This window comes from Chaetodon auriga, chromosome 3 (assembly GCF_051107435.1).
Source record: "Chaetodon auriga isolate fChaAug3 chromosome 3, fChaAug3.hap1, whole genome shotgun sequence".
Lineage (NCBI taxonomy): Eukaryota > Metazoa > Chordata > Actinopteri > Chaetodontiformes > Chaetodontidae > Chaetodon > Chaetodon auriga.
This window is the reverse complement of record NC_135076.1, coordinates 26442043-26550766: the sequence shown is the minus strand read 5'-3', so window position 1 is coordinate 26550766 and position 108724 is coordinate 26442043. Positions and strand designations below refer to the sequence as shown.

Sequence of the window (108724 nt, the reverse complement as noted above, 5' to 3'; positions counted from 1 at the left end):
AGCCAAATGCTCTTCTGTGTTCGGCAGCTAGCTGCTAACTTTGTCTGCCATTTGATGCTGTAGCAGTATGTAATGGGTTGTGACAAAAAGCCTGAGAGTGAAACAAAACAATTAGCGGCACCCACGAAAACTGAAACAAAGAGGTGAAAGATGCTGAAGGACTCTGCAGTAGAAGAATTAAAATAACTGATGAAAAGTGATGTTTCTCTGTAGGTCTGTCACCAGGAAAAACACATTTCACTTTACACACAGTCATCTGATTTCTAATACAAGCTTTAAACTGGCCATATCATAATTAATTGCATGGGCCGCCCTGCTTAAAAATGACACCTGTATTCTGGTATGTAAAGATCACGTGCAAGTCTCAGCCTGATTATCGACATGCAGATTCTCTGTTCAGGTCTCTGCAGAGTGTGTTTGCAGTATCAGTGCAGGCTCAGAGAAACCAGGTGAACGCAGCATATGTACACTTATCTCATTAATTTAAAGGCTTTCTGGGCGTCCTGCCAGCTCCAATGAAGTATGCCAAAGTCGTGGAGCATCATAGAGCTAATGTTATTTAGAGATATAACAATGATCTACAGTATGCTTCGTTACATGCCGGGTTAAGGGTGAGTGTTGTACAGAGACAGCTTTGCGTGCTGACACTTGCAGGGCGGTTGAAGAGGTTTAAAATCACCCTGTTATCTGGTGTCGTAGGACCGTTTACAGACAGGACAACAAATCTGAGATGCGTTGAGTGATGTTGGCTCTGGGCTGCAGTGAATGTTAGGTTCTATAGGCGTCACATTGTTGGATGAAACTCCAGAGGAGCTCAGATTCAGATTCCACTGAAGAAAACTCTTTTTCTGCTGGATGTTGATGCATCTCTGAAGTCCAGGTCCCTGAGCGGACTGGATGAAGTTGCAGTTGGAACTGCCAAGAATCTGAGCGATAAGAAGAAATTCAGAGCAGAGGGACGCCTCAGTACAAAGCCACCACGAGCTTCAATCAGTGTTCCACCATGAATACACAACAAACATGTTACAGAGACGGGTTTGGGAACACATGTGGTCTCAGACCTCCTTTATGGGGCTTTCCTTCTATTTTTTGGTCCAGCAGGATTCAGGACATCCAGCTGTGATAAAGAAGATCCCAGACAGTGACTTTCAGGGGAAATTATCATCATCAAGCTGACAGATAAATGATCCTTCCTTCTTGAAAAAAGCCCTACAACATTTGAAAAGGCAGTGAAGATTTACATAAATCTACTGGGAGAAAAGAGACAGAGCTGCTTCTTCTCATCCTGGATCCAGACTCAGCAAACAACCAACTCATCGTCTCTGAGGGAAACAAGGAGGCGACACATTACACAGCGACTTCCTCTCCCACGGAGATTTCATCGTTTTCTCAGGTTTTGTGCAGAGTCGGGCTGACTGGGCGGTGTTACTGGGAGTGCTGGTGACTGGTGCCGGCTTGGGTGAAGTGACAGGTCCCGGTGTTTGGACTGCAGGTGGTCTCAGCAGCAGCAGCAGCAGCAGCAGCTTCACTCTGCTGCTCTGCAGAGCACAATAAAAAGGCTCATCCTCTTCCTCCGCTGGCTGCAGCCGACCTGGAGTGCATCTGGACCGGCCTGAGTCACCTCCACAGCTTCCACACCAGAGGAGCCTGTTTACCCAGCACTCCTGATTTGGCGTGAAAGCGACTTCCTGCGCCCGTAAACCCGGCTGTGGCTGGAAGCTGACGTGCTGCATGGTGCTCGGTGGAGCTGGATAAAGCTCACATGATTTAATTTGAGTGCAGCTCACAACAATTTGATCACAAAATCATTTGAGGTGCATCCTCACAGGGCTCAGTTTTTGATTTCCACACATTTTCTTACTGTTACACCACATTCAGATAATCACAGTAATATTCATCATGCTGCTGTTATCATTTATCACACATATATGAACATACCAATCATATGCAAACTGTGCACGCATTAACAAGCTAACATTTTACAATAACGGAAATTAAAACCTGCAGCTTATGTTTGACTAGATTTAGCCCAGTTTTAAAAATGAATTTATCTGTTTTCAGTGCGGTCAATATTCCCATAATCCCTTATACAATGTGATGACTATGACAGAGTGCAACCAGTCACATTGTGATCAATACGAGATGATCGTTCATTGATTAGTGTCTTACATATCCAAAACTTCTTTCCATTTAAACAGATCACCACCATCATGTAAATGTTTTAGTGCAGGGAACTGTGATGACGACAATCTTCTAATTAGATTTTAATTATATTTCATTACTGTAAAAACATATTTAGACCTGTGCTTTGTGCAAAATGTCCTCCATGTAAAAGGATCATGAAAGCACGTCTTTAAACATCGACTTATTATGATCAATACTCCTCGCTGACACAGGACATCCCCCTCTTCCTCAACTCAATATGTCCTTTCTCTACCAAAAATAACTACAACTTTATTCTAATAACATATTCTTCCATGGAACAGATCTTGCAGCACTGCAGAAGTGCAAGTTTTGCAAACTAGTTTTATCATCTATTTTTATTATTACATCAGGAAACATCAGAGATATCTTAAAACCCTGACTGACCTAAGCTGGTGTTACATAGAAAAGGCATTCAGTCCTCTGCTTGGATTGAAGGATTTTGTGTCTCATATGAGGATGAATGTTTGCAAGACAAGTAAATTTGATCACAATGGCTGAAGCAGCTCTTACTGTACATGATGAGTAATGAAACTCTTTGTGCTGCGACTGTTCGTCTGTTCGAAACACTTCATGCCGACACCAAGATGCACACAAACATACGCACAAAAACGTCTGAGCAGAACAGGCAACGAGCTGCATTCCTCGCGATAAAGAAAGGATGCTCTGAAGAGCTGCAAAGACGCTGACAGAGCACGGTGAAGAGCAACACGGCTCCACTGTGAGATTACATGAAAAGAAAAGAGGGGAAATTCATCATTCGTCCGCGTGAAGCTGAACACTTTGCAGAAAGAATGTGATTATTTTACAAGGAGGCCTCGGCTTTCTATTATAAACCAGCTTTAATTCTTCAAGTGGATGATTGTAGTTCATGTTTCACTGAATCGTGTGTGAAATTCATTAAAAGCATCTGTGATCATAGTCCACTTCCTGTGATGGTTACTGACCTTGAACTAATGGTGAGTTTTCTGGAGCGCACCAACTGCTTATCAAGCCCTTTCCAGCTCCACGCTCGAGCTGATGGAACCTGAAAAGCACAGACATTTTGTTTTTGTGCTCGGACCGCTCTGCACACACACTAACCCTGCAAAAACATTCCTCCATTCCACATCATTTCACCTCAGCTTCACTCTTCAGCGCAATTAGCATGTTTTTTTCTGGTACGAGGGGGAAAACAAAGTTAGCAAGCAACTTAACTGACACATAGAAATACTCTATTCATTGGTAGTCCATTACTGACCTGATATGGATGCTGGTGTGTGGCGTAAAAACAAACAAAAAAATCTCACCATGTTCAAAATATAGAATACTAAAAAGGTAAAATAATAATAATAATAATAATAATAATAATAAACTTAAGTGCTTTACAGGATTGAAACAGGATTAAGACAAATAAACAAGAATTCAGATAATTAGATAACTAATAATAAAAGAGATAATTAGAAAAAGTGTATGACAGAGTGTTTTTTTAGTATTTTTGATGCTGTTGATTGTCCTATTTTTTCAAAAAATAAGGTAATAACAACAACAACAATAATAATAATGATAATAATACAAGCGATAAAACATGTTAACGTGTTGGACTGTTAAAAGGCTTTTTCAAAGACGTATCTTCTGTTCGAGTATTTGTTAAGAGTCTGCTGCCATGCTAGCACTTCTGTGAGGCTGCACGTCGAGCTAAAGGCCACCATGCTAACATGCTCACAATGACGATGCTAACATGCTTATTTTTTACCAGGTGTGATGTTTAACGTGCTCACCATCTTAGTTTGGCGTGTTAGCATGCTAATATTAGCTAATTAGCACCGAACACAAAACACAGCTGAGGCTGATGGGAGGGTGGTAAACCAAAGACAACAAGGACAAAAAGTTTTCCACTTCATCCAGAGGAGGAATCTGGACTTGACATCATGGCAACCCATCCGACAGTTGTTCAGATAATTTCAGTCCGACCAAAACGACGGTCTGACAGCTCCACCCCCGAGCCGCCGCGGCACCAGCGTGATTAAAAGATTATCATCATTAAACTGAACGAGCGAACACGAGTCGCTGTCAGGGGACACACGAGTACTTTAAGCGCAGGAAGTCGTGCATCATCACAGCCTCCACAAGCTACAACCGCTAATTAACGAGCAATTAACATATCAGGGCCACAAAGGGTCGATGCTAGCCTGTATGTTCAGTGTGTGCTGTGGAACCCACAAACAAAGACATGGGTGAGGCCCGGAGTCTGGCCACTGAGGCAGATCTGGGTCCAGGTTTTAGTCAAATCAGACTAAAGTAGTCAAATCATTCATTCATTCATCTTCTATTCCCGTGTATCCCTTTCGGGGTTGCGGGGGGCTGGAGCCTATCCCAGCTGGCAATGGGCGAGAGGCCAGGTACACCCTGAACCGGTCGCCAGCCGATTGCAGATCTTAATATTTAAAATTTTTATTAATAGATCCTTTAGGTTTTGCTCTATTTTACAGGGACAGTCAGTTGATTTTGTTCCCGTCCTGCTGGTAGAAGTTGGGTCAGACTCAATCATTAAAAACAAGCGTTTCATTGGAAAGAGTCTTACAGAAGAGAACTGTCAGAGATGTGATGCCATCCAATGAAAAAGCAGAGGCCTTCAAAGCTAATGGGACCAATGACTGTCATGGTTAGTTTGATTTGGACTACTGAATCTGATCTGACTCTGACTAACAAACAGATCATTCAGAGCAGCTTTCCAGAAAAAGACTTTTTTCCTCGCTCAGCCACAGAGAGAGGCTAAAAGTTATCAAATAAAATGTTTCCCAGTAAATCAGCGGTTATATGACACATTTATAGAGTGAAATTAAATTCCAACCGTTTCAGCTCTCTGTGCATCTATAAGGACGGACTATATATCTGAGTGCAAATGCAGCAGAACCATCTGGAAGCCGTGCAGTCCAGCTGGTGAGCAGCGCTGCTAACAGCCAGCTGAGGTGTGCTAATAAAAGTGATGAGTTCAGGTGGTCAGCTGTAACCATCCCGACAGCGACACTGAACCCGCTGTGCATTCGTCTCAGTGGTTTATTCCCCGTCAGCTTAATGGTGCTGCTGGTAATAAGAGGGAGGGGCCCCGCATCTGCATCGCTCATTTGCATAAATCAGATAAGGACAGAAAAGGACTTAATTAAGGAAATCAGAGTGACATTTTTGCTTTGTTTTTCTTTAATTAATGATGATTGGTTATTTTTTATGCAGAAAAAAAGCCTTTGCATGACCGTGCTTCTCTTAATTTTTCACCACATGAGGATACTTTAAAGGAGCACTCCAGAGATTTAGTGCTGCACCTGCATAAAGGCTGGGGACTCACAACGGACTGATTTAACAAAAGGAAAAGAAAAGAAAGGTAAAAATCAAAAGATATCCGGAAGTTTAATCACCGGTGTGGTTCAAGCTCCAAAAACACTGGATCCTACGTTTCCCATGATGCAACATGACAGCGTCTTTCATCAGACGGGCTCCCAGCAGACCCTCCAACAACACAGAACGAGCCCACGAATGAAATACAACACTGTTCAAAGAAGAATATTAAATTAAAAATGGTGCCATTTGCTCCTCCAGATCTCCAAATCAGCAGCATTTCTTTAACAAATTCTATTCTTATTCTACATAAACTATAAAAGCTGTAAATAAGCTATAAAAACTAAAATACATTTCTTATTTTCTTTGGTGTTTTTGTCACCTGCAGATGTACAGTGATCTCTACAGAGCCTCTGATCACGTGATTGGACGATGTGTTCAAGGCCACCACTGCTGATGTTGGACGTTACAACTTCATGAAAGAGTTCAAACCGCTCTGAGATAACTGATGTCAGAGCGTTTGCGAGGATTTAGCACCTAATATTTGGACAAGTTGTGCTTTATTCCTAAAAAATGCTCCACAGTGCATCAGCAGACAGAAGATGCTGATATCATACGTCTTCGTGCTGGTGATGAAGAGCTTCTCTGATGAACTCGGAGATCCAATTTGCGTCCGCAGCCTTGCCTCCTGGTTATTGGTCCACCTGCTCTCGGGGGATTACTCACACAGCAGCTGCTGTTGTTGCTCCCGCCTCCAGTTTTAATATCACTCATTTAGATTAATTATCCCGTGTGAATGTACAGATATTCAAACTGTCTCATTATACCCGGAAATTTATTATTGCCTCGGCCTAATTAGCTTTCTCATGGTTTCCCAAAAAAGCCAATAAAGTCTTCTGTTTATTGCTTTTATTGCTCACACATGCCCTGAAGTTCATTAAGAGAGAATCTGAATGCTTGGAGGTGAGAAACAAACCGAAAAATTACTTTTTTCATTCTAACAAGAATTCACTCAGTCCTTAATATGTAGTATTATGTTGTTATTGCGGTTTGAAATACCTCAGTTTACTTTGTGAGCGGCGTCTCTTCACTGCTAACCTGCTGCCATCTGATCTGATCTGATTTACATGCCAATTACTGAGCGACACTGTCTCACCTCCATCTGACTGTCTCCCTGTAAAAACCTTAATTATACCGTCAAATCCTCAAAGCAGTGTTTTTTGAGCAGGGCTTTACAGTCCAGCGTCCTCGGGGATTTTTGGCAGACTTTCTCCAGAACGTCTCCTTCCTAAGCTTGCTTTGATGTGACAACTTCGCTGCAGTTTCACTGTCATCGAGCAGTAATTGGTGGACATTTCTTCTGGTTTGTTTGGGGCTTTAAATCATAGTTTGAACCAAAAGCTCTGGAGATTTGTTTGGCAGTTGCAGTCCTTTGTTAATGATGCACAACACGTTTTAAAAACGAGAGAGCACCACTTTTTGGACGCTCTTTGTGCTGCTCTCGCTTTCTTACAAACAGCACAAAAACCTGCTTATGAGGCATTTTCTCCACTCAGTTTTGGTTTGTTTGGTGATTCTTTATTTTATTTCCCACTAATTTCTTTTGAGGTGTCTTCACAAGAAATCTTTAAGGAAAATAAGGAAAACAATGAGTTTTGGGACAGTGTTACTCAATATTCATCTAAAATCAGTATTTTTTACTTGAATTCTAACATATTCTGTGTACTCCCTGTATGTTGACTTGCCTGCCTGCAGACAGTCGTCACATTCTGCATTTTCAGCTGACCTGCTGTGCTTTCACTAAAGGACTTCGTGTTAGCAATGAGTTCCAACTAATTACTTGGAAGTCGACCGGTTTGAACGTCCTCTCTTTGCCTATAATTAGTACAAAGTAGGAGTTGTTGAGGCCGAGCCAGTGAACTAAAGTGCGAGACAGAGAGGTGAGAAGACTGGAGTTTGGATAAAGAGAAGGATTTTATGCAGGGGAGAAGTGACGGGACGAGGAGCCGGGCAGGAGGGACGGCTGTCGAGGAGGAGGTGGAGTAGCTAGTAGGGGGGTCCAGGGCTGAGGAAATGAAGGGCTGGGGACACGGCTGCAGGGACAAACAGGATTAGGCAATGGACAAACATCAAGAGAAGTCTGGAAATGAAGACTGACTGAAGGTACTATGACCCCATGACTTGGCTGAGTCTTAAGCATCTGAGCAGTCTTCAATTTCAGTGAGTGAATGATGATCACATGAAGTGATTAATGGAGGATAAGACCATGAACCAACAGCCACAAAGTTCCTCCACCGACTCAAACTCACAGCATTTTACAAAGGACAATTTCCCTTCATTTCCCAACCAGAGGCAGACAGATGTGTACTAGACGACACTGTGGAAGATCTGCAGCCTTTGCAGCTCATTAAAAAACTAAAGAAATGAAAGTGAACTTTAATCTGTGTGAGCTGAACCGTGAGCGAGCTCTTGTGAAGTGTGAACTTGCACACACTGATCTAAGATGTGTACAGTATAAATCAAAGATGAAGAAGAGTTACTCTCTGATCTAGAATAAAAACTTACCACGTGTCCAAAAGTGTGTGGACACCTGAACATCACACCCATATGTGATTGTGCATTAGACTGGAGCTGGTCAACCCGTGGCGGCTTCGGCCTTCTGGTTTCAGGCTTTCCACGTGGACTTTGGCCGCAGGGATCAGGTCCCATTCAACCACGAGAACATGAGCAAGGTCCAGCGCTGATGTAGTCAAGTTCTTCCAAACCAAACTCAGAAACCTTTTCCTTATGGGTGCTGAGAGAACGAAGGGTCGTCCCCTCAGAAAGCTGGAAGCACATTATTATTGAAAATATGATTATATATTGTAGTATAAAGAGGACTGCTACGTGTACCATATCCCTGTTCCACTCAATCATCATTAGTCGTCCCATCCAGAGCTGCTCCAGTGGGTCATCGGGTTGATTAATCTCATCTGTCACCAGAACAAAGCCTTTGATCAGAGTGCAGAGGACCCGAGGTTGTAGAGCCCAGATTTCATGGTGATGTGAGAGAGTGAAAGACGTTTCAGTCCTAAAACATGGCGCTCGTGTGTCACATCATCCAACTGTAGAGCTAAACACACACCTGCTTGCATTTACTGTCTGAAGCCTTTACATGGTTCACCCATTCGCCCCACATGACACCAATCACAGCGAGGTAAACAGGCGGCGGCCGAAATGAGATTAGAATGGCTGACGAAACGAAACAGCAGAGGAGAAGAATGCAGGTGAGTGAGGTTACAGTCGTCTTGCAGCTCGTGGAAATCACACAGCGCTGAGACCTCGCACACTATGAAACAGGGATCATATCACTGTTATGGTTGTTTCAGTCCTGTTTCTGCTGACGAGGTCCTGCAAGAAAATTGCCTCTTCTGGCTGGCTCATGGTTTTCTCCGCTGTGGAAGATCATTCATGCTTTCACTTTAGTGTCCTGTGGAAGTGTAAAGTGTAATGTGTAGCTATGCTAGCAATGTTGCAGTGGATTAAAATGGCATGGTGTACAGGCATTCGTGATCCTCAGAGGATGAACCCTTTCCTCCATCATGTGCTTTGTGGTCCTCAGTCTCAAGAACTATTGGATGGATTGAACCAAACTTTAAATGTCCTGTGAAACACGATGGATTAGGACATTTGTGGTCTCAGAGGATGAATCAAAGGATGATCTACCTGCAAAAAGCCTGACTTTCCCATCAGCCTCAGCTGGAATTTGTGTAATCATGGCACCTGATGATTAGAATGGAGCTTGTGCAAGAATTAAACCCTCAAGTTTCACATGTCTTCATGAGTTTCAAACACATTTCTGAACAGTTAGAAACACGCCTGTGAACATGTGTTTAAACAGTTCATAGATGTTAAAAAATGATTTATCTGTGTGTATTTATTCTTATATTATCATATGATTACAACTCTGCTATGCTGTGTTATAAATTATTCATTCTCTGTTTTTGGTATTTTTAAATTAAGGTACACATATTCACTATTAATTAGTTGCTGCATATGAGCAGCATATTGGCTCTTATTAGTCATTTTAAAGCACTTATTAATGACCATATTCTCAAACTCAAGGCCATTAACTGAGAGTTCCCCTCAATAACCTCCTAATTACTGCTTATTGACGGGAATTAAGGAAGCTGTTGTACATGAATTATGATCTGAATAACTTAACCCTAACCTGTAAGGACCCTAATCTCCAAGATAATGCATTAATAAGTGCTTTAAAATGGCTAATAAAGAGCCAAAATGCTACTAATAGCAGCTAAAAAGCAACTACTTCATGGAGAGTATATGCACCTTCATATAAAGTCTGACCTGTTTTTATACCAGTTACTGATGCTTCATATCTGCAGAGTCATGGCCGTGCAGACTTTGTGGGTCATTTCCAAACATGCTGAACAACAGTCTTGCACGCAGGAAGTTCAGGTGCAGTAAAAATACGAAGCCCCGTCTGTTTTATTAGTGATGCGTTTGTGTTTGATTTGTTATGGGATGTTGGGCTCCGTCAGGCGGCTGCACACGGGTGTCGCCGAGCTGACTGGACTTCTGACAGGTGGTGTCACTCCTACGCGCCGCGAGCCGCTCGATTGAGCCGTGCAGATGGTGCGTTGCGAGCTGTGCGTGCCAACAGTTGCTGTTTAGGAGCTACCATAAAAGCACCCAGCTCCTTCTTCACTGCGAGCGTTTCACATGATCTGCTCACTTCTTCAGGAAAGAATGGAAATCATCACAAGCTGTGATATTGTGTTTATATTTACAACACAAATAGGAAATTATAATTTTGTGTAAAGACTAACAAAACAAAACAGCCAGGCCAGAAATCACAGAGAAAAACACTGTTGACAACAAAGCCATGTAATTAATGTGAAGTGACAGAAAATGTTCAGCGTTACGTTATGTACATTAAATCTGAACGTGAAGCCGAAGACGTCTGCAGCTGAGAGTCTGCGCTCAGCTACCAAAACAACACAAAGTCTGCAAGAAGAAAGGCGAGAACGTGAATTAAGCTGTATTGAATACGAGTTTCACAAAATCAATAAAATATTGTGACAGCAGTCCTGAAAGCACAGTGACAAACAGTGAAAGAGTGTAAACTGAGCAGATACTGGACGTGTTTCCTGTGAAGCCTGTGGACCTGTGGACTGTCACTGACACATGGACCGACCTTAAGCACAAGCAAATGGGTCATTATTAATTTTCTTGTCGAGAGTGAGATGAAAAAATATCACTCTCGTTTCTGCCAGCAGCTGTTTAGCCTAGCTTAGCATAAAGACTGGAAACAGAGGGAAACAGCTAGCTGTTGCTAGTTTACGCCCTCTTTCCACCCTTTACACCGGGCTCAGAGTCGATCTCCTCATCCAAATCTCAGTAAGAGAGCAAATTAGCAAACGTCCCATGTTTAAATACTGGCATTGACTGACAGAGTGACTTAAAAATGTGCTGGTATGGATTCCATCAGCCTCTGGCTTGTTAATAAAACCGGGCTTTAAAATCCGTGTTACTTTCTGACATCTGCACAGTGTTAATTAATCACAGGAACAAGGTCACAGCAGATCCGGAGTCCACTTCAAAACAGCCAGTGAACAGTCGGTCCAAGAAAAGGCAAGTTAAAGGAATAGTTCTGGATTTTAGGAAATACGTTTAGCTGCTTCTGGACTTTATGCTAAGCTAAGCTAACTGGCTGCAGGCTGTATCTTCATATTTAGCTTACATGCATGAGAATGACATCAATCCTAACTCTCAGCAAGAAAGAAAACGTATTTCCCAAAAGACTCAACCATTCCTTTAACTCCTGATTTCTAGATCATAAACTCAGAGCTCTGTGGTTATATGATCGTATTTGTCCATGTGCAGATTAACTAGCGATGCAATAATACTGTGAATCACTGCCAGCTGTCTTTTCATTAGCAATAAGTTTTTCGAACTGAAATTATGGGAACAGTTGTAATAACTGACCTAAAGCAGCGTCCTGCGAGCACTGCAGAGAGTCTGTGCCTCCACTCATGAGATACAGCATCAGAGCAGAGAGGAATCTGCAGCACATGACAGTCTTTGTAAAATGTTCTGCAGATAACTCCTTTGTGATTGTGCACATACGGATGCACACTGTCTGAGTGACAGTCTCTGATAAAAAAAACGTTCATTAGGATTCACCGTATGGTGTTCCTGACACTGAGCAGCGTTCTCTCATTCAAAAACAAAGAGACAGGGGTTAAAAAACATCAGTGCCTTAGTTGACGTAGTAAAGCCAGTAGATTAAGTTGAAGAGGGAGAAGCTGAAGGGGAATATTATCCGTGACCATCTGTCGATGGCGTTCACGTCGGTCAGGTCTGGGATTTTGATTTTGAGCTGCGAGGATCGTCTCCGCAGACGGGTTTTCTTTAGGTGAGCGTTCCTCTCCAGGCTGTGGCGGCCGGACTCTCGCGGCGTGCTCGCCTTCCTGTACTGGACCCCCGAGTTGTCGAACACCATGGAGGAGGAGTTGTGGGTCTCGCTCAGCATGGTTGTGATCTCATTCCCTCCCACCTCGTTGTGGATCTCCAAGGTTGTCAGCAAAATGTTCCCCTGGGAGTCGACCTAGGCGCAACAGAGAGGAGTGCTGTTAAAAATGGGCTGTGAGCTGAGGCTCCAGTGACTGATGACACATGTGCAGCATGCGTCGGGCCCCGGGGCCGGTGTCTTCCAGCAGGCTGACAGATTACAGCCCGGGAACCCGAGAGCGGCCTTCAAAACCAGGTTTCCTGTCCCAAAGTTAAATCACAGCTCACAAATCAGCTCAAGGTTGGAGCGGATGGCTCTAATACTCGTGTCATGACAGCTATTGCTTCCCACACAAAAACAAATAAATCATTCAGACCTATGTGGCAAAAATAGAGGCACAATATGTACACAGTAATAAAACAATGTGGTTACAAGACATGAGAGGAAGTGACAAGGTGAATATTTATTTCCTCACTCTTTACTCTTTACTCTACTTTCTCTTTTGGCTTTGGGTTGGTTATTTGTTTGGGCTGCACATCAGTGGAAAGAAAACATATGAGCAGTGTTTTATCAGGGCGAGACGCGGCTGCTTTTCCACCATGAACAGCTTCCTAAAGCAGGTGAAAGGCTGTTCTAGGAGATGTAGTTACCTCACAGGCTAAACCATGAGAAGGCATTGTGTATGTGCTAGCTGTCTATCTGTATGATATGTCTATGTATGTTATGTCTGGTTTGTTTGTATTTACTGCAGGATATCGGGGCCACAAACACATACAGACAATAAACAGGTAAAACACCACAGAGGAAGAGGGAATGCAAAGAGGAATATGCTTCTCTGTGATGGTGATTATGACACAAATGGCAGGCTGAGATGAAGCATGTCTATTTGCTCAATGCGGAGGTCAAACTTTGCCCTGCAGCAGCAAAGTTTTCACAGATGTGACACGACAGGCAGTGACAGACACTCACCCGCCGTGAGTGACGACGGCCTTCTACCTGATTGGACTGTTTAACGGACGAAGACTTGCAATTGCCGCCTTCCAGGACGGACTAGCCGGGAGAAACACAAACAGAAAGCCTTTTGTCTGAGCTTTGGTTTCAGTGCAGCTCAGTGTTCACAGTCAGGAGGACGAGTGGGAGGATCAGGAAGTCGTTTGACCGTATGGGCGCCGACAATTAATGTGACAGCATTTCATCAAAGTGAGATTTCATTTCCATCAGTGTGCACGTGATGAAGACGAAAAGAAATAAAAATCTGTGATCCAACTTTCGTGTCATTCCTATGTTTAAAAATGCATCAGCACTGTTGTTGACATTATAATTCAGCTGACCCTTCACTAAACTCCTCCTCCAATCAACGGCTGTCCAATCACAGCTTAGTATGTGTAACTAGGCTCCTGCACGAGGTTCTCAGAAGAGCGATATTCATTGTCTTAAGAGTTTAAAACACAAGAGCAAATTTCAACTTTGTCTTAATCGGCTCTAATGTAGTTGCATGCTAGCATGTCTGGCTGACTAGCTTACTACCTACAGCAGTAACTGAGGGTTACATCCAAAGGTGATCGGCATGTTATTAACTGTCTGCATCACTTTGTGGGGTCACAGGTTAGACTATAAAAGTACCTGTTATTGTATAGATTACATGGATCAACAACTGGTGAGGGTGCTGACGTTATGTCTGGAACGTGTAGCATTAGCCTCAGTCTTTTACCATTATGTCACACACGCAGCCATCATGTGCGTATTTAAGACCCTTTCACAGGGTTCTTCTTCTAAAATGCATCACACCGAAACGTCAAATGGAACAGACTTCTCAAATCACAATTTCAGCGTCGGCATTATCTTAGGTTAGCTAGCTATGCTTATAAAATCTGCCGGTGAGTCACCATCTTAACAGCATGCATGCCCATCGGCTAGAATTGAGAAGCCTGCTTTTGTTTCCTTCTGAGAGGAATCGAAGACCTTGTGCTTCGATGGAAAATCTGCCAACGTTATCACTGTAAACTCCGTATGTGCACTGTGAGAAAGGAAAGCTTGTATAGCAGAGTCTGTGTTACAAACTGGAGGTGTGGAGTTTGAAAGACGTTGGTGTTTACGGCGCAGGAAAGCCGCTGCTGGATGAGCCGTGGGAAATAAAGGAAACAGCCTCTTTGGACCTTTGCATCGACTAAAGATCAGGATCTGAGGCCTCGGCTCCATCAGTCCGACTATTCTTTGTCAAAATCTTACTGATTTAGTACAAAACTAAATCGCCGGAGCACAATTTAAATGTTTTCTGACATGGTGTGCACACAGATGAGAAATTAAATTTCAATTTAATGATTTCAGTTTAATATTTGCAGCTGTGGAAATCCAGACCAGACCTCTCTGCATAATCTTACTTTTGTTCATCTTCACATATAATCATATTATTTGGGCACACACTGATAGATTGGCCATGAGTATTGCTCCACATGTACAGAGCATGTTAACAGTCTTATCTGCATACATGAGCTCCTACTTATTGGGGTAGTAAAGGCTGACACTGCACTGCTCTCATCACAGTGATTTATGACTACAGGGGGTGCCAGAGCTGGAACTCTTCAAATTACATGCACATCACCAAGCCCTTTCATCAAAGACTGGCTTTAGTTAAAAATGCTGCCTCCGGCTCTTAAAACGCCGCAGCTCGTTGTTCTGAACCTGTGAAATGATGAATGTCGCTTGATTCTGGAAGTGATTCTCACCTTTGGTCTATCTAATTTCTCCCGGTCATTATTTGCCTTCTGCGCCTTCTCAGCCAGTTTCTTCTGCATCTGAGGACCTCGACCAAAGAAGATGTAGTTGACAAAGGCATATTCCAGCAGAGCGAGGAAGACGAACACAAAGCAGCCCATCAGGTACATGTCTATAGCTTTGACGTAGGGGATCTTGGGCAGAGTCTCTCTTAAATGGGTGTTGATGGTTGTCATGGTCAGGACAGTGGTGATCCCTGGAAGCAAAAAAAAACTGAAAATTATAAAAGCACGACTAATCAAATACAGACTCAGACTTCCAGAGACAACCTGTTTGAGACACATTGAATGAAATTTGTTAGATGTACTACCTCGCTCACTGCAGGCAGTCGGGATCGTTTGTTGATGAAAAGCTTTAGATAACAGTCTCCAATAATCAGTGCAGAACCTTTTCATGCAATTATGTTCTTAGTCTTGTTATTGATGTATTCCTGTTTGGGTGAATCATAACTAATAAAATAAAGGATGACTTAAAGATGCTGTGATGCCTGGCTTCCTCCCACACTGACAGAGTTACCATGCATTTGGTACCTTTCACTTCCAGCTTCCCATTTGTGCACAAAGTCAGTCACAGAAAAGCTTATGGGCACTTTTTGATGTCAACAAACACTGTATATGGTAGCTGCTGTTACTCATGGATGTATAAAGAAAGATGGATATGACGGCAGCACTCAGCCTTGCTGTAACTTGCTCCAGTGGAGAATTGAAACAACAAAAAAAAAATCCCCTGTGGTCCAAAAAGCATTTTCTCCATAGACCCCCATTATAAAAAAAAACTGCAAACAAGGTCAATTATTTCAATTATTAATTCTTTGTATTATGAATTTTTAAACCTTACAGCTGCAAAACTTTTACAAGAGCCTAGAAAAGCAGTTTTTACATCTGTGACTAATGTAAAATCTGCAGGCCGGGTGGGAACGTACAGGGGCGGGGCCAGGGAGGGAAACACTGATGTCCATCAGTGGGCGACACCATGTGACACCAACCCAGGAAGTGAGGAAACTCACCATGGGAGGCCCTATTGATATCAATACTGGTGTGAAATGGAATTATTTACTGCTGACAGACCTCTGTGTGGAAAAAACACAACAAAAAGTCTTTAATCAAAGTTTCTTTAATCACAGCTTTCATTAAAAATCAATCTGTGTTGCAATAAAGGAAATGGAGAAATACTCCATCTAAGCGAGAGCACTGCACTTATCCGTCAAGGTCTTACTATGAGTCATTTTCATCAGGCACAAATATTTCCATCAAACCTGATTAGAGCAATTAAAAAAAAAAAGGTCAGAAACAAGAGAAAAGCTTTCAGGATTGTTCGGATGAAAGTTCCTGATGACTCCTCTCAGCAAGTTTGAATGTACATAGCTCGGATAAGCAGAAAATGCTCCACAATATGCTTTACAGCTCATGTCGCATACAGCGAGTGAACACGCTCAGCAAATGCACAATAAACAGCAGTGGAGTAATTCTCTCCATAATGTGCACCTTCAACAATAAATGACAACAACAAATGTGTCTGCGGCTCACCAGCCCGGACGGTGTGTCTATTTCTGTCGACTCAGGCTTACATAATTAAAACAAAAATATTGCACTGTACAGTACTGTATGTGTGGGGGCGTTAAGAGCACTGTGGGTTTATGGCATCGATCTCTGCAGAACAAAAGGGAAAAGCAAGAATCTAAAGTCTCTCAGAGCTCAGAGGAGAGGGTTACTCAACAAATCCCCGAAATATTTCAGTGCAGCTCTGCAGAGGTTACTGTTGTCTTTGACATCACATCAGTGAAAAGCAGCGATAATCAGAGCGGACATCGTGTTACTGTTTGCTAAACCCCTCCCTCAAATCATAGCCTGAGTAACTGTAACTAAGGTCTGTCAAGCTGTGGATGATGATGAGACAATAAGCTGATATTCAGCTTTTGAAGAGTTTGGAGGATGGTGTCTTTTTTAGCTTGTTTTTGGCAGGAATGGGATAATCAGTGTTAATCTGCTGTAGCTTTAGCTGCAGTCTTTAGCATGTCCAGCTAACTAGCTTTCTACCCACAATTGTTGCTGAGCGTTACCAAAAAGGCCAAAGTCACTGATTAACTTCATTAGTTTGTGGTGTGACAGAGGAGGGTGGGGGTAATGCTAGCATCTCTATCCTAAAAAAACTTGACTCAATATTACCCTTGATAGCGTTATGTTAGCCAAACACACGTTAGCCCTTATGCTAAAAGTCATTCTGTAAAAACATACTATTGGAAAACTACATAAGCTAAACACTCAAACATTATCATCATGAGCGTGAGACTCACACAGCTGACACAGATCTCACGCTCTCACACCACGCACGCCTTTTCTCATGCTAACTTGATGTCTTTGCTTCCTTTTTTCCAACAATAAAGCAGCACTTTTAAAAATTCGTCAGCTGTTACATGTTTTCATGTCACACTGATAAAACTAGGACTAACAAGTTTACAGCAATACAATAAAAATTGTATTTCTATGTGTGGTTCTCATGTCAGAACGTCAAGCTAGACACATTTTTTTAAAAACCCACCTTTTCAGCAAACTCATGGAGCTAACATTAGCTTAGCACGCTAGTTACAGCTGATAAAATCTGCCAGTGACAGTCGTCATTTCAGCTAGAAATTTCAAGTTTTTGTCTAACTCTGATATCAAGGACAATTAAAACAAAAAAATGCAAATGATAATTATTTGATGATAATTTTGTGCTTTGCAAATGGTCAATCACCTGATATCGCTACCTTCCTGCGTCATTTTCGACTGCTCGTGTGAGGCCTGACTGGTATCCCTGCAGATTCAGTTTTCCTCAGGATACTCATAGCACCATAATGGCAGAGTGAATGGAAACTTTCAGTGAATCACCACAGACAGTGATTGAATTTGGATAGTACAGTAAGTGTAAATGGTTTCTAACTGCATCGATCTGACAGCGTCTCAGACAGTGGTCTTCACGTCCCCTGAACAGGTCTGGACCAGGTGCTCAGCAGGACCCTCAAACTGAGACTTAATGAATGCTGCATTAATGTGCGATTTCTAATGAGCATTTCCATTACGGTAAATATTGCAGCAGGGATCAATGCAGCCTGGGTTGGTGGGGGGTTTTCCAGCAGTGAACTGAGCCTCATATGCGCTTCAGTCCCAGAGGCCAGTGGAAAGTGTGAGTTCAGCCTCGTGTTACGCCACAAAGCAGCAGCCTCAAACCGACTGAACGGACCGAAATGAACACACTGACATGATGAAACGTTATGAATCGGATGTTTCTCTATTCACACATGACTCAAGTGTAAGAAGAACTCACCAATCGTACTCTGCGTGTATTTGATACGTATGATATTGTGTTGATACAGAGCATCGTTGTCCTCTCTGTCCACCGTCCTGGGCTGAGCATTGTCTTTTTCTATTCTATTGAAATTAGCAGTGCAGCTGATGTTAAACTTATTCCAACACTGTTCTGTAAAACCAAACTGGAGAGCCTCCTTTTCAGTTGAGTATTTTCTTTAGCACACACATCGTATTTATAGAGTATGACTGTATTTGTTAGCCAACAGCTGCTCATCTACACATCCAGAAAACAACAAGCTAGACAACATTAGCATATATTTTGGTGTTGTGTTTGTGGCCAACTGATGAATACAAGTCCGATATTAATTCTCTTTTAGCTCTGTTTTGGTCTCCACCAACTCCTGAGGGAAATATCTGTCTCTTTGCTGTCTGGTTGGGCAAGCAGTGCACAGCGAATTTCAGTCAAAGCTTTTTTACTGCAAACAGCTGAGGTTAATGAGAGCCGTGGGACTGAACCAAAACAGTAAACTTGCAGGTTGTAGAAGCAAAACAATGAAAGAGGCTCCACAGAGTTATGACTTGGGTGATAATTCTTTGTGGATCTGTCACTACGAGCAACACCTTTTTCATGTTCCACAGTCATCTGATGCACTGTTAATGTAAAAATATTTATTGGTGCAGCTTTAAGTCCAAACACTACACTGCTCTGACACCAATATAATGCAGCTTTTTTAAAATCCGGAGTGAAATAATGCAATCATAAAGTTCGACTTTGTCCTCCTTTTGCTCGACTCCTGAGACTCCACACTAACATTGAAAGGATCACTTCCAGTCAGTTTTAGAAACACAAATAAAGCTGAGTTGCAAAGGTCAGATCCCCTGTTCATGTCCTGAACTTGACATGATCTCCCAGCAAATGCTCCATCCACTGTGCAGCAGCTCCGAGGGGGAAGAGAGGCCATCAATCATAAATGTACCTCACGTAACCACACAGCCACATTTTCTGCTGTGTAGCCATCCATTCAGAACATCCTCATTACCTCCCACTCACATGCCGTCTCTTTCTTTTCTTCCTGTCCCCTTTTTTTTTTAAAAAAAAATCTGTCCATTACTACCTGTGTGAGTGAGATGATGCACACAGTAAAGTACATTCTAGTATATTGAGATTTAACAGACAGAGAGGAAAGTGGAGGAGGGGATTTGCAGAGAGGAAAGTAGAGTTGGAGCAGAGAAGATGAGCCTCCTCTGACAGACTTTGTTGTCAATGTTTATATCACAGTAATCTTTCAGAGGGTGGTGGGTCCATGTTTTTTTTTTCTAATAGCTTTTCTTTTGACACAAGATATTGAGTGCCACATCTTTTCCTCTGAAATCTGCTCCACGTGCCCTCTCCCTGACTGCAGCTGATCCTCCCTACATTTTAATTTTAATAGGTGACAGTCATCGAGTCTGCACACTAAGGAAGGCATGAGCTGTGAATGTGCATGACAAGCTAAGAAAATGCCGTTCATTCTTTGTGTATGCGTGCTTACTATTATACTACTGAAGCCATCAGACTCCATCCATCCACCCGGATCATCAGATATTCAGATATATCAGATACGAGACCTCTCGTGGTTGTGGTGATTCATGGTCCTCTCTCCTCTGGTGGCAAGTAGGAGCCACAAGTGATGAAGACCTGCTTCAGTTTTCAGTCTTGTCTGTGCTGGGGACAATGGCACTAAAGGCATTTACAGCAATCAGCTAGACTAAAAACAAAGCTGACTTTAGTCTGTTCCAGGCCACATTTTGGTCTTTGATGTGCCTCAAAAACTGACATCCATAGATGTAGGTAATGTAGGTAGTACTACATCACGAATATGCAGCTAAAATCGAAAATCTGTATTTATCTTTACAACTTACACTCAAAAACACATCTGCAGTTACTGTTAAGCATGAGAAAATGTACAATTAAAGTAAAAATACAATTCAAATACCAGAAATTTTTTTTTTTCAAGTTTCAAGAAAACTTTCACCTGGAGGAAATTTTAAAAAGCTGGTAAAGCTGATTGTTTGCACAGTGCTGATTCTGAGGTATGACATCATATGTGTTTGATTTTTTTAAGGATCTAAATGAGTTTGGTTCTTAATTGATTCTCAGGAAAATCCACCTACAGCTTAATTCTAATTCTAAATTAGTTCTCTGTTTAATTGCACGGGCTTCACTTGGATGATATTATTGTTTAAAGTCTTGTTTCTAGCTTTGGGACAGAGGTGGTCTTTGCTCACAGGCCTGCAGGCCCACAACACATCCGACTGAAGGTGAAACCACAGAGCTGAGGTCAATCTGCTGCACGGGACCAAACATACCTAATGCAACTCTGGCAGCCGAGGCGTCATAATTGATCCAGAATGACACCCAGGATAGGATGGTGATGAGGATGGAGGGCATGTACGTCTGCAGGATGAAGTATCCAATGTTTCGCTTCAGCTTGAAGCTCAGAGACAGTCGAGGGTAGGCACCTGCAGCGAAGAAGAAAAAACCCTCTTTAATTCAAGAGGAACAAGGGGACGTCTCGCACTTTGTTTTGGTTCCTATGGCAATGGCCTCATGAACTGGTTTCATCACCATGGAAACAAGCAAGCGTGGTTCAAATTGCAAATCGTCTTATGAAACTTAGCCTTGAGATCGCTGTGTGTGCAAACGGCACGATGCAGTGGAACACACACACATATACAGTGTTAAAGGAACACTCTGACACTGTTTGGCTTTCTTCGATAAAGAAGACTGGTACCACCCTCACTCCTGTACGATAAACATGAAATTACAGCAAGCTTAGCAGTTAGCTTAGCTTAACGTTAAGACTGGAACCTGCTAGCCTGGCTCTGCTGTTTTCACACTTTGGCTTTTCCATGATTCAAACAGACAACATATAACATGGTAATAAGTTTTAGAGGTGCTGGAGGACAGATTTTAGTACTTTCACATCTGGACAGGTTAGCTGTTTCCTCCTATGTCCAGATGCAGAGCTAGCATTTAAGCTAAATTCAAGCTAATCAGCTGCTAGCTGTAGCCTCATATCTATCATACAGATATGAGATTATCAGTCTTCTCCTTTAACTCTCCAGCAAAGAAAGCAAAAGTGTGTATTTCCCAAAATGTTGCACTGATCCTTTAACTTGACAAAAACAGATGTTTGACATCAATTAGCAACATTTTTATATAATTTACTGAATGAACGGTTGTGAACAAACTTATCACTGTGGATGAAACTGTACCTGAAACAACAGACCGTCCACACTAAGTGGCCTTGTTGCCCTGTGTTGTTTACTTCTCTAAGCTGAGAGAGTAAACACACACCTGTGTTTGTCCACGTTTGCTAGATCCACCTACTGAGAAGGTGTTAAAAGCGTTTGTTATCTGCATCAAGATTTGACCCATGATCATAATGAGATCTAATAGCCTTCTGAGTATTAGACGCTCAGACACGTTTGGACAATATCCATCATACATGTCATTAATTCAGCTGTGGGAATATTCACTGTTTTGGATTTTTTGTATGATAAGAGAATAATTCATGCTGCTGGGGCTTTGCCTCATGAATACACTGCATTACTGTGAGTACAGGCCCCCTTCTTTTATCAGGATCTTGAGATAGAGAAGTGATTGCGTCTCCATTATTATTCCATGTTAGGAAAGTCTAACATGCACATGGACAGTTTTCTGCCAAAGTTAGAAAAGTTTGACATTAGAGTTGGCAAAGGTTGATGCCACATACTTCTATGCATCAGTCAGGGTTGAGCAACGACTGAACTGAAATCTGTTGACAGTTTTTGGGTAGTTAGGCTTACTGTCAATCAAATCTGATTAAACCGCTCCCACACAGTCCTGATGAGGCAGGTTAGCCGAGTTTTTGAGTGTCAAACGAAAATACCAAAGGTTTTCATCTGCCTTAAGGACATGATTGAACATGCAGGTGGAGTTTTTATCAAAAGTGAGGAGTGAAACAGCCATAGAGCACACGGGCAGCATAATCGTGAACTCACCTGTGGAAAAGACCACGTTTCTGGAAACCAGTTTGTAGTCGACTATGGAGAACTGAGGGAGCTCGATTCGCGTCACCCCGGTCACAGCAGTGTCTCCTCCTTTCCAGTAAAACTCTATATCATCTGTTGTGTAACCATCTGCAAACAGGGACAGCAAACAAGGCGAGGTGTGATTCTTACGAGAGGAAAAGCACCGGAAAGTGCAGCCGTCTCATCTTGTTTGGAGGGCTAAAATTAATAATATATCTTTATTTGCTGAAATCTGCTGAAATCTGGGGGCCTAACAGCTACAGTTGATTTACAGTAAGTCATATGAATCACACATACTGGCTGTAAGTGCTGATTGCGTGAGATGTAAATCTGCACAAGGATGTGTGTCACTGCAGGCAGGCACACTTAAACCACATGCACGGGATCCATAACAGCCAATAGTTTTAGCGCAGACAGCCAAACATGCCATCAAAGACTGATGAACTGGACTCATTGTTAATGTGCTCCAGTATGGAAATCACCGTGTGGTCAGAAGCTTCCTGGACAGACACTGTAGCTCTGACTGGGGAGGGTGAAGCAAGCAATCTCAATGAGGTACGACAGCTTAATAAATTGAAAGCAATTCAGCAGTCTGTGCAGTTTCTGTCTCCACGAGATGAGGAGTGTGAGAACTTTTTTATGAGAATCACAGTGCTGTTCATATTTTTAAGGGATGAAAAAGTGCAGCTGTCCACTGTATTTCTTTACCAAGCACAAGATGTGGGGTTTAAACTTACAACTCTCAATTTCCAGAGTGCAGTTCTGTTCGTCCAGCGGGTACCTCCTCAGATCCATCATGCAGGCTGCCGTCGTCGTGATTCTGAATCACACAAACCCAAAAGGAAGGCACAGGACACGTTACTTGAGTGACCTTGTTTTAAATGATGGTGTCAAATAGAGGAAGATAGAGCAGCAGATTTAGAGAGATGTGCTCCCTTAAAGTCTGTGATAAAACAAATTTCAAACACAGCAGATTATTACAGCAAGACACAAACAGTTTAGCAATGCCGTGACGTTCATTATTATTTGTTTGGAAGTCAGACTCCTTGTCAATTACTGCTAATAGCAAGCCTTTCAGAGCCGAAGTGTTATGTTGTGAATCCAGTCCTGAGCTGCAGTCCAAATAAACATATGAGACAAGCTATGTGATATTAGCTGGTGAGAGACCTGCTGTATTAGCATTAGGTTGTGAGAACTGCACCCCTAAATGGCTTCAACAAAACAAATAAAACACTTAGCCACTTCATGCGTCTTGGGCAGATTGGATATCTATGTGATAGCGTAAAAGCCAAGAGTAAATGCAGCCAATAAGCATTAGCGATGGATTGCTAGCCAATCGTTAAAACGGGAGGTGGTGTGAGATGTTGAAAATGTGTAAATGCATCCGTTTCTCAGAGATGCATACAGTAATCTTCACTGCGCTCAATTAAATCAGACTGGAGTGTGTGAAGGCAGAGGAGAACCAAGACTCATCCAGTCAGATTTCCTATCAGGTTAATGGAGATGCACATACAGTATGTGTGCTGATGAAAGTGTATCAAATCTGGATTTCATCAGGATATGAGACACATAAATGCGAGTGTATCCTTCTTCAAGTAGTTGCTTCACATTGTCTTGCATAATGCCTGCAGGAAAGGGAATTAATGAAGAAGGCATACAGGGTTAACTCTCAGATAATAGCTTCTATTCAAATAATGGCCGGGGTCATAGCTAGCATGAAAAACTTCAGGCTATTCTTTTCTTCATTACCTTACTCTTGACTGATGCTAAGCTAACGTCAACAAAACTCAACACTTTAAAGGGAAAGCTTTTAGTGTGAAAATTCTGGAGGAAGTGCTGAGTTTCATTTGTGGTGCCTTTCATTTATAAGTTAATCATGTTTCCCACATTTTTATGTCCCAAACCTGAGGAATACTCTCAGCCTGGATCTTAGAACAGCAAACCTTCTTTGTATTCTTATTGTTTTTAATGTTTTATCATGTTGTTATTCTTTTTGTTTTGCTTGTCTTTGGCCTAACATTGTTTAAAATCCTGCTGTGTAAAGCACTTCGGGCTGCATCTGTTCAGGAAAGGTGCTGAAACAAAGTGGGCATTATTTTGATCGTATCAAGGCGACAGGCAAACATGGAGGAAGTTCGGATTGAGTCCACTGAGGTAAGGGCCGCTATTTGAGAAATTTTTGGTTTTATTAAGACCAGCGCTCACCTGAGGCCATAGAGAACAGTGCCGTCCGGATGCAGTCGAATCATACGGTTCTTAACAGTGACACCGTGAACAAAGGACTTCTTGTCATTGAGGAAGTAGGTGTCCGGGACCCAGAGCTGGTCTGCTACTCTGTTGTCCAGCGTCAGGTTGAGAGGGATCCCTGCATAGGCCAGCCTCTTATCTCTCCAATACTGCTGGAAGTACATGGTCAACGTGTAGTCCTGTGGGAGGTGAAACAGCATTGTGTAGTGAGACTACATGGCAGATAGAGTACAAATAAATGCAATTCGTCTCACAAGTTTGCAGTTTCTTCAGGCCAGTGTTGTCCAGACCGAGGCTTTAAATTCAGCACTGAATGCAGCCCAAGGCTCGGGATGTATTTTTTCTAACAAAGTGATATTTATAGAATTGTCAAACATCTCATCAGTCCGCCCTGGGTGACCATATTTCAAGACCTGTCTCGACGAGAAACCTCTCTCAGCTGTTCTGTGTACAAGACTGGCGCTAGCCCTCAGACTATGGATTTCCATTACTGCAGGCACAGCATCAACGCCAGGTTTCAGCTTAGTGACTGACCACTTTTACCAGAATGCCACAACTACACTGCATATGCTCAAGTACAGATAGATAGAAAGACAGATTGATAGATTTCATTACATATTACCAGCCATACATGCAATGACTTGAGCCTATTTCAATAATTTATTGGGCGTTCATTCGCAGTTAGCTCCACAAGTGGATCCATCAGAACACAAAAGCTTTTCCAGGCCTTTAATGGAGCTCTTTACTAGCTCACTTGGCTTTATTCTGCTGACTAATGTTCTCTTAAATAAATAAGCAGGTCTAAGGAAATAAACAAGAACTTGGCCCGTGCTGAAAATACCAACATTTCAATCCTCTGCTGCAATAACATATTTGTAATAAAGTGTTCAAAAATGCCCTGATTTCCTTTGGATATAAAAATCAATGCCTGAGTTTTTTTTTTTTTAACTTTTCAATGCTGGACTAATTATTACGACTCAGCCAGGAAACTGCTGACCTCATTTTGACAACATAAAGCGTTTCATTATTTTTGTTGACTCTCTCATTACACTGAACACAACACACCTTGGTGCAAAGGGGCAGCTGCACCATGCACGGCTGACAAAGTGTGGGCTTGTTCTGTTTGGAATGAATTACACTGTGCCATTTGACTGACAGTATAATATAATATAGTATTGATTCCTATGAATAATTCAGCGTGTGTGTGTACAGTCAGAAGATGTATTTATTCTCCTCCCCTATGTTAAAAAATTTGCCTCTAGTTACTGAAACTGTGAGGGCTTTCATCCATTTAACCGCCTTTTTGTTACGTCGAGTATTTTGCCAGTTAAAAAGTGAAAATAATGACACCCCTGACGACATTTCTGCTTCTGAAAAAGAAAGCCAGAGATATTTTTTAAAGTTGCTGGAGCAGGTGCAGGTTCTGTAGTAATCAGTGTAATACAGTATGTTTCCAGAAAAGCCGTCTTTTGAGAGATGCCTTCGCCCTCCCAATTCTCCTTCACCCCCTGTGAACAGAAGATGCCCTCATTATGCTCTCTCCCACTTGCAGCAGAGGTGTGGGCTGGGTGAATCAGCTCAGCTTTACACAACAGCTCTTCGGCTGCAGAGATGGAGCCCATCTACCAACCGTCTGGACCACAACTATTTCAGTCTGTTTTAGATCTTCAGATCCCACCTCAGCAGATGTCCTTGACTGCCTTGAAGGCTGTTTTAGCATCTCAGAAACAAAGCTATAACACACCAATTCTCTCTGTGCACACAGTACAGTACGCCCTCCTGCTCCCAGTAAGCTGCTGGATCCCACAGGGCTCTATTCCAGGACACAGAGGGTTTACAGTGTGTGTACTGGGAAACATCCTCTGGAGGTCAGTGTTGCCAACGCTTGTCCAATGAAAGGCGTTGGCTACTACAAAAAGAAGCTTTATGATCATGACCACGGTACACACTAACTCACTTTTGTTGATCTAATCACCTTCATCAGACTTGTAAAGTTTTCTGTAAAGCAGTTTCCTTCATAACACTTTTAAAACACTTCCCGTTTGAATTAGGAATGAAACTTTTCCACTTGTTTGTCATCACGCTCTGTAAAGCTCTCGACATTTAGGAGGTGCCGCTAGTTACCCTGCAACCAGGAAGTTGTCATTCTTAACCTCGTTAGGACGCAATTTGACGCGGCAGCTGAGCGATGTGTTAAATGCAGACTGAAAGTGAAAATATTTAAATGGAAAACAAATGATTAAAATATAATGCATGCATTTCATGTCATGTTTGGGGGCTGCACAAGATGTTTCTGAGGGCCACCGTTGTTCCACGGGCCACGCTTTGAGAGGCTATGCAGTAGCGCTAATAGTATTAGCTAATACTAGCTTATTACAGATGTATTGCTACTGGTGTTCTGTATGTCGGCTGATAAGCAACAAATGCCAAAGACAGTGCTGCCATTAGACGGCATAGACTGTCGACTGGAAAGCGATGACAAGTTATTTTTTGATGTAAAATATTGTGCCCAATTTTAGTTATAACACCAAAACCAAAAATCATAACCCATGGGGAGGCTGCAGTGATGGAGGGAGCTGTGGTGGCGAACAGGGTTGTCAGCAGAGTCACAGTGAGAAGCGTCAGGTTCGGTGCATTAGCGTGATTGGACATTACCAGTCAGCTGACAGCCACACAGCTGGTGAATGAGGAAGTGATTGTGAATCAGCTGATGCCAATCAGCTAATGCAAACATGACTTCACCATCGGAACTAATGCTACGCTCCATTTCTGATTTGCTTCTGCTTTCAACAGAATTTCACTAAACGCTAACGCAATATGTTCATATTGACGATTCCACTGAAAGTCATTAAGGATAATATTGAATTACGCCTCAGCTCTATTGAAAATTAACTTTCAGTGCTGCCTGTCTCCAGAGTTTGAGGGTAATATTTCATCATGTGGCAATTACCAATCGCCATATCTGATAACCAAAAGCTTTCAAAGACCATCCCGCGGAGGATTTCAAACTGCCAACTTGCTTAAACTTTGAAAATGCACGTATATCCTCCTTACTCTGATGTGCGTTTCGTCACCCTAAAGGGTGGAGTTGTTTGTTGTCAGATATGTAGACCACAAGAGACAGAAAGAGGTTTGTTCTCAGCACCAGTGAGTAAATGAGGCCCAGTGGGAGGATGAGACTGTCGTGTCATCTTCGGCTCGCAGAGTGCACACTCTCATACTCAGACGTGGTTACTGTGTGCCAGTCAAACATCGTCTACGTCAACTTAACACCAGGATATCTGCTGGGAATACAGGAATAGCACTCAGAGATGCTTGCCCCGTGCAAGAGGGGGGCTTTTCATCTCTCCATAAGACAGCTAAGTGTTCCCAGCGGGATTCAGAAGTGTACTATGTATGTTTTACAAACCATGCGTTTAATAATTTCAGCATCTGCATCCTCCCACACAACATTTTACAGAGCCTTTCATGAAATGATTTCAGTCCTTCACCACCTTATAGCAGACTGCATGTAAGTACTATTATCTTAAGAACAAAGTCGCAGGTGAGCTATTTTTGTGGAGAGGAGGGATGGGGGCTCGAGAGAAAACCTGTTTCTGTTAGATTACTGAGGAGTTCAGTCAGACGTTATTCTCTCAGGAACCGTCACCGGTTCTGTGACAAACACTGGATCTCAGACAAGCTGAAAGAAAACTTTTCGGTTCCAATTTTCATTCCTGAGATGAAAAAGTCAAATGCTGTAATTTTAGTTACATTTAGAGAATCAGTCAACCGTAAAAATCCAAGAAGGCGACTTTCTTAGGACTGAAAAATGAACAGAACTGCCTTCATAAGTGGATGCATCTTACAATATTATAGGCCATGTGTCCATAACAACGACACTTTATCTTTGTTCATCTAGAATGAGGTGATGAATTATGATGCTCTCCTTCAAGAACATGTATTCATGGTGTGTAATTAGATAGATTTAAAGCCTATAGCTATGATCATCAATCACCAATATATCAATAATCAGTGATTTTGCACTTAAAGATAATAGCGTGTGTCATGTGCAGGTATTCAGATGTGCTGTGGTTTGATTAAAACATTTCTGATGCCCTGAAAACATGATGAATCATATGCCGGCTGGGGGTCACCTCAGCATTTCCTCCTTTTTTCCCCATAAACCACATTAATCAAAAGTGTTTCCGCCACAATTAGTTCCCCCTGAATCAGGCGGATCAACTCAACAGAAGCACTTGAAGTTCCATTTTTATTTTAAGCACCCTGTTAGAGCGACGAGGAGAGCGGCTCTGCTGCTCAGAGGGTTTATATTCCTGTAGGGTCACATCCCGCTATTGTGTAAGACTAAATGCAGCATTGTTCCAGCGCAGAGGAAAGCTCAGCATGTTGTACACAGAGGGCTACTCCAGTGTTTCTAGCTGACTTCTCCTTACCTTGTGAGTAGCTGGAGCCCGAGGCTATTTGGTGTTTTATGTGGCTGACTTATTAAGTAAGCCCTTCAATATAAATCTGGGGGAACATCTGTAGTATGAGTTTTTTAAGGGTAATGCTTCCTCCAGGCAGAAGGTGGATAATGTTAAAGCGTAAAAATGGAGGGGTGTTTTAGCACCTGACGGGTCCGTCTTCCCGCTGACTCACACCGTGGCTGCCGAATAAATGTGTAAAACACTGCTGGGAGGATCTGCTTTACAGTTCAAGGTGCTTTATGTCTCTGGACAGGTGCTTCTTTAAAAACTGTAGACACTCACATCTGAAGGAGCGATCCTGAAAAAATACAATACACAAATATTTGCTCCTTGTGTAACACCAACGTCTGGTTAGGTTGGAGTTTTAAAAATAACAACAGTGTAGAAAAGGACAGACCAATCTGAATTCCCAAGCTAAAAATAAAAGGAGAGGAGCGAGTAAAGACAGAAATATATTAATAATCTCATTTCCTAGACAACAAGCTCTGCAGCTCGCCCACACCCTGCTATAACGGGCCAATACCTCGTGTGACTCGGCTGCATGAAAGCAAGCCGCCGACACCTCTCTGCTCTCCACTCCACACAAGTTCTGCAGCTCTGTATCCTGCATTTCCTTCAAATATTTAATACACATAATACAACATAATACAAAACAACACGCTTTAAATCAAAAATACATACAATAGGTGAGGAACTACTCTATGGCTGCCCAGTCCAGCCATTAAAGGCAATGAGCTCAGACTGAGGAGGCGACATTCGAGCGATCAGACAGGCTGATATCAGCTCATTGCAGAGTATATGTTGGCAGACGAGTGACAAAAAAAATGCGGTAATGAAATAGAGGTTTGAAGTAATTTAGAAAAAGCATCACTACTACATAGTTTGTCCAGCAGAGAACGCTGACAAGATGTTTTTTATGCTTTATATTTTTTTTTTGCACTTTATATATTTTAAATGTACAGCTCAGGATGTGTATTGGTCACAAAAGTACATAAACAAATAAAATAATCTGTGAGGGATCCGTATGTCCAACATATTGATCGCTATCAGTGCCATAAATCCTGTATCGGTCAGGCTGTCGTCAACATTTTCACTTGGTTCAACATTTTCAGTATATGATTTATACCACTCTCGTGGCTAGCCACTTAGCTTAGCTTAGCATGCAGTAATGCGCTTTAAAACAATTTTGGCCACATTTATGTAAAATACTGAGAAATCACATTTGAAGATTTGACAGATTGAAGCTCATTATGTTCACTATTATGGCTGAATAACAGACGAGTTGCCGGGCGGATTTAAAGTGTCTTTTTGGAAGTCTCTCTTTGGTTTCGCTCTAAAACTACTTTTGGTAAAGTCGCACGATTCCCACAGGGAGAAAACTTCAACTCAGTAAAGAATAGTCTGGTTCAGCGGGAGGTATGTGGAACATGGAAAAGCATCCAGCTAAAAGTCAGAGCGATGAACTTGATCTTGAGCCAAGTCTCCTTTTCTGCTCCTCTTTTCGTCCGGCCTGTGTGAGGCAATCCGACGCTGCAGCACAGACCACAACCACAGGTCTCTCCTCAAGGGCCCCTGAGCATCACTTCTCAGTGTGTTTGTTTTGGAAGCTTTGGGAGACGTTTTACTGACACAGCTTGAGATCATGTCACATTTCAAACTAAGAGAGGGTCCGCTTTTATGGCTTTTATCCAAGAAACATTGATCATCACTCAATAATCCCTGTGGGTTGTGAAAAGTGCGGCTGGACTGCGGAGAGCTCAGAGAAACACAACTTTCCTGCTGCTCTGGACTTCATGTGAGGAACACTTCCACCAGGATCGTGTTGAAGTATATAAAAAGAGACAGGACATGCACTGCAATGCAGATCTGCTCTGTCTGTTTCCCACTCCTCTTAAAGCACGACTCTAAACTGAGCGCCGGCACTGATTTACTAAATGCAGTCTCTGATCCTATTAACAGATTAAAAACTACTGCAAATAACACACACACACACACACACACACACACACACACACACACACACGACCATGCATGTGCACATAGATACACTTGTCAAGCAACCAATCAGCAATCGATGCATTTCAAAGGTGAGCCAGAGACTTTTTGGAGAGGCTGAGTTCAGGATTCACCATCATGTGGAGTAATTAGTGTTTTCATATTTAGTACATTGTGTTCAGTTTAGCGTTCCTCTAAACGTCTGCTGACGTCTCTCAGTGTGGTATCACGAGGCTCAGCCTTCGCACAGGGCGGATGTCTTTCCAATCAAGCGGTACAATAGATGACTGACGGTTCTCATCTTCAGTCAGACATCAATACGAAGCCGTCAGAGATGTGACTGGACGCCGGACTCGCCACTCACCGGGCTGTCATTTGTGGTCGCTTCACATATCAAACTGGAATGACGTGACAGCTGCTCTGGAAATGTCAAACTTCCACCTCCGACCATTTATCACAATGAGTTTCTAAACTGGAGACAACACAAACGGCCATAATAAATGCAGACGTGGAATTACGCCTCATTCACAGGTTTGGAGTCATTACGTCATCTGGACACCCTCATACATCAGTGACTGGTCAGAAATGCATCTGCACGGCTCCACAGACTCTCATCAGACTTGAATCCTGTGAAAACTGAGCTTGTAATACATAGTCTGGCTTTGAGAGGCTGTAATTTAACACTCAAACATCTCAAAGGTCTTTAGAAACAAGGTTGGAGCCGTAACAAAGGAGGCAATAAGAGAAACCCAAGAATCAGGGTCTGAAGAATGTGAGAAGTAACAGCAGCGATGAAGCTGCTGCAGATATAGGTCATCATCTCCAAATATTCAAATGAGTGGAAGAACAGACACACATCCTGCTTCTCTCTTCTCACCTCAGCTGATTTTTATAGCTTCATAGTAAATGTTAAACTGCGTTTTTGTCCTACTTCCATTTCTGTGCCTCTGTGAGTCTCTTATTAGCTTCAAATATGGATGTTTTGCCTGTTTTCCTTTTCAGAATAATCTGGCTTACAGCATTTAAGAAGAAAGAAATATTTAATGTGAGTAACTGCATTGAAGATTTGTGACTGATTGTGGACACCTGACCAACAGAGCTGTGAGGTTTTTAGTGAAACTGCCCATAAATAACACCGGCAATAATTCACAAAGTGCAAAAACAAACATTTACACCCAACTAAACTTCACAAGCTTCATATTTTAGAATCAGGGCATTTGGATCAAACAGCTCCTAAAAATTAAGGTGTGTGAGATTAAGCTACAGCTGTGATTTTAATCAGTATTCAAACAGGTTCAGATTTGGCTCAGTTTACCCGATATGAAACCGCTCACATCAGGATTGTGGCCAAAGACTGATTGGGACATCCAGTTAAAACCAAGCATGGCAGCTCACAAGGACCGGGGCTATTAATAAGATGATTGACAATGGAAAGGAGCAACTGCAATGTGCAAAGAGTTGTGATTAATGTGAGGTTTTGCACCTTTTCACAATACTGCATCTCAATGAGAGGGATTCTCCATAAACACTCTGGTTCATTGGAAGCCTTGAGATGCTCCAGTGAGCAAAATGTGAGAAGAAGAAGCTGGAAATGTCAAAGCCCTCTGGAGGGGGGGGCGCAGCTTCGACAGAAAGGAACAAAATGATGCTGTTCAGGACCACAGATAAACCATGGCAGCGTTCGGCGGTGCCGGCTGCTCAGGGCACCCTGATAAAAGTGATCTATAGCTGCACGCATTAAACAAACAAATAAATGGAAGTAGTGCTGACGTGAGGTCACTTTGCCTGCTTAGTTACAGCAGAGTCCAATATATTAAAGCAGCCTGACCAGTAATTAGTGGTCCTGCTGGTTCCTGCAGGACGGTGTGGACGGATCTGCCAAATCAGACAACATAATGGACAGGATGCAGTCCCATCAGTTGTATCATGAGTGAATCGTTTTCAGCACATGCTCGAGTGCCAATGGGAGAGTGTGTTTTCTAGATGTGTCCAGTTCCTCCAGCGATGAGGAGGACATGTCCTCTGTCCCGCCTGCGTGCCTAGAAGCATTAGCACAGACGGTCCGATATGATCGAGGACGCCCGATGCCTTCACGCTGCGCAGACTCTCTCAAACTCTCGGGTTAAAAGCGGGCGTGGTCTCTGCCGTGGAAATTAGGTTTGGCCCATTAAGAGCTGAGACTTAGTTAAACGATCCTAGATTTTCAAAGCCAATGAGATTGAAGGAATATGTTTATCTGTCTATTCTCTTAGAATCAAAGGCGGTGAGAAGTCAAACTTTGTACATGCTGTATGTCCACGATAACAGGCTGGTGCATTATTCATGTGTTGTATTCAGACAGAACTGAAACAACTGCCCCCCTTCCCCCCAACAGCCCCACTAATTGGCTAATGTCTACCCTCAAGTATGCTGAATTAGCTATTAGCAGCTTGCAAAATACACATGAACGCTCAGATAACTATCGCTGGATTACTTTGATACTGTAAAAACCTTACAATCCTCAGAAAAGATGACACTCAGGCAAGTCCTGAGTGTCATCAGGAGGCCCGGAGTTAAAGGAAGAGTCTTTTTCTCTGTTTTTGAAACAGACTTATGGATGTGAACATAATGATATGTGTCACACTGAATCTAAAAGTATGTGGATCATGTCAAATCAAATCAAACTTTATTTATTTAGCACTTTTCATACATGATAAAATGCAACACAAAGTGCTTTACAGCAGTTAAAAACATTATAAAGGAAAACATAAAAACAGAGAAATCCCATCCCTCCCACCCTCTGTATGTACATATGAGGATCGAGGAAAAAGGGTTGAGAATTGACTGAATTATGTTTTTTTGAACGTGGCACAGGTTGTAATTGTCTAATTGTCTTATGGTCTCCTCATCCACACCCCCCAGCAGCCCTCCTGGCCCCCTGTGGAGGTCCACTTCAGGGTCTGGAGACCTCTGCTGTGTTCATCTGCTTCACTAACTTCACATTTTCTCATTTTAAAAATCCGCATCCAAAATGTTAAATAATTATGCAGAAAAAAAACCTCTGTTTTTTCTTTATATAACCACAGTGCTTAACATGACAAACTACTTGTTTACTCGTTTACAGACGATGAGTCTCAGTTGTCACTGGAAGTGAGTGTTTAGCTGCTGTGTGCTTCCCACAAAGCCACACTCGGCTGCTGTGTAGAGATGTATTAAAATGCACCACGGGTACATTGCATCACGCATACTTGTCAGGACAGCATGTCAGGGGCTATTTCCTCTCAGTAGCATCATGTGACAGAGCATCAAGCTCTGTCAGCAGTTCAGACCAATGATAGATGGCATACAGGCATTAAACTGTAGAGCCCCGTGGTGTGCCAGCCCCAACACACATGCACACTGACACACTCATCTGGAGGTCCAGCTTGTTTTTTCATATCTGAAAGGAGAGGACGCGGCAAAAGAACTGACTGACCTCATCTTCTAACGGGACCATTAGTTCATCTGCTCGAGTCGCACAGCCACTGAACCAGGATGTAAAACCATACAACGAGCCATAATCTGATACAGCAGATGACCAAAGCACTCTCCACAATGGAAGAAAGCCTCCACAGACTGCGCTCAGTTCACAAAGAACCTAAAGAGGATGCTGCAGATTATTTTTCTCTAGGTTTGATCAGACTGTCTAACAACTGAACTTTTATAATGTGTTTTTTAAGTATTAAGTTGTGGCTTTATTAGCGGCTAATTCTTAATTTGCTAATTCTTTTTTAGCATGGTCAGCGTTTGGGTTGCCAGCTTGTAAACATTCATTTCGGTTCCCTCTTTGGCACCACTTTCAGACAAGACAGCATTTATAATAAGCTGTAATTAGTGGCTTTATTTATGGTTAATTAGTAATTTGCAGATGATGTATAGATCTGTTATAAGCTATTAATAAGAACAAATTCAGGGTTGCCAGATTACTTGGCTGAACCATCTGGAGCAAAATGCATTCATCAACTTATTAAGCTTCACAGCTGCATGAATGGATGAATTATTGTGAAAAATAAAATGACTTTGCATGATATCCAACCGCTGATATGACGGCTAAGCCCACGATTTATGAATGCATTAGCAACAATTGTCTTTTTTTTAATCTCAGTTGGATAAACACCAGATAAAAGGATTGTTTCGACAATCTGGCAACCCAAACCTTGTACTAAATAATAAGTATAGCTGTTTAAAGCACTAGAAATTGATTAGTTTATAAAGGAATAAAGTATTTTCAACACATAAACCTTTAAATAAAGTGGTCATTTCTTAGAGGAGCACTTTTAATTAATTTGTGGGGTTTTAATGGTAAAAGCAGTCCACAGAAGTCCACCAACACTAATAACCCAAATAATGACAGAGGATTTGAACACTACTTACCATGTTGACTTCTGACACCATGTCTATACTGGCCACGTCTATACTCATGCCAACAGCAACCGGTGGACCTTGAAATACACAGAAGAAAGTTAACTTTGGACAACACAAATAAAACATTATGGTAGGGATGCCTTTAGGGTGGAAGACACCGAATGAGGGACAGCAGGCATACCTCCAAAGTCTGGCCGAAGACGAATATCATAACCTTTCAGCAGTTTATCCACAGTCTCCTTCACGTAAGACATGTTCCCCGGTTCGTTGACGCTGAAAGACACAAGAACACCAGAAAGGTAAGACTTCCTGAGGACGGAGACCCTCACTCCTGTCCGGTTTCAACCCCCAGACTCACCTCTGGGCACAGCACATCACTGCCACGGCCAGCGGCAGTGAGAGGATGTCAAAGAGCCCTGTTTTCCGGGGTCCCCACATCCCGCGTGCGGCGTCTGGGTGGAGGGGTGATGTCCGGCGTGCAGCTAATGACTGAATGAAGAAGCCCCGGTGCTCGCGCTCGCGCCCCCCGAGCTCCGCTAAACCAGGTAAGGCTTCTTCCACATCATGTCTACCGCTGGCGCAGCCTGGGCGAACATGCCTCGTGAGGCAGAGGCGCGTTTACGCGGCTGTCAGATGCGTCCATACGGCAGCGGAGCCGTGAAGCCTCGCGCAGGCAGCCGCTCCGTGTCTCCATCCTCCGGTTAGCCTCGCTCAGCCTCTCGCCGGTTAGCTCGCAGCCCAACTAAGAAGTGCTCGTCAGATATCCATCATCGCACTTTCACGGGTACAAATCCACAGGTTCGAAGCCCAGGTTGAAGGTAATCCCTCACAGAGTCGGTGAACAGTTTGGAATATGACTTCATGCCAGTGCGCGCGAGGTTATCATTAAAGCTCACGTGACAGACTGTATATAGATGACTATGTACGCGGCTGTCCTGGACCGAGAGTCTCAGACTGGGCAGGAGTTATTAAGACGTCAGGCAGGAGGGCTCCAGTCCTCTTCTGAAGCCATTAGAAGAACTCTGTGTGTGTCATAATCAGACACCTCCACGTTTTATTTTGGCTCTAACATCACAGCAAAGGGACACACAAGCAGCCCAAGTGTCCAGAGGGTTTCTATGATATCACTGTGTTGGTGTTTTTCCTACAATATTTTAATTAATGTTGCTCCAGGACCATCACTGAAACTGAGCCAAAAGTGGCAAAGCCCCCATGGGGACCAGGTTGTGGTGGATGAAGGGTTTGAGGTCAGGACCCTCAGCTTGAGGTCAGGGGTTCATGTCCAGTGTGGAACTTGTTATTTAATTGTTATTTTTAGACTTTGTTCACAGATTATTTTCATTTTTTTTTTCTGTCACAATTTGGAAACATTTAGGCAACGAAACTTGTTCAGGTATAGGCAGCAAAACTACCTCACTAGGTTTAGGCAACAGCTGGCTAGTTTTAGACAACAACACTTCTTAATTAGGTTTAGGCAACAAAACTACTTGGTTAGGTTTGGCTAGATTTAGGCAACACTTGGCTAGTTGTAGACAGCAAAACTACTCAGTCAGGTTTAGGCAAGAAAACTACTTTGTTATGTGTGGATATCCAAACTGGTTCGGGAAAAGATCTTGATGCTTTGGGTTGAAATAAACCCCATCACAATATTAACCTTGTGTTAGTCCAACCACCGAGGTTAAAGGCTAACTTCTCCGATTGTATCTTTCCAGTAAGTTGCAATGATGGTCCTGGAGCAACATAATTAGGATTGTAGAAACAATACCAAGAGCAATATCACACCGTGCTCAGCCCAAGAGCCTCTCCGGGCGACTGAAATGGCCAGCACAACCCTGGAGGTTAGCTAAAAAATACCCCATCTATGAGATGTTGTGAGATGTGAGATGAGAAATTATCTGACGACTGTTCAGATGTTTTCAGGTTTGAGAAATGGCAAAGATCAGTGGAGGGATACATGTACTAAAACCCATTTGGGCCCACAGAGGTCTACTATGGTCTAATCCTGAGACGCTGGTGAGTTTAGTCTTGATTCTTGGCAGCAGAGGTGTGAAAGAACCTTTGGATCTGGTGTGAAATACTTCACCCAATTTAAGTTGTTCCTGTGAAGATTTCCTGAAAACACTGTCTGTACACTTTCACTCTGAGCTCTTTCAGTTTGCGACAGTACTTGCTGTGGTGGAAGAGGCTCAGTGTGACTGCAGGGAATGAGAGTGTCCTTGAACTGGACTCTTCCCAACACATTTCTCATCAGACGCTGGTCTTTCTCTACGTTTCAGAATTAACACCCTTCTGCTTTTAATATAACCGTAGGGAGTTATGCTTACCTCGTGTCATAGATGGCGTACAGCTTCTTGTTCCCATCAACAGCATTCCTGTAAACACAAAAGAAGGAGGAATTACCTGCCGTGTCAATGCAATGCTCCCTTCGCCTGACTCTGACTTTTCCTTTACTCCAGCTGGAGGCTTGTTTCTGAATCCACTCTGTCAGGGAACAACAGCACCAGAAGGATTTCACCTTGAGTCCAAATTCATAATGGCGCTCCAGCTTCATAAACAAGTCTAAAATTTAAAAGAAATCCACCTCTATAACTGACTCAGCTGGAAGTGAGTTGACCCTAATCCTGCTGGATATGAATGCAGAATGATAAAATTCACTGTAGAGTTGTATTTGTGCTGCTGGCAGACGTGTGAGACGTTTGTCTCCTCCTGCAATCTGGACCATCAACCTGCAATCAGGACTCTGTTTTTTCAGGTGTGCGTCCTACGGAAGTCAGGACCACAATAGGCTGCACTAAATGTGGGGGAAAAATGAGTTTTTATAAAGTAGTTTTACCAAAAGGAAACACAAAAATGGTGACTCTTACTTTTTTTTGGTCGCAATACTGATTCCTATAACTAAAATCAGGATTGTGCCATAACAATAACCAGTGTTCTCCACATCATTGGGATCATTGCTGTGTATGAGGCTGTAGCTATAACACAGAGAACTCAGTTTATTTGACTTCACCTCAATGTCATTCATCTGAATCGTACACTAAAAATTACAAAACAGTAACCAAACAACAAAACAAACACTACAACGTATATGACATCAGACACTGCGTTAAGCGACTGCAGTGCATCAGCATCATCGCTTCCTTTAACGTTCAGTGTTTCGTGCATGCAGGCAGCCAAACACTGACTTAACAGATTGACAGACTGAGGAACAAATGAGTTCTGCAGTCTGTTCAGTCGAGTCTGTGGGTCTCTAAATCCTAGAAGTTCAGTTTTCACCATACCAGGAACTCACCACAGCAAATGAACATCACAGTAATGTTTTCTCATCGGTCACATGCCCGAATGTCTTAATATGGACAGTATCAGGCCGATCCTAATCAGTGCTTCTCTCCACACAATCAATAACTCAATTTAACCTCCTGTTACCTCCTCACTGTACAGTTTGGGAGCTGATTTTGCAAAGTATCAGTGGTGAGAAAATGTCTGCACTTCCCCAAGATGACGTCCTCAAATGTCTTGTTTAGTGCACAACCCAAAGATATTCAGCTGACATCATAGAGGAGTGAAGAACCAGAAAATATCCACATTTCTGACTCAAATCGATCATCAGAATAGCTGGTGATTAATTTGATAGTTGAGAACTAATCGATTAATTGCTGCAGCTCTGCACTGCACGCCATGTATAACACTAAACGACTGTTAAAGCTCAAAGAACCACGCTGGTTCATCACTGACACACCTGTCATGAGTATTGTTTGTTTTGGACGTTTATTGCACCAATACAGTAAGATACAGACTGTGTATCTTCATATAATACATACATATTATATTATATGGTGCTATAGTTTCCTGGTAACACATCATAAGAAGAGCATGAAGGCTCTTCAGAGGTTTATGTTGTTGTGGAGATCCCTCTGATGGTTGTCATTGTTACTACTGATACTTTATCATTGTATTGTTTCCCTCTCTCTCTCTCTCTCTCTCTCTCTCTCTCTCTCTCTCTCTCATCATGTCACCCCCTCCCTTATCTGCCTCCCCATCTCTCCACAGCATCTCTCCTCCACTCACTGGCCGCTCACCACTGTGCATCCTCCTGCCTTCCTGGCCGCACTGCACGCTCCTCCATTTAATTCGCCACCAAACTCTACTTGCATTGCACCTCGCCCTTGGATACACTATTGGATTTTTTGCAGAGCTTGCCGTGTGCTCGCGGCTCCTCGGAGACCAAACTGAAGGATGGTCAGTCAGCAGAAGTGTTGGGAAGCCTTTATTTTTTCGCTGCCAACCTTTTAATCGCTCTTGGGCGAAATAAACCTCGCTGACAGTGAAATTAGTCCACATCTTTTCTCCCCCTCTCTCTCTCCCTCTCTCTGTCTCCCTCTCCAATATGCAATCATTGTGCGCGGATGGAGGTGACGTTCTTCAGAATTGATGCCAAACACTAAACAGTGCAATCTGCGTGTGAGATATCTGGGAGAAGTTTGACTGCGCATCGTCTTGTGTGGTAAGCTTTGGTAACTGCGGCTGTGCAGCAGAGCGTTGCTACAGGCCGGCGCGCAGTGAGATGTAGTGGGACGTGGGGGCTTTGGAGGGGGGCAGGATACAGAAGTGTGTACCGGAGGTGTGCTGCTGGAGAGGACCTGCACCGGGATAGCTGTAGACTTAGAGAGCCGGGGACGGCGGCGGTGATGCAAGCCGGAGGAAGAAGGGTAGTCACACTTTTCCGTGCTGCTGAAGGGAAACTGGAAGGGACGCGAGTGCGTGAGTGAGTCGTGAATGAAGGGGCTGCGGCGCAGGGGGCGTACAGTCACCGCCACACTGAGGGGATTTACTGTGCGTACAGGGTCCAGCTGCAGGAGGTGCAGAGAGGATTGCGGGATTGATTACAGATGTGTTTGTGGAGGTACAGCAGAGGCAGGTCACACCTTGGACATCCAGCGGTGGAGGATAAGGCACAGCTCAGGCAGAACTCGTCAACTTCTCCAGAGCGTTAGATTGCAGTAAGCTGGGTGGGCGAGCAGAGGGTCCGACAAAGACATTGCATTATTTGCACTATTTGCAAGTGTAAAGATCTAAGAAAGAGGAACTTTGCATTATCAGCCTTTTTTCATTCAGACAACATGTGCAGGTCCTACAGATGTGGTGCTCATTGTCCTGTAGTGTTAAAAAAAGGCAGAATGCTGGAGATGCTGCATTGGGTATCATGATACTGTGCATTTGTTTCTGTTTGCACCTGATATTTGTGCATCTGATAAAGATTTGCTGATCACTTTACACCCAAACGCATGCAGCCGGGGCTGAATATTACTAGATTCCAGTCCATGCCTGTAAGAGCTGATTGCATTAAACCATGAACCTTTTCATAATCAGATAACTGTATTATTTCAAATTTACTTTTTAGTTTCCGTAGTGAAACTGCTTGGAGGCTACACAGTAAATACTTCTGAAAATAAATCTTTTCATACTGACTTAATTTGAGATAAAACCAGCCCGTCAACAGTGCTGGTGAAGAAGACAGTTACTGTAGTTTTGAGCATGTGAGACGTCTCGTTGCAGGGATGGGCGATGGAATGTGCTACAGCTTTGCAATGAGACGTCTGTGGGTCTGTGTCTTGCTTGTGAGCATCACCTGCCGTCTGAGGTAAGGAACTGACTCGTTTTCAGTAGTTCGACTCTTAGTTAACATAAACGGCTTCTGTGATAATCTCCTGAATTAAGTTTTGTATTCAGTTGAACTCATTTGGAAGTAAATTAGCTGAGTTTTGTCTTTTTCTACTTTGCGTCCCTCTAAAGTCTTTATTTGAAAATGCTCTCACGTGCAGCCTCTCCCAGGATGTAACTGGAACTCCCAAAGAGGCTGAATTAAACGACAACATCACCATCTTCACTCGCATCCTGGACGGACTGCTGGATGGTTATGACAACAGACTCCGCCCTGGACTGGGAGGTAAAACCACTTAAAACACAAACCTCGACACCTCTGCCAGTCTGCTAATTAAAACAGTCTCATGCATGCTAGGTGAGAACTGATTATGCCATTGGGAAAATGACTTGGGGGTCTTGCTTTTCTAACAACTAACACAGAAAGCTGTGCACTTTTGGATACAGATGAAAGATGCTCAGCTTCTGTCGATCGCTCTCTGTGAGAGATCACAGCCCGTCAGTCCACTCAGAGAATGATGCTCTGCGCTGCAACATCCGTCTTCTGCTAATTCCAGACCAGAGGATGTGTCTGTATTTATGAAGTCTTTATCGTCAGCTGCTAACATCTCCTCTAAGTATGATTTAATGGCACTATGAACGCACGCCGACGCACACAGTGTGCTGGCGTGACCTTGAGAAAGCCATTACTCCTGTTATTAAACAGCAGCTCCTTTGTTCTCAGTGGATGCAGGTCAAAATATGAAAGACTGAGAACTTCTCATCAAATGAAAAGACACTGAATCTGTCAGTACAATAAGCAAAGACGATGTCTCTCCGCCACCTCTCTGCGATTGTAAGATTGCAGTGCTTCATGAAACAGCACAGTATTTAGATGATTAAACACCTTTAAATCATTAGAAACTCCCTTTGGCCCCATTAAAGTAGAAGTTTTGTGCTTTAAGGTCAGCATGTGCTGCTTCCACTCTGACTGTATCACACTGGTCCTGCAGGAGTTTGTCCAGAGGCCACTGAGCTGCTGTGATAGCTCCAGGCTGTTCAGGACATGCTGCATGCATCTGGAGCGTGTCACTGAATGCAAAATAAAGTCACAGCGTGATTCAGATTCTTTCTGAATAACTACCAACGTATGTCTAATGAAAACATATGCCATGAAGTTAAGTTGTTCAGTTTGGGACCCTTAAAAAGTTCACATATTGAATATTAAAATGAATTCTTCTCCTTTGATAGAAGGCCCTCGGTTTTATGTCGAACTTCACAGAAAGCAAAAACCTGCATGAACATAGAACAGATGTGTTCTGAACAGTAATGTAAGATATGAATCTGCTGTAAAGGCTCACAGTGTTCTGTCTGTTCTTATAGAAAAGGTGACAGAGATCAAAACCAACATCTTTGTCACAAGCTTTGGTCCAGTGTCTGACACCGAAATGGTAAGAAGCTCCTTCTGTTTAGTTAATGCAGCACGGATTTCTTGACATAATACTGCTCTGTACCTATAAACATGTTCTAAAAACCCATTGAAATACACTTTCAGGTTCGTTTTACAGGCCATTATGTAAAATTGAAATTCAGAGTAAACCACAGTACAGCTGCATTAAAAAAGTTTCAGCTTTACATTGCGTCCACGTTCAGTGCATCACGCTGATTCTACTTAACTGGCATCCTTATCGTTCATGATGTAGCATGAACAAATAAAACTGTGTCTGACTTCACTTCAGTGGTGTGGAACATGTGGAAGCTGCACTCAGTTATCACACTGTAGTCAATTAATGTGTGTTTCAGTTGTAATTAATGTGTTATTCTTTCTGTAGGAGTACACCATTGACGTGTTCTTCCGTCAAAGCTGGAAAGACGAAAGACTTTGCTTTAAGGGCCCGATGGAGATGCTTCCCCTGAATAATCTCCTGGCCAGTAACATCTGGACTCCGGACACCTTCTTCCTCAATGGGAAGAAATCCATCGCGCACAACATGACCACACCGAACAAGCTCCTGCGGCTGAAAGATGATGGGACTCTGCTCTACACCATGAGGTACGGCTGACCTTTAATCACGCTTCGCGCAGCGGCAGGATAAACATTTCTTTTCCGTCCCGTCTTACAGGAAAACTTTGACTTGTGAGAGCTCACGAGCGTGGCTCGGAAATATTGTGTAATCCAATTACGAGAGGAGTGATGACTAAAACATCCATCAGCCTGTAACACATCTTTGGTAATGGTTTTTAAGACCCCCGCTGCACTAATACAGCCCACACACTCGTACTACATGTCTCAGTGGTGCATCGATGCGTCATCATGTTGTCCTCATACTGTAACTGGAGGTCAGAGGAACTCCAAATGTTTGCTTTGACCCAGCGCTCTGACACAGGGAACTGGGTGTTTCAGTCCTCCTCCTCCTCCTCCCCCTCTCACGCCGTCATCCTCCACCAATAACTGTGTCACCACATCACGCAAACCTTTGCTTTGACAGGAGGACAGCGCGTCCTCTTCTGCTTATTGCTCCCAATCACAGTTCCCATTTCGTATATTAGAGCCACGTGTAGTCATACGAGCTGCTACGGGAAGGTAAAAAGTTCATCGCTTTGCATTTTCTGTCGCCTAAAAGTCAATTAGAGTTGTCTTTTCTAGTCAAATGAGTCTAATCCATTCATTATTAGTACTTATAAAGGTTTATGGGTGCTATTTGAGAGCAATACATCACAGCAGAAAACAGTGTTATATCCTAGATAGAAGCATCTCATTTACATCCACTTTCACATCACTATCACCATCCTATCAGGACAATAAATCCTCCTAAATCAAATAACAATAGAGGAAGTTGGAGGAAATGGACGTGGGTGCATGTCAAAAATGACTATTGATCCACTGACTTTGAAATTACTGCAAATCTGCAGTACATTTGCTCACACTACAAGCCATTAGAAATGGCTTCACGATGGCCCATTAATGCTTTTGTGTTCTGGGAACAAGGTTATTAGAGAAACATTTTATGCATGCATTACTCTCCTACATTGGTTGTTCGCAGAACAAGTGCCCCAGCTAGCATAGCAGGAAAACATCTCTCGGAGGAAAGGCGGAGTTTCGATCGAGGCAGTGCGGTGTTACAGAACGGTGTGTTTCACAGCAGATCACAGTGAATTCATACGAATCTAAAACATAATACACACCTGTGTGAAATAACAATGACGTCAGCTATTTAGCTTTTTAGCTGCTAATTCACCTGCTGGTCTGCACTGTCTGGATGGTCATCATGATTTATTGGTACTTCACTAATTAAAATCCTTCTCTGTAAAGTCAGAAAATGTCAGAGCTGCACTGACCTGATGAGCTGAACATCATCCTGAACTTTGATAATAACACACTTTATGTTGGTTATTCATCTCAAAGAAACACTCACTTACAGAAGAAAACCCCTGGAAGATACGTTCATGGGCTGAAACTGATCATTACTTTCCATTAATTAATCGGCTAATCAGTCAGTCGAATACTGTCTCTCATACTCTGTAACTGAGACACGCAACATGTTCTGGAATAAGAAATCAAGATAAATATCAGAAGGACTCTTTGTATTCAAAGCACAAAATCTCAATTCCTCATCTGAGCTTTGCATAATCGTCCACTGGAGAGTGATGGAGGCCAAAACAGAGACTCAGTGAATGAGCCGGTAAGCAAAGACTGATTATTATACAGTATAATGTTGTGCTCTGTAATATCCCAGGATCAGAATAATGCAATGACTTCCAGACTCATCACTGTTTCTGCTCTCCCTCACATATCGAGGCTGCTGTGCGTTGATGTGGGGAATATTTTGACTAAAACAGCTGAGACAGCAGATGGCCTTTAATATCCAGAAATCCCTCCTCTGCGGCCAATTTCTCTCTTATTTATGCATTTTATTAGAATGATATAGTAGAAGGTATTATGAGTGGTGGTAGATGTGTGCCAACACTTCAACATTTTACTTACACACCCGAATGTTAAGTATAAGTATTATCAGCTAATTATGCAAAATGATCAAAGTGGTATGTTACTGCAGTCTGTTATAATAGAATTTTATATTATTGTTACTGATGTCAGGTCATGGTGAGTGAAGCTGTTTTAACTCCTTCATACACACTCTGACAGCATCATATGAGCTCGGTCCAGCTCTTCATTTAAGCTTTATGATGTTTACACTGAGCACAGTGATAAAACCCAGAACTCCATGCATGGCTGCACCGTCCATCAAACAGAAACATTATAGATTTCTTTTGCATTATTTCCTACGAATTATCCTTAAATTTTCCCTGACGCATTTGGTATGTTGGGAAACTTTGGTGTCCCTGCTCGAATCTGAACTAGAGCTCTGTGTGTTTGAACAACACTTGGCTGCACAGCTTGAGTTTGTGCTGACTGACCCGTCAGCGGGTTGGTGCTTGTTCAGGGCTTTTTAATCTTACAGAAATATCTCATATTTTCAGAGATGGTTGCATGGTTTATATGTTGACTCTTAATCTGCAGAGTCACTCTTGAATCTAGCTCTAAAAATACAGGATTCCTCTGCCTGCAGAAGCAGAACAGAGCAGAAAGTGTAAACGCTCCAGTAAAGTACAAGTATCTCTTGGTATTGCCAGTATTGCAGTGTGATATTGTGGAGTATTTAAATGTCAGTCAGTCAGTCAGTGTCACATAATCTCATTTTGTCTGCTGGCATACATGCGTGGACACACTGATTTTCATGGTGACGACAGCAGCTGTGACCATTATCGGTGTGTCCAGCAGAGGGCAGCATCAGCTCACACTCTGCGTCCCCTGCGTGAGCGTTCACACGTTGTTCCCGCGACATGAACTCATTTGTTTTGTGCTTTGTTTCCAATAAAGCTTTCATTTGAGCTTTATTGCACTTCCACAGACAGGTGGCAGCCTTTCTCCACAACATAATCCTGCTTCTCAAATAATTCTCAAGCTCATTTTTGCACATGCAGTTGCATCATTCTTCCCAGTTAGGTGTCATGTTGGTTCCCTCTGGTGGCTCAGTTGCTTATTGCTCTGTGCTGGGAAAATTACATTTGACTGTGCTGTTAACTGTCTGAGACACACTAATGAAGACAGACTGTGATTTTAATTGGTTAATGGCTGCAGACAACATGAAGCACAACCCAAATGAAACAAATTACTTATGATATCAGGAGACGTTAATTTGTGAAAATGGTGATCATGACGATGATGATGATGATGATGTCTCATCCCACACAGTCAGTTTATTTGCTCTCTGACCTGCGTGAATTTTCTTTCAGACTGACTATTTCAGCTGAGTGCCCCATGCAGCTGGAGGATTTCCCAATGGACGCCCATGCTTGTCCCCTTAAATTTGGAAGCTGTGAGTAAACATGGCCATAAGCAAACACACACAGTGAGTAACAGCATTAAATAATGCAGGAAAAGGTGCCGTGTAAATGTTTCACGTCAGCAGCCGAGGCACCAGAGACACATGAGCTCTGAAAGTGTTCCCAAATCTTTCTAAAAATACCTGAGGTCACCAGTGAGGGAAGTCGCATGTAGTTTTGACATCTTTATCCATGCAGGAGATGTGGGGATGGATGTACCTGGGTGTGTTTGACAGCCCGTGTCCCTCAGGTGCAAAGCCATTGTTGTGGCGGCGGTGCAGGAGATAGCCATGTAGACACTGACACACTGCTCCTGATTAAGCCATTAATCAACATGTCAGGGCTGCTCTCCTGCATCCTTCACTGCCTCAGCTACACTTAATGGGAAATATTTGAAACACACAAAGCGGGAACAGCATGAGACGCACACACCAAACCTACATTTACCACCAAGGTAACCTTTAAAAATCCAATCCTACGCCTTGCACATGCACAGCTAAACCACATTTGTGGCTCATGCCCAGCCTTCCTTATGACTCCTAAGCTAGTTAGTTGCCTCACACACCTCCAGAGGTACGAAAATATCTGGGGAGCTCCGATCGTGTCAGCTTAAGATTAGCATCTGAGGTCTTCCCTGCCTCTGACGTATGGAGGGTTATCTCCAGGCTCTCAAGGCTACAGCATGCTGCAGGCTTGGTGTCCTGACATTTAGCCACTCCCACACCACCTCAACCCCCAGCTGAGCCCGAGGACAGGGATAATCAAAGCAACCAACTGAGGCTCCATTGGCATTCGCATACTTGGCGCATCTGATGTTCATTAACTTATCAGGCAGCCCGGAAAGTTAAAACCTGTCTTGATTTAATCATGCAGTTTAAATACAGGTCTTTACCAGGCGTCCTGTAGATCCAGTGGAGCTGAGGTAACAGGTGACGGAGATACTTCAGTTCAGTTCAATTAAATACAACTTTATTTATCCCGGCAAGGTCGATGGTATGCAGCAGCTCAACAAATACGCACACAGTGAACAAGAGAGGAAAGAAAACACACTAATAACGTTTCCACCCACCTGTTTTCATGGGAAATTTCAATTTATGCATTAAAAAAAAGCCAAAAATCAAAATGTGGCAAAGAATGAATCACAATCATGGATGGAAACATGCGTTAATTCAGATATTCTTTTGCCAATTTTCTGAAAGTGTATTTAAGATTTGTGCTACTTTTTTCTGTTAATCACGAAGAGAAAAACATTAAAGGCTTAAAAGCTTGACATGTAACTGGTTACAAATACATGAATAATAAAGATGAAATATCCAAAAACAGCTGAACCCAACAACAGCACTGATATGATGATATATTAGATTTATATATTTCAGAATCTGATTTCCAGTGTTTCATATCTTCTTTTGTAAGCTGAGTTTTATCTATTACAGCAGAGGTGAGAGAACAAGCAGTGTCCAACAGAAACTGCAGGACGCTAACTTGAGAATCAGAAGTATGTTGTTGATCATAAAAAGGTTTTAAAAACCTCACGTCACAGTAAAAGTGCAGCCTGTGCGCGGTCGTCAGCGGTAAAAGTTACCGCGGCGCAGTATATCCTGTTTCCTCCGGCTCCATTAACCCTAGCTAATCCTTTGACCTAATGGACAGCACTCACCCATGAGCTCCAGGCTTTCAGCAGACCTGTCCTTTGCTCTTGTGTTAATCACCTCTCGCGGACTGAGCGCCACTATCATCAGCCTCGTCCTCCGCCTCAGGAGTCTTTCGCCGTGGATCGAAGCAGTCGGGGACAGTATGCACTCGTGGCTTTAGTTTAAAGGAAGTGAATGATGGATGGAAAGTGTTTGAATTATGTAAATACACTGACGTTCGCTGTGTTGGTGTGAAGGTAGCACACAGAGTGCTGTCGCTAGTGTCCAAAAGTCACACAGTCAGCCGTCGTTTCAGTCGTCCATCTCGGCTTTCTTACTATGCTAATGTTAGAAAGCCCCAATTTAATCTTTCTACACATGATTTTCTGTATAGTTTTGCTCCGTCTGCCTTATCCACCTTCACACTTCCTCACTTTCTTTCTGGACCAAAAGATCGACTCAGCTTACAGCTGACGTTAGCTTAGCCTAGCATAAAAACTAGAATTAGGGGGAAACAGTTAGCCCAGCACTTCCAAAGCTCGCTAATTAGCAATTGATATCTTGTTTGTTTAGTCTGTACATAAACTGAAGGGTTAAGACATCGTGCTGTCATCTTATATTTCTTAGCTACGCAGCGGTTTACCCCTGCTTTCAGTCTTTATGCTAAGCTAAGACAAACATCTGGCTGCAGCTTCATATTTAATGCACAAATATGAAAGTTGTACCAATCTTCTCGTCTAATTTTAGCCCAAAAAAAAGGTAAAAATCACAGACAAGCTGAAGTTTAAGGAAAATGGTAGTTGGAGAAGAAACCAAACAGCAGCATTCAATGAAAGGAGAAAGACTCAAAAAGACGCGAGTTGGTAAACTCTTATAAATCGCACCATTGTTCATGTTTTTAACTGCTATTTTCTCGAAATTTAAAACAGGATTTATACCTCTGACTGAACACACGCTGACAGAATCACCAATATATTCCGGTTCTCTCTGTTTTTAGTAATGTGCTGACTGGATTTTAGGAGACACGAACCATGAAATGTGTTTTATTCCTTGCATCGACTGAGCAGTGGAAACTTAACATGGATTTATTTCCGTCCTCTCTAGCCTGTTTTAATATTTGTAGGTTTTGTAAGCCTTTCTGTGGCTGTTCTAGCCTTCATTATATTCAGATAATATTGTAGTAAAGTGCCAATTTTGTGTTAGTGGTCTCGCAGCCCACTTCTAAGTCATAGTTGAAATAATTGCTTGCATACCACAAATGAATAGAGGAGGAGCTGAATGACCTGAAACGCAAATAGAAAGCAAAAAGACTGAGATTATCTCATTTTCAGACAGACTCTCTATTGACTCAGTAAGTCTAATAGTAATTTCTCATTTTAAATCGCATCCTGGTTCTTATTAGTGTGTTATTTGTGTGTTGTGCTGTATTCCTACCCATATGTCTCTTGGCCGGGGATATAAGACATATATCATGATTTGCAGCAGCTGGAGTAAAGGCAGCTTTAACTAGTGGCTGAGAAGTGCTCTGTAATAGCCTGTGGGGGAATGGAGGAAATTACCAAAAGGGCACAGCAGGAGAAAGACCTGAAATAAGTCAGGGACGTGGGAAAAAGCTGTGCGTTGCAAATTCACAAAGTGCCCACATTCACTTCGGCTTGTAAACCAATTTGTCCTGAACGCCAATAAAACAAAGGAGCAGAGATCTCGACCCGTTTGATACGGATTCTCTATAAAGACCAAATTTTCTACATCCTGCAGGTTTGGACCTTAGTGCATGCACGTCTTCACGGTTATTGTACCTTCTCCTCAGGAGGACTTGCGGCAGTATCAGTATGCTAAGTATGCTCTTCTATGTCCTGAACACCACAGGCGTGCCTGTCAGCTAAAGGTCACATATGACAAGAGACTTCTTTGTATTAGAATTATATTATCTAACCACAGCTGCCAAGGACTGGGAGGCATTTGATATCAGGGATTCTCCAGAAATGTCAGTGACTGAACATAATAGGATCAGCACACATTATTTCCAGTGTACAGCAATCCTGATAGGTAAACCCCAATTAAAAGAAGAATGCATGTTAATGTGGATGCAAACAATGCACGCACCTGCTTGCAACCTTAAAAGAGCTGTGACAGAAACGATGCATTCAGATGTGAAATAAATTCTCAACACTCTGATCCTACAGACTGACAGCAGAGCAGTGGATTTTACTGTGCGAGTAGTTAGAAATGGACATTGATGCTGACGTTATAACCGACATGCATCAAAGCTAACGGCCTCTTTTCTCTGCAAAGACTGAAACTCTTTACAGCCAAAAATGTATTATTGCTATGATATTTGTTGTTTCAAACCACAGGAAATTCAGTTCAGTTTAGCTTAGCATAAAGACTTGACATGGGGAAACAGCTAGCCTGGCTCTGTCACCTGCACCTCCACAGCTAACGTGTGTGTCCTGTTCATTTAATTTGAATAGAAACTGAAGTTCATGGTTTTACAGGCATACAATAAATGCTGGATATCTTCTTCAACTTAATGGTAAACCCAAAGTCAGCGTTGCCTACAAGAGGACACTCCAGAGTTTACAGTATGACAGACAGTCTTGACATTTTGGTAGGTGCATCAAACCAGCTGCCAGAGGTTTGGCAGTTTCATTCTGGCCTAAATGTCAAAAAGTCAATGTTAGAAGTCAACAATGTCAAAGTATGGCTCAAACTGGGTTCTTGTAACGCACAAAACTCTTTTTATTGAATTCATGAGGAGGAGAAGGAGCTTAATTGTCAGTGATTTTTTTCTTTGGGCTGTACTTTTCTCCTAAAATGTGAGTTATGTCAGAGGAACAAATGCAAAAAACTGCGGGAGCAGGCAGCAGCAAGACCCAAAAAACAAAGACCAAACTAATAACAAACCGGTGTAACACAGGCAGGAAACAAATACAGGATAAGGGAAGAAACACTGACGACCTGACATCTGAAAGAGGGACGACACACTGACTAAATACACAAAAGAGGGACGACTCACGAGGGACAGGTGAAGCTAATCCGCAATCACAAGGGCGGGAAAGAAACAAAGGCAGGAAGTAAAGCAAAGCACGGCACGTGAGGAGAAACTCTTTCAACATAAAACAGGAAATAACTAAAACCACGGCCGCGCGTTCGCCAAAAAAAAAGAAATCAGCAGCTTGTGTGACGCAGTTCTACAAAGACTCGCTTGAGACAATGCGGAGTGTCTCTGAGACGATAATCCACAGACTGGTGGACTGGGGTCAATCTAAATTGCTGTGAAGTCTTCTAACACTGCAATTGCTGGATTAGTGCAATACTGTTAGATTGGACGCTGCAGTACGATTGACACACACACACACACACACACACACACACACACACACACACACATAGAGATTTAGTGTATCTCCACTATGTGTGCAGTTTGCACTCCAGCACAGTTTGAGCGCGCTTGCCTGTTGTATGAACGTACGTGTGCGTTCAGAAAGGCATTTGAATGCATCATCACATGAAGGACTATCAGCTGTGCTTCACACTCAACGGTAAACAAGCCACTAATTCCAAAGGTCAGAGGTCAAACCCTGGTGAGCGGACCCAGAATCATTCGAGGCAATCTCTCAGACTGTGCCAACACTCACAGATAACATCACACCATTAGTAACATCTGTGTATTGTGATACGCTCAAACTGATTACATCAGATCCAAACACGAGCTCTTAACAGTGACACCAAGTTAATCTCTGCGTAATGAAGCAAAGTGGATGAGAGGTCAAGCGTTGTATCTCAGCTTCGCCACGTTTCTTAGCTGCTAACGTCTTAAAGTTGAGGAGCGCTGTAACGCCGACATGTCAACAGCTCACAGCATCTGACCAAGGATTCACATTCTGCCACAGCTGGATTATATGTGAGCAGAACGTCCTGCGAGGTGTATATGAGGCCTGTAAATCACTAGTTCTGCCCTCTGACTGTCTACACTGTGTTGACACCACTGAAAAACACTCCGTAAATGAAAAAGCTGGTGTGAATTTATGTCTTACTGTAGCTTTTTGTCAACAAATCCCATAAAAAGACCTAAAATGTGTAATCTGTGTATTCAGAACCTGCTTATTCCTGCCATCGATCTTAGATCTGATGAGGTGAGCGTCCTCAGGGACTCTTTTTCAAGCTTTGATAAGCTGAGAGGAATAAAGTGACGTTAGTGGCTTGTCAGATTTGAAGGACTACAGGACGGCAGAAATAACCGAACTATGTGAGTTTATCTGCTTAACGGATCTGCTGAAGGGTTTTTATGATATCAAAGTTCACAGGGGGAGCTAAATATGAGCACCTGTACCTGAAAACTAACATGACGAAAAGGCAACTCTTACATAATCGCAATCACGTAAAATGTCATTCATCAAACTCATCTTTGCTTGAGAGGAAGTAACAACAAAAGCTCGCAGAGAACATGGACAGAAAACACAGAACATGCACCTTTCCGGGCCGACGGGAATGACCCAGTTTCACCTCACTGCTGTTCAGGAAATGATCTAATGAGCTTTTTTTTTTTTTTTTTTTTTTTTTGATCCACCACATAATATTACATTACATTCAACTGGCAGAAGCCTTTATCCACAGTGACTTTGACTTTGACCGCACACACATCAGGAGCAATTTGGGAATCGGTGTCTTGCTGAAGGAAACTTCAGAAGAAACTGAACCAACAACCCTGCAATTAATGTCCAGCCCTCCAGAACACCTGAGCTCCTGCCACCCAGCTCGAGTCTGCTGCTTTAGGACTAGTGAAAGACTGTGGAAAATTTAGTGATCTATTGATCTACTGAATAACCTTTTGACTGATAGATGTGCTGCAAACCTTTGCAAACCTTCTAGAGGAAATGTTTGCTGTAAATGTTCAAAGTCCTCTTCTTTAGTTAATCCTGAGGCTTTCTATGGTTAGCTATGGTCAAAAGGATACATCTCTGAGATATCTGTAAATGAATTAGTGAATCTCACAGTCAAACATAATAATGTGGTAAATCTGTGACATGTAGTTATTGAACCGCCTCATGTTGTCTAAGAACAGTGAAATTAAAAGCACTGGTTTCCAGTCAGGACTAATTGTACGTCTTTCGGTCTTGTTTTCTCAGATGCGTATCCGGTCTCGGAGGTGGTCTACACGTGGACTCAGGGAGCGGCCAAGTCAGTGGTGGTGGCAGAGGAAGGCTCTCGGCTCAATCAGTATCATCTCATTGGTCAGACTGCAGGAACGGAGGACATCTACACCAGCCGAGGTGAGAGAAAACCGCCACGTGACCCCGGACGACCAGGCCTCAGATTAAAGATGACCTGTTCAGGCCTGCTCTAGACAACAAGGGCCCCTGGGAAAGATTTTCTTTGGGGGCCCTCATTGTTTTGATTGGAGCTGAGAACTAAGAAATGAAACTATAAAATCTATATGTACACTGTAGTGTAGTAATATACATAACTATATAAGAGTATTTGTTTTGTGAGGACAACATGACGACTCTTTGATAATGTACAACGTTCCTGCAATCCATAAAGTGGTCATGACTCGTGACAGTGACATTAATACATAAAACACAGATTTGTAGTAAATATAACTTCATTCACGAGATGTTCATTAAAGGTTTGAAGTGAAATTTGAACCTTTGTTCCCCTGGAAGAACGTCACCAGACTCCATTAAAAAATCAGGGAGTTTTGTGATTTGTTGAGTTTGAAGAAACTTTGCTAACTTTTGGAAACCCCGTCTACAACAAATTATTAATTATTCATCCTCTCTTGTAAATTCGGCAAATACCTGAATCCCGACTTTTGCTCTCTGTCTTTGTTTTCCTCATCTTTCTTTCTGGCAGTGCCAGAGGAATGTCTGGCTTTTGAAGGCGCCATCATGTCCTGCTTTAGCAGCATAATGACTGATTGGACAGTTGCTGCAGCACCTGTGCCAATCAAATCAATCCGCTGACATGTGGGCCCCCTGGGTCAGAGAGACGTTGATTGGCTTGACAGGATCTATCCATTGAGGAGGGGGCCTCCTGTACTGGGTCAGAGCCATTGATTGACTTTACGTCTCCCAGCAACTGTTATTTAGAAAGACAGAACTGCGTGTTCAGCGTTTACGGCGGGCTGGCCCTGAACCTGTTCTGTCATACACATCTACACCTTAGCTGTAATTCATGTGGCCTAATCCCCCGGTTATCTTATATCACTCACTTATTTCCTGCCTTACGACACCGATCGTACAGTAGCTTCAGGCAGGAGCGGGGACGTTAAGCCCCCACTTCAACCCTGTCATTCAGCTCTGTGTTATTACAGTGTGCGCCATCCAAAGATGCTGTGAGAAGAATTTTTTTTCAAATCAAGCTGGATAGAGACAATGAATGAATCACAAGGATTTGAGAATGCCTCCCACACATAGCCAGCTGTCTCTGGGGCAGCCAGAGAAGAGAAAGAGGGGGCAAAAAAAAAAAAAAAAAAAAATCACTTATCCGTGGTCTGAGCCATTGGGTCTGTAGGGTTAATCCGTATGCAGGCCCATCAGTTGTGCTTTTACTGAGTGACGTCACAGCTCAGGGATTGGCTGCTGTGGCGGAGACACGTGGAGGGGGGGCGAGCGGCATCTGCTTAATTCTGTTATGTAAAGAAGTATGATAATACATTTCTGCTGCTTGTTGCTGGTGAGTTTATGGGGGGGGGGGGGGGGGCTATAGCTGTAATGTATATAGAGTTAGCTGCTTTATCCTGGATGTGCCGGGAAAGATAATGCATCAGAACCAAATGTGTACCGTTAAGTGTGCCACGAAGCGGCAGGAGAAAATCCAACAGTGCTCAAAACGCTCAACAAGTTCAGATTAAGGCACAGGTCGCTGTATGTAAGTCTGCACCCTCCCCGCACTGCTCAGACACACTGAGCCAGCATGGCCTTAATTAGCATTGCTAATCTGAGGTACAAACCCTCTTTAACAAGCCAAGAATAGCTCAGCAAAGGGCTCACACTGGGTGCATGTGACCTTTGACCTGCCAGGTTAAGCTGAGGAGGATGAAAATATAGACACAGGAACTGAATTGATGAAAGGCAAACCTTGTCATTTCATCACATCACACACATCGGCGCTTTCACATCAAAACAGGAAGCGGCAGAGCTCAACAGATGGTTTTCATGTGAACTTACCAGTTGACCAACATAGCCGCGTTGTTCTCCGCTATGAATGGCAGTTCCCCGCAGACGCTCCAAAAACCAAACAGTAAAATCCACCACAACCGCATTTTCACGCCTTGGAGATTTCCATCCACTTCGGAGCCCGGCAGGCGGTCAGATCAGAGCGGGGTTTGCCCGGTCGTGCCGGCGCAGAGCACGGCTGCAGGCCAGTAGTCCTCGGAGCAAAGGCAACACAGGTGCCCCTTTCATTAAAGACATGGTGCTTGTCGCCGCATTGCATGGACCATCCAAACTTTTCCTCCAGTCCCTCTCAACCCCCCTCTGCCTCAGTCATCTGTGCACCTGCTTGTAATCACCGCTGATCCAGGTCTGTTTTAGTGTTCGAGCTCAGGCAGGCAAGGATGTATGTCACCAATCAAGAGTGGCCCGGCCTGACAGAATGGGATGGACTGTCTGCTGCACACACACACACACACACACACACACTCACACACACATAGAAAGAGAGAGAGAGAGAGACAGAGGGAGAGCGAGAGAGATATACAGGATGCAGATTGTGACAAGGGATTAGTGAGACAGAAAAATCCGATTTTGCCAGGAGAAAGCAGCAGTCATCTGTGGATTTTCTATAGTTTATCAGACTCCATGGCTCGACAGGATTTTTGAGAAAAAAAAATCCTTCAAATGCAATCTTCGGTTGATTAACAGGATCTGAAGATTTCCCCACCAACCTGTTTTTTCAGTAATTTAGCTCACGCTTTCATGTTCAGAGGTCTGGCCTGAAGGTTGTGAAGAAAAGTTTACTCGTACAGCCTTTAATATCAGCCGCCGAGGACTGAAGGAAGTGGAAACAACACACTCCAAAACAGGTTTTTAATGCACAAAAAAACAAAAAAAACGAGTCTTAGAAGGGGTCTCAGAGGGAGGAATCCCCCGATCAGGTACATCAACACTGTCTCAGTCTCCATGAGCGTCGGCCATCAGCTGGGGTACGCACCTCAGACACTGGCTTACTTGTATTATTTACTTATCAATTAGATTCCAGATAGATTATATACTTTTCTTAATCCTGAACCGTCTGTACTCTAGAGTGTAAACTCAGTTAACTGTAAACAACAAGGGTGTATCTTTGTTTAACCTGCTCAAATGCCAAAACGTGACACAAATCAGTAGTTTTGTAGCTAAATTGTTCATTAAGATTGATTTTAGTTGTCAGTAAATTCCATGAAAAGAGCAAAACCAAAAGTACGTTGGTTCATCTTTTATTACATTTTACCTCTGTGTGTCATTTCCTAGAACAGCTGGAGTTTCAGCAAACGTTACTCAAACAGCAGTAAATAATGCATTCTGTTTTTTGGAGACTATTTTAAGATGAGGATTATTACACGTTTGGTGAATTTTTACAGCAGCAGGATGATACGTGTGTGTCGATATGTGTGTGTGCTTGATTGTGAGTAAACAGTGCTTGTGTTTGTGGTAATGAAGGTGAACGATGAACACTGGTGCAGTCCATTAATAGCTTTCATTCTCGCTGTCCCCAGGTCAGATTTGTCCTACAAAATATCCTTCATTATCACAGTCTATCTCCTCTTCTATTCAATCGGGATTATGTTTTCAGACGGGTCTAAAAACTAAAATCCTTTGAGCATTTTCTCCTCTTTTGTTCTGCTGTTTGCCACAGGTCAATACACGGTGATGATGGCTCACTTTTACCTGAAGAGGAAGATCGGCTACTTTGTCATCCAGACCTACATGCCTTGCTTCATGACTGTAATCCTGTCGCAGGTTTCCTTTTGGCTCAACAGGGAGTCCGTGCCAGCGCGGACCGTCTTTGGTGAGTTTGGAGAAGCCAGACCCGTCATTACCCATGATTTTACACTGAATAGACACTGTAGGAATAAACCTGTTGAACGGCTGCAAAGATTTCAGTTTGACGTGTTAATGTTGTGCTCAACACGTTTCATTATGTCTGAAATGTGGAACGAATGAAACCATGCATGCACGGCGGTGCTGCTGCATTGTTGTCTATAATGCTCTGAAATGTGCCCTCCTTTTGCTCTGACTTAATCTGTTGGGAAAAAAAACACAATAGTTGTTCTGGTTTGCAAAAGTGACCCAGTTCTCTCGGCCACCAGGTGTGACCACGGTGCTCACCATGACCACTCTCAGCATCAGTGCTCGAAACTCGCTGCCTAAAGTGGCTTACGCTACCGCCATGGACTGGTTCATCGCAGTGTGCTATGCCTTCGTCTTCTCCGCCCTTATTGAGTTTGCCACAGTGAACTACTTCACCAAGAGGAGCTGGGCCTGGGATGGAAAGAAGGCGCTGGAGGCCCAACAGCCCAAGGTATCTACTGTTGGTGCGGGTGCTGATAAAAGACTGTGGGGACCCAGACCTTTTTATGACGTTCAGTGAGTGTGCAGCACCTGTTTTGGTCCAAATTGTGTCTTCACTCACTCAGTGTGTTTCTTTCTCCCCACAGAAGAAGGACCCTTTGGCTCTGTCGAAAAAGCCCAACAACACCTGTTCGGCCGGTGTGAATTACACAACCAACCTCACGAAGGACGCATCCATCGCTACCATTTCAAACAGCACGGCTGTACAGCTCAAACCCTCCGAAACCAAGGCCCCGGACCCCAAAAAGACTTACAACAGCGTGAGCAAGATTGACAAGATGGCCAGGATAGTGTTCCCGGTGCTGTTTGGGACCTTCAACCTGGTGTACTGGGCCACGTATCTCAATAGGGAACCGGTGATCAAAGGAGCTGTGTAAGCTTTGCGATCCGGGTCATTCATCCTCCTGACAGCCACTTCAGGATTTCATAACTGGAACGCAATCGAAATCAATGCCAAGCACTTAGTCCTTGTATCATAGGTGTGTTTTTTTAGGTCATTGGATAACATTGCATGTCTGTCGCTTCAGGAAAATGTTGCCATGTTTGCCTTGAGTTTGTACATGTGTGATATCCGACTTTCCCTCAAAGGCAGTTTAATTTATCTCATTTCAGAACTCCAGTCACTGATGAGTTTCTGCCAAATCCTGATATTTTAAAACCTTTAGCATTTGGCATTTATATTTTCCTTTTGAGTGTACAGTAGGTGATGGTACAGCAAGGCCAAATGCTATGCAAAACAACATTTTTACTGTGTTATTACTCAAAAGCGGCTTTTACCTTTGTAACTCTTACTTTGTACAAATGGGCCGGAGGTCCAGGTGTGCGAGGCTGGGCCCAGGCACATGGACCCTTGCTTCCTTGTTATATAAGCAGATGAATAGCCATGCTAAATGTGTTGCCTTCAGAGTCTGATAACTCGTAATGAATGCACTGAAATCTCCTGCAGTTCCTTTTTGGAGGCCATTTTTTTTTCCTACTTTTCATTAAATCTATTTCTCTTTTTTGTTCTTTTGCTACTTTTTTCTCAATTTTGAACAGCCAGTTTTCCATAAATCTAATTATTCTGTTTATGTGGAGATTAAATGGGGACAGATTTCAAGCTAAAGTGATCGTGGCAGCTTCTGTTTCCAGAATCCTGTATGTCTGTAGGTAGTTTAAGGAACATGTATATATGCCCTGCTTTTAGAAGAGCACCACTAAGCCAGTAAGGTTAGCTTCTATGTTATGCATATACAGCAACACAGTGTTACTCTAGTCTAGTGCTTCATTGAGCGGATATTGAGAAATGAGCTTGAGCTTTAGCAGTTTTGACAGAATATATGAAGCTTTTTTAAGACATTTTGTTTTTTAGGTCAGTTGTTTCTATAAGCTTTGATGCCAGTATTCTTGAAAATATGTGGATGCTTTGAGCAGGATCACTTTTTTTGTCATAACTTAGAGTAGCTGCTGTAGTTCAGAGACTGACGTGAGCTCATCAGGCCCATCCGAGAGACAGAAAGCCACAATGAACAGGTTATTGCATTTTGACCAATATCACAACCACATGATCTGTAATTTTTTGGGTTTCAGGCGAAAACGTGAGATCAAGTATCAATATGAATTTGTAACTGAATGTTTGTGAAATACGCTTATTCGCTTTCTTGCTGAGAAAAGACTGATACCACTGTCATGTCTGTACAGTAAATGAATGAAGCAAACTGTTAGCTTAGCTTAGCACAAAGACTGGAAACAGGTAATTACATCAAAGGAATACTTTGACTTTAGGGGAAATATGCTTATGTGTGTCTTTGACAAGACTTAACTGAAAAGACTGATACCACTCTGTTAGTGCACTAAATATGGAGGTACAGCCAGATGACAGTTAGCTTAGCATAAATCTGGAAACGGGGGAACAGCTAGCCTGGCTCTGTACCAGCTCCTTTAAAGTCTGCTCATACACACTTTGTATCTTATCTGTTTAATACGTACATTCAGAGCCATTGACCTTCTGTGACTCCAGCATCCTGTTGCACCATCCTCTGTATATGTGGGTTAAGATGTAGCATTAGCTTGAACGTAGTGTTTAACTGCATCGCACCACGTTTCTTATTGTGACGATGGGAGAGAGAAATGATTGAAGAGCCAGAGGAAATGTTAACACTTTATATTAAGGTACACACATTCATATTTCATATATTCAAACTGGCTCTTTATTAGTCATAATAAAGCACTTTTTAATGCCTTAATCTGGAGGTCACAGGGTTAGCGTTATTAAGGGTTCGGGTTAGGTTATTAAATATTGATGTACAACAGCTTAAGTAAGGATACTTAAGCAGTATTTAGGATGTTTTTTTAAGGGAAAACTCTTGGTTTAGTAGTTGTAGGATATAGTCATGCAGAATAAGGCATTAATCAGTGATTTATAATGACTAAAAAAAAGCCAATATGCTGCTAATACAAATGCTACTAACATTCTTGAAGACATGATAGCAAACTTTTTAATAAAAACAAGTCTGCTGTATTTACTTTATGAGGGATTTTCTCTCTCATTTTGACCAAAAGGTGCACAAGGTGAAGCATCACTCCCTGCAGCGATGCCAGCTAAAACACAAGAACACTAAACATGATGCAACTTAAGAAAGTGTCGAGTTTACTGCGAAAGTTATAATATCGCTGTTTGTGTTGATAAAAAATGACATCAAACTTCTGCTGCTGCGACAGGCAGCGTTCAGTCACTGAGACAGCCAAATAAGGGTTAGCTTCAGTCGACAATTGATAAAAAAAAAAAAATTAACATAAAACAAAGTGTTTCCTGGCTTCATTACTCACCGTACAGACACGACTGCTTCAATCTTCTCTTCAGTCTAACCTTCATCAAGAATGCGAGTAAGTGTATTTAGTGGAGTAACTCCGAGTTGAAGTGCTTTTATAGTCTCCTAAAGACCACATGAAGTCAAGCTCTGTCCATGGAGGCTGCATGCACCACGCTCACCTCAGCAGAGCACGTTTTTGCAGTCTTCTGCAGGAACACTTTGAACCCGAGCCCGCTGTCTGTTTGGGTAGAAGATTAAAATATGAATGTGATCTACTCATGTGACTTTATGCCTTCTGTGCGGCCTGCCACTATTTAATAAGTTTATGGAGCACACCAGTTGTATTGTATTATTAAGTGAATTTGAGGTACAGGCTGTTCTTTAAATGCAAATATCTGAAGCAATAAATAATGCTCATATAAATAATGACTTCTGTTTATGGTAACGTGATCATTTGACCTTCATGTCTTTTTATCCATATTTGATCCTTTTGGCAATAGTCTTTTTCTATATACGGCTACACTCTGGTTCTTTTTAGCTGATCTCGTCCCTCTTTGGAAGCACAGTGCTCTCTGACCATGTTTAATGTGTTTATTTCATGTCTTTTCTTTTTGTAAAAGATCTGTGCAGATGACCACCATAAGGGTTGGGCCACTATTGAAACCATGTCTTTTTCTTAATTGTTATGCATATCTGATTCCAAATAAAGCTTCACTGAGTCAATCTGTCTGCTGTTATTGGTCAAAAAGCTCAGCGGTAATGAAGCGATAAATGTCAGTTCTGTGCTGTGAGATTGCAGATAAACACACACGCAGATACAGATTGAGCAGTGGATGAAGCTACAGTACATATTTAGATGCATTTATGCAGTCGACGTGATAAAACACTGCTTTAATCTTGCTTGATGGAACAACGGCCTGCACGTGCTGTTTCTCCTTTGATTACACACATGCACATCCAGATCATGCAGCCTTTACAGTTGGTCTACTGGTAAATCCATCTTGGGGGTCTCTGTGGCGGTAACATCTGGCTCACATCTGTTTGTCAAGGATTTAGCTCCATTTAAGTTGCTTTTTCCATTCAGCAGGCCCATACTCTACACCAAATTAAGCTGTCACTGATGGCACCAAATGACATCAATCATAGTATATAGCTTGAGAAGCGAAGATGGGCTGCAGTATATGCTGGCGAAGAGGCTCGTCCTCTCTCGTCCACGTGGCCATCAAATCATACTCCAGGCTATCAGAGTGTGCTGCTGCTTGCTGACCTTTATACACACATTTTAAATGCGACTTGCTATAGACAAAGAAAATGAACCACTTTCAGGTATTTTGAGGCAGGTTGATGCTGTAAAATGATGAATCAAGACATTTTTTATGTGATTACAACAATACAATTATTCTGATGACACAACTTCCCCCAAATTAGTTCATTCATTCGCAATTTACCTCCCACCAGCAGTCACAAATGTTTAAAAACCTACACACAGTGGCTCGTTAATGAATTCTATCTCCTCCATCGCTAACTCCCTTGTTTATTATTTGCCTTCAGGAACACTGAGGTCATCTGCTGCTGGTCTACTGGAGGTTTCCATCAGTTTTTACAGAAGAGGTAAAAGGAGAGAGTCTGGATGGAAATCAAAGTTTATGACGAGCTGTGAGATCCATCACAGGCTGAGCTGAACACAGACACGCTCCCACAGATATGCTGTGTTCGTTGCTAACTAGCGTACAGCTAATGTCTGGCACCATGTCTCTTTGGTGCAAATGAACAGTCCAGCAGCTAATCATCGGCTGGTTTGAGCGATTCCTTCACGGTGGGCTGTTCATGTGCACAGACAAGATGTTTGTGGAGCGAATGCAACACAAACAGGTATCAGTGAGGTGTGCACAGGCTGTGGCTCAGGGCCAGCTGAGGAGCTGGGGATGTGTTAAGAGTGAAAAATCTGTGTAGTATGCATAGGCAACTCTAATATAAGGCACTATTCATTATGGCTACTATCTATGACACGTCTGCAAAACTGCTTAGTCAGGAGGGATGAGAGGACACTCGCTGCACCTTATGTTCAGACACACACTGCAGCTACTTTATCAGCATACAAAATATCTGTAGCTCCTGCATGTAGCTCACTGATGTAATTTGATTTCTGCAGTGCTGAGTGTGCATTCTTTACCCTTTCTACAGATTCAAGTGTGAATCCACTCTCCTCTGCAGAAGCTCAAAGGATCACATAAAGTCATGCTTTGTATGTAACTGACCGTTTCTTTCCATGAACAACAAACAGTGTTGGACACCGACGTGAATGCAAAGAAAAACATTTGTGTTGATTATATCACTGCATTCGTGTTAGGAAGGACCATCAAATCACGTATCGCAGAGAAAATACAAAACAGTACAAAAAAAGTACAAAATGTTGCATCATCATGTGAATTTTAATGCTTCTAAAAACCATTAGGTCACCCTGCAGGTGCACACATGCAATAAAAAAAGCCTTTTTAAACTAATAAAGTACTTTTAAAACACAGGAGGAAAGTGCCAGACAAAGGATGAATCTAACAGGAAAGTAAGAAGTACAAGAGGGAAATATAAAAATGCTGCATAAGATCATGAAAGGGAGGAAATTACACAAAAATAAGACTGTAAAAAAAGAAAATAAAGCAAATGGTTCAGCCTTTTCTTCTTCAGCATGTTGTTTCAAAGTGCTAACAGCGAAGCACAGTCATCTTCGAGTCTTGTTTCTAATGTACAGAACCTGAAAAATTTGGCTTTGTTGGGTCTTGGATTGACCACAGATTTGATTGAAAGCCACATCAGTATTTTAAATTCTGCAAATTCTGTTATTATCTGTGCCACCTTTCATCTAATCAACACAATATTCTGCTCACTGTGCACATTAACGCGTGTTTTAATTTGGTGACTGCATGAATGCTCACATTCCGTCACCAACATTAAAAAGTGTAAATTATGAATGAGACATGTACTGTGCAGGTCTGTTATCTTTGTGCACTGATGCATAGTTCAGAGAGAAGCCTTTGAAATGTCAGTCGAAAACTTCAACTTCGGACGATTAGTTGGTACTTCATGTACGTTTTGAATAATGAACGATGACAAATGTTAGCCTGCTTCAAAAGGAGCTGATGACGTTCTTCCCTGACAAAAAAAAAAAAAACACAGTTTATTTCTCAATGGCTTCATCTCAGTTTTCACAACAAGGTTTAAATTTGCAAAAACTCCTCATAAAAACCTGACAGAGAAACTCAATCATCAGTTTATTTATTGAACAGGATACACGGATATTGAACATATCCGAGTACGTGTAGGTAGAGAAGCTGACTGTCCTTCACTGCCAAACTTCACACATTTACATGACTTTTAGTTTGAACCTAAACCTGCTAAGCTACAGTAACACTATAGTGTGTTTTCGGCATTAGAATGAGCTAAAATACCTCAAAATAAAAAAAGGAAACCACATGAGCTCCAGGATGTGATATTTCTTTGATGCCATCTGTCCTTTCGTCACAATATGTTTCCTTTGTCTTGTTGCACTGATGCATGTGTTGGCATGGACAGTATTTCTGGATTTCTCTTGTATTATCACAGTAAAACAATAATCTTATCAATCATAATAAAACACAATGTAAACACAATCATTCAATACATGGATCACATGTGGTGGGGGCTTCTTTAATAATGCTCCTACTATAAAAGGCTTTGTATTTCTCATTCTTTGCTCAGGTGAGAATTAATATGCACAACACATCAACACTCACTAAATATAGACGGAGATAAATGATTTGAGTTTAAAGGTGTGGGTAATCATTATCTCGGATATAAAAGGAAATCCTCCGAGCCCATTAAAATAATCTAAATCCATTAAAATGAAGCTGTTTGCAACATGAATGGCTTTACCACATATTAAGTCCATTTATGCCAAAAGAATAAAAAATGTGCTCGTTGTTAATGATTTCCTGTGGGACCACTGAGGTCGTATTTCTTGCAGTGGGCAGCACATGATCCGAACACCAAGCAATAAGGTTCCAGCTGATTTATGAGGGTGATGCATGGCCTTATCATGTTTGAAAGAGCTCCACGTGTCTGCATTTCTGTTTCCGACCAGCAGAGGGTGACAGCAGCCAGCTCCAGCAGCGGCACTGCAGACAGGATCGATGTCAGAGGATCATCACACTGTCTGTTCGGCAGCACGCTGAAGCCTCTGCATGCAGCTGTGGCCTCGTTCTCCACGAGTGACGGCTCTGTGTTTCTGTCTCGCTGCTAGTCTTCCTTTGACAGAGCAAAGACACGATTCACCTTATAATCATCATCAGGAGCAAGTTGTGCTCTATTTCTGAGATTCTGTGGTATCTGACTGCTTCATGTTTCCCCTTCAAGAGTCGTCTGTATGACTCAGAGGTGAAATACAAGAGGCCGACAGAGGGAGGACTTGTTTCGTTCTTGGTGCTTCACTGAGGACCAGCCAGTTGTCCATTCATTAAAAATGATAGCCGAGAAGTGTCAAGGGGCAGTCACATTATTCCCTGAAGAAACCCTCTGAATGACCCTTTATAAAAACTACTTTATACTTCCTAATACTCTCTGAAGATACCCTCACACACAGCATGCAGTCGTCTGTGTTACTTCCTGCCTTTTTCACCTGACAACAACCTTTATTTGTCTCTCTGGTGACAGAACAACTTACCTTTAAAGGTCCAGTGTGCAGGATTTAAAGGGATCTATTGACAGAAATTGCATATAAGTCTTTTCATTTTCATGAGTGTATAAAACACCAGAAAATAATGTTGCAATAGAATGAGCTCTTTATATGTAAACCAAATATCCCTCATATTTGGTTGGTTGCAGTCTGCAACCTCACCACTGGATGCCGCTAAATCCCACACACTGCCCCTTTAAAGGGGAACTAAACCGCTGGAGTTCCCCTTTAACTGTTAGATCTCTGCCGCTGGCTGTCTGTGCCATCACGGCTACTGTAAGTACAGAAGATTGACAATATAAAAGCAGCGTGACAAGAGCCCTCAATTACAATTACAAACACACTACAAAGGTTGCACGCCAATTAGTAGAATTTGGCAGCTTTGAAAGAGCTTTTGCACTTTGATATGCAGGCTTTAAAATGAATATGTGGCAGCTGACAAGAGCTCCAAAGAGGCCACATCACCTGTGCTCAAACTGCAGGTGCATCACTGAAATCATACTGAAAGAGAAATGAATTAAATATGACAGTGAGAGCAACATTTGAAAACAATAACAAGAGGAGAGACATATTTAGCTTTTGCCACCATGAAGGCAAACACCAGGAGCCTCACTGGGATGGAGTTCATTGTACTGGCACAGATTTATTTAAAGTTAAAGTCAATGTCTTCTCTAAATGTTCCCTCAAAGTATTGAAGTCGAGTTCAATCCAGGCACAAAGCACGTTTTATTTTCATTTGACACATACTCCAAAAAATCAGGAGGAAAGAAAGAAAAAGCTCAACAAAAAGTATTTTTACGCCGGCTGGACAGTTTTCATGAGACCTGCGAAAAGTAGTCCTTAAGAAAGTGCCGTGACGCAGACTTCCCGTGGAGGAGTTTTGGATGAATGAGGGTCTTTCGGAGGACGCGCTCAGATTGTGCGCACCTGCAGACCAGCAGCGTCCGCAATCTGCAACCTGACAAGTGAGAAGCTGCTGCTGCGCCCTCAAAGCTGCGAGGAAGGATTTTTAAAACGCCCGATTTTGAACAATGCGTGAAATTTGTGCTGGATTACAAACTCTGAGGAGCTTTTCCTTCGCTGCATCCCCTGAGCAGCTGTGACCAGACACCGACGCGCACCGTCCGCTCACGCATCTCTACTTGTTGTCACCCTGCGAGAAACATGTCATCCAAATTACTGGCGTATGTCTCCCTCCTGTCTGTCCTTTACACACGGTGAGTGGCGTGCTTTTGTTCTAATAAAGATGTGCTCAGGGGTGTTGGAGAAAATAAACTCCTTTAATGCGGCGATGCTTGTCACTTGTTTCCTAAAGACAACTTTACGCTCAGCTCCAAGTTTATCTGAAGGACTCCGGTTGACAGTATTTCATGCAGCCTGCAGAATTCACTTCATGGCATCGCCTGTTCTCAACCACCTTCTTTCTACCTGTGCAGCTCTCTCACAATCGACTATGAGGAGGAGGACTACGAGGATGTCACTGTGAACCAGATGCTGGCTCCTAAATCGCAGGACACCGACACCACGGAAATACTCAACAATTTACTGAAAGAATATGATAAGAAACTGCGACCGGATATCGGAGGTAACTGACTCTTCTGCTTCACTCATATGTTTGTAGCAGAAAACAGATTTTTCACCTGCAGACTGTGAATCAGTGACACCTAAACCTGCAGATTCAGCTGCTGCTGTAACCTGATAAATGAGCAGATACCTGCTATCTTTATGAATAACATCATGTTTGCACAAATCATGCAATGCAAGAGCTGCTATAACGCTTCATAATGTATGAAGATGTCTTACAGCAGCAGGTATATGGACTGAAAAGATAATAAACCAGGAGGATCATAAAGCTTTACAAGGTCAGGCATCACACCTGCTCATACCTGCTCTACCCAGCTTGCATGTGAGCTGTTTCGCACCATGATGTGGTGCTTATTGTGATGTGGCGGTGACATGTTGTAGCACCTGTGTGACAGCTCATCGTCTGCCTCAGGTAAAGTCAGAGCGTTTGAATACATGCCGAAGCCTCAGATCAGTGCTTCCCAGTGTTTTTCCTTAAAGGACTCCTTTTCTGTCACTGAGTAAACAGACATCCTCTGACTAAGTGACATGTTTTGTGGATTTCTCATATTATATTCAGTGCATAACAATAACAGCACAGAACATCTGATAAACTGCAATTAATACACAGAATGAACTCAATAACTGCAAGAAGTTTGTGTAAAATGAGTGATTTGGGTGAATTTTTGAGCATATTATTTCCTGTGAATCTTGTATCAGAGATGAGTTTACCTGATATTTTTAGATTAGATTAAGATAAGATAAGATAAGATATAACTTTATTGATCCCACGCCAGGGAAATTAAAGTGTTACAGACAGCAATAATAGCAAGAATAAAAAGGAGACAGTAAAAAGGATACAAAATAAACATTAACTATAGATGTATTTTACACAGAGAGAGAGAGAATGAATCAATATTGCCTTGAATATTTGAATTGCACATGGCAGCAGATTAGTTTTGTAGATATTTTTTCAAACGTTTTTCACAATTGTCTGTCTGTTATGTTTTTTCTTTACACTTGAAAGGCTTATTTTTTTGATTAATTCAGTGTTTTCTTTCCCCGGACGCTCGGCCATTGCTCTGTTAGCTCTCTGGATGTTTAATGTGTACTTTTCTAGGAGGACGAAGCTGTTCTGCTCTCTGAACAAGGCTTGTGTTCAGCGTGCCCTGATCCTGTGAGATGTTCTAACTTAGTATCTTAAAAAAAATAATCAAAAATTTTGGTGATATATTGGCCGACTATATATTTTTTACAAAGGTTTTCTTATACTCATTAAAATCAAGAAGGCCTCAAGGCCCCCTGTGAAGCTTTGGTGACCCCTAGTGGGAGTCAGGACCCACAGGTTGGAAGCCAGTAGCTTAGATGCCTTTGCCATTGGAACCAGTTACTGCAGTCGAAGTCAGTAGTTTTTGTTAATAATGAAAATATGCTAATATCATTTTGCACAAAATAAATTGTTTGTATTTTCCAGCTTTCACTGCGGTGCAGCAGCATTTCACACAGTTCATTTAAACAGTGTGATCTTGGTTGTTTGTTTCGAGCGAGCAGAAAATCACCCCGTTTTTCAGCTGTTGGTTACTTACTGACCTACAGCAACAAAGGTCGAGATGCAGCTCATCAGCAGGTCCTCATGAATATAAATTACATTCGCAGGTTGAAACTTTGAGTGCAGTGATTCACAGACTCTCGTGATTGTTGCATTTGCATCCCTCATGTCATATACAGCGTCAGAGGATCTGAGGATATGCTGTGTGTTTGCCATGTAGAGCCAGCGTTCACTTCCTGCCTCAGTTTTCTCTTTGGTGTCAGGATCAAGAAGTCGTGTGACGGTCATATCCTGCCATACGCTTTATGAGTTGGATGCATGAGAGAAATGAGCTTCGTGTAAAATATTTACATGACTTATTCTTTGTGAGGTAGATGCAGAAATTTGGCTGCAGGCCACAGTAGCAGCAGCTCAGGGTGGAGGTCGGGTTTTCATCTGTTCCAGCAGTGAGCACAGCAGCGGGTCACTGTAAGAAGATGTCCAGCTGACACTTTGTTGTATTATTATAGAGTCACTGCCTCAGACATGGCTGTTACCTCAGCTTGTGACCATGATTCTTCTTTGCTGTCTCTGCTGTCATGATTTTCATCATTTCTCGATACGTTTAGAAATTCTGCAGTGTCTGTGACTGATGAGGAGCTGGACCGAGCTAGCTTACTCTGCTAACTGTGTCAGCAGTATTTGAAGACTTGCCTTTTATTAAGAGGCAAGTGTATGTAAAGTAGACTTGACAATGAATGCTGATACGTGAGACTGTATCCTTAACACCATTATAATCACTACTGAAATCATAACGATGGATCAAATGGCAAATGTAAGGTGAGGGTGGTCGCTTGTGGCGATGAAGCCACAGGGAATTTTAATAATTAGGATTATGTCATGGTGCAGTTCCCCTCATTTAGCATCTTTAAACTAAATATTTTGTTATTCAAAACCCAAAACTTTACTTCTTTGGTTCACTGAGTGTTGTTTCAGGTGTTTTCAGCAAAACAGCTCTCAGATAAACTCACTGTATGCTACCTGTTCAGCCCCACCCGGCAGACACAGTTAGCATGAACATCGTGGAGCAGTTAAGCTAAGCTAAAGCTAAAGCTAAGCTAAACAGCCAGATATTTGGCAGAGGAGTTGATGGAGACCAAAAACAGAGCTAAAAGGAGAGTGAATATTCGACTTAGTCAGAATCACAGCTTCACATGAATACTAATGCTGCTGTCTGTATAAGCAGCTGTTAGCTTACATATCACTATATCAGTTTTAAAAGGTTGTAATGCCAATGTTAATGCATTAAGTTGCCTAAAAATCAGTTAATGCAAGTCACAGACAGCGCATTATGTACAACAAGAAATAAATGAAGCACATAACAGCTCATACTGTATTGTTTTTTCACTTCTACTTGTGTACGGATTAAACAAATGAGATATAACATGCTTATCAGTGAGATTCAGAGACTCGGGTGATTTAGCACTTTTTATGCTAAGCTAAGCTAATCACTTGCTAGCTCGAGACATAGGGGTGCTAAACATCTTCTCATCCAATATTCCCATTTCTGAGTTTATTTTCTGCTTTAGTGGCTCATATTACAGCACCAAACACCAAACAAATGTGCAAGTAATCAAATAACCACACATGAATCACAGTGAATGTAGGTCCGTCTGTGTCCCAGAGGGTCTGCAGCCCAGGTTGATAATTAATTCCTCAAATGTGATTTAAAAGTTCTAAGGAAAAAAAAAATGCTAGCGAGATTGTGAGCAGTGCTAATCCTGATTTATTGTTAAATACAGAAAATATAGTGTCTGAGACAGTTATCAGAGTACCATGGGTTATTCTGTAACTATGTACAACGTAGTTTTAGCAAACAGTCTTTAGCGTCTGTATCACTTGATCCTGAGGACAGGTGTTGTGTGCTATGCCTGTTACTATGGATACCAAGCCAGGTAAGGTGCTGTTTTGGCCTGACAGAAAGGAACAAATATTACCGGTACACAGGATGTCACTGAGCAGCACACCAAGCGGTGGAAAAGACCTTTTGATGCCGTCCCGAGAGTCGAGTCCTCTCTCAAACCCTAAGTGCCACTTCCTCTCAGTTTCTCCATGTGTCACTTTGACTCCAATAAATAACTCGAACCTCTCGCTCGCCTCTCTTACGCAACACATCTGAGGTTTTCTTTACTTCCACTCACCCTGTGGCCACTTTCAGGTGCTTTGATTTACTTCAGTGCTCCGGCTCCTCTGTGTCTTGTACGAACACGATCAGTTAAAGATTTTCCAACTTGTCGTGACATATGGACAGTGTACCATCATGCATTTCTGTGGGGACAAAGGGGACTGTGCACTACGAGCTAACAGAGCAGTTTTACAGTCAGATCCTCAGCTGCACATTTACTTTTAAATAAACCATTAATAATTAATCCAGTGAAAATCACGAGGAGAGAAGGAATCCCACATTTTATGGATGCTGCTCATGCTGCACACTGCTCAGCTGTCAACCACTGGAGGCAACTACTGTAGGTGTCTGAGTTATAAACACAGTGACCTTTTCACTAAGCTACTTAAGGGACTACCACGGCTTCTCTTTTCCACACACACACACACACAGTAAATTATTATTCTGTTGTGTATCACAGATCTGTGTTCCTCCCTGGTTGACCAGCCAAAGCGGGCTAAATTGACTTGCATGGGTAATTTCAAAGAAGCAATGATAAATAGGATGTTGGCGATTAGCTTCTTTTTTTATTGATTCCCCTGCCCACAAACCACAGATAAGTAAATTAGTCATTTGTTGTGATGCTGGCCCTTTGATGGCAGATGGCGCACTGAAGTCATCTGACCTTGTCCTCTTGAGCATTAATGAATGTGACTTTTTAAAGTCTGTAATTGCCCGTGGTTAAACAACAAGGGGCATTTCCACCACATGGCTTGAATGTAAAGTGATAGCTGTGCTGGTGTCCACACTGAGCTGAGCGTGCGAGGACTGATTCAGCTCTGTCACGCCTGCCTGTGCCGGTATTTAATGTTTAATGTTCCAATTTCAGTTATTTTCGCTTTATCTTAAAGCTGCTTGTCAAAGAAGAAATAACAGTTTCTCCCTATTATGAATTACAACACTGTTTGCGACACCTGGACACACATTTCACACTGACAGAGGCCCAATTTGTTTTGGTACTTCAGGCCGTCTTCAGCAGTCTGTCACCTGCAGCTCTTCATCTAACAGCTCGATGTGGCTGCTCCTCCTGACTGACTCTTACAAAACCTAAAACAGACAAAAATGCCATTGTCTTGTTCTGCAGGTGCATGTTTGTTGAGTGATTGTCGTCATGGCTCGCCATAGCCAGGCGGATCTTCACACTTAGTTTAAGGGCTGTGCCAGAGCTGAGGTGAGGTCCGGCTCCAATTATCATTCCGGTGTAGAGGATCCAAATGCTTCGGCTTGTATTTCTTTAAACCAATCACAGTCGCCTTGGGCGGTGCTAAGCTCAGGAGGGAACTTGTTTTGGTGGAACGTGGGGAGCCCTAACATGGCAAAATCCCTGCAAAAGAAATATATTTTTATATATTTTCAACTATTCACTGAAAGACCCAGAACTGCACGATCCATATCTATATCCCTATGTCGCTGTTGTTTTTCATGTTGCAACGGGGACTTTAATAACGGTAACACGCAGACAGTCAAAGGAAAGCGCCAACTAAAAAAGTCAGCCAATAGCAGGCTTATACCAACAGCCTGTGAATCAGATTAGGTCACGACTGACCTTGGAGACAAACTCTGCGACTGCTTCACAATGAAAGACGCCCCATGTTTCAACGCTCGCTTTTACAACCCCGATTCCGAAAAATATGGGATGCTGCGTAAAACATAAATAAAATTAAAAGGTCAGATTACAGGCAAACTGTAATTCCCAACAACAGTTTTCTGAAGTGTTCCTGAGTCCATGCAGTAATCTCTTTCATCCAATCATGTGTTCACAAAGTGGTGAACCTCGCTCCATCCTCGCTTGTGAACGACTGAGCCTTTCCAGGATGCCCCTTTCATACCCAATCATGACACTCTCACCTGTTACCAATGAAGCTGTTTACCTGTGGAATGATCCAAACAGGTGTGTAGGGTTTTATCTTATTCTGTTGTATCTACGTTTGACACGACCTACCAACTTTTTTGGAATCAAGGTTGTAATGTGAACAAGCAGCAGCAGGAAATGTTTGCACTTGCAGTAATTTAACGCAGATTGTAAATACAGTGAAAGAATGGCGACCAGAGTCGTGAATGAGGTTTGATTTTTCTTAATGATAAAAACTTCAAACAGGAAAATGATCTCAGCATAGGTTCAGTCCCATGATTGCATGTGTAGCTCTCTAATCGACTTTAATAAAATCCCCTCATAATTCAACAGCTGTGTTTTGTTCTCCCCATTGTGCACAATGTCAAGACAAAAGCAGTTAAAAGCTGACACCGTCACAGTCATACAATAGGCTTTCAAAGGCATAACAGAGGATGAACATCAGCCCGAAACGGGAAAACTGTTTCAAACGCCACCTTTCTCTCAGAAAAATGAGTGAGGCTTTTGTTTAGACCATCACCTAGTAACTAAGTTGGTTACAAAAGATGCTGTCAGGGTCTGTCAGACTCGGCTCAGTAGACGACAGTGACTGATTGATGTGGCGCACACATTGTAGGTTTAGTTCACTGTGATCAGTCAGAGCGCATCTTGAATGTTGAGTTTTGTTCTGGAAATGTTGAAGCTCAGTCTGTCACGAGGTGTGCGAGGATTGAGGAATAATTACAATTACAATTAGTCATTTGGCAGACGTACATATGAATTCACACACTGATGGCACAGCAACGGGGGCAGCTATCGAGGCAGCGTACCACATGACACTGAAGGTATGTATGAGTCAAATGTTAGAAATGTAGTCTTCAGACAGTATCCAGGACCGGCAGAATACTCCACTCTTAGCCTGTGATAGATTTAGAATAGGCAGCAGTCAGCGAGTGGAACAGCTGTAAAAGCCTCCAGAGGACGTCCGATAACTGAAGATAACTGAAAGAACGACGGTCCTGAATGTGTCTCATCTCCTCCTGTTTGGGAAATAAATGGACAGAGTATGAAAGGCTGAACAGTTCTCTGCTGTTTGACGATGATGCTGTGGTGATATATTAGTTATTAATACCATCACGGAGCATGCAGTAGCACATTTCTTAGACAAACCAAGCTTAAACCTAAAATATTTACAATAATTTACACCACAGTGCTAACAGAGGCCAGTTTTTAGTCAAAATATGACAGATTTATACTTGTAAGAAGACACAGATGAAAAGTGTCACTGTAAAAATGAAACTCCAGTCTTAGCCGCAGCCGTACTGCAGCTATTTTCCTGCACATTCATTAAAGAGCCCTTCTTAAACTAGCTTTGGTGTCTGGCTACTTACTGGGTGACAGATGATCGGCCGTGGCACAGTTAGCCGGAGGGAGGTGATCTGTTCTGCTTTCTGAATATTTCAGAGCCCTTGGCATTTCTTCTGGTAATGAGCCCGGACAGTGAGAGGAGAAGCTAAAGTCTTCATGCCATAAGTCATTACGCGGCGGCTCAGAACATGTAGACGTCGACCAAGAATGAGTTGCGACTTTCCCACATGTAGTTATGTCATCAGGAGTTCCTGCTCGCTTATGTGATTAATGAGTGGACAAAAACGTGCAGAGAAACAGGTCCTAGTTTGAGAAAGTGGACAATGATAAAGCTCTACTTTGTCCTTGACGGTTAGAAAATTAATTAGTATATTACCATACCATACATATTTAACTGACAGTGATAATGAGTTTATATTTATTTTTACCATCATTGTTTTCTTTTCCTGGTGGAATTGGGTCTCCAGACTTGAGGACAGGTTTATGTCTGCTTGTGAAGTCTTTTATGTTTCTAATGCATTGTTAAATATTGACTTTAAGTGCTTTCTATTCTGATGATAAAATCATATCCTGTTACTTTATGCTGCCGAAATTAATGAATCAGCAAATTGTAATGAAAAACTCCAAAAAAAGTTAAAGTTCTTCTTCACAGGTCACTGCATTAAACCTCAATTTGATTATTTTAAATGTGATTTTGTTATTTTGCTATATTATTTATACACAAATCTATCAGAAAAATGTTCTCATCAATGTTTTGATATTGATTTCAACCAAGTTGCCAGAACTATTTAGCATCAAAGAGGAAAGTTAATCCCCTTTATTCCAGCACTGACCAACCATCACTAATATGCAGTGTGAGTAACACCTCCCTGCACTGCTCCTTTTTTGTGATGGGCGATGAGGAATTACTGAAAATCAAACATGGATTATCATCCTGACTGAGGATCCATTCAGGGGAGGATGTGGTGGGAAGATCCAAACCCATCCAGCAGAGGTCGGAGTCATTGATTGGTTCACATAAGTGGAAGTCTAATCAACTCTTTGAATACTTCAGTCCTTCGTAAACAGGCAGAAGTACCCTTGGTGAGGACAGACACAATCAATCCGCTGTGCTTTCAGAAGTTCAACAAGTCATATACAAAAGGTCCGAAAAGATGAAGAGAGGTTGGAATTAATGTGGCTGAGGTCGTACAGGATTCAAACTCCTCCACAGGTCAGCTGCAAAAGACTTTCTATATTTTATTCTAGTCTCCATTTGTCTGCTGGGATCTGCCAAAGGCTGGGAACCCAAATGCAGACAAACCAGAGAGTCGGGGAAGCAGTTAAAGCTATTTTTTTGCAAGAATGTAGAAGATGATGATTGAGGAAGAGGAGCCAAAGTAGAGAGGCAGATATTTGAGCTTGATCATTGCTGAGTGAGGCTGAGGAGGTCCAGGTCCGTGTCAGGTTGTGATTCATCATGATCCGATCACTCAAACCACTTGCCAAAATGGTCTGGGACGCTAAGTGTATTAGCGTAAACGCTAATGCGTCCTGATGTGTCCCAGTCAAGGACGTAACAGGAACATACCTCATCAATGTAGGACGTGACGACTGAAAAAACAATTGGAAAAATGAGGAGGAGCTCTGATTGAAGTGGTTGGAGTAAAAGTTTCTTTTTCGTCTTGTCCTGCTGCTCTCAACGGTTAGAGTACCCCGTAGCCCAAACCTGGGGACACGTAATAACTGTGCATGGGGTCCTCTGACCAAGTGGAAGCAACGTAGGCAGTAACTAAATCTGAAGACATCTTGGAGACCATGGATGGACACAGGTGTGAACGGCGATGTGTCTTGGCTGTCCAATAGTGATCAAATTGAACATGTTAATGCCAGGTGTAAACAGGGTCTGAGGGTGGTGGGCAATTAACAGGCAAGGGAGTGGAAGCAGGGCTGGAGTCAGGAGCAGCAGGACTACAAGGACACAGAGGACAAAGTTAGCCACAGCAATGCAGCCTGAATACAAGCCAGGAGCATCGCAGCAGATCCAGTGGATGAGACTATAGTCTGGTAGGGTGGAGATGGCAGAGCGAGGTGTATGTGGAGGCCTTGATTACAGTGATGAGATGCAGGTGGTGGACTCCACCCTGACTCCAGCACACCTTCAAACGAGAGACGAGAGGTTGCTGCAGTTCAGATGATGTTTCCTTTTTTTACTTTCCTTACTTCCTTTACTTTGTTTGTGCTCAAACTCAGTTTCTTTGAATAAAGTTGACAGGCTAATGGAGCCTGACAAGGACATTTCTAATTTTATATTTACACAAAAAGGCAAATATCCAGCCGTGGTCACATGTTTGCCATAAATATCGCTGTCGGTATGTCAAACACAGAGACGAGGCTGCAGTTTGTCCCCACTCTTCACTAACAGATAACGTACATCCATTCGTCAGACAGGCTCCAGTGCAAACCCGGACAGAGATGAGCTAACGTCTCTGTGGGCCTGTTCATCAGCCTCTGCCCACCTTAATGACAAATAAATCTCACAGGAGGTTAAAGCTTTCTTCTCCCCCTCACTGGATGATTGTATACACGTCTCCAAGTACTCATTCACCTTTGCATAGCAGATTATACCCTCCCCCCTGAGAGAGGTCATGCTGTTATTCTCTCATCTTCCTGTTATTTAAAACTGGCCATCTTCAGACAAAGCACTTCTGCTGTATTGGTATCTGAGGAGACAGATCCCGAACAGCGCAGTATATTTAGAGGATGGCCATTCCAGATATTTCACTGATGGCTGCGCTGATAAATAACCAACACACAACTACTAATTATTTTCTAGTTCATGTTATCTATTTTCCTAACGCTAATGAGCTGTCCCCATTTACTGAATGACTGTTGCTAAGTGGCACTGTTGGCAGGTGCGGAATTATAGCTTGCGGCATAATTAGTACTGTAGCTATAATAAAGGAAGTAATGTAATGCGGCTTCATTGCAGAAGGTGCAAATTTTCAGAGGGACATAATTACAAACTGAATTACTCATTGTTTTTAGTCTTCCGCAGCCTCTGGGTTTATTTGTGTTGCGCCGCAAAGACCGACACAAGCAGCGCTATGCTACGCTACGCTACTCTCCTGACCATCAAATGTGCTTTGACCATCTCTTTGTTACTTTATGGCAAAGCATTGACACTGTGTTGATAGTTGACTTGTTGCTAAGCTAATCAACATTAAACCATGTGTTTGACGATAACAAACGCTAGCTGACTCTAGCCATGCTAGCACTGTGGTTCTAGGGAACATCGGCCTGTCAGTCTACCACTTTGATGCAGATTGAAGTATCTCAACAACTATTATTATTAATAACAGTAGTAGTAGTTGTAGTAGTGGTGGTAGTAGTTGTAGTATTACTAGGTATTCACATCAGCCTCAGCTGCACTTTATGTTTGGCGCCAATTAACCAATTAGTTTAACATGCTAACCCAAGATGGTGAACATGGTAAACATTTTCCCTGAGCACAAGATCTCTGTTAAAGGGATCCTTAATGTGCACTTGAGGGTTATTTACATGATAACGTGTGAAACAACCGAGGCTAAAGCCACATATCCCGGAGAAGAAGTCACCATCCTCACCAGTGATTATAGAGCAGCAGTTTTGTTTTTGTATTACAGAGAAGCCAGTCATAGTACATTATTATGAAGGAAATGTATGGGAAAATACTGCTTTTTGGTACAGTATTGAAAATGAAAAATTTTAACTTAAGCCTATTTGGATGCTTACTTTACTAAACAGCCTTGTGCGCACTGCTTCAACATGTGGATAAATTTTTAAAAAAGCTGTGTCTAGATACAATTTCTAAGCTATGATTAGACATTCGCTGTTCGGCAGACTGATTTAGCAAAGGATCAGCTGGCATCCAATCAGGTCTCTTTTCAGCGCAGTGCTCCTCGCTTAATAATTATAGGCACTAGGTGTAGGCTTATTATGTGATTATACTCTTTATAGTAGTCTTTCATTTTTCAGTGACGCCAGCAGCAAGTACAAAATAAATACCTGAGGTAACTGCAGGATAATGCTGAACACTTCAAACAAATGCTTTTAATGAATACTCTCCACATCAGCAGCGCAACTTTAATGCGATTGAGGCAAGAGTACAACAGAGCTGGTAACATAGTGGTCATGATGCATAAATGTGGCTCAGAAGAGAATCTTCTTTGGGCAACATACTGAACCCCAACACTGCCCCTGATGCTGTGCCATCGGTGTGTTGGATGGGTAACGCTCGTATGAGCAGGTGATTTAGCCACACATATGAATGTGTGTGCGAACAGGTGCAGAAAAGCCCTTTGAATGGTCGTCAGACATAGTAAAGCACTATACAAATACAGTCCATTTACCATTTAGTGCCACCTTCATGATCGAAGAGCGAGAGGATCATAGAGGCACACTGCTGCCTGTAGTATTCCTGTAACTTTTTGCTGATCGTTCAGTTCCATCTGTGCTAAATGCTGTAGGGGAGACACATACAGATAAGGTTTTTACTGTAGGGTCAGGGCCATTCCACCTGTTAAAAATGAACAAATCACTGACTGAAAATAGCAGGTACTTTTTCATACACTTGTCATTGACCACGAGTCACGTGACCACATGTTAGCTCCAAGTGTGGATATCCTTTCCTCTGTAGATTTGATGAGCGGTTGTTGATCAAAATGTTCCTGCTGGTCATCTTTTTATAATTGTACAGCTGGACATGACGTCACGTGGAAGTCTGAATGAGCCATTTATAATTTCAAAGAGGGTACGAATCTAAAAAGAGAGGTGAAGACCACGAGGAGAGAATCAGTTCAGGTGTAATCTGTGAACGAAGAGAAATGTATTTCAATAACATCCTCTACACCGACCTCCTCCGTTTGAGCGTCTCACTACTACTGTTGCTGAACATAAATTACTAAAGCGAATTAGCTGCCTAAGAGCCTAATTCACAGGAAACAGGGTTATGCAACAGTGCACCTCTATATAATGAAGTGTGTGCTGTGCTGTAGATCACATTTGTAATCTAAATTAGATGAAACCTTTTTCGTGCTGGTGATATTCTCTTTTGGAAAGTGTGTAATGAGCCAGTTTATCTGCCCAATGGGATCGCACAAATATTGAGTTTTTATTTTCTTCTCTTTGAACTCAGATAGCGGAAGGCCTTGTGATTAGCACAGAGCCTGTGTGTCGTCTTTTGGGAAGTGACCTGATGAAAGGTTTTAGATTCCTGTGGTCATTACTGATCTCTGTAATTTAGATGAAATGTTTGTGCGTATGAATACTCCCCGTTTAGGAAAGGAGATCAGGTTGCGTTGGCTGATTCTGTCCATTTAATGTCTTGGTGGCTGCTCTGAGGGTCAAAATACATCCTGTTGCACGAGGTGTCGTTATTACCTGACAGCTTACACACAATGAGCTGTTAACTGACTCGTCGGAGTGTCTTTGCAGCACCGTCCCATCTGGTGTTTGTAGGGCGTGAAACAGGTGCTGCTTGTACTGATGTACAGAAACGTACAAATGAGAACGGTTACCGTAAAAGGTTTGTGAATGACACTGTCAAAAATGACATTCAGATCTTTGAATCTATTGGTCTCATTTTAGAGGTTTATACAGGGGATCTATGCGGTTTGCTCACCAGGTGTTGTGTGCTTATGAACGTAGTGCCTCTGAAAAGCTGCCTCAGCAGGGACTCTGCAGAAGTGTTCTCCAGAGTGCCATCTGTTAGCACGTGAACCGAACGCTGGAACGCAGACTGGCAGGTGGAAAAACTCTCGCTGTGGACTTAATTGGCTGAGACTGAGACTCCAAAGACAGGTAATGTAAAATGATGGAGGAGCTCTTTGCTATGTAAATGTGAACGGCGGTGGCAGCGGTATGTCACAGCTGTCACCGGTTTAAAAGTTCAAGCTTTAAATGACGCTTTTACGCTGAGTGTGAAAGTTGGGGAAAGCCAGGGGAGTTCTAGTGTGAGAGGAGCTGGCAGATCAGAGGAGGCAGGTAGATCGTAGATGATAGTAAGGAAAAGGAAACCTGGTGCACTGCGAGGAGAGTGTTGGTGTGTGTTGATGTCTGAAAGTCAGGGCCTTCCAACTGGTTGGAGGAGGTGCACATCCACGAGCGGTAACTCTAGTTTTCATGTTCATACTTCACACCCAACTGACTCAAGTGATATCACTCAAGGCATTTTTAGGTTATCAGACTGACTCTATGTTTTTCACATACATAATAATAATCCCCAAGACCGATCAACAGACTTTGATGAGTGAAATCAGTGGAGTTCCCCTTTAAAGCTGCACAAACTCATATTTTTAGATTAACAATGAAAAAAATCCCATCATGATGATCCAAGTTTTCCATTTTTTCTTAATATACCAAAGTCTCACCGCTCACATCTTATACCAGATATATTTATTGTATTTTTATAATATAAGTTTGATTAAGTCACTGTGAATAAATTCAGTCCTGAGTCCCGTGGAAACATTTTGAGTTACCATAAGAATACTTTCAAATATTGCAGTGTTGTCAATTGTACAGTAACTACAGCCGACCAGACTGAATGTGATTCAACACACAACACATTGTGCAACTTAAATTATTAGAGACAGCAAAGAATTGAAGAGAGAGAAAGAGACATGGAAAGATCAAAAAGACAGTTAAAAAAGATGTAGAATAAAAAATACAAATCAACTACCGATATGTACATTATATACAAGAGTATAAAAAATGTCACTTTAACATTCAGATTATAATAGACCCAAATATTGTAGGATTGTTGTCCAAGTAAAAATAGCAATATGCTAAACAGCGTTTCTTACATCTCTCCTTGTTTTAAATAAAGTTAATGTTTTCCGTTCATCATCCCTGATGAGATGTTAGCTCAGCCCACCGCAGCTTGTGTTTCCCTCTTCAGCTGCTGATGAACATCCTTTTTAGCGGCTCAAACTGGAGGTTTTGGCCTTTTTAATTTGTGCCATTATCTTCTACCTCCAGGTCAAGTAGAAACATTGGAATTTGGAGCCAGACGTAGACCACCACGGCGCTTCATCTCGGTCCAATCAGTGACAGAAAGACTGCCGGTTTATCAGTTAATTGCGTTCATCTGGCGCCCCAGATGTAATTCGGTTCATGATTAGTTGCTGGAGTGAAAACCAGCAGGGAGAAGTGGGATTGAGTACCAGTGGAGTGGACTTCCCTGCACTTCCTCTGACGTTCCCCTGATATCCTACATGGACTCACATGTGACGTCTAATTGTACATTACGTTGTGTTACGGTGCTGGTCTGTGGCTCAAACCATTTGTGATGCATGGATGTGTAATTGCTGCTTTCAAGAGAACACTTCTAGAGGTGTTTTATGACAGCAGTTTATGTGATGAAGACTAATGTGTGATCATTATTAACAACCACAGCTCCCCGAGGAGAGCTGCTTACTCTTCAAAGCCTTCAGAACAGCGAAGCCTCATCGATCCGACTTCACTTTGCCTCTCTTTGATTTACAAAAGAGGCAGGTATGGTGCCTAAATGGAAGTCTTGATCAATAATTATTTTTGCTCTTTTTTTCCCCACAGTTAAACCGACTGTTATAGATGTCGACATATTTGTGAACAGCATCGGACCAGTGTCGTCAATAAATATGGTGAGTCGATCCCTCTCATTGAGGTTAAGTCCTTACTTACACTTTGTCCACAGTCAGCTGAGCATCTGTTCAAATGAAGGTCTTCATGGCTTGCACAATTGCACATGCACAATGATATTTTTACCTTGAAATGTGCAGAATTTGGTTTGAGGAGAGCGAGAAGAGGAGTGGCTCTGCTGAGACAATGCAAGGCACGGTGGTGTTATTTTGCTCAAATTGAGTTTTGTGTTTTTGTGGCGAGAGCAGACGTCCGTGGAATGAGTCCGTTGTCAAAGCAGCATCACTCAGGTGATCTTTTTGTGCTTCATCAGTAAGCACGCCGGTAAGCATTCTGTAATGAACCAAGTCTGTGCAAAGTCTGATAAATGTCTTCCCGTGATGCCACATGAAGACTGCTGCATTGATTTTGATCCTGAGGCATCCATCATGAATCTGACAGTGTTTGCGAAGTGCAATGCTAAATCAGTGGCGTATTGACCTCAGATGTATTGACAACATGTTATATCCTGCTGATATGGCAGATTTGAGTCTCTCTGGATACCGATATTTTGATTAAACACCGAGGTCTAAGATAAATGCATTTAAAATAGAGAGACACTATCTTCATGAACTATTACTGTGTGTCTCCTTGTTAAAACCGCAGCAGCTCGTGAGCCTGAAGCCGGAGAGGCTTTAACTTTAGTGGACAAGGGGAGACGCAGACCTGAGAGGGATGAAGGAGTCGAGGGTGGATGTAGAAACTGGACAGAGATGAGTGAAAGACAGAAGGTTTTCGGATACTCAGAGTGTGTGTGAAGAATGGTCCAGGGAGGGAGAGTTATGGGTTTTAGAAAAGGATACAGAGAGAATCGACCGTCAGATGGACAGAGCGAGAGAGGAGGTCTTTAGTTGAGAGGGGAAACAGATTTAAAGACAGAACTGCTGAGACAAACAGAATCTGATCAGAGTCACAGCCGCTGATACTTTTTTCTGTTTGACATCTGTGTTCTAGAGTAAATTATTTGGCTCATTTCATTATTAGCTCTAATAAGGATCCAAATTTTCCTTCCTTTACACTGATTCCAGCTCCCAAACTCAGGGCGTTGGTCGAGCACTGATTCTGTAAAATCTGTAAATCTCCTCTGTACCTACAGATCACCTCCTGACCAGCAGAAGGTTTGTGAAATTGCATCATTAAAATGCAACAACTTTGTGTGTTAAGTAAAGAGGTGGAGCCAGAAAAGCGTTAGCTTAGCTTAGCATAAAGGCCAAGTTTTAAAGTTTAGCTGTAGCCCACACCAGCCTGAGCTGTACTTTGAGTTTAATGCCATCGTTAGCATGCTAACATCTGCGTGTTTGCTTTAACTCCTGCTAAACTACACAGCTGCTTTCATTCTGGGTGATGAAATCTCAGGTTGAAGATGGCTGTAACATATAGTTAACATTTGCAAGATTGCTGCTGTCAGTCAGGCATCCAGCACACACCCACACACGGTCTTGACGAGGTCTAATCAGCCAAATTAAGTGAGAACACCTGTGTGCCTGAACCACAGGTGTGTGGGGAATCTAATCTTGTCGTCATTGTTGCCACCTGACTGACTTTGTGTCAACAGCTGACAAATGTTCAGATCTTTTCGTGACTTTATTTTCTCAAAGCCACCTGAACTCGATCCAGCTCTCAAACTCGCAGTCTGTGCAGGTCGTGTGAACTGAAAGGCCTGAAAAATGTGACCAAACAACAGCCAAAGATAAAGATAAAGCAGTGCAGTCCCTGTTTTTAATTCTGTCCTATAATGTGCATGCAAATGTCTTTCTGCACCAGTGTGTCTTCTGTCTTGTGCCTCTCATTGAGAGCCAGTCATTTGGTTTAATTTAAATTAGTACCACTGCATTTTTAGTGCATATTCTGTGCGACTACAGCAAGCACTCATGCACCCACTCTGTGTGACAAGCTAATTTTAAGCCCCATTGTCAGACAATTCATATAGCCACAGTATCAACTGTCATACTTGCATTGTTTCTAATTGCGATGCAGTGTATAATTCAGGGTGTCATGACTTCTCCGGAAGACAGACTGTGATTAATCCCCTTCGCTTTGGGAATAAACTCAGAGGAAATTAGGCCATTTTCACATCAGAAAAGTACAATCAAAGAGAAAACTGTTGCATGAATTTCAATATAAATATCTGAAAGAAATGGACTTATTAATGTTCATCAGCCCACTGAAGCACTGTACCAGGTCTTTTATCAACAGAAAGGCGGCGCTGCCAACGTGCAGTGGCTGGAAGGTTTAAGCCGATTGGCTGCTGGATTCCACACTGCAGTAACAGAGCTTTTCATTCATAGGAAATGACTGACATTGTACTCTTCTTTAACAAAAGGCGACCTCACTTGATCCCTGAGTGGATAAAACAGCAAGTGAATTATCAAGCCATGAGTGTATCTTTTCATCTATCCATTCATCCATCCATTTCGCACAATTCACTGATGCCTTCTAAGGACAGATGGGATATGTAATCCTTCTAGCATATTTTGGGTCTTTACCAGAGTGTTCAGTTGGACGTGCCTAGAATATCTGCACAAGGTGTCCGGGAGGCATCCTGACAAGTGTCCCAAACTGACACCCTTAAAGACGAACGAGCATCAGATGTCTGAGCTGCTCATTCATTAACCTCGTTAACGTTTTCTATTGAGAAAACATGGACGCCGGCTTTCTAGTGTTTGCAAGTGTATCTGAAACGTCCATTCAACCAGCTGATCTGTTTATTGAAGCAGCAGCTATTAAGAGTGAATTTTGTCATGATTCAGCAAAAGTCAGAATAACAAACACTTCAGTCATTAGTTTTGCAAGTATCTAGTCATAAATCAAAGTATTTGCCCTGAATTTTGACCTGATGGTGGTAGTCAAACCATAAATGTGAACCTTGAGGACAGGTAAGGTCACCAGAATCTTTTTGGACCATGAATGTGTAAAAAAGTTCAAAGTGCTCCATTCAATAGAAGATTTGAGGGTTTAAGTGCTGGACTGACTGAGCGACTGACGGTCCCAGGAGCCACACTGCTAACACGGCTAAACACAGCTGCAGGTATAGTGGATAGAAAACCAACTGAAGTTTGAAGAAATAAGTTTTATGTGCAAACAAAAACAAACTAATCATCCGGATGTGAGAGTATTCAACTGCAAAACAACAGTTACAGTATTATCATCATATTATCGAATGTTTGAAAAAGTAATACAATTGATTCCAATTTTAAACAAACTGGTTGTACGTTTGTAATCTTAAGAAAATCTCTTCTCAGCAGCAGATGTGGAGTGAAGTGATTTTTTTTTTTTTTTTTTTACTGTAGACCAAATTGATTTCCAAATCTGTGAAGTTCATGCTGAGTCCCACACCAAGAGACAGAGCGTGAAATCAGTCAAAGGCTGGATGTGAAGGACAAAGCTGAAAGTCCTCCCGAAAGAGACAGCACTGGCTCAACGTCATGCCCTTCATCACCTTCGAGGTCGAACATTTATCACAAGAAAGTGTCCCTTTAAACAGCCACAAAAGCACTAACACACATATGTGCTCAAGCTTGACATTTATTTAACAAAGACACGAAGGACAGCTGACCAATAGTTCACCAGGTGAATCAGTACAACCTGACGACCCAAAGACGTGAGCAAGAAAATGAAAGCTTTCCTCAAATTAAGCCAATCAGACTTCAGCCAGAAGAGGCACTAGAACCGGAGCCGGAAAACAGAACCAATGGAGGCCAGTTTGACCACATGGAAAACAGCACAGAGGTGATTTAGATCGGCTCCGACCAGAACTCGAAGGCACGGCGGGTTCAGGCGGGAGCAGGTGAGGCGTGAAGCAGGGGAGGAGCTAGAGGGAGGTCAGGTTACCACAGGGTCAGCCCCAGGGTGCCAGGAGCCAAATCTGCCAGACTGGACACTACAGTGACTCGCTATCGCCCCTTGAGGTACAAAGTGGTATTACAAGACAGGACGGGCTGAGGCTAGCTGGTTAGCATGCTAACTACAGTAGATATCTCCGCAACACAATATAAAAATGTTTGTGACATGATGTGAAAACTTCAATTTCTTCACATTCTGTTGATAATGTTAGTTTATTTTTTGGATGTTTTTAACTGAAATTGTGGCATTTTGCACCTCTAATGGTAACGTCACTTTTGCTTAAGCTAACATTATTTGTGTGAGGGGGCTTCTGTGCTTTAAACCCACTCTGTTGGCTGTTGTAGAGCTAACTTATTATCTTCATTGCTACTAGCTGCTGTTTCTCACTGAAATTCCATTTTATGATGTTAGTGAGTGAAGGCTGAAAGGCTGCAGGTGTGTTTTAATGTGTTAAAAATCCCAAAGCAAGTGCAGCCTATAAATATGCCTTTCACCAGTAATTTTGACTGGTTTCCAGCAAGTTGCTTCATTTCTGGATTCTAAAAGCATCCTTACTTAAGCTGTCATGACAAAGTGTTTTCTACCCCCACACACGTCCTGGATTGCCTGTAAATGGGAAACCCGTCTCTTCTTCCGTCACTGTCTCTTCATTAGGCAGAGTGACGATGGAGCACACTGTGAATGAACCATTCAGAGGGAACAATTCGCTGAGCTTTGTTTTAATAAGAAATGAACAGTATGTAACGTTGGAGAAGGCAGCCTCCTCGTAATTATAAAGAAGCTATTTTTATACTTGTGGGTCATGCAGTGTCCAAGGCAACTTGGTGTCCTCAAGTAATTCCTGCCAAAACGAAAGCTGGTGCCAGTGGGGTCCCCGATGCTATTCTCACCCTGTGGAGCGAGCTGCCCACTCTCAGGCTATCACACACTGGATATCCAAAGAAATACAATATTCATGCCATTTCATTTCCCGCTGCGTAAGCGAGCTGCTGGCAGGGCCACCGCAACATCCTTGGTACTGTGGTTTTCTTTAGCTCCCAGCACAATATTAATTTGTGATGTTCCTGAAATTTGCAGCTTAGTGTAATTGTTTGGCTCGTTCCTGCTGTGATAGAAAATTGGCTAGAAAAATTTTTTATTCACTTCATAAAAACCTTTCTTCAATAAGAAGGTCAGCTGGTTCAGCTTAGTTACAGGACGACTCAGATGCAAGAAGAAAAGTATGTTTTCACTTACTAAGCCCGAGTGATGCATCTCATTTTTTCATTTTTCTGGCTGGAAGATTTGGTTAATGAAGTCATCAGCATGAGGATCATATAATGAGGCTCTTGGTATCGCCACAAACAGAACAGATCTCAGTGGAATATTAACATGCTGCTGGTGTGCTTCAATCAGCATGTAATGAACTTACAAAAATACCTTTCCCGTGTTCATGACTTTCATGATCCCCGTGTGGCCTCAGTGCCGAGCAGCCTCAGTGTGCTCCTCGGTGCTGCAGACAGACTCCTCGGCAGAACCGTGGCTTCATTTTGAACTGCTTTGTATCGCTGTTTTGATTCCAGACATGAGGAATGAGCAGGCGTACTGTCCTACCGCTGCTCCAACACTCACCACGAACGCTGCTGGAGACTTTTAGAGGGAGTGATGCATGACCGAGGGAGGCATGGAGGCAGATATTGTGTAGTAATTGCAAAAAAGGAACCATTCAGGCTGAAGTGGAGTTTGAGATTCCATTACCATCCTGAGATCCAGCATTGCCTTGTTTAAATGAATTACATCTTGCATTATTTTTCTCAATCATCGTGCAAAGTAAGACATCTGTCCTCGATCTTTCAATTTATTTTAGGTTAATGCTGACAAACCCTGTTAGAAATCGAACAAAATGCTTGTAATGCTTGCTGTTTTTCTGTTGAGTTTTTTTATGACTTGTCACTAATGAGTGTCACAATAAACGACATACTGTCACATAATAAGATGAACCACATCACACCACAGACGTGTGACATCTACATTTAACATTCAAACAAACCCAGCTGAAGAAAAGTAAAGTACCGTTGTTTAGCACCTGGTTATCAGACACAGGACTCGTGAAGGATCACGCTCCTAAAGAGTAAATCACTTGAGCCGTATTGTCAGTATTGACTACAGTTAAGTCTTCTGAATATGAACTACTGGTCAGTATTAATCACTGCTGTGTCAGGTAAGTATTGATTCTCATTACTACTGTAAATAAATCATATCCACACGGCTCGTGAACAGTGAGGTTATTTCTGCTTTCATGAACGTTCATTTAAAACCCTTATTCCAAAAAAAGTTGGTGCGCTGTTTAAAGCGTAAATTAAAAACAGAATGCAATGATTTGAAATCATTTTCAACCTGTTTCAATGGAAAACAGTCTAATATATTTATGTTCAAACTGTCGACTTAAAGACGACTCACCTCCGAAAACACCGCCCATACTGTGAACACGATTAACAAAACTCCAAAGGCACAGTGCATCACTAACACCTGCTCAGACAGGAGTTTGATCAGCCCCCAAAAACACAGTCGGCTCAACCTTGCAACCAGAATGCATGCACAGAACGCCATAACTGAGGGTTAGTTTGTAGAGCATGGGGTCTTTATTTAACCAAGATTTAACCAAATCTATGGGAGTATGGAGGTCTGACCAAAAACAACCAAAAAATGGAAGAAGTCTGGGACAGTTCTGGACCGTAGGACCCAGAACTCCCCCTCACCTAAACTACCGAAAAAGTGCATAAGCTAAGCTAACAAAGAAACAAAACTAGACGACCAGACCTCCATTCTTGACAGGAAAAAAACAAAACCCCAAACAGAGAAAATCAGAAGCTGCTTTGTTCAAGAGAAAGAGGTATCTTTCTCCTCCAGTCTCCCTTAAATATGGTCCAGGGCCACCCACTAATCACCATAATCAGAAACACCTGAGACTGGGAAAGTTGTGGGAAGCTCCAAAAACACCTGTTTAGAACGTCCCACAGGTAAACAGGTTCATTTGTAACAGACAGTAACTGGATTGTGGTGTGAATTTTCTCATCTTTTGTGCTGATTATTGCTGCGCCTGCGAAGAATTTCTGGATGTGCTTGTGCATCGTGATGATTGTGAGTGTACAAAAATGTCTGCTCTCAGCTGGGACATATTTCAAATCATTGGTAGACTGAAATTTGAAAGAGCAGAAACATGAACTTTGCAGAAAAACTAAATGAAAAAGCATGCTTGTTTCACATGTTTCCCATCTGCAGTCCTGACAGCTGCAGCACTGAAATGAAAATTTAAATTTCTCCTTGATGGCATGAAATGTCAACAGATGTTTTAACAAGAAGGACTGCTGCTAAACCAGGACCCAGCATCCATGTAAATCTGGATTTTGGGTTAATCTCTGCACTCCATCTTTCTGCTGCTGGAGAAAAAGACAGAACCTGAGCGGACAAGCGATCCACTTTGGCTGTTTGTGATATAGACTGAGAATATGCAGAATAGAAACGTTAAGCAGAACAAATTATGTTGGACAGTTTTGTTGGGCGTTGATTAGATTAATTGAACTGTGAAACATAAATAATACAAGAAAAACAAGCGTTCCATGTGTGACATTAAGCTTCTCGAGCCCAGTGAAGCATGCCGTTAACAAACTCCGTTCATTTATTTTCTATACCCTCTTATTCTCGGCAGGGTAAAGGAGAGCTGGCCAAGTTTAGTATTGTGCAAAGTAGATGAAATGATGTGAATAAGAGCCATACAGCATGCAAGATGTGTCATTCAAATGATTAACCAGTAATGATTAAACTAACCATAGAGATCACTGGTGAATCTGTGTCCAGAGACACTTCAGAGACACCAATCGGTGTGTGAAGTGTGTACAAAAGGCAAAACACTTTCTGAGTTCTCACCTATTAAGTCTCAAATTGCCACTGTGTTAAAGGAATAAGAGTTTTTCGACCTTTGATGCTCCTACGTTCATCCTTAGTTTTATCTCATTTTTATTAGTATTATAATAGTTTTCTGTGAATATGCCTGTGATTTGTTTGTTGTAAAGCGCTTTGAGCCACAATTCTTGTGTGAAAGGTGGAATAGAAATAAAGTTAATTATCGTTATTGTTATTCAAAGATAACATGAACGTGAAGGAAATGACTGTCACCGGATCTGCTCTTGAGTTTGGGGCTTTGTTGTATCGTCGTCAAACTTTGTGTTACAGAGATTTTCCAGCTCTGACATTCTGTATCTGTGTACTTAACAAAACCTCTGAGCAGCAGGTCACACCAGGTGGGTGATGAAAGTTTGTCTCCTGGTTCCAAGCGACCTTTAGCTGCCTCTAATGAGGACTGACTTGGAGCCAACGGAGGAACATGACAAGACGTCTCAAAGCACAGGACAGATACTGTATGTACTGTATGCCTTTTGCTGCATAATCAGAAAATGCCAGCTTCACTCTGCGGAGCTTCAGCTGTATGCTTTGCCCTAGTTTACAGTATCTGGTGCAGTGACCAGGACTGGGATTTTGGAAAAGAGATAACATTAAAATACCACAGGTTACGTCTGTGGAAATGTTTATTTCACAGAGGTGTTCAAATGTTAATGCTCTGACTATTTCATGTTGAAAATGGGTCATTTCTGCCTTGACCTGTTGGAGGAGAAGTGTTAAAAAGACATTAAGCACTTCTCTGTTCAGCTCAAAGTGCTGGAGAGCAGAAAAATGGAGGTTTTATCCAAGTCCTTGAATATATGGAAATGTCAGACATAAATGGTGCAACTGCAGAATCTCCAAGAACATTCATGAGTACAACAAAAAAGTTAAAACAATATCTTGTTCATCCATGCAACAATGTGAAAATGTCGCTTGTGTTTCTCACATTTGCAGGGGAATAACATTATGGGAGGGGATTTTACTATTGTGTTCTGCAATCTGCATGTGCAGAATGTGGTGATTAGGGATATCCTACCCAGCTCAGACGACACAGTTCATCCATAAAAATCTAAAAAACCATTAACAATGCCTTATTTGCATAAGGGGACAGAAAGGTCAGTGGCATATGCCTCCGCTCTCTTTTCCCAGAAATGAAAAGCTGCACCTCTGCAGGCGGCACAGGGCGGAGGTGTCATCATGGTAGGTGGCTTCTTCCAGGCTGCTTCACATTGCAGCTGTTTATTCCATCCCGAGCCATTAGTCAGGCCAGTTGCTGTCTAATTTGTATTCTGGTCATTTTAAATCGGGTAAACTGTGGCAGAATAATTCCCCACATATCAGAGTCAACATTAAACCATGTGCACATTTCAATAATGACTAATATCCCCATTTGTCCACATGATTTAAAAACTGATGGGGAAATATTCCATTATAAGAATAAATCTGTTCGGCGTGACCCAACTTAGCATCGTATAGACAGGAGAGAATGATGAATGATGGAATTAAATCTTTCACTTTGCACACAGTGGCTTTTAAAAGTAAAGCCGCACTCGATCGCTAAGAGCAGAGAGGTTTTGGCTCTGATGCTGAGCGTCAGTGAAGTGGGCTAGACCAGTTTTGAACCAGCCGCTGGTTCAGCCTCCTCCCGACCGCTCGGTGGTGTGTTCGGATTTCTTCGCACCGGGACGAACACATTTCATTTTTTTGTGGAAATCTGATGTTTTCGTGCCACACAGTATGAGCAAAGGCATTGAAATGTGGGCATTACAGGTATATTATGATGCTGAACTTGAGTCTTGTGTAGGCTGTTGCAGGAGCTGAGGATGTAGCGACGCTCTGCAGGTTAGCTGAACTGTAACTGGGCACAGGCTGTGAATATTATAGGACTATTTAAGAATAGAAGGAAACACATAAGTAAGTAAAGTCACTCAGAGAGAGCAGACCTCCGCTCCTCTCTGATATGCAAATCTGAGGAGGAAGTGATGATACAATTGTACTGATTCTCCCTCTGACCCTGAATGCTCCACGATGACTGTTTCCTGTATGAATTGCAGTGGAGGTTAAGTTAAACTGGATGATGCTAAGACAAAGGTCAGCGTTGTCACGACTGCTTGCTGTTGGTCAACTACGTAATTCCTGTGTCAGAGTTCATAAAATTGAACTTAACACAAAAGGTTTGCAGATTACTTCTCAAAATCCACTTGAGGTTTGATTTAAGTGGACTGATTTTGCCACAAACAGAAACAAAGAAGCAAAAAGTTCAGATTCAAACTAAGATCTTTTACCTTTAGATAAAAATGTGATCTCGTGTTTTCAGTCTGCTGCTCAAATTCACATTTTTCAAATCCTCACTTCTTCTTCTTCTACACCGAAATGTGATGATTTAACATCTTTTCCAAAACCATTAAATGTAGCCTGTAATGTTCAGCCTTCCCACAGGACTTTGAACCTGGCTGCAGAGATCTGCTCCCATTCAGCCAATATCCTCACTGTCAATACAGGCGGGATTAAGCATACAGCGTTAAGCAGCTGACAGGTGTGCGTGTCTCAGGGGATCATCTGTTCTTAACCTCAGTTTAAATGAATTCATCATGTGCGGTCTATCCCGGCTGTCCAGCAGTATCTTTGATTTTACTGCAAGTCTATGCAGCACCTCTAAATCAACAGCCTTAATATAGCAGCTCCTCTGAGGCAGCTGAGGTGAAAAACCCATTTTATTCTCAGCGACGCTTGCTGTGGTGGCTGAAAGCAGCTGCAGGCGGCAGGGAGGGGAAGTGAGATCGATACTCTTTCAGCATAGTTATAATTTCCTCCTAATGTGAAATTATATAAGAGATTACAAAGGTGGAAATTTTGGTGTGTTATTAGAGATTTACCTCTCACCCTGCAGCTGCAGCTCACTGTTTCCAGATGTGATTGCTTCAGCTCATATTAGTGCTATTTATTTGATTTGCAGCACTTTTCCTCCACTGGTCATTAAATCCTGGATAATGTTCACTTACTTCAAATCCCCTGAGCTCCATACAGTTAAAGGTCATGAGCACCCAGTAGTTCTCTTGATTATAGACTTCATTCTAATTGGCCAGCTATTCAAACTGGTGTAGAGACTGGGTAAAAGGTCAAACGCATTTCAGGCAGCAGTATGAAAAGATGTGGTTTTCCAGAGGAGAGAAGACTGTTATTAATTTCATTGTACTGTACATCTTTGTCTGTGTTGTTGCTAAAGAGGAATTCAGCTGTTGATCACTGACGAGGCAGGTAGATTACACAGCAGGGACTCGTCATGCTTATCTGCATTATGTTGAACTTTCTGTTGCACATTATTTGCATCATCACCTATGTACAGTAAGTAGCTATCACATATCATTTTACACACAATTAATGGAGCGATTGTTTGCCTCATTAAATTGCATCTAGTTTCCAATTACTGCGAGGCTGCAGAGATACGGCTCTTTTAATCACAGGTCTGGTGCATCCGAATGCAAATTGAATTAGATGCAGATATCTTACAGAGTTACTTCCTGCCGCCTGGACGTGCCCAGTTTTTTTCCAGCAAAAGTCCACCTGTTGTTTTGTTGTTTTACCATCAACAACAGAATCATTTTACATATAATTTCACATAAGTGGCTTCTGTTCTGTGCTAACTGGCAGGCCAACATGACAAAACCTCCAGCAAGGCCACAGAGAAAAACTCACTGGTAATGTATCCCACATCACCCTCAAGCTGACTGGATGATTTCATGTGTCCACATCAACTGCAGCTATATCTGAATGTATGTTGAGAAAGTACATTTACACCTGGGATGTGTGTGACCAACATACAATAACCTGGCTTTTTACTGTCAATACTTCACACCTCAAAGTGCTAAAATCACCCGGAACCGACACACTGGAGGGCATCGCCTGTGTACAGTGACCCCGATAAAAAAAAAAAAAAAACTATTAAAACATTTGTGCTTGGTTTCAGATCTTGAGAAGAGACTCTGCAGTAAAGGCATGAACACAGACACGAGAGTGGGTTCACTCTGTTCATCTGACACTCAGCAGGAATCAGCATACGTACATTTTCCTAAATGTCAAACTATCCCTTTAATGCAATGTGAAGACGAGGCCAGTCTGAATGACTGATTTCACAATAGATACGATTATAATCTGCAGAGTCAAACAGAAGGCAGAATTTTGATGATAGAACATCAGTTTCACTGATGTTAAAGTAAAGAAACCACAGTAATTCATGTCAATAGTGTTTGTCAGCGTCAGCCATTTTTAAAACCACGACATGTTTATATTTATGATCCTGTTCTGTCAGAGGGTCTAGACTTCAGAAACTCTGGGGCTCTGTCTCGGTGACAGTTCCTCCTCAGCCTCAGACCTCCTTCTTTCCCCGTGGTCATGTATTGATTTTTCAACTTTCCAGACTCTGCAGTTCCTCGTCTGTCTACCAGTTGCTACTCTTCACTTTCCTGCTCGGGTTTTCTTGCTTTCCTTGAATCCTCTGTGCTGAGCACTCAACCAAAAACCCCAGTTAAGAAAAAGCAAGGCAGTGAGTTGGATGGATTGCCCTCAGATTTCGAAGTGACAGCAGCCTGGATGAAGAGGCCAAAGGTTTCTGCAAAGCTGTTTTAGTGTCTCTGAGGCAAAGAACGATGCGAAAACAGGGCTGCAGTTTCAGATCATTTCATTGTTAAATATACACTGAGGTGTGTATCGTACAGTGGATAACACCTGCCTGCTGGGTCCTGTCTGTGTGGAGTTCACCTGATCTTCCCCGTGCCTGCGTGATTCTTAGATCTAGCACCATCATCAGGTCAAAATTTCAATATGCAATGCAAAACTAATGACATTCACATCAGCCTCAGCTGTACCTCGTGTTTAGTGCTAATTAGCGAACATAAGCATGCTAACATGCTAAACTAAGATGGTGAACGTGATAAGCAATGTACATGCTAAATGTCACCATGCTAGCACGTCAATGGAAGCATGCTGGTATGCTGTCGTTAGCATTTAGCTCAAGGCGCTGTTGTACCCATATGCAACCTGACAGATCTGCTAGCATAACTGTGGACTGTTATGTTTGTAGAAGGTTCAATAGATCTCAGACAAAAGGCTCCAAGATTGTGACAAAATCTCATAATAAAAATGAAGTTGATGAATGTGTAACTGACCTGTTAAATTTACTGCCGGGCTCCCGTCAAACATGTCTGCTGTGGGCCAGTCCATCAGCAGTCACGCTCTCCAGACCATTAACTTTACATTAACTGTGACATATTTCTCCATACATCACTAAAAGGGTAATAAATGATGATTTTTTTTGCTCTTTAAACAAATGACAAGTAAAATTGAGCTGCTGTCCAGGTGCTGGCAGGAGCTTAAAACCACGGGCGGATGCACTGTCTCCTTGGAGAGTTTGCTAGCAGCACAATGGCGAGTTGAGCAAATCACTGAGAGGTGGCAGGTGAGGTCTGTGCTCGACATGCAGGCCAGTGAACAAGTGAAAGGATAAATGCTCCCACTGGTGAAGGTGATGAATGATAGATGGCGTCCAGAGACGTGTTGCTGAAACCCATAATCCTTCTATTTAGTGTCATTTAAAAAGAAAAATCAATGCTCTGGAGTAGCAGGTGAAGCTGCTCATTTTCTCTCTCTCTCTCTCTCAGTAAGGCCACAGAGCAGCATCAGTGATGGTTTTGTATGTTTTTTCAATGAAATGGCACCAAGCGATCCAGCGCTGTGCATCCACTCTAATGTCTTTTGATTTTCTCTGGCAGGAATACCAAATCGACATCATCTTTGCCCAGACGTGGACGGACAGCCGTCTCAGATACAACAGCACGATGAAGAAATTGACTCTGAACAGCAATATGGTTGGACTTATTTGGCTGCCAGACACCATCTTCAGGAACTCCAAGAATGCAGATTCGCACTGGATTACAATGCCCAACCAGCTGCTCAGAATATGGAACGATGGGAAGATACTTTACACCTTAAGGTAAACGCAACAAGGAAACTTCAGTGTAGAACTGCAATACACAGTCAAAGCTTTAGCATATTTTAATAGATTTAAATTACAGCAATAAGAGTAGGCTTTTACCTCACTGCCTGTCAAAGGTCAAAGTTAGTTAAGTCAGTTAATTTCAGTATTTCAGTTTTGGTTTGTCCAAAGATGTTTTCTTCACAATAATATAAATCACAGAAAAGCAGCAAATCCTCGTGTTTAAGAGGCTGGAAGAGCCAAAAAATGAATCAGTTATCAAAATATTTGCTGATTAACATTCTGTCACCAGGCTTACTGGTTCTTGGGCTCAGGTCAATTCAGGTTCTTAAGTCCCAGTTTGCACAAAATGCTAAAATACTTTACTGTCATGTATACTACCTGCAAAAACTCTACTCTATAAAGGTCATGCAGCTCAGAGGTTTAGGATACAGCAACGAGCTGCTGAACGTTTGCTTACAGTAAATGTATAGTCAACATTTCCCAACATGGTTCTTGTAATTACCTCCCTGAACCTCCATGTTCTCTGTGCTGATTGATAAACTGAGGTTTATCAATCAGCCAATCACTTCATGTTGCATCAGACTTGAGCAGTTTCATTCACCAGGAAATTTATGCAAAATAATTTGTGATGCAAACATTCCCCAAAAAGAGCGGCGCAAAAGCAATTAGCCCCTGTCATCGCTGTTTGTAAGTGCAAATTGCCTGCTTGAGCTTTAAGACCAATTTACTAAGGCAGCCACCCTCGTGCCCTGAAGCACTCGTTGTAATTGGAGCACTCGACATTAATATAAACTGCTCCTTCAGTAATAAGCATCTGCAGACTGTCCTCAATCTTTTTTGGCACTGTCCTTATGTTGTGAGACAGCTCTAGATTCTTCACTGACAGCGCTGAAGGACTCCTCTGTGTTTCAGCAGAACATCTTTAGTCGAGCACCGTAAAACTTTTCCGCCGCGGCTTTTTCAACTCCCATCAGCCTGTCGAGTGTCGTGTTGGACCCGCAGAAACATAACAATCTGCACAGAGCCGGCACATTTCCGCAAAGAACAAAAAAATGACGAGCAAGTCAAGTCGCAGACAAAGCCCGGCGCGACCCTCCCTCAGGCAGCTCTATTGATATGGAGTATTCAGGAGCGGGCAAACTTTGAGGAGTAATATCCGTTGATGGCATGAGAGAAAGATGGTGAAATGTCATTGGGTATTAATTGTCCATTGGCTTGGCTGCAGTAAACAGAGATGACATTTTGTGATATCCATGCCTCTCCCACATGCATGCTATTGTCCCATTTCCATGCTTTAATGAGGTTTAAAGATCATGCCAGAATTACATTACAAAGACTTCCCTCTCTACTTTCTTCTTCCTTTCCCTGTCTTATGTGTCCACTCTCGGACGTTATATATGCGATTTACACATTTATTTCTCTTATTTTAGACTTTAAGTTGCTTTCAGCAGACTTTCCTTAATGTCGTCTCAGTTGTTTCCTCGGTCAGACGTGCTGTAGTTTCATGGCAACACAAACTGTGGAATTATCAAAGCTTCAGCCTTATTTTCAAACTCGTAATTCAGTGTGTGTGTGTGTTTGTGTGTGTGTGTGTGTGTGTGCTCATGTTGAAAGAGGTCAGGTCACTGTTAATGTTTCCTGTTGCCTCTTTACCCACTGAGATAGGAAATGTTACCTGCTTTCTTTAACTGGTTTATAATTGAGGGTCAACAACATATTGGCCGCATAATTGCCTCCGGTTTGTCTCGTCTAAAGGAAATCTGACTTTAAGCTGCATCACAGACAGATCTCCTCAGCATGTGCACATCCTGACGTGACGTGTGTGTGACGTAGGTTTGATGCTTCATCGTTGTGGAAGCACACGTGGTAGCAAAGCAGTGGGGAAGATAAGGTTGTGCAACGTCACGTAGTTTCCCCAGAACCGGCGTTTCTCAGTCTCAGTCCGCAGAGTGACTGCAGCTGCTCGCTCATCTGTCTGCCTGTTATGAGTTTTGTGACTTACAGGCCACAGAAGGCCGATAAAAGTCATAGAAGTCCACCTGTAATTTTCCGATTTAGATTACTGCTCACCTTCATGCTGTGTTTCAGTCAATGTGAGCTTACAGTGTTAAAAGATAAAGAGATGAATACGAGGAAAATCTGGAGTGTTTTCAGCTACTTACAGTGTATTAAATATGTAGCTCTCGATAGTGGAACTACAGCTCAAATCATTGAAGGGTATTAATATACAGGATACAAGGGCTGCAACTAACACTTATTTTCCTGATTCATTAATTAATCTTTGGTCCTTACAGTCGAATGTCAGCAAATAGTGAAAAATGAGCATCTCAGTTTCTCAGAGGTTTCAGGCATCTCGTCGAAAAGCCAAAGATATTCAGTTTACGGTGATTTAAAACAGAAAAGAGAAGCTAATGGTCACACTGCAGAAGCAGGTTGCTTGAAGAGTGACTTAAAGAGTAATCGATTACCAAAATGAAAACAGGAATATGTGTGTGAGCGTGAACTTTCCACAAAACATGGACCCATTCATCAGAGCACAGCTCCACTAGTGGTCAAATACTCCACAGGGTGCCTTTAACTTTCCATTGATCAACCAATCGATTAAAGGGCTCATCGTTACAACTCTGATACACGCTGTACAGCACAAACTGGTTAAAAGATCAGACTGTTGACTTTCATGTTTCTGTTGAGAGAAACTCTTCTTGCACTTGAACGTTTGCTAACCACAAATGGCCTTGAAGGGAAATCAATCAAAGTGTAGAAAAACAAGCTGCAAAGGGCAGATTCTTCCTCAACCTCTGCAGCTGTGCAACATCTGCACACACAGCCGTCTCACACTAACTGATTATTGCATCCTTGCATGATGGTTAATAGTTACAATTTGCAGCCGCACTCGAGGCTGAAAGGTAGATTTTTACTGAAATGAATATGCACTAATGTACTGATGTTGTCCCATTTTGTAAACAGTTTGCAGCAGATTGCTCTTGTTGATGTGATGCTTTGAAAGTCTGAACAAAATGAAACGGTCTCACAGTAAATCTTCTGTATTAAAAGAGGAGAGATGCATCACAAACTGTTGTGCTGTTTTCCTTTCAGGCTGACAATAAACGCAGAATGCCAGCTGCTGCTGCACAACTTTCCAATGGACGAACACTCCTGTCCGCTCATCTTCTCCAGCTGTGAGTGCACCTTGCTATGTGTAAAGCTCATATTTAAGTGAAATATTTGTCTGGGAGTGTCGTGTTTCGTCTGTATGTTTCAGGTGATGACGCTGGCTCGTGGTGTCACATGTGGGCACAGCTGGATGTGAGCTGCTTGTGTGAGAAAAGTAGACAGAGAAACGCAGAATCCCTTTGAAGAGGCCACTTGAAAGAAACTCTCATTTTAGAAGAGCTGCTTTAACACACGCTGATTTTTTAAAAATAGTGATGGATGGCAGTGATGGCAAAGGGACTGAAGGACGATGCATTCAGGGACGCGACGGCTCAGACGTTGTGTCGGTGGCATTCACCTGCGTGGGAAAGAGGAAATATTTGGCGCTTAATGTTGTGTTATTTCTGCTGCTCTGAGGAATGGAGCGTCGTGCTGAAAATGAAGCACGCTGTGTGGCTGATGTGTTATCTGCTGTGGGTCTCTAGTGGACTCACACAGATCTGTTATCCAGATCACAGAGCCATTTAACGTAATAAGACCTTGCATCTTGTGCGGCGTATTAGACTTTAATACCTGCTCACTGCTGCTCCGCGTCTGCAGAGCCATCCTGCTGTGAGCCATCAAAACCATTTCCTCACCTCGGACACTACACTGGTTTCCATGACAACATCTCTGTTTTCTGATTAAGCTATATTGGCTTATCTTTAAAGCCTCCATGTCTCTGTAGAATTGGAATAATTAGCTGAATATAATGCAAATACGAGTATAGACCGTAGTTTATTAAAATACCTGGAAATGAAAAGAATAAGATTGACACAATGTTTACAGTCTTCAGTCGTGACCTGGGAAGAAACATTTGATTTCAGCCTCCGTATTAATGAACACACATGTCAACGTGGAGCGATGGCACTTTAACTCAACCTGTTGTTGTGAAGAAACAGCGCATTGCTCACTCTGCTCAGCGCTCCCATGTTAGAGGCACAGATGTTTGTAGACTGTAAGACAGCCAGTGTTTCGGGGCTGCCGCTGCTGTGGCTAACGGCTAACAGATAACCGGGTCAAGAGTTCTTCTGCGTGCTGGTTACTGTTTACAGTTTGATTAGGAACTTCAGGCGCAAAGACGACATTTCAGCCAGTCTCAACAAACACATGCATGTATATGAATGCAGATCAATATTTAAAAAGCTAATAAAAAGCTAAATTATCATCAGACAATAGCTGATGGTTTGAGATTGCGTTTCTGCCAATGCATTCCGCTTCTTTTGCCCTCCACATGGACAGTTTACCTGCATGCAAGGAAAGCCTGCTCAAATGTGATTGGTCAGTATTTCATAAATGGAAACCAGAAGGCTTCTGCTGCCACAGTCTTCCCTTGTCTACTTATTCTGTGTTGATATGCAGATATCTGTTTATAGAGATAAAGAGGAATCAGGTTTACACATCTGCATGCAGTTCAAAGAGAAAGGCATTACCACAGTTTCTAATGATCAGAGATGGGGAAAGTATTCAGATAGTACACAGGAAAAAATACTCTATTAGTGTGTAAAGGTCAGGCATTGAAAATGTGACTTGAATAAACCTGCGTAAGTATCATCAGCAACATTTGCTTAAAGTATGAAAAGTAAAAGTATCTCACTGTGGAAAAATGTCCCCTGTGAGTGTTAGTCTATTATATGTTATATCATTACTCTTACATACTTTCTCATAGTGAGAAATGCCCAAATAGACACGTTCATATTGCTTGATTTGTCCCATCAATATTCCAAATCCCAGAATGGTTCAGTTTGTTATTTAAGAGGAGGAAAAGCAGCAAGGCGTTGCATTTAAGAACCTGGAACCATGAAATGTCATTTCTGCGTGAACAATGACTCCAGCGGCGCAGTTATCAAAGGACAGGTGACATCCGTTAATTGACTAATCATTTCAGCTCTAATGACCTCCAGTGGGTCGTTTAATCCATCACAATGCATCATGTCTTATAAACTCTTTTGTAAATTAGCCGATGACTGCAGCTGTCAAATAAATGTAGCACAGTGAAAAGTAGCATATTTCCCTCTGAAGGGTACAACAGAAATGCACACAGTGGCATAAAATGGAAACGAGAGCCTAAAAGCAGAGATATGTGAGCAAAACCACTTTGTTATAAACAATATAGTTAAATCTCTACCAGCTCCAGGTCCTGGTGTGACAGGAAGAGAGCAAACTTCAACCTGTATCCATCAAAAGTGCTTTTATTTTGAAAGGCACTGGGTCTTCCTCTGAGGCTGATGTATATTAAGTCCCATGATTATCATCCTGAACTGTGCTTTGAGGCCTTCACTAACGTTTCATGCAAACGTCGTAGAGAATATGGCTCATCCACTGCTGCCATTCATAAGAGTTTACTTGGTTAAAGAGCTTTTTTCAACAGTAAGCCGTTATTTTCTGAACATTTTGGATCTGAGCAGCGATCGCTGAATCTTTAATGACATCATTAATAGCAAATGAGAGAATGTGACAAATGTTAATGGAATTCATTCATCAAGCATGTTTGAAAACAATTAGTAGTTTGGGCGACGTCTTCCCTCACAGTTAATGCTTTTGGTAATTGAAAGCCTATTACATCAAATTGCTATCAGGCAAGATCATAATTTTGTTAGCTTTTCTACTTAAAATGATTATGTGTCTGTTTAAGACAGGAAAGATCCGGGCGAGTGCGACACCAAAGCATGAACGCAATCATTAACCCATCATTAACCTCGCTTGATCGATTGTAAAAGCACTCCCAGGCTCTGTGCGCACCATGTGAAGGTCAGGCTCAACATCAAGATGGATTCAGTACATTATTGAACCAAAGCTTTCATTTAATCTACTTTCTTTCTGCCTCTGTCTTCGTTCCAGACTGTCTTTTCATTAGCCAGCCTCCAGCACAAGACAAATGTTGCTCTGGGTGGCCCTAGGTCTGTCTGCACGGGATATCCATCATTAGGATGTGCCATGTAGCGCCAAGGGTCACACACACATGCTCTGTGTAATTGCAGACGGATACCCACGAGACGAGATGATTTACAAGTGGAGGAAGAACTCTGTGGAGGCGGCTGACCAGAAGTCCTGGCGTCTCTACCAGTTTGATTTTATGGGCCTGAGAAACACCACAGACATAATAAAGACTACAGCAGGTAGGATCTGTGTGTTGTTTCTCTCTCAGGTTCGACGTTGTTGTTGATATGTAGGAGGAATAGTGGTTCATAATCATTCCTTCAGTTATTTTGCAACAAATTGTGTCTGTCACATTGACTGTTGATAGTTTTATCCATCTTGAAATGAGTAGAAACTTAGACTGTTGCATGACTATCACACTAGAAAACACATATTGGCAATCTGAAGCCAGAAAAAGGCGGGAAATGAGCCAGTGCCCAGAGAGTTTTGCCTGCCTAAGTACAAAAGTAAGAAAACCGCCATGTGGAGACCGCCAAGTGAAGTCCGAGATAATTGGGAAAATCCTCTTGCGGTCCAATCGTCGCTCATGTAATAGTATTTCCTTGTTTACACTGAGCTCACAGAGTACATGTCTAAAAAACTCTTGTGTGTCCACGAGCCTTCGCACTGCACAGCTCCCTGCAGACTGTGGCTGTGTCGGCCCGCTCTGTTACTCGCTGCTGCGTTTAAAACTGATGCAAACAAATGCAGAAAAATGCCCGTCATCTTGTTTTTTGAGTCTTTTTACACGGCGTATAAATGCCCCTCACTTTCCCTCACAGGTGACTATGTGGTGATGACAGTGTACTTTGACCTGAGCCGACGGATGGGCTACTTCACCATCCAGACTTACATCCCCTGCATCCTCACCGTGGTCCTCTCCTGGGTGTCCTTCTGGATCAAAAAAGACGCCACGCCGGCCAGAACGACTTTAGGTACCGTGGTCTCAGTGCAGTTCAGCAGCTCCGTCCAAACCAGGACGCAGCGTTCACGTCTGGAGCGTTGCTTTAAACTTCAGTACAGATAATTGAAAAACTGATGCAGACATCATCTTAAGGTCTCACTTTCCATTTGCACTTTTTAATCATGTTTTGTTTTGAATGTGCTCGTCTTCAGGTGCCGTTGTCTGCACCGCATGGACGTCTGTCACCTAACTTGAGTCACTCCATCTGCTTTTTCTGTTCTGTTATGCTTTTTCCCTCTTTTGCACGCGCTCTCTGTTTGTTGTTGTGCAGTCCTGTGGAACATTTTGGTGAAGGTAATTGATTACACCCTTTTTTTTTTTTGCATCTCTTTACATTTGGTTCACATTTTTAGCGAGCTTGTGTTTGCTGAGGAACTGGAAAACATGCTAGTCTGAGTACAACAGTTTCAAGCATTTAAACTGGCATTACAAAAGTATAAGGAAGTACTAAGTGTACCAGAACTTGTGCTAACTACTGAGCTATCTGTGCTAATGTTGCTAGAAATGATGTTTAAGGCTTTGTGAATCACCACTGTGTCACTGTGTTCTTCACTGCACATTCACATCTGAAAATGAACAACTATTAATCTAATTTAAAGGATCAACCGCATACAAGTCAGAAGAAAGGATGAAGATAATGAATGGATGTTAGATGTGTGCTGATGATAGAAGCACAGGGCAAGTCGAGCCAGTGTGGGAGTAAAGATGAAGCCCTTCAGGTGGAGAAAAGGACCGAGTGAGTCAACCCGTGACGGCAAACCTTCCAGCTCGGGTTTCAGCCTGAATAGCAGATAGTTACAGCGCTAACTTAGCTGAGTGGGAACTTATCACACACTTAACATGCTGATATCTCAGGAACGCCTCGATGCAGTTTCTTTAAAATTGGCTCCAATGTTCACTTTGAGGATGAACTAATTTGGTGGTGAAAGGTCACTGTGACCACACAAATCACATTTTTGGCCATAATTTTCACACTAACTATGACAAAATTTCACACAAGTCTCATAGACTAAAATGACGACGTGGTGGCATTTTACATCCAGAAGGTCAAAGGTCAGCTTCACTGTGACGTCATAATGTTCAGCGCCGTAACTCAGGAACAGAAGGACAGATTGTGACCATGTTTCACATCAGGTCAGATGCTGAGTTGGTCATTCTAATCTTCTTCCACCTTGAAACTGAGCTGATTGTTTGGATCTTCAGTTCCGTCGGGTTGAACGTGTGTGAAGCGTCCACATTTTACAGTTTGCAGCTTCTTTGCACCAACATCCATATTTAAAGCATTGTAGTCCAGCAGAAGCTGATTGGTTGCGCTGATATTGATCTTCAGGTGATTGTTGTTGCACCATGTGATGAAGCTCTCTGTCAGTCCTCTTTGGAAAAACAGTCTCGAAGTGAAGACAGCATGTTTCTCACGCACATGTCAATATAGTGAGAACTTCGATTTCGCCCAAAAAATACACTTAATACCTTTTTAAAAAGAGTCTTCAGTGCATATATTAAATGAGTCGGGACAGACGTGGATGTGAACTTCAGCTTGACTTGTTGGTGGAGGCAAACAGCTGTGAGAGTGGTCATATACTGCACATCTGGCCCTTGAGTCATTTATATTTGACACGTCATACAGAGAACGTTAAGCCGTCAGGAAAGATAAATACCTTCGAGAGTTTTCCCTCTCTTCAAACCTGCTGTTCATTCTGTCGTCTAAAACTCCCAAATCTGTGCCACAGCATCAGCAGAAGGCAGGTAAGTGTAATCACTGTGGCGAGCAGAGGCTAAAGGAAAAGTGTGAGATGTCCGCCTGAAATAGATGGGGCCAGCTTGTTACCATGGGAACCTCAGTGAAACAGTCACAGATGTTTTTTTTCTTGTGGGCATCTCGATAACGCTCATGGAGGAGAAGACTGGAGAGAGGACATCATACAGAGAGGCTGAGGCATGTAGGTTTTCTCTGTCAGTCTGAGTGACATCAGCATCTGCTGGCAGACAAAATAAAAGCTCCCGACTTAGTTAAGTGACATTGTTAGATAAGGATATGCTTGCTTTTACTACAAGAAGTTATAAAAGAAAGGCAGATGCTTGATTTTTTTAACGTGCGGTAGATCCAGAAAAGTGGCACTAATCGCTAGTTTTATATTAAAATGAAAAGATGACTGCGTGTAAACTCTAACATCAGAAGCAGGTCTCTGGTCTGCTGCGTGGAGAATAAGCACAAGTGTGTTTCTGATGGACGATGGGTCGATCTGCATAGATCAGACTGAGGCAGACAGGAAGTCAGACACAGGAACGGTGTAGAGAATCTGGCAAATTTTCAAAATAAAACACCCTGTGCAGGCTCATAGACTCATACATCAACAATACTCTAAATTCAAACAGCCAAAAAAGAAAACCATTTAACTAGAAAGCCTACTTGCACGTGTTAGAAGCACAAATATGGAGAAAAATCAGAATCACAATCTTAGCAAATTAAAATCAGGCAGGCAAAACGCTTCTAAAACACGCCAGCTGGGGTTTGCAGCCGCGTGGAGGACAGAACAAAGACCTGTCTTTCAGCTCATTGTTTTGGATTTATGGCCCACAGCTTTACTGTTTTGGTTCACTCTCACTGCCTTCATGAGTGTCTCAGATGCAGCAGGCAGCTGTTTTCTGTGGCAAAGCTCTAAAAAGCCGCTGTATGCTGCCTGCCAAAACTAGAGAGAGTGGATATTTACTTACATTCGTCCAGTAGGTAGAGTCTTGACTTATAAAGCTGTTGCATGTTTGCCGGATGTGTAAATAAGCAACTGTTTGCAAAAAGTTAGAAGTCTCATGCTGGGTGAGGAGAAAATGTCTTTATATTTTAACATAAAAGTCACGTCTATATGGAGAAAATAATGGTATTGGTCACGGTGATTAAGCCTGACTGCGGTGGAAAACGTGTAGTCAGGCTTGTTCATCAGCCAAACCAAGTCAGGATACTCCACAGTTACAGACTGTTTGAAATGGATAGGATAATGTTTGCAAAGAGTAAAGGCTGCGATGAGTTGGTAAAGTTAGATTTTTGTTTTAGTTTTTGTGAGCTTGGGCTCTGAGGCAGAACTGGACACATGAATGAGAGGTCAGAAGGCAGATATGAGCTAACTCTGAGGACTGAGAGTTTCCACTGTGTTTGTTTTGAATATTTGACACAATTCCCATTTAAAGAGCACACTGTGGGTCTCCATGCTGTCTGGACATCTCACAATATTAGGAAGGTTAGATGGGGCTGTCCACAAAACGTGTATCAACATAAAGCCTTTCTGGAATAGTGCAGTATAATGTCTCTCTGCTCCTGAGCTTCAAATTCACTGCAGTAAACAGGATGTTCATGTAGTCTGGAAGCCAAACACAATATCAAACTGCATTCATCTCACTCGTGAGTTAAAAAAAAATAAACAGCTTCATTCTCCATTATTACCTGTGAGCCGTGCTGTGATGAGTTTGTCCAACCTTGTGCCCTTCAGGTATAACCACAGTGCTGACTATGACGACCCTCAGCAGTGTGGCCAGGACGTCTCTACCCAGAGTGTCTTATGTCACCGCCATGGACCTGTTTGTCACCGTCTGCTTCCTGTTTGTCTTCGCCGCTCTGATGGAGTACGCAACTTTAAATTATTATTCGTACAGCGCTCGAAGACCCAGCTGCATGGAACCTAAAAGATCGGTGAGTTGGCCTTTTTATGTCCTGATATATTAAATATTTTTGCTGCAATATTACTTAAAATCACCTAATATTGAACTGACAGGTGAAACAAATGATAAAAATGTAGATTGGGGTGATGCCCTTATTTGCAGGATTACTGTTTGTCTTGCTGTGTTACAGAAGAAGCTTTTTTCTGATGGGTTTTGCTATCACAGATAAGACAGAAGTGAGAAAAAAAAAAGGTTGAGATGATGTGACGCTGCCCTTTGTAAGCTCTTCTGATAAGACTGTTACTATTTTAAGGGACACTGCACCAGTCTGAAAAAGCTTCAGAGACAGACGGGCCCTTATAGTCCGTCAACAACTGAAGGACGGGAGTGCAGACGGTCACCTCATGTTCTGTGCAGAAAAGCAGAGCTCTAATCTGTAACGTTCGACAGGCAGCATGCATAACTGTCCGATCGTTCGTGCAAAGGAGACTGAAGCCTCTTTGGATTTTTGTGTGAGCTTTTTCCTCCAGATGCATTACGTTGACTATTTTGTTATCGAGGAAGCTTTGACGTCCTGTTTGTACCTTTGGAAGAAAGTTTGCAAATGTCTGTCAGAGAGTTCTGTGATAAATGTCTTCAATCAGTTGGGTGGTTAGTATTTGAGAATAAAAAAAAATATATTACTGGCTTGAGTGTGTCTTAAAGGCGCTATGTGTGACGTTCAGAAAATCCTAGTTCTTGATGACACCTGTGGCCGTTAAGTGAACTGCAGTCAGCATCCTGTTGCTCTTCTTCTTCTTCTCCTCAGAATTATTCCGTCCTGGACGTGAGACCTCCACACACCGTCATCACTCTAAACAACTCCATGTACTGGCAGGACTTTGAGGACGCTTGTGTCTACGAGTGTCTGGACGGGAAAGACTGCCAGAGCTTCTTTTGCTGCTTCGAGGAGTGTAAAGGAGGCGCGTGGAGGAAAGGACGCGTCCACATAGATATACTTGAACTGGACGCATACTCGCGCGTCTTCTTCCCCACCTCCTTCTTGCTGTTCAACGTCGTCTACTGGGTTGGCTATCTCTACCTTTAGCACACCGCAGGAGCCTGTTCGGTCACAGAAGAACTGCAGCACCGTTTATCAGAAGAAATCCAAGATTATGAAGAAAGGTAACGCCAAATAAACCTTTTCCTGTGGAACCTGAAGCAGCTACCTGGAGATAAACACAGGGGACAGGCTGTGCCTGCAGGCCTGTGCCGAGCAGAGATTTCTGCCTCTGTGACTTCAGGTATGCGAATACAACACAATGCTGATTCCCTTCGATATGCTGTACACAGAGGGGGGACGGGATGGACTCTGAAGACAAAGGAAATGTGCTTTGCACTGCTACCCTAAACTTCTCAGTCAGGAGGATGACTTGTGTTGTTGAGATTGTACCGGCACGTTATTATCCAGCCATCAGTCAAATCCAGTTGATGAATATCCAAGGACATTCAGACCATTCATAGTGCCTTCCTCTGGAGGGGTAGATACTATCTGCTACAATAATCAGGGAATAATGATTTATAAAAAAAAAATACAAGAGCCTGGCTTTGACTGATTATGGCTGCTCTCATTCAGAGCTTTGAGTTACATTTATAACACAGCCATTTGTTGTAACAACCACATGAAAAATCATTAGGTTTTTATCTCTTCAGACTGACTCTCAGTCATTAGGCATGACTCATTCCTCCTGCTTGCAGCATTATTAGTACCAGTACACGGTATAATAAATAAATTGGTTCCTAGGGAAGAGAACAATTTGAATGATCCGTGCAGAAGAAAGAAGAATAATACGTCATTTATTAGCATATTTTTTGCATTAGAAGATGTGACGTCAATTATTTTAATGATTCCTTATATTTTATTCATGTTTGTGTTTGTGCAGGTGCAAATGTCTCACTGGGGTGTCCTGGATGTGCACCCAAGAGACAGTATAATGATTATAGGAAAGTCCCTTTACTAACTTCTGTGGGTTCAAAAGACAATCCAGCACAGAGAGAACCACGTTTTCCTAAATCTAACCAAGTAGTTTTGTTGTCTAAACCTAAACAAGCAGTTTTGGTGCCTAAATCTAACCAAACTGCAGCTGAAAATAATTTAAAAGACTGAAAATATCCTGTCACCTAAGTGTAAAGATAGTAAGTCAGCACTGATTTATGCTTCACACAGGACACAAACAGAGTCACATGAGTGAAAGTCCTGGATTTGACCTCCTCCGTGTGCGGACTTTGTCACTCTTTATACGTCATGTGACTTTCTGCCAGAATGCTAAACAAGCCAATCATAGCACAGTAGGGCGGGACTTGGTGCAACACACACACAGACACACACACAGACACACACACACACACACACACAAAAATATGACAAGCATCACACACCCATCAGAGAGTAATGTAAGAGCCCATAGAACCCGGGGTTACAGTACGTAACAAACGTTTGCTTAGTTTAATCATTACTGCCCCAGAAAGACTTTCGCTGAAATACGTTCACCTGTTCGTTTGTGTTGCTGTCAGTGTTTTCTGTGAGAATTATTTGGGTGTGAGAGCGTGAGGCTAAAGGTGAAACCGTGACCGTTGTCAGACCTGTCCTGCGTCCCCCAGATTTCCCCACATGGGACAAAAGGTCCGATTGTCCCAGGGTTAGGGTTCGGGGTTTGACCTGAACACTACAGGAGGGTCAGTGTGTGCTAACAGAACATTAAGCTCGGGAACGTAAGACCTCGGGAGCATGAATACGCTCCTGAAAGTTTCTCATGTCTACAAACTGTATTATCCCAGACTGGGGTCCTCTGAGGTGGAGAGCACAGGCAGCCAACGCTGTAATTCACCTGCTGTATTTCTGCATATTCACACCATGTATTGGTGTTGCCACAGCTCTTAACACACACTCGATGAAGTGGACGGGCAGAGAATTGTGTTCTGCTTCCAGCCGTTAAACCAACAACGACCCTTCAGTTCTGCGTACAGTCGGTGAGCGCGGAGCTCAGATTAAATAGGATGGGCGTCATTTGTACATTAATGTAGGCACAAATACGATAATCCCACTCATTAGG

The 108724-nt window shown here is 42.4% G+C and overlaps 3 protein-coding genes across 10 annotated transcripts; 2 read left to right on the top strand and 1 right to left on the bottom strand.

Annotated features, from left to right (window-relative positions):
- Window positions 1-10543: 10543 nt before the first annotated feature.
- Window positions 10544-55273, bottom strand: gabrb3 (gamma-aminobutyric acid type A receptor subunit beta3). Of its 4 annotated transcripts, XM_076726575.1 has the most exons (11): window positions 55072-55273; window positions 37568-37615; window positions 35425-35516; window positions 35253-35320; window positions 24355-24575; window positions 22887-22969; window positions 22120-22257; window positions 20443-20595; window positions 14758-15002; window positions 13001-13081; window positions 10544-12127 (listed from the first exon to the last, which is right to left on the bottom strand). In XM_076726575.1, the coding sequence occupies exons 1-11, from the start codon at window positions 55164-55166 to the stop codon at window positions 11780-11782; spliced, it is 1572 nt and encodes a 523-aa protein (XP_076582690.1). In that variant the 5' UTR covers window positions 55167-55273; the 3' UTR covers window positions 10544-11779. The 4 variants fall into 4 exon arrangements, with proteins under 4 accessions (XP_076582690.1, XP_076582693.1, XP_076582691.1 ...); XM_076726578.1 differs by lacking the exon at window positions 13001-13081; XM_076726576.1 differs by lacking the exons at window positions 37568-37615; window positions 55072-55273 and adding an exon at window positions 35602-35729.
- gabra5 (gamma-aminobutyric acid type A receptor subunit alpha5) lies at window positions 35632-60971 on the top strand. 5 transcript variants are annotated; one of them, XM_076726581.1, is made up of 11 exons: window positions 35706-35788; window positions 39291-39744; window positions 40797-40881; window positions 41063-41187; window positions 42264-42331; window positions 42713-42933; window positions 46176-46258; window positions 53029-53172; window positions 56741-56893; window positions 57195-57406; window positions 57543-60971. In XM_076726581.1, the coding sequence occupies exons 3-11, from the start codon at window positions 40799-40801 to the stop codon at window positions 57831-57833; spliced, it is 1380 nt and encodes a 459-aa protein (XP_076582696.1). In that variant the 5' UTR covers window positions 35706-35788; window positions 39291-39744; window positions 40797-40798; the 3' UTR covers window positions 57834-60971. The 5 variants fall into 5 exon arrangements, with proteins under 5 accessions (XP_076582695.1, XP_076582696.1, XP_076582697.1 ...); XM_076726582.1 differs by lacking the exon at window positions 35706-35788 and having other exon boundaries at window positions 39445-39479; window positions 39653-39744; XM_076726580.1 differs by lacking the exon at window positions 39291-39744 and having other exon boundaries at window positions 35632-35788.
- Window positions 60972-65848: 4877 nt separating this feature from the next.
- gabrg3 (gamma-aminobutyric acid type A receptor subunit gamma3) lies at window positions 65849-107194 on the top strand. Its single transcript, XM_076727241.1, has 9 exons — window positions 65849-66173; window positions 66393-66541; window positions 81043-81110; window positions 94680-94900; window positions 98003-98085; window positions 101080-101217; window positions 101800-101952; window positions 105464-105663; window positions 106441-107194. The coding sequence occupies exons 1-9, from the start codon at window positions 66121-66123 to the stop codon at window positions 106717-106719; spliced, it is 1344 nt and encodes a 447-aa protein (XP_076583356.1). The 5' UTR covers window positions 65849-66120; the 3' UTR covers window positions 106720-107194.
- The last annotated feature ends 1530 nt before the right edge of the window (window positions 107195-108724 follow it).

Coding starts and splice junctions, on each gene's coding strand:
- gabra5 (XM_076726580.1), top strand. CDS start 35,737: ATGAAGAAGCCCCGGTGCTCGCGCTCGCGCCCCCCGAGCTCCGCTAAA. Junction 56,894..57,194: donor GCCAGCGCGGACCGTCTTTG/GTGAGTTTGGAG, acceptor CTCGGCCACCAG/GTGTGACCACGGTGCTCACC. Junction 57,407..57,542: donor TGGAGGCCCAACAGCCCAAG/GTATCTACTGTT, acceptor TTCTCCCCACAG/AAGAAGGACCCTTTGGCTCT.
- gabrb3 (XM_076726575.1), bottom strand. CDS start 55,166: ATGCGGTTGTGGTGGATTTTACTGTTTGGTTTTTGGAGCGTCTGCGGG. Junction 20,596..22,119: donor AAACGTGGTCTTTTCCACAG/GTGAGTTCACGA, acceptor TCTTCGCTGCAG/GTGCCTACCCTCGACTGTCT. Junction 15,003..20,442: donor GGCTGCCAGAGTTGCATTAG/GTATGTTTGGTC, acceptor TTTTGCTTCCAG/GGATCACCACTGTCCTGACC.
- gabrg3 (XM_076727241.1), top strand. CDS start 66,121: ATGTCATCCAAATTACTGGCGTATGTCTCCCTCCTGTCTGTCCTTTAC. Junction 94,901..98,002: donor AAGATACTTTACACCTTAAG/GTAAACGCAACA, acceptor TTTTCCTTTCAG/GCTGACAATAAACGCAGAAT. Junction 98,086..101,079: donor TCCGCTCATCTTCTCCAGCT/GTGAGTGCACCT, acceptor GTGTAATTGCAG/ACGGATACCCACGAGACGAG.